General features: G+C 37.6%; 4 protein-coding genes across 5 annotated transcripts; 1 reads left to right on the top strand and 3 right to left on the bottom strand.

The window, feature by feature from the left end:
• Nucleotides 1–9,312: 9,312 nt before the first annotated feature.
• On the bottom strand, nucleotides 9,313–26,270 carry LOC150076702 (uncharacterized). Its single transcript, XM_090386335.1, has 6 exons — nucleotides 26,074–26,270; nucleotides 24,709–24,859; nucleotides 21,742–21,827; nucleotides 19,697–19,880; nucleotides 17,703–17,881; nucleotides 9,313–10,345 (listed from the first exon to the last, which is right to left on the bottom strand). Exons 1-6 carry the CDS (start codon nucleotides 26,209–26,211, stop codon nucleotides 9,428–9,430), a joined length of 1,656 nt encoding a protein of 551 aa, XP_090242461.1. The 5' UTR covers nucleotides 26,212–26,270; the 3' UTR covers nucleotides 9,313–9,427.
• A 688-nt stretch (nucleotides 26,271–26,958) lies between these two features.
• On the bottom strand, nucleotides 26,959–50,033 carry LOC150076701 (uncharacterized). The gene is made up of 6 exons (XM_090386617.1): nucleotides 49,895–50,033; nucleotides 44,764–44,952; nucleotides 39,399–39,701; nucleotides 33,956–34,340; nucleotides 28,028–28,123; nucleotides 26,959–27,031 (listed from the first exon to the last, which is right to left on the bottom strand). Exons 2-6 carry the CDS (start codon nucleotides 44,930–44,932, stop codon nucleotides 26,959–26,961), a joined length of 1,026 nt encoding a protein of 341 aa, XP_090242743.1. The 5' UTR covers nucleotides 44,933–44,952; nucleotides 49,895–50,033.
• A 2,974-nt stretch (nucleotides 50,034–53,007) lies between these two features.
• Nucleotides 53,008–63,434, bottom strand: LOC150076700 (2-Hydroxyacid oxidase 1-like). The gene is made up of 9 exons (XM_090386615.1): nucleotides 63,391–63,434; nucleotides 63,090–63,227; nucleotides 62,371–62,522; nucleotides 61,979–62,234; nucleotides 61,468–61,631; nucleotides 61,075–61,166; nucleotides 60,657–60,815; nucleotides 57,194–57,263; nucleotides 53,008–53,106 (listed from the first exon to the last, which is right to left on the bottom strand). Exons 1-9 carry the CDS (start codon nucleotides 63,432–63,434, stop codon nucleotides 53,027–53,029), a joined length of 1,155 nt encoding a protein of 384 aa, XP_090242741.1. The 3' UTR covers nucleotides 53,008–53,026.
• Nucleotides 63,435–67,505: 4,071 nt separating this feature from the next.
• LOC150076699 (2-Hydroxyacid oxidase 1-like) lies at nucleotides 67,506–93,669 on the top strand. 2 transcript variants are annotated; one of them, XM_090386331.1, is made up of 11 exons: nucleotides 67,506–67,612; nucleotides 76,459–76,546; nucleotides 76,782–76,810; nucleotides 77,495–77,635; nucleotides 78,380–78,531; nucleotides 78,615–78,870; nucleotides 79,444–79,604; nucleotides 91,841–91,932; nucleotides 92,080–92,241; nucleotides 93,329–93,398; nucleotides 93,485–93,669. In XM_090386331.1, exons 2-11 carry the CDS (start codon nucleotides 76,481–76,483, stop codon nucleotides 93,574–93,576), a joined length of 1,221 nt encoding a protein of 406 aa, XP_090242457.1. In that variant the 5' UTR covers nucleotides 67,506–67,612; nucleotides 76,459–76,480; the 3' UTR covers nucleotides 93,577–93,669. The 2 variants fall into 2 exon arrangements, with proteins under 2 accessions (XP_090242457.1, XP_090242458.1); XM_090386332.1 differs by lacking the exon at nucleotides 77,495–77,635.
• Nucleotides 93,670–106,656: the final 12,987 nt, after the last annotated feature.

The raw sequence follows: 106,656 nt of genomic DNA, 5'->3' as shown, positions 1-106,656 counted from the left end.
GTGGTTGCTGATGTTGGACACAGCTATTTCAAACAAGTAGGTAGTCTTTTGCTTCTTGTCTATGAGTGTAGTCCTGGGTGATCACCCTGCATCGCACTGTAATGTGCTGCATTTTTTTGGATCCAGGTGGCATCTTCAACTTGTGCCATATGTCGCTATGAGATACTGATATTGTACTGGTCTGCTATGGATCAGAATATATGTATAGATGTGTAACATAACATGGGACGGCCTTGCTAGGTACACTTTCAAAGGTTATGTATATAACCAGTGAAGGTGTTCTACCACGTGTTTATAATATACAACCCAGGGGGCAGGAGCGGATTAAGGTCGGTTGAGGCCCCGGGTGCAGAAGAAAATATTGGGTACCTTAAAAAAAAACAGAGAGAGACAGGGAAAATAAAAATACATGTTAACCATTTTTTAAAATAAATAAAAAATATTATGTACTATTAATGTTTTAGTTCCAATAAAATTTGAATATAACATAATTAATAATAGCATAATAATAATCACAAAGTTTTGAACATATTAGTTCAACTAATTTGTTAGGGTTTTGCGTGGGCCCTTAAGAAGTCGGGGGCCCAGGGCGCGCGCCCGGTGCACCCGCCGTTAAATCCGCCTCTGCCCGGTGGCTCACATCTAGTGAATATGGGCTTGGCATACCCAGGGTCCTGAGTTGGATATCATCATTCTTCTCTTTCTTGGTGATTCCTTTCTACTTCTGATTCTCTCTCTCTCTCTCTCAAGGTAACTCGGGAATTTTTTTTTTTTTTTTGGCTGGTGCAGCATAAGCCTTTGGCTTCCTTGCACTATATGGCTAATAATAATAATAATAATAATAATATATAAACAAGTGGTGGATTTGCCATGGTCTGACATGGGACCGTCCTAACTTAGGAAATAAAAATTCTTCCATATGACTGTCTGTCTATCTTCCTTATGACTTTGTAGATTGTCACTGTGTTTTTTTTTTTTTTTTTTGTGTCCTGGTAATAATTCCCTCATGTTGTTAATCTCTCTCTTCTGCTGTTCAATGAGGTGTAAAACCCTTCCCTCCATCTTTCTGGACTATGGCCAGTCTCTTGATTGTCGACTTCGAATAATGTCGGGGCTCTTGGTCATTATTTTTGTTGATCTCATAATCTTATTATTATTATTATAAAAAACAACCATTTTTTCTCGTTTTATGGGATTTTTTTCCCACCCTGATGAATACTACTACTATTACCAATTGCATGGGGCAGTTGGTTGTGTCCGGTAACTATTATTATTCGGAGGTCGAAGACCTACCTGACTATCCTACAGGTGGTTCAGGATCGTGGCTTGCGGGAGTTCCCTGTCTGCGCGGGCAGTACAGTGGTATCCGTCACCGTCCTCGCAACACCGAGTGGAAAGGCCAAGGTTCTAATCCCGTCGATGACGCGAGGAACTTTAATCGGCTTTTTTCACTCGGTGGCTGAATTAATCAGTCTCAGGCGTAGACAGTAAGGTTTTTCCTCCAGAAACTGGGATTGTTTTTCGTCTAGCAAAACAGACAAATCGATCGTAGAACACACGCAATTAACAGACATAAGACACACAGTACGGCAAATGAATTTAATTACAGTAAACTCTGGTTAATCCGGATCGAAATATGAAAAATTCTGTTCACAGTTGCGTACTTTGAAAGAAGCACGGGATTTAGGAAAGCAGATAAGTAACTCTCACTGTGCGCTGATTGACTGCACAGAGAGAGAGAGAGAGAGAGAGAGAGAGAGAGAGCATACATTACATTGCCTTGCGTGTTGTTCAGTACTGTTGTTGACTGAGTCGGACGGATGTTACTGCTTATATCGCTTTATTTGAGTACTTCTTTATACGTATATACAACATAAGTTAACATATTTTATATAATTAAGTGTTCTAAAGAATTAAAAAGTGAAATAAGAAGAAAACATTTTACTTTAACTATCATTAACTTCTGTCTTAGATCTGCATACTTTATGATCATTCCCTCGTAGTTTTACTGGAGGTGGGTACCATTCTGTTGATCATTAGCATTAGCAACTTCCTGGAGTTCCTTGTATGTGTCTTTGGAAAAACAATGGATGCAATGGTGTTAGAGACGGTCTTTGGCGTGATACCGGTAGTTGACACGATGATTGATATGATGGTCGTTACCTGCTGCATATGCCACATCTCTTTGATCTCAAACATCAGACAAACATCATCAAAAATCAAACTCAAACATCAGGGCTATGTACACCTGATCGATCAAAGTACTGCGGGAGAGGGACAGTCTAGTTAGCTGAGTGATTTTTGTCCTCTGTTACTTTGTCTCTAAAACAGTGATTTATCGGAATCTACCAAACAGTCAATGTTCTTCGGCAGTAGTCCAGAGTCCTGAGAAGCTAATAAGATTTTTATGGATACAATATTCCAGAGATAAGTATTTTAATTTAAAATTTTTTCTAACTTTCGCATGCATAATATATACTCACTGTGTCGCTTCGACTACTACCTGCGGTCGCAACAAGGTGATCGCTGACCGTTGGTCTCTTTGACTGCCTAAGGGTTTTCAAGTATCCTAGAGTCTGGACTATTGTTCTCCTCCTGCTATAAAGTTATTTCCTCCCTGCTACCCCTAGCCTTTTGTTTCCAATCCTCGGGAGACACAGAGAAAGCAAAAGCTGACGTTTTTTCGCCCAGGAGAAAACAATTAAACCGTATTTCTTGACCTGAATTTTAACTCACACAAAATGCACTGCCTATATCTTAAGAACGACACGTGTACACGTCATTTTGCTTCTTGCAGTTGGTAAAAAGAAAAACTGAAATCTGCCCGCTTATCCGAAGTGCCTGTAAATCCGTACTTGTCCATCTATCAAAACTGACAATCTCCACCATGTCAAACAGCGAACCGGAAAATGAGGAAAGAACATTGACTGTTGACTGTCCCCCTAACAAGATTCCGGGGTGACTTTGCACTAAATGATTCTGTGGAAGATCAAGAAGAAAATAGGCCTGACCTTGCCTGCAAGAAACGCAATAGGGAAACTTCAGCCAAAGCGGATGGCGTTCCCACGATGCCATTAGAGAATAGCGTTTCCACAGATATGACAGTCATATCAAGTACCGATCAAACTTACCAGTACAATCGTGAATCGGAACACCTGTATGCAGAAACTGTAACTGACTAAGTGTTTTCCCTTAATCAGTTACAGTTTCTTAGATCCGGCTTGGAAGCTCTCATGGCCAAGCCGACAAACCGGATTACGTCTGCGACTCGCGGAGATATAATAAAGATATGGAGCCAGATGGAACGCATCCTTTTTGACCTTCACGTCAACAACGAGCGGCTCAAAGCAAAGTGGAAACCTCTCAGGAAGAGCGTGGAAATGAAATGCTAAAGCGCACCCGCTCTTATGCAGATGCACGGAGCAATCCTTCAAAAAAGATAACTGAAACACACAAACCAACCCAGATAAAGAAAACGCTACTAAAGGAGCAACATCTGGTTGTATTAAAACCAACAGAAGACAGCCTCATGGAATCGAGTGAAGCCGTCAAGACGGCAGTTGTACAAAAATTAGCAAGAGACTTAAAGAACACCCCTATCAAATCAATAAGAAAAACCAGGAACATCGGAGTAATAATTGAGACTGCAACGCGACACAAAGCCCAGACAATATTGGACAACCCAAAAATTTCCACCATGGGACTCACAGCTGAGACACCCAAAAAGAAAGGCCCAGCAATTATTGTTTTGGGCATCAATAAAAACCTCAAAGCGGAACAAGTGGCTGAAGAAATCTATTGTAGAAACCTTCAAGGTGAAAGCGAATTTATCAGCATCGAAGATGCGATACAACGAAAGTACCAGACCAAAGAAAAATCCTCCCAGAATGTAAACTGGGTCATTGACTACTCGGCACAAGCTTGGCAAGTAATTAAGCAGCAGGACAGGGTGTACCTCGAGTGGACCAGCCATAGGTTCAAAGAACACATAGTCATCTCGAAGTGCTTTCGCTGTTGTAGGTTCGGCCATACTACACACACACACACACACATGTACACAGGTCGATTCCATATGCGGGCACTGTGCCCAGAAAGGGCATAACTTTAACACCTGCCCTAACAAAACTGAAGAACCGGTTTGCGCCAACTGTAAAATAGCAAAAACGGATTACAAGCATTCGATAAGGGATAACAAGTGCCCGGTTTATTTGAAAGCAAGAAGCACACAACAACAAAGAATCAACTTTGGCCCCATATAAGACATATAACTATACAATCATGAAATTTATGTAGCTAAATGCTCAGCGAGCGCGTGCTGTCATGGACCAAATAAGAATAAAGGCTGATGAAGACAATACAGATGTGTCCTGTTCATCCAAGAGCCCTATACAAATGCAAGAAAAGTCAGGGGATATCCGCTTACGTACAAAATTATACAATCAGAAGAAAACACTCCGTGGGCGGTTGTCCTTGTTAGGTACCCCCACATAACTGCCACCAAAATCCACACCCTCTGTACCCCATGGACGGTGTGTGCCCAGATTATAGGACCTATGGGATCGTTCCAAGTCTTCTCATTGTATTGTCGTCCAGGCAAAGAGATAGCCCCTGCCATCAGGTATCTGCAAGCAGTCCAAGCCCTCCTCCCAGATGGGAAGATTATTCTCTGTGCCGACGTCAACTGCCGTTCTGCAATGTCGCACAGCAACTCGGAAGACCGCCCGGGCAATCACAACGGCCGGCAACTCGAGAACTTTCTCGCTACATCCTCTCTTGTAATCCTTAACAAGCCTAACAACATACCTACCTTCAGTAATACCGTATGGGAATCCACAATAGACATCTCAACAGCCACAAGATCCATTGCCACTAAGATCACTGACTGGAAAGTCTGCGAGGCTTGGACAACTTCCGACCATAGGGTGATTACTTTTAACCTTCAACGCTCAATAGAATCGGTACCTCCATCTAGAAACAGTCGAACGAACGTCGTTTGAACGAACGTCTTTGAAACGTTCGTTCAAACTCTTTTGAATGAACAGAGGGGTGAAGTGGAAGTGGGTTTTTTTTTGGCTGATGCTGCATAAGCTTGCTTTCTTGCATCAAATGCCTCTATTAATGCTAATGCTAATGCTAAACAATATCATCCGTTATGCAATTAACAAAGCAGACTGGAACCTCTTTAATTTAACGGTCCAAGCTTCCCTTCAAATTTCTGGAAACACCAATCTCACCAACCTCAACCACAACCAGCATCAGAGGAAAATAACATCAATCATAACCAATGTCTGTAACAAAACAAACAAGAAGAAACACCCTTTTCCGAGTGCTGTCCCATGGTGGTACCACCAACTGGATAATCTCCGCCAACTTGCTCGCCGTACGTGGTCCCCTCATGAAGTTGATGCCCTATGCAAACAGCTGGAAACAGCACCCCCTGGGGAGTTGTGTATCGCATTGTTACGAACAAGCTCCCCAAGGATGAGGTCATCTCCTTTACAGTCACCCTGCAGGGCACCACAACCCTCACATGGGAAGTCTGTAAACATCTTGGACACCCTGTTCCCGCTAAGCACAGATCCTCAATCCAGCCAGCAACAAGAAATCTGTACTGAAAACGCATCCTACAGCACCACTTTTATAGAACAGCCTTTCAACTTAGGTGAATTAAAACTTGCCATTGGCAAAACAAAAAACAAAAAAAGCCCAGGGTTAGACTTCATTGAAGCAGAAGTAATTAAGAAGCTTGCAGAGATGCAATCAAATCTCCTTCTCAGCCTGTACAACCATTGTCTGGAAGTTGGACTCTTCCCGGATGACTGGAAAGTGGCCAATCTACGCCTCATTTTGAAGAACCCAAGTAAACCACCAGAGCAGCCATGGTCATACAGACCCATAGCACTCCTTGCCATTTTAAGCAAAATATTTGAACGTCTTCTCTTATCCAGATTGGAAAAACACTATAAAAATGCGAATCTCCAGTCCCCAAACTAGTTTGGTTTTCGGGCAGGCTGTTTAGCAGAAGATGTTCTTCAACAGCTCACGGATTCAGTCAAAAATTCAGCCACCAAATACTTCTTAGTAATATCAGTGGATTTCACCAGGGCCTTTGACTTGCTCTGGTGGCCAAGACTCAGAGAAGCTAGCGTTCCAGCAAATGTCAGCAACTACACGGCAATGGTTGATTGATTGATTTAGTTTTTAATGGCGCATTGGCAGCTAGGGTCATAATGCGCCAACACGGCAATGGTAGTGAGGATCAGGTCCGACTGGGGCCTAAATCGCCGCTCACTGCAAATGCTTTATAAAGCTGTATTTATTCCCACTATAACCTATTGTGCAGGTGTCTGGTATCATCGTGCACTTCATTGTTCGTAACCAAAGGAAGCTCACCTCCATCCAGCGTAATATCCTTCTCACTATCACCCATGCCTGCTGCACAGTAAGCAACCCAGCGCTCCAAGTCTTGGAAGTTTTCCCTCTGTACCTGCAGATAATTCGCAAAGGCGTGCACTACTGGCTCGCAAAGGGACTTCCTACCACCATCCCAGATTTCACTACAAGCCCAGCAAACACCATCAAAGAAGAAAAAAAGCGCCTTGCAGTCTAACTTCTTAATGCCTGGCAAAACAGATGGAATACCATCCCCAAAGGTTCCATCACTAAAAAATTCTTACCTGAAATAGCCCAGATCTACCCAGAAGCTCCAGCATGGTACAGCCCAGGGTTATATACCACTTTCTTGATTACAGGCCATGGATCCATAAATCACAAACTTGCCTCTATGAACATCGTGGATGACACTCGCTGTCTTTGTGGTGAAAACGAAGACTGGGATCACCTATTCTATGTTTGCCCACTCTACGAGGACCTGCAAACGTTGCTCACATCAAAAATACATGCCTTGCCTCGAGGAAATGAACATTTTCTGATCAATGAGGAAGACCAGTACCACGCTTCCTCTGCCTTCACCCATGATCTCTTCACCAGAAGATTACTGGTGCAATGTCCTGGAACTGATGCACATTGATCAATACCCTTTTCTCATATACTGAACATCTTCACCTAGATTGTGACCACTTCTAGCTACTGAACTTGACACTCAGGTCGCTTGAATTGTTTCATCTGTCTCTCTTGATACGTGTTAGAGCAAAACCTTCTACAAGGTTTTGCTCTAACACGGTTTGAGAATTGCGGCAATCCTCGCACAACACAGTACTTCTACAAGGTTTTGTTCTAATACGATTTGAGAATTGCTGTAAATCTCGCAAAATGCTATATTTTTGAGCTTTTGTGCAGGGAAAATCCTGCTATTATGTTAGATGTAATTTTCAATGTTTCCAATCCTTTTTTTTTGAATCTGTTGTTGACTCACTAGTCGTTATTACCTTTATATTTTTCCATGGCACATTTCTGGAGGTCACTACCATAAAACAATAAAAACAATTTGCACTTTCCGTTTTATTGGTCTTTTCTGTTAGTGTAATGAATTATAAACAGGTGGTAAACTCAATCTTTTTGCAATTGCTATTGTACCAATAGCTGGAATTCTGTGGGTTTTCACGTTATTATGGTGAAATGTGTCTGCTTGCACAAAATATTCAATCATATAAAAAACAAATTTTCAGAAACTCATTACTCAGTATCTTACTTGTGTATCGTGTTTGTTGCAACTTGTGCATGCCCTGTTCTGTTATTAATTGTTTATCATTTTTACTGTTTTAAAGTTTTAAATTTTACAACCAAAAAAAAAAAAAAAAAGTGAGTGAGTGAACAGAAATATCAATTAGTTAGTATCAATGTACACATTACATATGTATTAATTAAGCTATGAATGTAAGCGTACATTTATTTTTATTTTGCTAACTGGAAAATATTCTTTTGATTTTCACGTATCATTTAACCTTAATTGGTAAGGTAATGTTTGTTTCTTATTTGGATTTTAGGAGCATTAGCAACTAAGGCCATATTGCTCCGGGATATGCGGTCATTCCCTGACCTTTCCCATCCTCCGTATTTGGTGATCACATGCTCGAACAATCCCGGTCCAATCAAGAAGCATGTGCTATGCACTGCTGCTCCTGCCCAAGGAGGCGCCGGTAAGGTAATAAAGTTAAACTTGTGCTTTATATCTAAGTGGGGGGCCACTGCATTTTGTTCAGAGATCCCTAGGTTAGGTTCTGTGCTATTGAACTTGTGCTTGTTTGAGACCATAAAAAATTGTGGCTCCGAAACATGCAGTTTGTGACTTTTAAAGAGAGCAGAAAGTACACGAAATCTAGATACTGTAGAAGAGATTGTGCTTAGCAGCAATGAAGAGAAAGAAAATTAAATGATGTAGATTATCTGACATATAAATATTACAGTTTGTAAGGTAAGACGTTTGTTCAGTTATTACTATTTAAGCTACTACTACTATAAAAATAAAGTTAAAATATTGAAATAAAATATTAAAAAAATGGCATATTTTTGTTAGCATTTGGAACGTAACCCCACTTTTTGTACTGGTTCTTAATCCTGTATAACATGGTTTCACATTACACGAGATTTTGTAGGAACCAAACTACTGTGTTATATGAAGGTTACCTGTATATATATATATCTATCTATATATATATATATATATATATATATATATATATATATATATATATATATTATATAATTAATAATAATAAGTTGTAGTGAAAAATCAGAATGGCTAAAAAGGAATGAAGGGATAATAATATATTGTGCCAGTTTACGGATCCGGATCACTGCTAGTAATACTCAGCAAACATAACGAAATACAGACAACTAGATTAGATAAGTGAAACTACACCTGACCTGTCAGGCACTTTTTCAATTTTTTCCATTGGAAGTACACCTGACAGGTCAGCACCCCTACTCATACACTTATCTGTCTATATATATATATATATATATATATAATTGGTACTATACAGGTACTCAAAGTGTGTAAAAACATTCGCATAAAAGTACTGAGTGAGAGAGAGAGAGAGAGAGAGAGACAGAGAGAGAAAAAAGAGACAAAAAAGTATGAGGGCAGGAGTAGAGTAATGAATATTATACAGTTGAAATTAAACTGAACGGACTATTTACTTTTTAATTTCATTAATCAGAGAAATGAAAAAAAAAAAAAAAAAATTGAATGTACATTTAGTACCTTATTTTACATATTATACACATTTATAGTCAGTGTAGACAAGGACAGAATCTTCTGATCTGTATGTAATGAATTGGTAAAAAAAAAAAAAAAAGGGGGGGGGGTGCAAACATTCTGTAATTGTTTGGCTTGTACATCATTTTTAACAAAACAACTTAAATTCAGTTTCTCCTCCGTATTTTTTTAAAATTCTAATTACGAGGTCCGAGTGGCTCTTACACTGTCCAGCACATGGTGAAAAATATGTCTGCCTTCTGTAAGTTAATAGCAATCAGTCACTTGATAATCATCTTCATTTGCATTTCTGATTCCAGAAGCTGCAATAATGTCATCCAAAAGGGCTTCTGGGTTATTGTCATACATATCAGAGGATCTACAATTAGAGGAAAGTATTCTCTTTAATACCTTTGTTGATAAAACCCGCAGAAGCTCTCTGTAACATGTCTCTGAAGATGATATTATCATATTATCAATTTCTTTCTCAAAAGAATCTGTATGGCTGCTGATTTCCTCGGTACTTGACAAATTACTTTGATTTGGTTTTAAAATTTGTTGTATACGATCTAATGTTGCAAGGTCCAAGACTTCTTCCAGTGTTGCTGTTCTGTCTGTGGAAGGTAAAATTTCTGGGATGCAGTCATCAATATAGTCTTGATAAGCATTCTTCATGATGTTTTCTTTCAAAATAAATTTGCTATACATATCAGAACAATCTGAATCTCTTTCTTCCTCTTGAATAAGAGATGAAGTCCATCCTAGGCTTTCTAACTGTTCTAATAGCATTAAAAGAACTTGAGCTGCTTCATACTGCACAGTTCTGTCCTGGTCATGTAATGCAACTAACAAGGATGACCCACAGCCAAAGTTGCACAATGTTTTAAGTACCTCACTAATCTGTTGCTCTTTTTCTTTCTTGGAAGAATCTATGGACAGAACCACTGATGAAAGTTCATGGTCAATTATCCAATGCCACACTTTTAAACACACAATCTTCACTTCCCAATCAAGATCAGAGATAATGGTGAAAAGTAATATTCTGAATATATATGATTTATATTTAGAAAATACATCAAATGTATCCTTTTGCATCCAACAAAACACAGTTGATATTGCTTCTCTTCGAACAAAAGTATCAGGATCATTCTTCAACAGCCGCAAAAGCAGTTTCACCATCATTTCCTGAAATTAAATATGATGTTAGTAATAATAATAAATTTTTCTTTATGAAATGAAATCAACAAACATAATTCAATAGTTATAGTATCCAAAAGTGCCAGGAACCTATGGCAAATGCTATCTACAATGTATGTCCAAAATGTCTACCACTTACATATAAATAAATATGCACATTACCACAATAAGCCATTCTGAATTGTTCTTAGTATATCTGTTAACCCTTTGTGGTCCAATGTTGTGCTTCATGCACCATCATAGAATTTCTCTTCTGGTCCAATGTCACATCAGATGTGCTTTCTGTTTTGCAAATTGATAATATAGTTTGTTTTCCCACTCTTGTGTAATTACTGAACTGTCTTTATTTATACTTCATATAAACAATTTGATGAACTAACTGAATGTTCACATTCAACTGTTAACAGCTGATGCCTGTGTTTTTTTTTTTTATGTATTCATTGTGTATTTACTATCTGCCAGAAACAAAGTGTTTAGTTATGGCTTCAAAGTCTTGTAAAGGTCTTTCTGATGAAGAAATTGAGAAATTGTTAGAACTTTCTGATTCAGAATTTTATTTACTTTTGTTCAATAGTGACAATGATGGTACTTTTGATCCCAATGGTATATTTTGCAGCAGTAATGAAGAAATTCTAGCAATGGTTGACAGGTCAACCATTGCTAATACAAAATTGGAGACCAAGGTTGTAGTGATGTTTCATTCAAACATATACTGTTTTTTTTCAAACTGTGAATTTCTTCTGAATAATACAAGCATTCCAAAACTGAACTTGAATATTTTCAGCTATTTTTTACAAATTCTTTGTTTAAAGAAATTTTGAATGAAACAAATAATTATGCCGATGAAACTCTTTCAAATAAGCTACTTCCTATTTATCCCATATTGTCTGACTGGGTTTTGGTTACAATAAATGAAATAAAAGCTGTCTTTTTTTTTTTTTTTTTTTTGTTAACATTTCAAGGTATACCACACACTAAAACATTTTCATAATGTTTGATCAATCACTTTTATATAATAATTCATGTAAACTCAAAAATAAATAATTTTTGAGAAGCTCATATTCAGTATCCATTTTTTTTTATTTTCAAGCTGGACCAGAATGGGAAAACAGCAGAAATAATGATGGATACACAAAGGGTTAACAGATTCCCAGCCTTTGGTTACAAATGGGTAATATTATTAATTTTTAGTTTAAATCTACCAAAATTATCTGATTTAAATCTGGTAATTTGGAGCCCATTCCACTGGCTCCCTCTTACCAGTCTATCATCCAGCCTTTTCAGATACCTAAAAATTGTGAAAACTTGCCATTGATTTACATTTTTTGAATAATCTGTATATTATTATTCAGAATTCTTTAGGTGTGCAATTTTTGCTTTCATTTATGTTGATTATCAAGGCAAATTTATATTCCTCAAGGATCAGCAGATTTGCATGCAGAGAAAGATTATGGATGATGTGAAAGAATAAATAAATAAATAAAAATAAAATAAAATAAAAGCAGTCTGTGAAAAACCCCATAAAAATTTCTAGTGTCACTGAGATGGGATTTGAACCCAAGCCTTTTCCATCTGGTGTGGAAGGACAGTGATTGTAGCTATGTGCTATCCACGAGGGCAAGTGACTAGTTTGATGAAGAGTACTAAGCATTTTTATAATCTTTATGATGAGTGGTTTTCAAGATGTTGTCGGCAAAACCTTAGAAAATAAATAATACCTTTCAGGTGAGAGGATTTGACTGCAATATATAAAACCTTAAGGGGATTATTAAAATGAATGAGGAGAATTATTCTTATTGCTCAGTGAGATAGAACCAGAAGTCAAAACTATAAAATCTTAGAGAGTGATAGTAGACTAAACCTTAAAAAGTTTATCTTCAGCTAATGTGTTGTGAAACACCAAAATAGGCTGATTGCAAAGATGACCAGCGAAGAGTTTGGCGACATCTTCGGGAAGAATTGGACAGACAATCTGTCATTTGGAATCATGAAAAACCCTCAAGGCAGATGCAGAACAAACTCACCTCGTTTTGTGATTACTAATACTAAATCATCATAAGCAGAGTGGTACACTCATCAGTATATTAACCTAAGTGTAACTGCACATTTTGTAACATAAATACTGTGTGGCACCCCAGCAAACAGAAACATGATTTCCATTTCATTTCCTAGGAATTCATATGATTTGTTAGGATATCCATTTTCTAGTCCCAACTTGCATTTCTAAGAAAAACAAAAGAGCACAATCTTACCTCAGAACTTCTAGAATAGACTTCTAAGCTTTGCCTGAAATATGTTTTATTAAAAAAAAATCTGTAATAATCCAATGATTCCTTAAAGCAATGTTAAACAGCAACTAATACAAAACTACCAGTTCAGAGCAGTGGCCTCTTATTGCAATCAAACAATCCTTGTAAAAGACCTTGTCTAATGTAGCTTTAAATAATGGCAACACACTTTAATTTTTAGCTTTAAACTATAAATCGTTACTACTTTTAATCTCTTCTGTACTTTCATTTTGTATATGTCCAAATGTATTCTTTAAAGGTACAGGAATGACTATGCAAGAGCAAATCTTTAAAATTAAACAGCTGATCACTATCTACTCCATATAATTCACCTTCCCTTGTCAGTATCCAAGTCAGCAGCACTAAAAACAACACAGCTGGAAAGTGAAAACATATAAATAAATAAATTTTCTGTTTATACTCCGGCACGACAGCCAAGTCAGTAGAGTTTACAATAAATCGTCAATACAAATATTTATCGTATTTAGTAGTCACGGGCTTGAACCCCGGTCCACTCAAGGAACACGTGCTATGCACTCACGCTCCTGACCACTCGGCTACGTCAGGCCTACAGTTGACTTCCTGATGCTAAAGTAAATAAAATAGCCATGGTACAGTTACAAACTGTATCTTGAACATGAGGACAGTAAACAAAGTTTAAGCAAACTTTTTTTAATCTCAAATTTAAAAAAAAAAATGTTATGTATAATAAAACAAAAATAAGAGCTACAATTGAAAACAAATTGTAAATAAACTACATGTAACTGAGAAAGGATAAAAGCATCTAAGGCTTACAATTAATAATCTATTGACTGACAATCAACACTAACCCAACAGACATGCTTTGACAGTAAGCATTAATATGAGGCTTGACATGTTATTAAATAAAATGCATAGTTGCAATCAATACTACATTTTTTTTTAATGGTATGCTGTACAATAAAACAAAAGGTAATTGCTATAATTAGAAACAAATTGTAAATAGCATATATATAATTGAAAAGGGATAAAACATCTAAGGTCTACAATTAATAATCTACTGACTGACAATGAGTACTAACCCATGCAACATGCTTTGAAGTAAGCATTAATATGAGGCTTAATATGTTATTAAAATATGCAGTTGGAATCAATATTTGGAAAAAATTACTATAAAGGTAGAAATAACTAAAAGTCTCTGATGTCAATAGTTTAATCATGTTTGATAGTCACATGCATGCGCAATCAGAATTTATTTCATAATTAATAATTTCTATATAAAAAAAATTAATGTAATCATACAAGCTGAACTGTTTATAGCAGAGCATTCCAAAGTGGGTGACTAACTAACCTAGTCAATTTCTGATGACCTTGTTTAAAAAAAAAGCTTCATACCACCGAATCTGTCCTTGACTTAAAATAATATAAGTAACAAAAAGGGTTGTTGAATAATTAGATAATTCTGGATGGTGTATTAAATAAATTATTTTCAGCATGTACATAGTGTGCTGGCATTGAAAAAATTTGGAAAGCACTGGTTTATAGAGATGGAAATTAGGGCAGGCATATATTATTCACCACAAAAAAAAAAAAATAAATAAAAATAAAAAAACAGTACAGACAAAGAAACTGCTAATTCAAAAGAACAACTCTCTTTTGGCACAAGCACATCAACAAATACTGCTTGCTATGTATAATAATAATAATAAAAAAAAAGGGTTTCTTTTTTGCTTTTGGTGTTACTTTTCTTCTAACAAACTTCTTTTCTTCTCTATTCAAATCTCAAATTTGTCCCACCATGGAATATTGTTCCCATATCTGGGGTGGTTCTCCAAAAACCTCTGATTCTTGACTTCATTAATTAATGATCCACCTCTTACAAAGTCTCTCAACTCTATCTCACAGACATTCAATTTTTGATGCATGACTTTTCCATAAATACTTCCATGGTGCCGTTCTTTATCCAATTGAATTCTGTTTTCTGCAGCAATTTTCATTCCTAAAAACCACAATCTGTGGAAATTCATGTCTAATATCTACAAGTACCTCCTGTCTTCTCAAATCATACATAGTACTATTGCACTAAGTACTATTGCAGATTTTAATGCCTTTGGGAATTTCATAAAAAAAAAAAAAAACAGTAAATACAGGGTGGCCACTGAAAGACTGAAGGGTTTGAAAAAGTCATAACTTGTTCATTTTTAATCTTTTTTTTACAGGTTACAGAGCATCCCTTGGAGATTAAAATGGCTACGTATGATGTCCAGCAACGAGTAAAACTCGTTGGGTTTTTCTATTCCAGTGAAAGATCAATTATTGAAACTCAGAGAAAATACCGGCATCATTTTAAAGTCCTCCTAGCGATAACATGATTCGGAACCTAATTGCCCGGTTTGAAAGAACTGGATCAGTCGGCGATCTTCCGGGAAGAGGTCCTAAGTGCACTGATGCAGCAGTGGAAGCTGTATGACAGAGTGTCCTTGAGGATCCATCCGCCTCTACCTGTCGTTGCTCTGCTCAACTAGGCATTGCCAGAACATCGCTTCAAAAGATTCTGAAAGGGTGGTCACATTTTAATCTCCAAGGGGCTCTATAACCTGTAAAAAAAAAAATAAATAAAAAAGATTAAAAATGAACAAGTTATGACTTTTTCAAACCCTTCAGTCTTTCTGTGGCCACCCTATTAATGCGGAGTTAGATAAAAATTAAGTTTGCTGGTAATAGAACAATTTTAAAAAATAAAAGCATTTACATATAATAATACCAAGACAGCAAGGTACAATTCAGATGCATTACTGATTGAGATCTAAATAAGATATATGTGGTCAGCATGCTATGAATTTAGATAAGACTCTCAGATGATTCAGATTTATAAATCATGAAGTGTAGTGGAAGTACACTGGTGTTCAAAGAAAGTGCATCACCCCTGAAATCGTAATTGACGTCTGAATAACGTAAGTATATGGCAATATTTTTTACAGATTGCATCAGATAAGATAGACATGCATAGGTGGTGATGATGTAATATTGCATCAGCTGTTACTTTCAGCTATATAAGCACACACTGCAAGAGTTGCAGTCATTCCTTGCTTGTGTCAGGATGTTGAGTTACATGCAGTTGATGCCACAAAGAAAGAGTGCTATTGTTGCTTTACACAAGGAAGGATGTTCTTCCCATCATATTGCTTATAGAGTGTCTTGTAATCAGTCAAGACACTCTATAAGCAATAGAGAGTGTCTTGTAATCAGTCAACAGTGAGTAGATTTCTTTCCAAACTCAAGAATACTGGTTCTACTGATAGCAAAAAAACGCAAATGAGTCTCTACACCAAAACAGGACGTGTTTTGAGGCACTTATGCCTTAAAAACCTTTTAAGTTTTTAAGGTATAAGTGCTAAAGCTTCTTCATCTGAGCTGAAAAGAGAATGGGAAGAACATACAGGAGTGGCAGCAAGTGCAGTAACAGTCAGAAGGTGCCTCTTCAAAAATGGACTTGTAGCCCATCGTCCTAAGAAGCCCCTCCTCACACAAAAAATGAAAAAGGGCTGATTAAGCTGATGTAAGGAGCATGTCAAATGGAACCCTGAGCAGTGGAAATCAGTTATTTTCTCGGATGAGAAGAAATTAAACCTGCATGGCTCTGATGGGAAACAAACAATTCACCATAGACATGATACCATCCAGACTGTATGGTGTCTACAGTGAAATTCCCTACCAGCCAAACGATATGGGCGGGGGGGGGGGGGGGGGGCATTTCGTATCACGGTGTAGGTCACCTGTAGTTTATAAAAGTTTCCGTAAATGCCAATGGATACCTGGCTATATTGGAAGGCAAATTGCTGCCAACCATTAGAGACCATTTCAGCCTGCCAAGTAATATCTTTCAGGATGACTCTGCTCCTTGTCATCGGACAAAGTGTAAGTAGGCACTTCTGTAGTTACTTTAGATTCATTTCTGCATTAGAGGTTCGACAGTAATGTGTTTACATTTTTGTTACAGGTGAAAAAATAGTTGGAAAAATGGTCCATTACAACTCTTAGCTGGCCAGGAAACAGCCCGGACCTGAATCCTATGGTATAGAGAACTGTTGGTATCGTGTGGGATCTGCAGTTGCCAGAAAGAAACCAAAGACCCTTCGTGAACTTCGGGAAGCCATAATTCGTGTTTGGAACCACGAACTATCAGTTGATTATCTTCAGAAATTGATCTTGTAAATGCCTTGACGGTGCGCTGCTGCCATCAGGGCCAGAGGCAGTTCAACTAAATATTAGTTTGCACCTGGTGAAATTTTCATTTTGTTTTCTATTTAAAATGATAAACTGAAGCAAACTGAGGGCTTCTGATAACATTTCAGCCATAACGGTTGTTTACCAAAACTGTTGTATAAAGGTTGTAAATACTCATTTTGGAATATTTTGAGATAACCTGTCAAATATTACTTAGCTTTGTCTTAACTATTAATAAATATCTTTTGTTTATATTTCTATTTGTGATGCTAGTCATTAATGTAACATACCATCAAGAAAAAGGGTTAGAGATGTGAAATTCCTAGGTAATGCACTTTCTTTGAACACCAATGTATACCTAATTCCATTTAATTCAGTTAAATGAATAACAAAAAATTACAAGCTGTATAAATAGCTTGTAATAACTTTATCTAGAATGACTAGATAAAATTTCAGTTTTCAAAAGGAAACAGTGAAATCACAACTACTTGAGTCTGAAATAAACAAACAAAAATATACAGCATAAACTAAAAGTCAGGACAACTTAAAAAGATAACAAAATACAATTTAGATTTATGTGATGTACATAAGCATAAAGAATGAAAACCAAAATGCATTGCTATGGTCTGATCTGCAACACAAAGCAATGTGTGTTGTCAATATTGCTGACCAAAGTTTTTCTTGGTATAGCTAATTTTCGGGATACTGCTGTTTATAAATCTTGTTTACAGGTAAGGAACTTCTTGTGGTCTCATTTTACTCTGGACTGTAGAAACAGTTAGTAAAACTACTATAGTAATTAAAACAATAACAATAACAAAAATAAATAAAATTAAATAAAAAAATTATACCTCAGTCAAAGTTTTACTTTGTTTTAAAAATTCCCAGATGCCAGGATTCAGACAAAGCAATCCCAAGCTCTGTATTGCAGTTGCTTTCACATAACCCTCTGTTTCTTCAGCAATAACAATGTTCCATACTGATAAGGGAATTTTATTTGTGCACAGCAGCTTTGCCCATGATGCTACATCTAAAAAGAATAAAATCACATAAAATGAACTTTGTTATTAATTTTCTAGAAATGATATCAGAACTAATTTTAATAAATTAGAACTTAAGAAGTTAAAACTGGACAGTCTTCTCAATGTATTTCTATAAACTGAGATTGCAAAATGGTCCCAGGCTTATCACATTCTTCCAGGTGTGGCAAGCTAGAGCTTGCTACCTTGAAATCTAAAATGCAGATGGAGCTGAAATTCATGTGCCACTATATTCGGTACACTTGTGAATAAAAAATTTCAGTGAAGCTTGGTTGTTCTGAAACAATCAAATCATCTGCTTGCACCTTCACAATGGTGGGACTGTAAGTAACCCTATGCGTAAGTCCTGTAACATTGCACCTAATATACTAGAGGTGACCACCCAGGTGTGAACCAAGATAAGCAAGAGCTGAGGTGTGGTGTCCACATCACATATTGGAATACTGCCCCTCTGTGTCACCACTAGGTAATAGACAACTCACATAAACAGATGCAATACCACCACTTTGCTTATAAGAAACAAAGGGGTGAAAACTATGTTTGGTTTCCAGAGTAAAGCTGTGGCATCTCCACTCTCAACCATTATGCAAGATATCCAGTATTATTTACATTTTGAGGGTATAGCTCTAAAATGGTTTTTGTAGGCTGGATGTTAGATAGTCCACAGGAGGCATCCATAACAGATAGTGTAAAATCTTGCTGCCTCTATTCTGCCAGTGACTGGTGAGAGTCCAAATAGTGTGTATTCAGGGGGGGGGGGCATCATTGAGGCCATGTTATCTCAAAGAGCTGTGTTTATTCTTTCTATGTGTATGCCATATCCAAAATTTCATACATGTCCCCACTCCTATACTTTTACTTTATCTATTGAATGCATCATGAATAATCAACCTAACAGACCAAACTTATCTGCAGAAAAGGAATAAACCTCCCAAAAAAGTTATGTTACTCATTCATTACACAAATGTATGTGGTCTTAGTTCCAATTTCAATGATGTACATTTCAACCTACAGTCAGTCAAGGCCCACTTACCTTTTCTGACAGAATCTCAATTATCAGTTGTTTCAACCACTACTCATCTCAGTTTCCCTAATTATGATTCTCTTCACTTCCAAGGTGGTATTTACCATTATGCAGTAAGAACTGATTTATAATTGTGCAGAAATATTTAGTTTATTAGTTACATGATTCTAGCTGGGACTTGACTAAAAAAACAAGAGAGGAAACTTTTGAATACCAGACAGTCCTAACTACACACCCAACACTGTCTTTTTCTCACAAACAGTCCTTCAAAGTACATGGTTAATGTGGTGGTCCCCTAGACAGCACAGATCACAAATTGGTGAAGGTCTCTTTTTCAATTAGGCCTCTCTCTTTCTCTCTCTCTCAATAATTACCGGATTAACTCTCATGAGCAGAAATATAAAAATGGCCAAATAGTTAACACTTAATGCATAACAGTTATGTCTTTTGTACAGAAGACAACAAAATATATGAAGTATATTTTTTCTGTCATATGAAAATAATACACTGGTTCTCTAATTATAATCAAATTTTTTATTTATCACATTTATAATATCATAAGTTATCATATTTATACAAGATGAGCTTTATAATGCATTATTCTGTACATGCAATCATGAAATCATTTAACATTTGCTTTGTTTAGCAAAGAAAACATATATTACTGTTCCTCTGAAAAATAAAGCTGAAGAACTGGAAGTAAACAGAATGCTGATATAAAATGTAAATTAAAATGGGCCATGTACATAGATAATCTACACAAAGCCATCTAACACTATACCTGACTGCTTGGCCATGGCCCCAACTACCTCTAATGCAGAATCCACTACTGACCATCGAGTGTCCACAAGTCTTCGCTGTAACATTTCCCCTAACTGTTCGAACATTTGTTCTGTTAGCTGTCTTTTACTGATAGACATAAGAGGTATGATAAGTTTCAAAGATTTCAAACACTGAGTCAACAACTGCAATAAAGAAGATAGTGAAAAATCAATTGTATGCAATTTTTCATAATTAATTTCATTAACATCTAAGGATTTCAAGATTATGTTTTTTTAAAGTGGTGACTGAATCAATCAATCAAGTGTACTTAGTGAAAATATTTAATTTAATTTCATTTATTTAATATCATACAAAAAAAAAAAATAAATAAAATAATAATAACAAAGTGAATGCAGTAAATCAGTAAACCCAATTTTGGAGATCCAGAAAATTACTGCTTCCTTGAATCACTTAGCTATTACAAAAGAACAGAAATTCATAAATCTGGCTTTTCCAATACTCATAATTCATTACTTTTATTAGATAATATAGTAGTTCTGATCCCTATAATCTCCAAAGAATGACAGTCACCAGCAATAAGAGAATTGTTAATTTATTGTGGGTATTTTTGTTACTATGGTTATGGAGGTTGGGTTGTGTGAGGGGAAAAAAGCAAAAATAAGAATAGGTAGCAATTAGATGTCACACCACTTTAAGACAAAACAAATCACATGAATAACATACACAACCTTAGCTGTCACCCTCTTCTGAAATTCAATAATTAAAGTCTTAGAACAAGAGAGTTACAATTAAATTAAGCAATTAGTCAAGTACAGAAGTAATTAAAATTATCTACAAACAACAAAATACTAAACAGATTAGTAAAAACATGATTTTCTAAGAAACAAAGAGTGTTGGTTTGAATGATGCCTCTGATACGGGGCACTGCAATTGTCCAATATTTTTTAATATGAGATATAAATAGTGTGACGATTCAGAATTAAAGTACTATATTGCAAAACTGGTATTGAATGCCTCATAAATTGAATAATTTTATATGTTGCAAAAAATACATAACAATGACATACAGTCTATGAAATATATAAAATAAAAGAAATTGATGTTTTTTAAGTTCAGCTAGCCTATTTCCCTTCTGCCCTTTTATGACTCACTACTCTTGGAGAAATATTCAAAAATATCTCTCCAAGGAAAGTTAATATGTAGGATTTTTGAAGATTCCAGATTTTTAAGTTTCTATTGTATTTATGAATTACAATACATTCATAAATTAGACCACTAAAATATACATTATTCTGATTATATACACCACTGTACTAAAGGCAGTTTTTATTTTAAAACCATATGTTTTAACCCTGTTCTGAGGACCCTTATCAGATAACATAGCCAATGATAACTAAACTTTACATAAGAGTAAGTAAACTTTATATAAACAAATCACAGCTTTGTATATGTTCTAAGTAATAGACACAGTAACATGATGGTAACTAAGCGGACAACAGATACTGTCCACTAGCTACACAGTGGCCAATAACCAAAAGGCAGCTAGCACATGTTCAGCTATCCCAACAAGCACTGGCTGCTTGGAGTGGTTGGATAAGAGTCTGATCATGCAGATAGAGATTCCTACATCTATATCTTTATGGAAAGGGCAAGAGAAGGGGAAATATTCATCTTCTGGGAGAGTCTGAGTGGTAGGCACTCTCTTGATCAAGTCTCCAGGTAAGTGGGGAGGGGGGGAAATAAAGAAAATCTGTGGAATGGCCTATATTTTTGTTTTCATTATCTAACAACAGGCTGGGTTAGATTTCTTGGAATTTATAGATACATATAAGGCCTTGTGGCGTCAGTGTTTTGCCATTTGGTCATGACACACACACACACACACGCACGCACGCACGCACGCACATCAATAAAAGTTCTTGTCAAGAGATAGGAATTCAAACCAGTGTCTTTCCACACACACACGGTATCTGATATTTCATTATTAAAAATAATATATAATAATAACAATGCTCTAATATTTACAGAACAAAATATACTGACCTGGCAATCTGAAGTTAAATTTGAAAAGACTTTTAAAAATACATTAATGAGAGAGTCCATATTTCTGCCTTCCAATTTATTATTTGCTATATAAACAAAAGAAAAAACTAATTTAGTCTTACCTATATGTTACAAGTTACGTTTTCATTATAGAAAATGTTATTCTGCATGTTATCTTGATAGGAATAAACTATATTTCACTGTGTTATATGGGAATAATTTAAGAATGAGCAGTAAAAATGGCAGAAAATCTAAAATAGAAATTAACTCTGTTCAAAACAGTAAATGCATTAGGGTTATAGTTTAAAGTAAGGCATTAAAATAATTTAAAAATTGCATTCATAACTGTATTCAATTTCCATCTTTTCAACATTAATTTCTCCATGAACATTAATGTTATATGGGAATTTAAGAATGAGAAGTAAAAATGGCAGAAAATCTAAAATAGAAATTAATTCTGTCCAAAACAGTAAATGCATTAGGGTTATATTTCAAAGTAAGGTATTAAAATAATTTAAAAATTGCATTCATAACTGTATTCAATTTCCATCTTTTCAACATTGATTTCTCCATGAACATTAACCACTGGCCATCAAAGTCAGTGGTTAATGTTCACATTTTAGAAATAACATTTTCATTAATAAGTCAACCTAAATTGCCAATATAACTTTATAAAAATAATATTAGCAAAAAAAGATCGGCAAGCTGTCTGGAACTCAAGTCATGAACATCATTTGCCAGAGGTGAACTAAACTCTGGCAGTGAGCTAGATGATTTTGTAATAACTGAGAGGAAAGTGGAGAAAAACTTGTTGAAAATAAACATAAAAAAGGTGCCTGGGGTGGATGGGATCTATCCAGTTATATTAAAGGAGGCAGCAAAGGAAGTAAGCAAACCCTTAGATATAATCATGAGAGCTTCCTTGGACTCAGGGAGGTACCCATGGACTGGAGATGTGCAAATGTGACCCAAATTCACAAAGGAGGATCAAAGGGCGACACAAGTAATTATACACCCGTTAGTTTAACTTCTGTTCCAGGAAAATTATGGAGGCACTGGTTAAAGAAGCACTGCAGGATCATCTAGATAAGACTTCAGTTATAGCTTGGACACAGCATGGGTTTGTTAAGGGGAAGTCTTGTTTGACCAATTTGATTGGATACTATGATGTGGTCACAAAGCAACTGGATGTAGGGAATAACATTGATATCATATATTCGGATCTTAGAAAGGCTTTTGATACTGTTGCACATGGAAGACTGCTGCACAAATTGGAGCAGTGTGGCACTGGAGGCAAATTGCTGCTATGAATAAAGAGATGGTTGAGTGGGAGAAGACAGAGAGTGGTAATCAATGGACACAGCTCATCATGGACTAATGTTATTAGTGGAGTCCCTCAGGGTTCAGTGTTGGGTCCATTGTTGTTTTCTGTATTTATAAATGATATTGATGATGGTATATCAGGCTTAATGTCTAAGTTTGCAGATGATAAGAAGGTTGGCAGGGTTGTTAATGACACTAATGACAGTACGCTGCTGTAATAGGATCTAGAAAAGTTGAGCAGATGGGCTGAGAGGTGGAAAATGAAGTTTAACATTGACAAATGTAAAGTACTACATATGGGAAGCAGTAACCCCAGAGTAATGTATCAACTCTGTGGTACTACACTGACAGTGCTAGAGAATGAAAAGGACCTGGGGTAATTGTGCAAGCAGATATGAAGTTTTCTGAGCAGAGCAGATGGTCTGCAAGGGTAGCTCATGGTGTCTTGTCAATGATATACAGGAATTTTGTAGCAGGGAAAAGGAGGTGATTATCCCCTTGTATAAGATGATGGTCAGGCCACACCTTGAGTACTGTATACAGGTCTGGGAGGCCTCATTTTAAGAAGGATGTAGAGCTATTGGAATGAGTACAGAGAAGGGCAACAAGATTAGTGAATGGAACAAAGGGTTGCTCTTATGAAGAAAGGCTTAAGTTTTGCAGATTACAGTGTTTGGAGGCTAGGCACCTATGAGGTTGGTTGGTTTTGATTTTATTGGCGCATTAGCAACTAAGGCTATAATGCGCCAACCTACAAGGTGATCTGATTGAGATGTATAAAGCCTTGAAAGGTTTGAGCATGCTCAATGCTGATGGGATTCTTCCTCTTGCTCAGAATAATCACCTGAGATGGCATTAATTCAAATTGACGAAAGATTTGCGGAAGTTTTCCTTTAGCCAGCGGGTAGTTGATTGGTGGAACAGACTTCCATCTTTTGTTGTGGAAGTTGATAGCCTAAATAAATTTAAGGCTGAGCTTTTTTTTTTTTTTTTTTTTTGGCTGATGCTGCATAAGCTTGCTTTCTTGCATTGTATGCCTCTGCTAATGCTAATCACAATGGCTGGTTTGGACAATGGTTTTTCATCAGACAACAGGTGGTTCCATTAGCAAATGTGCAAAATCTCAGTTGCTCACTCAGGCAATCAAATAATCAGCAAGATCATCTTCACAATAACAGCAGTTAACATATACCCACCCCTCACCTTGTAGTAATCACATCTGACTAGTCCCACTTTACATTTACACACTAAACAAGAGAGAGAGAGACCTTGTTGCAACAGAAAGCTAGAAACACAATATTACAGGATTAGATAAAAAAATACATACTGAACTTGGCAATATCATACAAAAACCATCATGGAAAATGAAGGGTGAAGCAGGGAAATGGCTGATTTTAAAAACTTGATAATTATATAAAGAATTTGTATTTGCCAAACAAATATGCCAACTTATTTAAGATGGTATATTTGTTAAGATAACCTGTGAAAAACTAAGTTATAAAAAACAGGTGAACAATAACAGAGGCATACGGGAAAACAGCTGATGAGATAATGAACTTAGGGGAAAAAATGTTATAACACAGTTTTATGTTTTCATTGGAATATTTCATAATTACATCATAATGAAAAGATATTAATACAAACCTGGAGAAGTAAGCAAGGAAATCAGAATATGGATACACATTTGTTGAGTCTTCTTGCATAACGCTATGTGGGCCTGTAAAGATGAAGCTAACTGTTGATCAACGGTCAGATTCAGAACTGCAACTACAGCAGCAATAATGTCATCTGTACCCTATATAAACAGAAACTTCAATTTAAAAATGACTTACCAGAAATAGTTAAAATTAATATCACACACACACACACACACACACACACACACACACACACACACACACACACACACACACACACACACACACAGGTGCCTCCCTAGCCAGGAGCGGCAGTGTTCGAACCAGGGTTCGAGCCCGTGACCACCAAATACGGATGATGCGGTAAGGTCAGGGAATGACTACCCCATATCCCTGGAGCAATATGGCCTTAGTTGCTAATGCTCCTAAAAACCAAATAGCAACACACACACACACACACACACAAATACAGCACATATACATCTTGGCATGGACTCAAAAGGTGTTGTTGCAGCAGGGTGCCCTGTGGGGTGTATTCATGCATTGCATAATGTGCCCAGTAATGCCTGCACATTGTCAGGTCGATAGTCACAGTATCATATGTCCTTTTCTGGTAGGCCCAAACATGCTGAACTGGACTGAGATCAGGGAGCAGTGATTCAACACAGGTTTGGCAAACTTTATGTGGAACTCATTATTTTCTTGGTGACTAAGTTTCACTCTGAAATAAGCACAATACACAATATTTACAAATTCTCTAATGTCTTGTCTTTGCTTGAGGACTACATAACTTCCACAAATTTAACAGAATAGTTCTGATTGTTCAAACACTTGCATGAAGACACTTTACTCACTTTTCAGCACAAGTTTGATACGATAACATCAAAAATAAACTGAGCTCACTAATAAACACTTCTGCATGGAGCTCTCAAGGTTAAGAAACAAATCAGTGAAGGCAATGTTGCCAACATGTGAAGATTTAGTTTACAAATTCCCAGCATTTACTCCTAACTTAATGCATTCAATAATACAATACATGACATCAACTTAGCGATTTGTTAAAAAATGGTATTGATAACAAAAAAACAAATAACATTCAGCGTAAAAAACTGAGTTAAAAACAGCTATTAGTTTAAAAACATCGAAAATCATGCAGAGTGCTGTTATTAAACTGTAAACGAAAATGTTTCTCAGCTTATTAAACACATCTCAAAAAATTATACATGAAATTGAAACTATTCAATGTGTTTATACATCATGAAAAAGAATTCACAAAAGAATACACAAACACTGTGTGCATATATACTTGTATCATTCTCACTAACTCCACAAAATTAAAGGCCTCAGAAGCAAGTGATTAAAATTAGCTTACCTCATCTATCACAGATAATAATTTACTTGCAGCACTTAAGGAGAGTCGTAAAATTTTTCTGCAATTGTTTTTGTCAGCCATTTTCACAGTCAGCATCTGAACCACATCAGCAGGAACCAGTTTGCTTTCAAAACCCATGACAATATTCACTGGAGTCAGAATTAGATCCAGATAATTTTTAGGGAGCTGATAACCTTGCAAAGATCTATTGTTAAAAATAAAAAGGTTAACAGTAAGTACAGTCTTTCAATAGATAACCTAGCTACTGTGAATATTTCATATGACTTAAGCACAACACTCCAAAAAAAGGTTGTACAGTCGAAACCCTTTATAGCGACCCTATTTTTAACATCCCAACATGTTATAACATCCTATGTGGTTGGTTCTGGCCAATTTCTCATTAACCTAATGCTATTTTACATTTGGTATAACAACATTAAAAATAAAAGGATTTCTCTATAACAAACATAAATTTCTGCCTCTTAATCTGAATTTTTACTTTTTTATTAAAATATTCACATTTAAAAATGACCGAACACTTCAAATATATTGAAGTAATTGACAAGCTTGCAGCCTAACCTTGAGAAATCATTTGTGAAGATTTCCCATGCTCTTTTCTTGCAGTGCAGTAATGAAATGAACATCGACTAGAAGTTATTTCATTAGTTAGAGTGTATGTTTATCGGTATGACTCCAAGAAAGCGGATAGCTTTGCCAATTGCAGATAAAATTGTGATTTTATCTGAGAAAAATCAGATAATCACTGAGAAAGCCCAGAAGCCTTGATGGTTTAAAGGTTTGAAGACATTACCGACTATGTATCGAGCAAACCTAAAAGGCATGGATGACATCACAAATCTAAGAAGAATGAATCAGAGACTTAGATCACAAGATGAGCTTTTTATCTTTTTTTTTATTTTCTAAAAATATAACAGGATCTAATTCACTTTCTGAATTTCTAATAAGATAAGTTTTAATAAAAAGCTGATTCTATTTCTTGAATTTCAATAAAATTTAACTGAAGCTTTATGAGCAAAACTCATTGTTTTCATCACGTTTATCAGGATTATAATATATTTCACATTTTATGTATTGGGTAAAACTTTTTATTAATTTTCTTTTAGGAAATAATTTATCAGCATCAAGTATACCAAATGTTTTTATAAATGGAACCAAAAAAACCAACTACAAAATGTTGGGCAATTCCAATCTCTTCCATAAAAATGATCTTAATATACATTATCCAATTAAAAAATTTGAAATAATAAAAACAAAAAAAGTGGACAAAGTAATTGTTCACATAAATGAATTTAAAGTATTTTTACCGGATAGATTCAACAGAGAAATAACACAAAAATATTGAAGACTACAATAAAATAAAAATGAAACTAATTTATAAAAGTATGAAAAAAATGGGGAAAAAATAAAGCTCTTATAACTGATTTCAAAGAAGAAAATATGAAAAAGAAATAATTTTATTAAAAAGGGAGACCTTTTACTCATTTTTTGCTTAAACCTATGGTATTTTCTTAAAAATATAAATAATTGTAATTTTTTAATTTTTGTAGTTTAATTTAGGAAAATGAATGATTTTAAGAGGGGGGTGTTTTTAGGGAGGGGTGATTTTTTGTATTTGTAAAAGTGTACATTTGCTATAATCTGCATTTTCTATAATACTCACTATCCAGTTTGAGAAAGACATCTTTCTAACCATTATGAATTTCTCTATCCACAATGTTTCAACTGTGGCATCAGGGATTATATGAATCAAGAAGTTTTCCCCACATTCTGAAAGTTTATACTACCATTTGCAGTCGCCAAAGTATTACTGTGTTTAACAATTATGATATCAGCCAACTGGCTGTGTATGTACAATGTGCATCACTTTTAAGATAACTATAAAAAAGGCAAATATTTTGTAGCCATCAACAAAAAAAAAGTAAAAATAAATTACCTTGATTGAAGAAGAGATAACAGAAATGTAATCAGTGGTTCAACATGTCTCTGACCCACGAGCCACTTAATCACCTTTGTTTCAACTTCATGTTCTCTATTAAGGAATACAAGAAACTCAATTTCTCAAAATTTAAAACAATACAAAATAAATAAAAATATAAAGATGATCATTAATCAATTCAATTGTGTTAAATCAGATATTTAAAACAGAAATATCAATTTAGTCCAAATCTAGTTATAGGAAAAATTCTATATTTCAGGTATAACACTGCATCATATGTTTCATGTGTTTTCATATATTCTCATTCACACACACACACTCAACATAAAACTTTAACAAATTTCTTAACATTTTCATTTTAATCAGATAACTGCATTATTGCCAAGCAATCAAACCAATAAGGCCATCACTTAATACATTTTAAGTTAACAAAACATAAGTGTTTGCTTACTCCCATCTTCCAAAATGAAATGCTTTCACCTAGCCGTGAACAGTCCCATCTTCTTGCATGTTCCAACATATCTGAAAGTGTCAGTTTGACTGCTGAAAATATTGTTATATTTTAATCAGCTTCTTGTCCTATTTTTTTTACCTGCTCTCTCATGAGAGCTCTAAACAGAACAAAAACACTAGTAGTAGTGGCATGTGATGCAAGAAAGCAAGTGGCATGTGATGCAAGAAAGCTTATGCAGCATCAGCCAAAAACAAAAACAAAAAAAAAAAAAAAAAAAAAAATCACACCATTCCCTCCAAATGCCTGTCCGGTTGCTCCTTAAATTTATTCAACCTATCAACTTCCACAACGACAAATGGAAGTTTGTTCCAGCAATTAACCACCCGCTGGCTAAAGGCAAATTTCCGCACATCTATTCTACATCTGTCCTTTCTTAATTTGAATTTATGCCCCCTTAGGTTCGTAATCTGAACAAGTGCAAAGATCCCATCAGAATTTGGCATGCTCATCCCATTCAAGGCCTTATACACCTCAATCAGATCACCGTGCAGGTGCCTAGTCTCCAGCCACTGCAATTTGCAGAACTTAAGCCTCTCTTGGTAAGAGGATCCCTTCATTCCCCTCACCAATCTTGTTGCCCTTCTCTGTACATGCTCAAGAAAATCTACATCCTTCTTAAAATGAGGCCTCCATACCTGTATGCAGTACTCAAGGCGTGGCCTGACCATTGCCTTATACAGAGGGACAATCACCTCCTTTTCCCTGCTAGCAAAATTCCTATATATCATTGACAAAACCCCATGTCCTGCCCTGGCAGCCTATCTGCATTGCTCAGAAAACTTCATATCTGACTGCACAATTACTCTCAGGTCTTTTTCATTTTCTACCACCTTAAGTGTAGTACCATACAGTTGGTACGTTTCTCTGGGGTTACTTCTACCCATATGCAGTACTTTCCATTTGTCAAGGTTAAACTTCAGTTGCCACTTCTTAGCCCATCTGCCCAAATTATCTAGATCCTGTTGCAGTAGCACACTGCCATTGATGTCATTAACAACCCTGCCAACCTTTGTATCATCTGCAAACTTCGACATTAAGCATGATATACCTTCATCAATATCATTGATAAATATACAAAACCACAGTGGACCCAACACCGAACCCTGTGGGACTCCACTAATAACATTAGTCCACGAAGAGCAGCACCCATTGATTACCACCCTCTTTCTTCTCCCACTTAACCATCCTTTTATCCATTGTAGCAACTCACCCTTAATACCATTCTGCTCCAATTTGTACAATAGTCTTCCATGTGCAACAGTGTTAAAAGCTTTCCTGAAATCCAAATATTTGATATCAAAATTATTTTTTGCATCCAGTTCCTTTGTAACCACATCATAATATCCTATCAAATTTGTCAGACAAGACTTTCCCTTAACAAACCCATGCTGTGTCTGAATTATTGCTGCAGTCTTGTCTAGATGATCCTACAATGCATCTTTAACCAGTGACTCCATTATTTTACCCGGAACAGAAGTTAAACTAACTGGTCTGTAATTACTCATGTCACCCTTCGATCCCTCTTTGTAAATTGGGGATACATTTGCACATCTCCAGTCCGTGGGAACCTTCCCTGAGTCCAAGGATGCTTTATAATTATGGCTAAGGGTTTGCTTAGTTGCTTTGCTGCCTCCTTTAATATAACTGGATAGATCCCATCCACCCCAGGTGCTTATGGCTAAGGGTTTGCTTAGTTGCTTTGCTGCCTCCTTTAATATAACTGGATAGATCCCATCCACCCCAGGTGCTTTTCTTATGTTTAACTTCAACAATTTCTCCTCCACTTTGCTCTCAGTTATTACAAAATCATTAAGTATCCTGCTACAATTTGATAACCTTCTGCCATTTTCAAACCTTAATAATTCCTCATGTGTGAATGTAGATGCAAAATACTCATCCAGTTTGTTTTCTATCGAGTAGGATCATCAACAGTCGAACCATCCACGTCAAGTGGACCAATCTGATTCATCCCCTTCCTTTTAGAGTTTATATAAGTAAAGAAATCTTTGCTGTTTTTCTTAGCATCTTTTGCCAAGGATTTCTCGTAATCTGCCTTCGCCTGCCTAACCTCCTTTGTGACCTGATTACAGACTAGCTTATATCTGCCATAGGCTTCTGAGTCGCTTGATAATTTATATGCATCCCATGCATTTTTCTTCTCTGTTACGAGTCTCATTAGTTCATTTGATAACCATTTAGGCCTAAACCTTGAACAATATAGGTATGAAACTTCTAGTAGCATCCACGATTAATTCCTTGAATGCTTCCCACTTAGAATTTACTGTTGGTAACATCGTCAGTTGATCCCACTGTACAGAATTTAAAAACTTTCTGAGACCACTGTACTCACCTTTACGGAAGCAAAAACCCTTTCCTTTACCCTTGATGGTAATTAAATCTTTAAGTAAATCCCACATCAGTACACTGTGATCACTGCTACCTAGCGGTTCCTTTATCTGCAAATTCTTAATACACGAATGATCACTGCTGATAACCAGATCAAGAGTATTACAGTCTCTGGTTGCCTCTCGAACATGCTGCTGCAGAAAACAATCATCCAAACCACAAAAGTCTGACTAGTGTGTGAGTGACCAACCCACAAGTTCCAGTCAATATCTGGGAAGTTAAAATCCCCCATTATAAGATATTCCGATTTACTAGCCCACTCTATTTCTCTGTAAAATTGTTCATTGTACTCATTCGAGTCATTAGGCCTATAACACACTCCTACTCTTATTTTTGCTTTCGCAGTGCTTATGTCACACCAAACTGACTCAACAGTGCACTGTTCATCTATATCAACTAGGTGCACTTCTTTTGATTTTATGTTTTTCTTAATTAACAGCATAACACCTCCTCCCTTTCTATCCTGTCTATCCTTTCTGTACACATTACACTCCCCAAATTCCAGTTCTGCGTTCCTTATATCTGTGTGACACCACGTCTCTGCTATCCCAACAATATCCGCCTTTGATGTCTTGACCAACACTTCAAATTCATCAAATTTATTTACTATACTTCTAGCATTGGTATACATGCAAGCATACATGCTACTATTCCTATTCCTAGTTACCCTAACACATCCCATATACCCACCTATTTCACGATGACTGCCATCTATCCCTGAAACCCCCAACACCCCTCGCTCCAGGTCGCTATTTATTCTAACAGAAGTTGTGCAAGAATCACCTTCACCTGTGCCTGCGGCTACTGTTAAACTATTAGTCCTTGTATCCCCCCAAGCTAGCAGTTTTCCGACCCACGTAACGCTGCCTCGATAGCATCAGCAAATATTCTTGCACTCTTTCTATTTAAGTGTATCCCATCCCTGTAGAAACAGTCTCTCCTTTTAACAAGGATGTTGAGATGGCCTGAATTAGAAAGCTGCTTTCTATTTGAGAAATGACACATAGTGACTAAGTGCAAAAGGATACTGAAGTAATTATGAAATAATAGTCCATGAAATTAATTATAAAATACAAGAAAGAATGTCCATTAAAGGTAAAACTACATTCTTGCAACTAAAAACTGCTACGTGATTACAGAAAACATCTAAACAACAAACATTTAGCATTGTGGAGCAATGCTAAATATTTGTTGCTTAACAAATCTATATTCCTATAGATATATTTTGGACGGTTAATTTTAGGCATTTTGGGAGTGTTTGCTATACTCACTTTGGTCATGGTGTGCCTACTCATGTGGTGCAGTAAAAGTTTTGATATCTGTTACATAAGCACTGAATTAGGGCATGCTGGGTAATGAATGTCCTATCAAGCTAGGAAAAATAAAATAATAAAATATAACTGAAATTTTGGATATGTACCAATGTAAACAATATTGTAACCACCAAAAAAAAAAAACATAACAGGTGATGATCAAAAAGTTTGGGAGCTGAACTAATGTTTGGGAAATTATGAAGCTTACCAGTTATTCGGATGGATATCTATCCCACTCAGTGGGAGAGAACATAAAATCTTTTCAGTCTTTTTGAACTGGTTCTGTGACTAAGAAGTTTCAGTTTAGACAGGTGCTAACTGACAGTGACTACTTATCTTATCCAGTGGGCTGTATTGAGGCAGCTCCAGCAATAACTATGTTGCAGTTGCTCTCTCTCTCTTTTTGGCTCCAAATTTAGGTTGACTGTTTGATAGCCATGCACTCCAAACACTAACCTCAATACAGGATGATAAACCCAGCAAGTAATTGTATGCTGAAATGGAAGAATTCAGTACAAATGCAAGAGCAATAAGGTAGGCAAATTCATGCTTCAAGCTGTCCAGCCAAATAGCCACCTAGGCTATCACTATGATATCTTGAAGGTCTGTACTTAGCACCAAGTTGCTGAAACATCCAACACCATATTTCAGTGTTACTTCCTAGACACTTGAAACTGTTTCAAAGGCAATAGCAGAATTTGTATATGTGATCCCCTGGCACTCTTTCAACAGAACAATAAACTCTTCCATGTGGCAAGGAAAAACAGGCAGACATACTAGAGAGCACAATCTCATATTTCTGGTGATCCTTATGATGAAGGATCCTTGAAATTAGTGTCAGCAATGGAAAAGGGGAATCACCATGAATTCCAGGAATCTCTGAGGAAATCCTAGAAAGCTATTTGCAGGCCTATATACAGCCATTCAGCAAATGAAACTAGACTGATGACAAAATGCTATCATTAAATTTTAATTAGGATTTATTCAAATTTTGTAGGTGGTTGACTGTTATGAGGTTTTCTGCTGCATTACCTACTTTAGTCTCAGTGTGCTAGTTAATATGGTTTTTATCATGTATTATGTCCATACAATTGTGTATTCACAGGCCAATTTGCATGCTCCAAACCCAAAATGACTTGTGTGTGTGTGGGGGGGGGGGAATGTTATACTCTACAATCATGTAAGATTGCTCCTAAAACCTTACAATCACGTAAGGTTTTAGGAGCATCAGCAACTATGGCCATATTGCTCCATGTATACTATCTGTAAATTGAATGTTCTGTGGTCGATTTTCTGTTTGCTGAACAAAAAACCGAAGATTCCAGGAGAAAAAATCATGCTACCCTCACCTGACACCGACTAACTCAGCCACATTGTGAAAAAGACATAAAAAATTCCTCACATCACTGACAGGACTCTAACTTAGGTCTTTTCTCACCCAGCGTGGGTAGGACGGTGATTCTACCAACTGTGCTACCCATCAGGGCTGGAATGGATTACTGAAGTGCCTGAATATGTTTACACACCAGGTGCCAGTCTTATGATTTGATAACTGCACTTATTGGCTGATGTAATGTAAAACGTTAGTGATATTTTTTCCTACAAAAATGCAATGAATCCATAGGAAACAAAAACATAGTTAATAACTTCAAATTTGCTTAATTTAAAATATGAAATATATTAATTTCTTACTTTTGATGAAGGGCAGATGGAAGCAACTCAACTAAATTCATGACTAATGATTCATCTTTAGCAAGCATTAAAACATTCACTAGGATATTAGCTAAATGTAGATCCTCACATAGATACTTCTGTGCACAATGATCCTGTAGTGTTTGTTTGAGTACTGTCAGACTTCCTTCTTTAGTGAGTTTTGTATGCAGTGTAAGATTAGGTTCACTTACGATGGCAATCAGCTTTCCAAATATTTGTTCTGACACTCCTCTTATGTTTTGCAAATCTAGATTAGAGCAATGTTTGGCACACATGATCAGAACAGTAGCTGTGTAGTTTATTGCCATCTTCCTTATAAATATACTACACCCTGCCAAATAGTGCAATCCAAGGGTAAGAAGATCTAAAACAGGAAAGAATCAGAGAACAATCACGAAAGATGTTGAACTAAAATAATATTGTATATTTATAATGTTCTATTCAGGATTATGTTAAAGTTTTTATTCCTAATACACACATATAAGCATCAGATAGTGCATGACTTCTGTAACTGTTTGCAAAATTGCTACTTTATCTAACTGATCGATGCAATGAGATCATTAGAAGTTCTGGTAAAATAAAGGAAAGTCCAAAAAATTCAAGATTAATTTTCCAGTGTCCCAAAAACTTCTTTGGAGTAACGTGTTTGCCTTTGTTTTACATCCAAACATAATATATAATAAGCAGATAATTATTTAATATTTTTAAAGTACAGAATGTTCATAAAAGATCTGAAAGATGCCTTTATTTTGTTACTATTTCAAACTTTTTTGATATTACAATAACATAAAAGCTAGACACAATAACAAGAAAAGGATTTACTGAAAACATTTTACTATATGATCAGTACAATTCAATGTTAGCACCATTGGCTGAACTCTCTCTCTCTCTCTGTACATTACCAAATCCCCAATCAGCACTGCTACAGAATCTGCAATTCTGGTTCATAATTCTGGGATGTGTGAAACTTTAATCTAGTATATGGAATCTTTAAAAAATGACCCCAATAAGAAAATATCTAGAGATGTGATATTTGGTGACTGTGATAGCCAAGATGCAGAACCACCATAGCCAATTCACTGATGCAAGAACGTCCATGAAATGCTTTGCAAACTAAGAGCCTAGTGTAGTGATGTTTCAATTTTGCTGAAACAAGTGCAGAAATGCAAAATGCTTCCACAAATCAAGACAGTTGTCTATCTTGATTTTTGGAATTTTCATGGTATTTCCAGCAAAGAAGGGACCGATGACACAGCTGTGCATCAGATCATACCTGATATTAATTTTAGGGTTGTCATACTGAAATTTGAGGAGAGCAAGAGGTTCTTCTGAATTCTAGACTCAAACATTATATTTAACCATCTCCAACACAGAAAGTTACCTTGTTGAAGAACAGGACATTTGCAGGAAGTTTTTCTTCATTAATTGTGGCACCTGTACAAGTTTAACCTTATAAGCATATAGTCGTAGTTGTTACGTAAAACTTTGAGGACAGTTTTTGGTAGTAGCTGTAATTCTCTGAATAATCACTTGCTCAATTTTTGGGAGTAAGAAGAACATGCATATGCTTGCTCTACCACTTCATCACTAATGCACCTAGATGATTGGAACCTGTTTTGTGCTAAGCACTTCTTGAATAAGGTAGCCTTGGATTTTGCATACTACTCTCTGATGCTGGTTTTTGAATGGAGGATCCACTGCAGTTCATATAGAAATTTATATGGAAAAGAAACTGATTTATTTTAATGACCAATTAAAGATACTGCATTTTTTCTTGCAATTTTGTCATTCTCACTGTAGATATACTACAGTGATGCCACTAAGAATGAAAATGAAAAATCAATCTGATCCACTGGAAAACTTTTGCAATTTCTGCATCATACCTGCCAAACCATTTTATTCTAATTTAGCAATTCTAATTTGTAATTTAGCAAAATGGATCACTGGATCTCTTATGAACATATTGCATTATAAAATACACTGAGTGATCAATGAATCATGACCACCTATCTAATACTTAGTAGGTCCTCCTTTTGCTCTGAGTACAACAGCTATCCGACGTGGCACTGATTCAACAAGATGTCTGAAGCGTACAGGAGGTAGGGCCAATCAAGCTGCATGTAATGGGATCAGCAATGCAGGTATGGAGGCAATTGGTGTATCCAGACGCCTGATATGCCATTCCATAGTGTCCCACAAGTGCTCTATGGGATTGATGGTAGAGTTCGAAGGACACTCGATACGCTGGAAGTCAGAACTGTGTTCCTCAAACCATTCCTGCATAGCAAGTGCCCGGTGGCTCAGCACATTGTCACCTTGGAAGACACCATCACCATTCGGGAAAAAGTGTAACACAGCGTGGTGTACACAGTCAGCAAGCAGTTGACGTCACGTTGTTCACTGGTACGTTGTTCCATATGCACCAGGGGTCTATCCTGCCAGTGAAACATTCCCCACACCATACAATCACCTCCACCGGCTTTCACTTTTGATACCATGCATGATGGATCAAGAGCCTCATGTTGTTGAAGCCAAATCCCTACGTGACCATCCATGGTGTGGAGTAAATAACATGACTCATCTGACCAGCACACCATCTTCCAGTCTTCTAACGTCCAACTTGAATGCTCTTTGCACCAGGCAAATCTTTTATGGCGATGAACCTTGGTTAGGAGAGGATGCTGTAGGGGTCGTCTGCTGATATAGCCCATACATGCATCGCATAGTCATTCCAGATATTGTTCTGGATTGGCCCATGTTGTATTGGGTAGTCAACTCTTCAACAGTGCTGCACCTGCTTGCTTGTACGAGTTGTCGGACTCGGCACTCACCTCTAACATCAACCTTTTGCTGTCCTTTGCAGTTTTGCCGTCGGGTCATTGTTTGATCATTTTGATGCCAATCCTGGTACACTTTAACTACGGCGGCTCTTGAACACCCCACCAGTTCAGCCGTTTGGAAAATCAAGGCACCAGCTCATTAAGCACCCACAATCTACCCTTTATTAAAGTCCGATAAATCCTTCCTTTACCCATCACACTTGGAATTTTACTACCTATTAAACCACTGACACCTTACCTATGCTACGTAGGTCGACTAACTCCGTACTCTTTACCTCACGTGGTAAACTGGTCGCATTCAGTTTTCACAGGGGTAGTCATAATTCAATGATCATTCAGTGTATGACGCACATATTATTATTAGTTAAAGCATAAGGCAAAAAAAAAAAAAAAGCCCTCCCACATCACTTGTCCATCTCCAATAACTTGTTCAGTTCTTCCTTGAATTTATTCAAACTGCCCACTTCCACAACAATGATGGAAGTTTGATCCAATGATCAGCCACCCACTGGCTAAAGGCAAACCTCTGCATATCTATCCTGCAACTATCCTTCCTGAATTTGAAGTTATGTCCCCTCATGTGTGTAGTCTAAGCAAGAGAAGAATGCCATCAGCACTGAGCTTTCTCAATCCACACAAAGCCTTAAACACCCAATCAGATCACCTCACAGGTGCTTAGTTTCCAGATGCTGCAATTTGCTGAACTGAAGCCTTTCTTGGTAACAGCAATCCTTTGTTCCATTCGCCAATCTCATTGCCCTTTTCTGCACCCATTCCAGCAGATCTACATCTTTCATAAAATGAGGCCTCCACATTTGTATGCAGTATGGAAAATGTGGCCTAACCATTGTGTTATACAATAGGATAATCGCTTCCTTAGCTCAACTAGCAAAGTTCCAGTATATCATAGACAAAACCCCATGAGCTGTCTGTACTACTCAGAGAATCAGACAATTTTGGAAACATATATTGTATATGCTTGAAGGTGTACATGCCTTGAGAATCCAATGCTTTAACAATTTGTTTAACCCATCCTAGCTTGATACAGAGTGGTGGAAGAAAGAAATTGTTTCTTGCAAACATCAAGGAATGTATACATTGTGTGCACCAGGCTGAAACTGAATTCAGCAGACCATTCTCTTCTGAAGTACTGATCAAATGCTCTGCTTTCAGAGGCAGAAAAAGCAAGGGAACTCAGTGAACCAACCTTGCAAACATAGAAGAGCTCAATTTAAATAGGATGTTCCCATTTATACTGGTCACACTCATTCTTCTCTAAAATATATTTCACACTTCCATAATCTTCTTCAATATGGTTTGGTTTGGTTTGGTTTTTGGTTTTATTGGCGCATTAGCTACTAAGGCTATAATGCGCCAAGACCATCTTCAATATGAACACAAGTGTGCAACAGGAATCAATTGTGTATAATCCCATTGGGAAGCAACACAGCTTTCAAACTTTTACTTGAACTGTCTACGAAAAGATTCTGCTCTTTTAAATGTGACTAATATCAATTTCTTCATAAATACCAATTAAATGAAAATGACAGAACAGTGATTATACAATAGTATAAAAATGTGCATGAGTGACATCTTTTTCTATATGTGGGAGTCTTGCAGCTGGGATACAGTAAAGATGAGATGTCAGGCTCTCTGCAATTAGATTTGTTATAGACCTAAGTCCCTCACTAAGTCTTGCTGCTTAAGGAAAAGTGACACTTTAACAGGCTTCTGAGATGTAATTCCAATTATTCTGTAAATAGATTCATCATCCAATTCGGAAGACTCTTCTCTGGAAGGTGGAATGGGAATTGGCAGAGAAATAGAGAATAGTATTCAGTATATGGTATATGCTTCAGTTTTCGCCTCACAGATATTTTAAACTTTGCTATCTCCAACATAGAACAGTAGCAGTTGTTATAATGGTTTGCAGCTGCAGGCACAGAAAAAGTATATATTTACAACTTCCATGAAACCATCCTACCAATATTGGCTGCAATTACGGCAGCAGAAATGAGGTACTACAATTACTACAATTTGCCTTGATCACCTACAGGAAAAATAGGCTTCATATGCGCTAGACATGAAACTTGTTTTGGATATTATGCAGCCTTCATTAGGCTATATTCAAACATAGCATACTGAACCTGGAAATAATTTGCATCTTTGCTTGGTAGACACAGCAAATTACAAAAAAAAAATAAATAAATAAAAAAAAAATCCTTATATACTACAGGTTTTTATATGTCATGGTACTGGTATGAACTTATGTAATACATATAAATGTCACAAGAACATAAAATCTTTAACTGCTGCTGAAATATTGATATTAGAGAAAAACAAATATAAACATATAAAAATGAAATATAAACATTTTTAATATTTCATTTTTAAAAATGAAATATGAAAAATGATGTGATCAATAAAATAATATATACAAGAAACCTTTTGCCCAAAGTAGTATCTGAGAATTTTTTTTTTTTTAAGTTTAAATTTAATTATTATTTCTAGTCAAAAATCAGGTATTAACTTAGTTAACAATTTAATTGAAATGTACAAAAATCCACAACTCACAAACTTGCCTTGCTGATTTAACCATTTCAGACCTTCATGATGCTGAACTAAAGCACAAAAACATTGAAGGACTGCACTTTGCACAGACGGTGATGCAGCAGACAGAACATGTTTCTGGCACAGTTTAATCAAGTTATCCAAAACTACCTTCCCATCATCCAGAAAAAGAAATTTTTCTCCAGATTTTATAAGAACTTGTAGTAGCAGAAGTCCAAATGCACTTGCTTGGGTATTTTGACAACATGTCTCTGAAGTGACATGTTGAAGGAAAGCCATTATGCTACTGTACTTAAGGATATCTTCCTGAAAACCTAAAAATGTAAAACTACATTAAAAACTTGAATTAAACAGTCTGATGATGCTGAACAAAAAAAAAAAAAAAAAACATTTTCTTTCTATGTCACAAAGTACTCCAACAACTTAAATATCATTATTATAGAAAAAATAAAAATCACTACCTCCATTTAATTTTCTCTGGTCTTGCTTTATTTTTTCTCTATTCTGATGAAAAAAAAAAAAAATGGCAGGGTCAGGGAGACAAGATCAAACAACTCAGGTAGGTTATAAGGAGCTAGCACAAATGCATATATACACAGTGTTTATTTTGTGGCCACTTTTGTCAGTTCATGGGTTGGAAATTGGAAGGAACCTTATGTTACCTTTGGCACTAATTCATAATGGTAAATTATGAAGAAGGGCTGCATACTGGAAATGCCTGAATAAAAGTGTCTTGAAATATGATAGGATTCAAATCCTTTCAAACTGGTAGCAAGTGACATATTCTGTAAACCATATAGCAATCTAATCATAACATAAAAAAAAAAAAATCACAGCATACCTGCCAGCTTTTAGATTTGCAATGATGAAATACTTTTATATTTAAATACTTAATACTTTTATATTTAAGGAAGATCTCCTACTTTTTGGATGGATGATTGGATGTGCTTGACTAGGGTTCAGAGAGAGAGAGAGAGAGAGAGATGTTCAAACTTTTCAGAGTTAGTGTTATTAACTATCTATTATAAATTATTAATTGCTTGCATGTATTTTTTTATAATTTATCATAATAGTGAATAATTTATTTCTTCTCATGACATAATACACAACAGATCCTTCATATCTTAACTTCTGTTCCAGGAAAATTAATGGAGGCACTGGTTAAAGAAGCACTGCAGGATCATCTAGACAAGACTTCAGTTATAGCTCGGACACAGCATGGTTTTGTTAAGGGAAAGTCTTGCCTGACCAATTTGATTGGATACTATGATGCAGTCACAAAAGAACTGGATGCAGGGAATAACTTTGATATTATATATTTGGATCTTAGAAAGACTTTTGATACTGTTGCACATGGAAGACTGCTGCACAAATTGGAGCAGTGTGGTATTGGAGGGAAATTGCTGCTGTGGATAAAGGGATGGTTGAGGGAGAGAAGACAGAGAGTGGTAATCAATGGACACTGCTCATCCTGGACTAATGTTATTAGTGGAGTCCCTCAGGGTTCAGTGTTGGGTCTGTATTTATAAATGATATTTATGATGGTATATCAAGCTTAATGTCCAAGTTTGCAGGACGATACAAAGGTTGGCAGGGTTGTTAAGAACACTACTGACCCTATGCTGCTGCAACAGGATCTGGAAAGGTTGAGCAGATGGGCTGAGAGGTGGCAAATGAAGTCTAACATTGACAAATGTAAAGTACTACATATGGGAAACAGCAACCCCAGAGCAACGTATCAACTCTGTGGTACTACACTGACAGTGGTAGAAAATGAAAAGGACCTGGGGGTAATTGTGCAGGCAGCTATGAAGTTCTCTGAGCAGTGCACATAGGCTGCAAGAGTAGCTCATGGTGTCTTGTCAATGATATACAGGAATTTTTCTAGCAGGGATAAGGAGGTGATTATTACCTTGTATAAGGCAATGGTCAGGCCACACCTTGAGTACTGTATACAGGGCTGGAAGCCTCATTTCAAGAAGGATGTAGAGCTGCTGGAACGAGTACAGAGAAGGGCAACAAGACTAGTGAATGGAACAAAGGGTTGCTCTTACAAAGAAAGGTTTAAGTTTTGCAAATTACAGTGTCTGGAGACTAGGCACCGGCGAGGTGATCTGATAGAGGCGTATAAAGCCTTGAATGGTTTGAGCATGCTCAATGCTGATGGGATTCTTCCTCTTGCTCAGAATAATCACCTGAGAGGGCATAAATTCAGATTGAGGAGAGACAGATGTAGCATAAATGTGCGGAAATTTGCCTTTAGCCAGCGGGTAGTTGGTTGGTGGAACAGACTTCCATCCCTTGTTGTGGAAGTTGATAGCTTAAATAAATTTAAGGCTCAGCTGGACAGGTATTTCGAATGAATGGAGGGATGAAATGGAAGTGGTTTTTTTTTTTTGGCTGTTGCTGCATAAGCTTGCTTTCTTGCATCATATGCCTCTACTAATGCTAATGCCTGATATACAGGTTTTCCTTCAACATACCTACTAATTTTCAGGAGCATGTTTTAGAGGCAATTTGGTTTCTATCAATTACAGGTCAATTTGAATATTATTGAGTTCAGCACTGGTGTAATATGGTAAGCTGACACTGCTGTAACTGTGAGACTCTTGGTTTGTTTGTATGTTTTGGCTAGTGTGGTTGTGTTGCAGTGTTATTCATAATGCCACAAATTTATGAATGGAGAATAAGCTAACAGGCATTTTGTATACAGTTTCTGCAATGAAAATGGTAAGTTTGCTTTAACAGAAAACCAGCAACAATATCCACATTGTGTAATTCCACATTTCGATATCATTCAAATGTACATAGAACTTTGAGGCAAACTGGTTCCCTCCCCCAAGCAATTTCAGGATGTGAGCAACAATGACTTGGATAAGGCAATGTTCTGGTTGCACAGCCACAGCATATCAAAACCTGCTTACAAGTGTATTCAGGATTTCCACAATGACTGGTACCACACTGACACAGGTATTGAGGATTTTGCACCATGACGGGTTTTATCCTAATCACCTACAAAGGGTACAATGCCTCTCAAAACTGTGTACAATTTTGTGAAGCACAGCTACAAATTCTGTCTGATATCCATGGATGACACTTAATCTGTCCATGAGAGTATTAACAAGAACATATAAAAGTATGATAAAAATTTCATACTTTTCTCCATTGCTTAATATTTCATTATATCTCCATTTTCCTTTTTTTAAAAAAGAAAAGGAATTTCAAATTAACAACACAAAAAATTCTGGCTCTTGAGCATAACAATATCTGCATATTTTCAGAACGTAACATATTTATGTTCAGAACATAACAGAACATATTTTTGCCAGATGGATAGGTAAAGGAAGAGTCCATTTGTGTGGCCAGCTCATTTACCAGAATTAAACCTTATATTTCCTTCTCTGGGATTGTATGAAGCCACCATGGTCTTAAGATGGAAACAAGTTAACACAGTTAATAGAGACCATATGTGAAGTTACTGTTGGCATCAAAATCTAACTGGCATGAGTGTGGTGAGTGCCAGCAGCCTATATCTGTTTAGAGGCCTAAAGGCAGGGTTCGTCAAAACTCTGAGAAGTGGCCAATCTGTATTAAATGTATAATGATATGGTAACACTTCAATAAGCATTTTAAAATTCTCATGTGGTATAACTGTCTTTGATTTCAATTAAATTCTAGTAATGACAAATTACATAGTTGTTCCCCCTTTCAAATAATTACTAACTGTTATGCTTGTAGTGGGGAAATTCAACAATATTCATGGATGACACTCAATTTGTCCATGATGGTATTAACAATGCAAGAAATTATCACTCTTCGACGTAAAAAATCCATGAGGCAAAAGAACATATTTTCAATAGCGATTTTCAGTAAATGTGATGTGGAATATACTTGGACCACATTTTATTAAAGGATGTTTAATAGCAAACATTTATTACAGAAAATTTCTGAAAAATTAACCACCATCATTACCATTATAACCTCTTGTAACACAAGGGCAAATGTGCATATAGCATGCTGGAGCACACATCATATTTAAGCATGGGGGTGATTGAATTAGGATTTTAGCTACATCAGCAACTTATGCCATGTTGCACCATATATACCATGTCCATAAATTGCATATTCCGTGATTTATTTGCCTGTTTGCTGGATAAAAAAAACCGCATTACCCTCACATGAGTCAAACTAACTCAGACACATTATGAAAAAGGCCCTTAAAAATTCCTCACATCATTGATGGGATTTAAACTCAGGTCTTATCCACCTGGAGTACAGTGCTTATACCAACGTGCTATCCATGAGTGCTAACAGAGGGACTATGGATGTAGTACGCATGGTGAAGTAACAAGGTAGTTATTTTTAAAAAAATGGATTTAATTGTATATAAATTTGAAAGTTGACTAAAAATTTGACATACTTATAAGTGTTAAAGGCAATAATAATGAAGGTGACCTGCAAAATGATTCTGTATTTATTTGTTATATTACACTAGCATATAATTCAGTAATGGTGTTGAACCAACATATGGTTTATTGGTTTTTTTGGTTCCATTTACCTATATGTATACAATGGGTTATTCATAAACAATACAATCAAATGCAACTACTTTATCAAATATAATTACAACTTGGCTATTAAAATCTTCTGCTGAGTTTAAAAAAAATTAAAATTAATTACAATTCAGAAGGGCTGTTTTGAGACTATTTTAGAAACAAGAACTAATTATAACACAAAACTAAATTCAGCAAATTAATGCAGCATTAGATTATACCTGGCAGGGTGCAATTCTGCTAACTGATCATCAATGGTCAAATTAAAATCAAATTTTTTAAAAAAATAATAAAATAAAAAATAAAAATAAATAATATTTTTATATTTTTATTTTAAATAAATTTAAAAATAAAAAAATATACATTTTTAAAAATCTGATTGTTGGCTATCTTGAAGGCCATGTAGCAAAATCACACTTTGCCAAGTATAATCTGACATTGCCTTAATTTGCTGCTTGTAGTTCTGTGACAGGGCCGCCACAAGTGGATAGGCGAGGTAAGCTTTGCTTATGGGCAAGAGGGTGCTGAAATTTTTCGATATTGTTTTCTGATTGGTTGACTTATCGGTATTCAGCATTTAGGGTAAGAAATTTTATTTTGCTTACTGGCGGCACATAGGAATGCAGTGCTACTGTCCTGTGATATGATTAGTGTTCTTATTTCTACAATAGTCTTGAAGACAGCTTCATTGTCTTAGTAGTAATGAACTGTTTGCAGTTCCTTACTACTTATGATGTACAATGAAGTGGTGAATAATTTACATCAATTATTCACCAACTTACTGTATAGGTATTGAACATTTTGGTAATAAAATTATGCTTACCATTACTATTTTCTGTATATAGTTTGTTGTTTTCTGCTGAATTCTGCAAAAACGTAAGCAACTTCTGTAACAGGGCATCATCAATATCAGGTCTCAGGTGATCATGCTGGATCAATTTCAGAACACTGTTTAGCTTGTTAAAAAAGGCTTCATGCTCATTCAGCTCCATAATGTGAAGATATTAATAGTCTATTAGGCAAAAAAATATATATATATATATATATATATATATATATATATATATATATCTAAATAACCAAATCACCCAGTTGCTTCCTGTCTCCAATTTAATCTAAAAATCATTGTATTTCTGAAACAAATAAATCAATTTTATTTGAAGGAAAAATAAACAAAATATGATGTTCACTCTTCAGTACATGTGTTTGACAGTTCATATTGAGTTCCCACATGCTCTGACTATTGTGTTATTATTACTATTTTATTATTTTTTTTCCTTCTTCAAATAAATTGATTTATGCTTGTTTCCAAAATATGCTGATTATGTTTTTAGACTAAACAAAGGATAGAGAACAACTTTCCCACCGAGAAAAAAGTTTTAATTTAGAAATCAAACTCTAAACAATAATAATTAATTCAATTTTAATATAAAATTCAAAAGTTTCAGCCAATATATCAAAAAAAAGTCCCGACAACAAAATGGCCCGAACATAAAATTAAGCAAGATAGAAATACAAAGAAATACAAAACTCAAGCTGAAGGACAATCCAAAAGACCATTATTATTTTAATGAAAGTCATCTCACAATTATGATAATGGTCGAATACCCTTTCCTACTGTAGTTTTATTTCATCTGATGCCCAACCAATATTTAAGTTCAGCTGTCTTCATCACTGGGTTGTAGTGTAGTGGTGTATTGGCTTGAAACTGAAGTTATATATTTGGCTTACATACTATACATCCTATGTTTCTTATATACAAGGTGTTTCAATTAAAATGCACTAAGCTCTATCTCCATTAACTTAAGAATTAGGCTTTTGTCACATTTTAGGCTGAAACTTTTGAATTTGATGTTTAAACTATACTGTACTAAGTATTACCATTTAGATTTCATTATTTCTAAATTTAACTTCTGCCTAATCAACTGCTTTTTTTCCTCAATAGGAAAGCAGTTGCCCATCCTCAGTTTAGTATAAAAACATCAGTGTACTGTTTCCATCATCGAACTTTTTAAAAATAATTCTTTTGAATGTTATTTCTTTTGTTGTTATTTGCAAGAGGAGATGCAACACAACTGCCCTTGTATAGCGAGCTGTTCAATAAAACTGAATGCCTCTATTGAAAAGCAACCATCATATACAACTGTTATGTTTATTTGTTTTTTGCTTTTTTTGCTTCAAATTAAATCAGTTTTTTTTTTTTTCGGAAGTACACCAATAATGCATTCAGACTAAACAGAGGATAGGGAACAACTTTCTCATGAGAAAAAATGCTTAATTACACAAAATATAATTGAAATTGTAAAATCTAAATGGTAAGACAGTCTTAATTTCAACAACAAATTCAAAACTTCATTATTCATTATTTTTCAGTCCAAATATGACAAAAAAGGCCAGATTACATATAGCCTAAATCTAAAAATAATTGAGATAGATCCCAGTGTATTTTAATCAAAACAGACTTTGTGCATGTGTGGGTGCGTGCGTGCATGCACACATATAAGTGTACCTTGGATACATATAAGTGTGTATCCAACTTCATCCATCATATTCGTTTCAATTTCAAAATTATATTAAATATTTGTCCATTAGTCTGTCATTGTTAATTTATAATAGTGAAAATAATTAACACTAATTAATATATGCAGCTTTAAAGATTTTTTGTTCTAATTTATATACTTTATGAAATGAAATATTTAATTCCGGTTACTTTACAGTCTGACGTAGCCAAATGGTCAGGAGAGAGAATGCTGTAGCATACACTCTTTGAGTGGACCACAGTTCAAGCCTGTGACTAATATATGATTGGCAATTTCATTCGTGATTTATTGTAAACTCCTCTGACCTGGTGGTCAAGCCAGAGTATAAATATATATATTTTTTTTTTATCTCCTTAAGACAACTGTCAATTAATAATGGTATCCACTTATGGAAATAATTACAAATTTGAATTCAGAGAAAGAAGTGATGCAATATGAAACAAAACTCACCCGAGGTGTACAACCCTAGAGTTCCCTTAGTAAGCAAGCAAAGTTTCAGGTTGTTTGTTTGTTATTTGGTTTTGAGGAGCATTAGCAACTAAGGCCATATTGCTCTGGGGTATGCGGTGGTCATTACCTGACCTTTCCGCATCCTCCGTATTTGGTGGTCACGGGCTCGAACCCCGGTCTAATCAAGAAGCGTGTGCTACACACTGCTGCTCCTGCCCACCTGGCTACGGAGGCCCCATTTTCAGGTCTCGAGGTGAGTAGATTTATGATAAGTCATTATCAACAGCAATCTTAAGTCAGTAATACACTTGCAGTTCGTTATTCAATATTTTTAAACTTTAAAAATAATACTCCATAGTCTAAAATAAAAATAGAAAATAATCATAAAATAATACTCCATCGCATAAAGCTATAATTACTTACTATTCTCTGTTTAGCTTGTCTACTAACATTGTCATGCTCTTTCAACTAAATATCATAAATTCCTTTCATATAAAAGGAATACAGCTAATTTTAAAAAGCATACAATCAACGAAATTAGTGTAACAGTTATATCATTATCTGACATAATGTTATATTACTTTAATACAGTAGCAGAAGCTTGAGGGTTTTTAAGCTAGCTCCCTCCCTCACACTATAAAACTGCTATGTCCATTCAGCAGCAACTGAAAGTATCTTTCAAGAAAAGCTCCTGTTTTAATCTCTTTGTTCAAAATTTGAAATTCTTTAAAATGGAAAATGGAAATATAATGAAATATTAAGCAATGGAAAAAAAAAAAAGTTTGACATTTTCATTTTATATTTTTATAGTAAAGGAGGGAAAAAAAGGGTATGAATACAGCTTGAGCTTTTTTTTTTCCCCCCCCAGGATTTTTACCATCTTGTTTAATATTAGAATTTATGTCCATGCATCACATCGCCGACTGGGCTAGCCGTGTGGGTAAAGTGCCTGCCTGGCAACCCAAAGGTCGCGGGTTCGAATCCCACCTCGGGCTTGGATCAGAGAGTACTGCAAAAACCTTGGGAGGTGCATTATGGCCACAGAAGCCGATGCACCAACAACTAACTAAAAAAGCAAAAAACAAAGCATCACATCAAATATCAATTAAGCAGAGATTCAGCGCATCCGTAGCCAGGTGGGAAGGAGCAGCAGTGCATAGCACACGCTTCTTGATTAGACCGGGTATTTGGTGGTGACGGGGTTCAAGCCCGTCACCACCAAATACGGAGGATGCTAAAAGGTCAAGGGTATGACCACTGCATATTCCCAGAGCAATATGGCCTTAGTTGCTAATGCTCCTAAAAACCAAACAACAACAAGAGAGATTCAAAGTACATGCACGATTCTTTAAACATAATATTATGATAAATTTCAAACTGACTATGAACAATACGGTTCAAAATTAAACTGAGGGTCAGAGGTTTCCCAAGCAAAAAATAAATAAATATATATATTTGTTTGTTTATGATGACTTTAATTAACCAGATTAAAAAATATTATATAATTCTAAAATTCAAAGTGTTATTTTGAATCTTTCAAGTATACCAGCACTAAATGTGTGTACAATAATATACACTATTAACAATAAAAAAAAAAATACCCGCCTCATATGTTTATGTCCTCATAATCATTTGCCGAATTCTTTCTTAAATTTATTCATCAACTTATCCATTTCCACTACATAGTAATTTGTACCAACAATGAATTACTTTCTGGCTGAAAGCAAATTTTTTTACATCTATCTTGCAGCCAGCACTTTTCAATTTAAGTTAATGTCCCCTTATGTGTGTTGTTCGAGAAAGAGCAAGGATGCCATCAGCATTTAGTGAATCTATTTAAACCCTTAAATACTTCAATCAGTCTCCTGCCAGGTACTTAGTTTATAAGCACTGTAATTTGCAGTGCTTATAAACTAGGCACCTGGATCTACAACTTTACTACGATGAAGCATCCAAGCCTGTATGTAGTACCCAAGATGTGACCACTTATACAATGGGATAATCACCTCGCCCTTGCTGGCATAATTTCTGTATATCATCATCAAAATCCCATAAGCTGTCCTGGCAGCCTATCTGCACTAGGCAGCAAGGCTAATACATCAGAGGCTAGCAAGGAAATACCAGTTGATCAAATCAAGTGTACCACATTACAAGCATGAAATCTGTACTGGGACCGCACCATAATAATGGTCAAGACAATCCCGCACAACAGACCTGACATAACCCTTGCTGACAAGAAGGCAAAGGCTATCTATCTGACTAACATAGTGGTGCCCAACATTGGTAACCTCCAGAAAACCTTCAAAGAAAATATCTGGAAGTACATGGACCTAACAGGAGATCTAAGAGATGTGGCATATGCCACACCTCTTGGAGTAACTACCATCTTGATCATCGTGCCAACCACCAGTATGATGCCAAAGACTACATAACAGCGTAGCAATGACAGGTCTCCCAAAGCACACCTACAAGGAACTCAAAGTCGCAATCCTGAACACTACAAGTGTTCAGGTTTGCGACTTTGGACAAACCCCCAGGGGCTCACATCTGGTGAGTAAGGGCTTGGCACACCCAGGGTCCTGAGCTGGATATCATCATTCTTCTCTTTCTTGGTGATTCCCTTCTACTTCTCTCTCTCAGTGTAATTCGGAATTTTTTTTTTTTTTTTTGTCTAGTACAGCATAAGCCTCAGGCTTCCTTGCACCATATGGTTAATAACAATAATAATAATTGTAGGATAGTTAAAGTTTCTCGATCAACAATAACACCAGACATAACAACAACCCTGTGCGCTGTAGCAGTATCGGGGTGAAATGCCCTATCAGGGAGAAATAATATAACAATAACATGAGCAAAGGTACATTAATTTAACCACATTGTTTGATGATTTATTGAAACATGGAAGCACACATAAAATTTATAAATTTTGACTTTTGCTCCAAGCAAACATCGAGATTACCTTACCGTTAGAATACTCAGTTGAAGTTTTTTCTTTCAATCATTAGCTTCATTTGTTTCCTCGATATGTTTGTTTTCTTAATTCAGTGGTCCCAAATTTTTCTGAAAAAAAGCAATCCACCATTCGTAATGAATTTTTATATATGCCGATGTACACAATCAGCAACACTCACATGTACCTCATAGTCAAAGCACTAAAGCTCCACCTAGTTTCATGTTTCAGTACTACATGCGCCAGTGTGCGCCACTTGGCGGTAAAATAATATCAGAATCTCGATTTTTTTTTTTTTTTTTTTCAATAGTCAGTGGGATTCGAAACGAAAATAATTTTCTTTTATTATAGGTTTTTCTTGTTTCTTTTTTATTTCTTTTATTTTTTTTTAACTTCAACAGGGTATACCAAAAACCTGATAGAAAATTAAAAATCGATTATAGGAGAAGTAAAAAAATTATGCAGATGGGCAGAGATTTAGCAGTTGATATTTAATATTGAAAAATGCAAGGTACTGCATATGGGTAACATTAATCCCAGATTGATATGGTATTATAATCAGAGTAGTGGAAAATGAAAATGACCAGTGTGAGGAAGGTGGTGTAGCGTAGTCAGATATGAAGTTCTCTGAGCAATGCAGGCAGGCTAACAGGACAGCTTATGGGGCTTTGTCTATAATAAATAGAAACTTTGCTAGTAGATATAAGGAGATGATTATCCCATTGTATAAAGCAATAGTTGGGCTGAATTTTAATAATGAATACAGTTCTAGAGTTCTAGAAAATACAGTTCTATTTTCAGGCTGGTTGTAGATTTGCTGGAACAGTGTAGAAAATGGCAACGATTTTCTGGTATTACCAAGACAGGCTCCAATGACAGTTCTGCAAATTTCAGCGTCTGGAGACTAAGCACCTGCCATATTATGATGTGATTGAGGTGTTTAAAGCTGTGAATGGATTGACAAGCTCAATGCTGAGGGGATTCTTCCTCTTGCTCAGACTATGCACATGTAGGCAAAGGATGAGGAATGATGAGTACAGGATAGATGTGCAGAGGTTTGTCTTCAGTGAGTGAGTGGTTGATTGTTGGAGCAAACTTCCATCTGTTCTCGTGGAAGTAGGCAGTTTGAATAAATTCAAGGAAGAACTAGACAAATTATTGGAGGGGATAGAGCAAGCTAATGGTTTATGAGCTTGCTTTCTTCAATCATATGCCACAACTACGGCTACTAATACTATGAGTAAAGAACCCTCTGGAGTCTGGAATAGGATGCATATAAATTCCTTCCACTGTCCACTTCTTGTACCTTCTTTTCCTCAATCAAGATGTTAATCTCATCCTCTCTCTCTCTCTCTCTCTCTCTCTCTCTCTCTCTCTCTCTCTCTCTCTCTCTCTCTCGCGCGCTTCCTGTATTCTCATTGAGTTACTCTCAGCTCCATTGAACTTCAAATATTATCTTTTTGCCTCCTTCACTCACCTTTCCACCTTCTTTTGTATTTCCTCCTTCCCATCACCTTAAATTCACAAATCATCGAAGTCTTTGCTGTTTTTCTGTGCATCCTTTGCCAAAGATTTCTCGTAATCTGCCTTCACTTCTCCAAGCTCCTTTGTGACTTGACTATAGACTAGTTTATGTCTACCATAGGCTTCTGTCGCTTAATAATTTATATGCATCCCATTCCAAACATCATCACTTTCAATTTTTCTGTCCCAATCCTTTTCTCAACATCATTTGCTATATCATTCATAACTATCATGATTAATAGAGGTGAGGTGAACTGCCCTATCTCAGTCCATTTTTAATTTCAAACCAGCCTGTGTTTTCAACCAGCGTTCATTCCCTTTGTATAGATTTTTAATACTCTCCATTAGTGACATTCATACTCCCTGTTTTCTTAACATTTCCCACATCTTTTGTTTCTCTATGCTACCCTCGTGTGTAGCACAGTTGATAGAATCGCCATCCTCCCCACACCTAGTGGAAAAGACCTCTGTTCGAGTCCAGTCGATGATGGGAGAAATTTATATGGAGATGGAAGGAATTTTTATGAGTCTTTTTCACAACGTGGCTGTAGTCGGTCTCAGGGAGGGTAGCATAGTTTTTCTCCCGGAAACTCAGATTTTTCGTCTAGCAAACGGAAAATCGACCACAGAACACACGCAATTTACAGACAGTATACATAGAACATTATGGCCTTAGTCACTGTTGCTTCTAAAACCCTACAACAACAACAACAACAACCCTGAATGGCGATCCTATAGAGACCTCTTCCCCCTATAACTTTTCCTACCAGGTCCGCTCAATCATCCCTCCCCTTTTTTTTTTCGCCTCAACTTGTAGAGTGGGTATTAATCCCTGCAGCCCACTCCTGTTACCATTCATTCTGACCTCCTCTCTTCTTCCCTATATTCCTTTTCAACAGCTTTTTTACTTGGCTGTCAGGAAGCTCAGGTGCCTGACTCACCTAGAGACCCTGCAGCCAAGTACCCAGAACAAGACACACACACACACACACACACACACACACACACACACACACACACACACACACACACACACACACACACACACACACACACACACACACACACACACACACACACACACACACACACACACACACACACACACACACACACACACACACACACACATCAGTTGACGCACTAAGCAACGTATGCAGCTGGTACCTGAACTTTCTTTCCTTTTTGAGTTACTGAACTTAGAAAAATAAATTTTCTCGAACATAGCCTTTCACAGTAATTTGTGTTTTTTTTTTTTAATTCAGTTGAAATGCAGTTGTGCTTGTATTATTAAATGCAAATATCTTTAACTTACTGTACTTTTTTTTTTAAATTTTCTTTGTGATTAAAATGCCGCAAGGCTTTGATTTCAACGAAGAAGAGAAATTTTGAATAAATAAAGAATAATTACAACAGATTATCACTTGCTTTATTTAGGGATCATAAAATCATGAAATAACAAATATGAAGTCCACAATTTCTGTTATGGAGAATGCCACAAACTTGAGTAGTAGGAATGATGAACTACTTGATGTGGTTGGATGTCCTTTGGAGTTGGTTATCACTTACTTTATTTAGTGATCATAAAATCATGAAATAACAAATAACGTCCACAATTTCTGTTACAGGGGATGCCACAAATTTGAGTAGTAGGAATGATGAACTACTTGATGTGGTTTGATGTCCTTTGGAGTTGGGCAATCTGTTAGGATTAAAAATCGTTATTACAACTTATTACTATCATAAAAACGTATGGAAATCAACTCTTCACTGCTTTATTAAAATATCAACTTAATTTAAATTTATTTTCACAGTTTATTAATTCATTGGGAATGACAAAGATAACTTCACCAGCAGCGTATTTGCTGGTGAAGCAAAAATCAACAAACACCAGCAGCGTATTTGAGAAAATTCAGGGTGGCAGGCTAGCTTTATTGAGCAGATAGTTAAAGGATTTCCCTCGCTATGTAGCTGGTGGGACTACTCATTTTAAATAAATCATAAATTGCAGACTTGGTAGCTTAACTTTTTTTCCAGGGAAAGTAATGGAATCACACTGGTTAAAAGAAGTAATGAAGAATCATATAGAAAATACTGCAGTTTTATTTCAGACACATGGTGGGTTTGTTGAGGGGAAATTTTGTCTGACCAATTTGATTAGATACTACGATGTGGTCACAGAGGAAATGGATGAAAAAAATCATTTTGATGTCATATACTTAGATTTCAGGAAAGTTTTCGATACTGTTGCACATGAAACACTGCTGTACAAAGTGGAGCAGTGTGGCATTACTTACTGGCAAGTTGCTGCTATGGATAAAGGGATAGTTGAATGGGGGAAGACAGAAAGTAATCAATGGACACTAATCTTCGTAGGCCAATGTTATTATTGGCCTACGAAGTCGTCCAAGGGTCCAGTATTGGGCCCATTTTTGTTTATATTTATCAATGATATTGATTAAGGCATATCAGGCTTAATGTGCAAATTTGCAGATGATACAAAAGTTGGCAGGGTGGTTAATGATAGTAATCTCACTGTAACTTAACGACTGTGAATACTACACTGAGGGTAGTGGAAAATGAAAAAGACTTGGGGGATTATTGTGCAGCTAGGCCGCCGTAGCCTAGTGGTCAGGCGCGCGGGTGCATAAGTACACGTGCCTTGAGTGACCGGGGTTCAAGCCCGTGACTACTGAATATGGTGCTGTTTCTTGTATTCTGTCTATCTTATGAACTCCTCTGACCATTTGATCGTCCCGGATTATAAACAGAAAATTTATTTATTTATTTAGATATGAATTTCTCTGAACAGTATTGACAGGCTGTCAGAACAACTCATGGGAACTTGCATAGGGTCTCGCAGACATTAAAATTCAGTGTCTATTCAACTGTCTGCACGATAGCACTGTGGTTATAACTCCGTCCGCCCCATCCCCCTTACCCAGTGTTAAAGGATCAGGCTCGAATCCCGTCAGTGACTCAAGAGCTTTTATGGGCTGTTTCCCTCCGTGGCCGAGTTAGTCGGTCTCAGGCAAGGACAGCAAAATTTTTTTCTCTGAGAAATTCAGGGTTTTTTTTATCTAGTATAACAAGCTAATTGTATGGTCTTGGTTCCATGTAACACGTCGTTTGCACTAATACACACGCTCCTTCTTCTCAGGTACAAAAAGCATCGTCATCATTATATCCTTGCGATCTCTTTTTATGGCGAAGGTAGATGAGAGCTCCTCTGCTGATAATGAGGTTCAATCGTGGTTCTGATAGTGCTGTACTCTATTGTCTTCTGTCAAAAGCAGGTTTGTCCTAAAACTGCCACCAGATATTAGCTCCACTCCACAAGATTTTACACCAGATCCTCATTCTTGAGACCTTCATCCCGATCTGTGGCCGGCATATGCGATCAACATAGAACTATCAGGCTGCATCTACTAGAAGGGAAGTTTAATAGTATCCTAATGGTGCGAACATTCGGGCGTGTGGAGTCTTTCAGACATTTTAACATATTGACGAGATCTGGCTATTTGGTTTGCCAACAGTGGAAGAACTTCCCTTACCTGCCATTATAAAGCGGCTGGATAGGCTGTGTCAGCGATTATGTCGTCATTTCACAAATATTCATGACTATATTACAATTTTCGCTCTGGTGTGAAATCAGAGCCTTGCTTTGGTAATGTGAAATTTATTTATTGAATATTTACAGTATATCTGCAAAATATGTTGTGATATGAATGGAGATTTGTCCTTTGTATTTGATTTATTCTTCAGCAAACGTTTGAGTTAGCATAATAACCTCATCAAATATACACTGGTATGCAAAATTTAAGGACTAACACTATTTCTAAAGGTTACACAAAATCAAACGAAACAGCCTGTGGGGATTAGCATAACTGTGGCCGTTCAGTAGAAAGCGCGTGCACATGCAAAAATTTGAATCGGGATGAGAGGGCTCACATAAACAGATAAAAGCAGCAGTTACATGCAAATTACCGAATGGCGAGCACGATTGTTACAGATGTTCGATTGATTTCATACAGTGCTACAGACAACGAAATGACCAATAGGCAACATCTGGATGACTTTACCCGGGGTCGAATAATTGGGAAGCTCCAGGAAGATCGAAGTGCGAGGAGTGTGGCTGCAGAGTTCAGTATTGCCTATAACATTGTCTCGCGTGCGTGGTCGGCCTTCAGAACAATAGGTACAGCTGTTCGAAAGACCAGTGGTGGTCGCCCACGAAAAACAACGCCAAATGATGACCGCTATATAGTCCTACAGGCCAAGAGGGACCACACGAGACAGCAGGATCCATTGCAAACCAGCTGCACAGGAGCACAGAACGCAGGATATCGCGGTTTACTGTGGCCAAGCGACTCCAGAAAGGTGGACTGTTTGCCCGACGACTAGTACGCTGTGTCCCTTTAACACCTGCCCATCGGTGACACCGTTTACAGTGGTGCATCGAACACAAGGACTGGGCAGTAGCGCAATGGGGTAAGGTACTCTTTACTGATGAGAGTAGATTCAGTCTCAGCAGCGATTCTGGACGTCAGCTAATCTGGCGAGAGGTTGGCACACGGTATCACCAGGCAAACATCACTGAAAGAGATCGATATGGCCGCCAAGGTGTTCTCGTCTGGGGAGGTGTTATCTTGGATGGACGTACACAACTCCAGATACTGGAAGGCGGCACTGTAACCGGTGCACGCTACTGTATTGAGGTAATCCTTCCCCATGTGCGTCTGTTCCGTGGTGCCATTGGCCCCGAGTTCGTGTTTATCGATGATAACGCCACATCCCATCGCACTGCAACTGTTGATATGCTTTTGGAAAGTGAGGATATTGTTCGTATGGATTGGCCTTCCCGTTTCACGATCTAAATCCCATCGAACACATATGGGAAGCTCTGGTGAGACGCCTACTGGCACGTTCACACCCACCAGAAAATGCTCACCAGCTGAAGTACTCGTTCAATATGGACGATGTTACCGCAAAAACTTATCAACAACATTGTTCTAAGTATGGACAGGCGGTGCAAAGTCTGTATCGATATTAGGGGTGGCCATATATCCTGCTGAGGACCACCTCTTCCCTTTGTTCCATCTTTGGCAGTGATGCATCTGTATCATGGCAGGCAGCCAGTGCTATGTTGCCATTTTTGAATAATGTTCCCCTGTACCGTTTTGTTTCCGTTCTTGTGTCGGTGTTGTTTCCTTCATCATTTCTGTATCTCACGAGGTTCCTTTGGTATTTCCCATATCCAGGCCACTCCTATGAGAAGCTACAGGTGAAAACCTGACTGGTCCTTCAGTTTTGCACACCACTGTAGCGATACCTTCGAAACGTTTTATCTTCAATTACAAAACCATGTGATGTATTCTTGTTGTTGGTTGGTTGTTGCAGGGTTTTAGGCGCATCAGCAACTTAAGCAATATTGCGCCGTATATATATTATGTATGTAAATTGCGTATGTTCTGTAGCCGGGAAAAAATCATGCTCCCTCGCCTGAGATCGACAAACTCAGTCACTTTTTAAAACCAACCATAAAATTTCCACACATCATTCATGGGATTTAAACTAAGGTTTTTTCCACCCGGTGTGGGTGGACGGCTATTATACCAACTCTCTCAATTATCTTACACATGAAAATCAATCTTATATCTTATTAACTTATCGCTCTATCTCTCTCTGGTATTTATTCATTATTTCACTTTGTTTTGAGATGCAATGTCATTGGGTTAACTTGACTTCAGTCTGAAAGAAAATATGCTATAAAAACGAATGAAACCTACCCGTTAATGCCAGTGTTCTGTTGAACTCAATTTTTAGGATATCAAATATCATTTCGACTCCTGCTTGGCCCTGCAACAAATTAATTAAATAAATATAAATCACTTTATGTATTATAACTGAATTATCTTTCCGTTTTTTGTTACATTAAACAAACAAACTAGACTTAGAACATAATGCAGACATTTCTAATATTCATTGTATCAGAATGGGGTCGGATATGTGCCTTCTGAATGTTTTATTCCCTTGTAGACAAAAGTTTCTTGCGTTCGATTTTTGCTTCTTGATTAATTCAATGTTTTATTTTTATGCGATCAACAGAAGTGAAAAGTAAATAATTATCATGTTACCAATTAATTATTAATTAGTATTAGTAACGGCCGTATGGTGCAAGAAAGCCTATGGCTTATGCTGCACCAGCCAGAAAAAAAAAAAAAAAAAAAAAAAATTCGAACAAAACAATGATAAAAACAAAAATTAAATAAATAAATAATAATAATAATTAATAAATAAATAAAAATAATAAAATGAAATTAAAAATTAAATAAAAAGGAAATTAATCCTATCATCCTATGCGCTTCCCTTACCCGAAAGTACTATCCAGATGACCTTTGAATTTCCCCAAACTGTCGGCCTCTACCACCCATGAAGGCAACTTATTCCAGTAATTTATAACTCGCTGGCTAAAATAAAACTTCCTGCAGTCCAATCTAAACATTTCCCCGCGTAACTTGAATTTATGTCCCCTAGTTCTAGCATCATTTATAATCTTGAAAATTTTGTCCTCATTCATTTTACTGATGCCTCTCAGAGCCTTAAACACCTCAATCAAATCTCCTCTAAGGTGTCTAGTTTCCAAACTCTGCAACCCACATATTCGAAGTCTTTCTTCATAAGGACGCCCTTTTGCCGATCTCACCAGGCGAGTTACCCTTCTTTGCACCCTTTCAAGAAGCTCGATGTCTTTCTTTAGGTGCGGTCTCCATACTTGAACACAGTATTCCAAGTGTGGTCTAACATAGGCCTTATATAATGGGATTATCACGTCCCTATCTCTACTTGCAAAAGTTCGATAGATCATCGATAGGACACCATGGGCCTTCCTTGCAACCTGTTTACAATGCTCAGAGAATTTCATGTCTGACCGTATCGTAACACCCAAGTCCCTTTCCTCCAGTACTGGGTTTAGTTGAACTCCACCAAGTGAATAAGTTATTTTGGGATTACTGTTTCCCAGGTGTAATACCTTACACTTTGTTGGATTAAAGCACAGCTGCCATTTTTCTGACCATTCTTGAAGTCTATCTAGGTCTCTCTGAAGAAGCTCAGCTTGACAGTGATCATTAACTACTCTACCAATTTTAACATCATCTGCAAATTTAGACATCACGCCCTCTATCCCTTCATCAATGTCGTTTATGAAAATTAAAAACAACAGTGGTCCTAATACTGATCCTTGGGGAACCCCACTTCTTACATCAACCCAATCTGAGGAATAGCCATTTATCACAACCCTCTGCCTCCTGCCCTGAAGCCATCCTTCTATCCATCTAAGGATTTTCCCAGTGATTCCAACCTGTTCCAGCTTATAAAGCAACCGCTCATGTGGGACTGAGTCAAAAGCTTTGCTGAAATCTAAATAAACAATGTCGAAATTATTCCCTAAATCCAGCTCGTGAGTGACCCTTTCGAAATAGCGAACCAGATTTGTTAAACATGATTTTCCCTTTACAAAACCATGCTGAGTATCCTTGAGAATTTCAATTCGATCAAAATGATCCTGAATTCCACCCTTGATCAATGCCTCCATGATTTTCCCTACTACTGAAGTCAGACTGACAGGTCGATAATTTCCCACTTCACTTTTAGAGCCACCCTTATGTATGGGAGATACATTTGCACTTTTCCAATCCAAGGGAATCTCCCCAGAGTCTAGTGATGCTCGCATAACCAGCCTCAGTGGTTCAATGCACTCGCTTGCCGCCTCTCTCAAGATTATAGGGTATATTCCATCAACTCCAGGAGCCTTACTAGTCTGTAGGCTTGAAAGTTTTTTCATTAAATAATCTTGCGAAATTTCAATATCATTAATTACATATTTTTTAACTTCGCTCCCACAATTTCCCTTTGCCACAAAAGGCTTTTCATTTGTAAATATCGATGCAAAATAACTGTTGAGTTCATCTGCAACGGCAGCTGGTGTATTTATTACTATCCCCTTTCCCTTACGTAAAGGTCCGATCTGGTTTGTCCTGCTCTTCTTGGCATTTATATATGTGAAGAATTCTTTATCCCCCCTCTTTGCTCTGTTTGCTAGTGATTTCTCATAAACTGCCTTTGCCTGTCGAACCTTTTCTGTGGCTCTATTACACATCAATTAATTAATAATATAATAAAAGTAATTGTTTTTCCTTTACTGCATGTATCTCACAACAATATTTAGTTAACAGATAACAAAAAATGAATTCCTCAAAAAGGAACTATTTCATATTTAAATATAGATAATATATACACACAGCTCGATAGAGGAAGAATTTTATCTTCCTGACCCTACATGATACTTGACAAAAGAGGGAAAAGAAACACCAGTCATCCTATGACATCACCATCCACAAAATATTATTTTTTCATCTCCTTAACCCGAATAAAAATATATAGAAAAAATTAGGCACATGGGCTGAGAAATGGCAATTGAAATTTGACATTGACAAATCCAAGGTTATCTGAGTTATCCTAACGTTATCTTAAGTTATCCGAGCAGCGCAGAGAGGCTGCCGGGACAGCTCATGAGGGTTTTGTCAATGAATCCAAGAACTTTGTTAGCAGAGATATGGAAATGATTATCTTGGTTACAGGTATGGAGATCTCATTTTTAGAAGGACATGGAGCTACTGGAACGAGTAGATAGAAGGGCAACGAGATTGGTGAGGGGAACAAAGGGGTACTGTTACCACGAAAGAATTCAGTTCTGCAAATTGCACCGTCTGGACACTCCGCACATGCGAGGTGATCTGATTGGGGTGTTAACAGCATCCCTTTGTTCCCCTCACCAATCAACGAGATTGGTGAGGGGATCTTTCAGATTGAGGAAAGATGGTCGTAGAATAAATGTGAGGACGTTTGCATTCAGCTAAGGGTTGGTTGATTGCTCGAACAGGCTTCTATCCGTTGTTGTGAAGTGGATAGTTTGAATAAATTCAGGGAAGAACTGGACAAACTATTGGAGGGGATGAATAGGTGAAATGAGATTTATTTATTTAGTTTTTGGCTAATGCTGTCTAAGCTTGCTTTCTTGCATCGTTTGCTACAATTAATACTAAATGGTCGGCACTAGGTAGGTAATATAGGAACTGTAGTAGAATCACTAATATTTGAACAACCCTCCAGTAATAATAATAATAATAATAATAAACAATTGCATAAAATTATTGCATTTTAACTAATTTTGTAGACTTTGTAACTTACTTTGTAGAAAAGGCCCCAAGAGATCGGTCGCCCGATAAACACAGCCTTGGCACCCATGGCCATGGCAGTGAAGATGTCTGTGCCGGTCCTTACTCCTCCATCCAAGTACACCTCAATCTTTCCTCTTATTGTTCTGACAATCTCTGGCAGCACCTCAATCTGAAAAATAATAGGAAACAATATGAAACTGAGTAAACGAAAACTTTTTCTCTTAATTCATTCTTTTTTTAAAAAACATTAAATAACGAACTTCAGGCATTATCAGAAGGTCATATCTTTAGCCTTCTATAATTTTTTAGCCTTCCAGTTAGGCTAAAAAACTTTCAGTTTTATTCAACCAATATAAATCACATGACGTCTAAATGCGATGGGTTCGTTATTTTCCATAAATCAAAAATTTCATGTTAAATTTACTCACTGTTGCAGGTACTCCATCTAACTCTCGACCTCCATGATTGGACACTAAAATGCCTGAAATCCCGTTAGATGCAGCTATACTGGCATCTTCTCCTGGAATGAAATAATTGAATTATTGTTTTACAGTTCAGTAAATAATCTTTCTAACATAGAACACTTTTAAGAAATGTTTCAATTAAGAATTTTCAAACTACAGTTACGTTTCAATGCGTTGAGCTGATATTTCAAGCAATAAACCAAACTAAGAGTACAACAATTTAGTTAAACTGATCAAAATTTAAACTGTTAAAATTTAAATTGATTAAACTGATTTAGTTAATCAACATGGTTCATTGTGGATGTAGAAAGGACTTCAGAAGATAATTTAAACCAATTCAGCTTAAGCAGTCGATACCTGTAAGGATTCCCTTCAGAATAATCGGAAGTGTAGTGACGGTTTTCAGCCATCGAATGGAATCCCAGTTGATGGATGAATCTTCTAACTGGTACACCAAATTCCTCAGCTCGTCGCTACTTATGTTGCCTACGTTCTGTATAACACTTCGATAAATAGGGACACTACAGAGACAACAATATCTTAAATACAAAGTAAAAAGATAAATTTCGTTACCAAATCAAGATAATTGATATCAGTGATATTAAGAATTCTTAGGAAGCCTTTCACTGATTTTAAAATATTGTTCATGTGAATCATATTTACATCTATTATTATATTATAATTTATTTATAAAGCATGAAAGTGTTTATTGATTATCGGAATTCTATTTGCCTAAAACTTATGGTCAGAACGAGAAATTTTGCTTTTGTGGAAAGCTGTTACTAAAAGTAGTTTGTGCGCCTTTATGTGATAACCTGATACTCAAGAATTATACAGCGAATAGCTACTGGGAAAGGAGAATCCTTACTCAATGTCAGAAGGTAGGGTAAAGTTGTTTCTGATGTCGCTTGGCCTCCTTTCTGGGATTGTCGAGTCCACCGTTACAACGATTGCTTTGAATCCGCTTTTCTCTGCCATCTCAACGATCCTGGCGGTGACATTTCGATCACTTAAAATGGATATTTGCATCCAGAAGATACCAGATGGAGCTGCCTGGACTATGTCACTGATTGATGTCGAAGACAAACTACTGACGATCATGATAGTACCAGCAGATTCAGCTGCTGCATAAAGACACAGAGAATAAAACATATGTTACAGTAAGAACTGTAACACACACATATACACATAGAGACGAACTGAGCATTGAGATCATTTTATTGGCAACACCTTATATAGAAAAATGAACAGTTTTATTACCTTTTGCAGTTGCTATTTCTCCATCTGGGTTGAATAATCGATGGTAGGCAGTTGGCGAAATTCCCACGGGCAAGTTTATCTTAGTTCCTAGAATTGTTACTGAAGGGTCAATATCAGAGAACCCCTGAAGTACACGTGGCCTCAATCTGTACCTGTTGAAAGAGAATGGAAAATTCTTGGATATGGACAGGGTTACTACGAAATACAATTTAAATTTGGAGAGACAGTTCTTGGTTAATTAAATAATTGATTTTGTGTGTGCGGTCCTTCAGGTCCCTGTTTCTAGATTTAACACAATTAAATTTAATTACCTTATTTACTAGAATATTTTCCTCATTCATTAATGCTGATTTTTAGAAAAAAAATAAAGAAAATTACTGATAACAAAAGGCTAGTTTGGAATCGCCGACTAGGTACAGTATATGATCAAGGCCGAAGATATCGTTAATTATACACTGACCATTATTTTTGTCAATGTAATATACTTCTGTATTAGATCTTGCAATTTAGCTTGAGCAATTACTGCATGATAATACAATGAAAATATAAAAAACACCGTTTCCATGAATCCCTATGCATATCAATTCAGTGATAAACTGACTTACTATTAAATATTATTTAAATTTTCTGCATGGATTGTAATAATCACTTCTTTGCGTTCATTATAGCTCTTTCTTCATCGCATTGGTATGTAATGCGAACCTCTGTTCCAGCCTTACCTATAGTAAGATTTCCTGTTTTCTTCCAAGGTAAATCCCACTCCAGCTCCATCATTCAAATAATCTTCTAATGCATCCGGTAGAAACATACTGTATCTACGAAAATCCTCGACCAGAACCATTTGACTCGGATCCCATCTGGAACGAATAAATCAACCAATTTTAGAGATAATTAAACTGAATAGAACTCCATAAAATAGGCAATTCGAATGGTATAAAGTACAGTTAGTTGTAAATATTAATTTAAAGCGAATATTAGACAGTTGAACATAATGAATGGAATTATTAAGATTAAACTTACGTGGAACTATTTCTGCTATCTTTTTTGTTATTCTCAGGACACATCTGCACAGAAATCAGAATTAATGTTAAGATTTACCTTAGAAAGAACAGTTTTAATTGTATTTTCTAAAAGGTGGTAACGTTTATTTGCAATATTAGCTTCACTTACAATTTCTAATGCTAGTGGAACTAAGTTGCAGTGATCAAAAAAGTCTCGGCAACTTACAAAACTCTGTAAAATTGGAATCAAATCACAGTTGGATGACCAACTTAATAATAGTGGAAATTACTCACGTTTTGCGTGCTTCCAGAAATTATAATTAAGATAAGGAAACATAGACGGGTTGCTGAAGATCCCCTTCGATCCAGGCGTTTCAATTCCATTCCAAGAAACATTGAAGAACTGAAAAGGAAACAAGTTAGAGAAGTGGAAAGATTTACTCACTAAAATTAAAATAAAATGACTAAAACGTTTACTACAAAATCAAATGTACACACATAGCCAGGAGCAATTTAACCTACCTGAAGTGTTATCCAGTGTCAGTAAAGACCTTGGTTGTGGGTGAAAGCAGTGTGTAGGTGATAGTGAAGCTAAAGTAGCTTTTCATTAACCTGATAGTGGGGTGCTTTACTACGTATGCTGTGTACGTAGATGGGAATGTCTGGTTTTACTAACAAAGACACAGGTGTCACCTTTGGACCCCCCAATACTCAACATTCGCCACGCTGACTAACCTAAACACTCAGCTGCTGCACCCTGCATTCATTGATGTTAGGGTAACATACGTGGCCTGGCATATCCTTAGTGAAAGGTAATAACTCAAAGATATTCCTGTGGTTTTTGGCATTCTGTATCGAAGATCGTTTTTTTCTTATTCATATGTAAGCATCACCGCGGCCCCTGAGCTGTTTCACACCATATGGACTTATAATCGCAGTTGTCTTATTTCGTCATCAATATCGATTACGTCATATGTGAATGCTGGGAAGAGTTCTATAGGCACACATTACGTGGAGAGATGGGATGCATTGGGAAATTAGACATTAATAATATGTTAAAGACTAAATCCTTGGTTGTTTATAATGTTTAGTACAGAAAATGTATTCAGCATAATTTGAGAAACCAGTTTTCAGAATTAAGCTCTGACAGGAACATCAACAACTCTTTTTCAAATTTTAAAAGTAAATGGAAAAAGAGAGGTGATAGAACTTATATAGATAAAGAAGGAAGCAGGGAAGACACTTGGTCTCCTCCAGATCCAAAATGGTAAAACTATTGCACTTCAACCAGAATTGCAAAGTTTAGCATGTTGTATCCACTGTGATAGATTGGGTGCTTCCAGTTATGCAAAAGAACGTATCAAGAGAGTGTGCATCATGCTTTTAGGAAGGCTGCAGAAATCATCGCTAGACCCTAGGGTGATATATTTGAATTAGACAGTTGCGAATTTCTCACTCATTCATAAAGTACAGGCTAAGCTGGAGATAAGTAGCTATACACTGAATGGTCACTTTATTAGGTACACCTGTAGAAAAGCGAGTAGATTCTCCTTTAGTCTTCGGAATAGCCTGGATTCGTCTTGCCATAGTTTCAACGAAGTATCGAAAACTAGCCACGGGTTACTTCGTTGAGTTCATATTGACCATGTTGCTTTCCTCAGTTGTTATAATAAATTGGAAGGTTGCAGAAATTCTAATCCGAAGAGTTCGTTTCAAGTCATCCGACCTGCGGGTAGCACAATTGGTATAATCACCATTTGGTATAATCGGCCTCTCACCGGTGGAAAACATCCGAGTTCGAATCCAGTCAATGATGTTAGTAATTTATATGAGCCGTTTTCACAACGTAGCTGACTAAGTCGGTTCCAGGAAAGAAAAAATGAGAGGAGGAGTGTGTTATAGGCTTAATAACTGTGATGAGTACAACTAACAACCGTATAGAGACTACCATCAGGGTAAAGGGGCTATGGTGGTCTCAGACAGTTTTTAAATTCTATACAGTGGGACAAACTGATGATGTTACTAACAGCAAATTCTAAATAGGCATTCAAGGAATTAATCTTGGAAGCTGCTAGACTTTTCATAGTAACTAAGAAATAATGTTCAAGGTTTAGGCCTAAATGGATGTCAAATGAACTAATGAGACTCATGGCAGAGAAGAAAAATGTATCGGATGCATATAAGTTATCAGGAGACATAGAAGACTATGATAGATATAAGCCAGTCTGTAATCAAGTCACAAAGGAGGTTAGACAAGCGAAGGCGGATTAGGAGACATCTTTGGCAAGGGATGCAAAGACTTCTTTGCCTATGTAAACTCGAAAAGGAAGGAGATGCATCAGAGTGGTCCACTTGATATCGATGGTTCGACTGTTGATGATCCTGTACGGGTAGCTGACAAACTGAATGAGTATTTTGGGAGGAAAGTGGAGGAGAAATTGTTGAAGTTAAACATAATGGCACCTGAGGTGAATGGGATCTATGTAACCATATCATGGGACGCAGCAAAGGAGATGCTCAAATCTTTAGCCATAATTATGACAGAATATTTGGATTCAGGGGGCGGTCTACACTGATTGGAGATGTGCAATGGGGTTAAAAAGGGTGACATGAATTATTATACGCATGTTAGTTTATCTTCTGTTCCGGAAAAAATAATGGAGTCACTGGTGAAAGAAGTATTGCAGGATCATCTAGACAAGGCTGCAGTTATAGTTCAGACACACATGAGTTTGTTAAGAGGAAATCTTGCATGACCAATTTGATGGGATACTACAATCTGGTTACAGAGGAACTGGTTAAAAAAAGTAATGCAAAAAGTAATTTTGATATCATATACTTGGATTTCAGGAAAAAAATTGGACACTGTTGCACATAAAAGACTGCTGTACAAATTGAAGCATTAAGGGCAAGTGACTGCTATGAATAAAGAGCTGTAATCAATGGACACTGCTCTTCGCGGACTAATGTTATTAGTGGAGTCTCACCAGGGTTTGGTGTTGGGGCCATTGTTGGTTTCTATATTTATCAATGATATTTATTAAGGTATATCAGGCTTAATGTCCAAGTTTTCAGATGATACCAAGGTTGTCAGGGTGGTTAATGACAGGAATGACGATATGCTACTGCAACCGTACCTAGAAAAGTTAGGCAGATGGGCTGAGAAGTGGGAATTGAAGTTTAACATTGACAAATGCAAAGTACTGTATATGGGTAGAAGTAACCTCAGAGAAATATAGCAACCGGGTGGTGTTACACTCAGGGTAGTGGAGAATGAGAGAGACCTGAGGGAAATTGTGCGGTCAGATACAAAGTTTTCAGAGAAGTGCCGACAGGCTACCAGAGCAGGTCATGGGGTCTTGTCAATGACATACAGGAACTTTACTAGCAGGGAACAGGAAGTGATTATCCCCTTGCAAAACGCAATGGTCAGACTACACTTTGAATACCGTGTACAGGTCTCAAAGGCCTCATTTTAGGAAAGATGTAGAGCTGCTGGAAGGAGTACAGAGAAGGGCAACGAGATTGATGAGTGGAACAAAGGGTTGCCCTTACCAAGAAAGGGGGCATAATTCAAATTGAGGAAAGATCGTTGTAGAATATATGTTAGGAAATTTTCCTTTAGTCAGCGAGTGGTTAATTGCTGGAAGAAACTTCCATCGTCGTCGTGGAAGTTCATAGTTTAAATAAATTCAAGGAAGAACTGGGCAAAAGTTTGGAGCGAAGGGATAGGTGAAATGGGAAGTTTTTTTCTTTTTTTTTTGGCTGATGCTGTATAAACTTAGTTCTTTGCGTCATATATTCCTCTACTAATGCTAACACACTTTTTTTTCTATATATGTATATCTTCGAAAGCGACACATCACACTCACAATCGTTACGTAAGAATACACATGAAGTGTGCAAGGCTGTAAAACTAAATTTGACGTATGAATTTATTTTTCCGTATAACTTATAGGGGAAAAATAATTATCTTTTGTTGAATTGGTATTCTGATGGGTGTGTTTCTAACTGAGGTTGGTATTTTAAAATCTATCGGTAGTAGCATTTCTGCAATTGCGCATTTCTGAAACCATGTCATATGACACCGTTGCTGCACTACCTCTCATTCGCAAACACCCCAAACTGACTAATGAACAGCAAACATACAGATGCTGAGCGAAGGAACAAAATAAAAGTTTTCTTCATTTTGTTTTTCTGAAGATCAGGCAATCGCTGGGCTGAATCACAGAATCACTTTGGTAAGGTCTCGTTTTGTTTTTAATGTGAATTTTATTGGGGCGAGGAGGAAGAAATGAATTATTTATTTAAGCAGGAGAAAATGAACAGGGCCCTATTAGTTTGCTTTCGAATTCTTTTCCATCATGCAATGATCATAAGGCAGTAGAAATTGTTTATCTGTTAAAGTGAATGAAAGTAACTTCGAACACTCTATGATATAACAAATAAAATACCGATCTTCTGTGATCTGGAAGTCTCCCGGTTTTCAAAGAAATAAAATATATCGAAAAATGTTTGTGAACGATGAGTTCGTCTATTCCTCTAAATGTTTGTCCAGTTCCTCTTGAATTTATTTAAGCTATCAACTTCCACAACGACAGATGGAAGTTTGTTCTAGCAATTAACCACCCGCTGGCTAAAAGCAAATTTCCACACATCTATTCTACATCTGTCTTTTCTTAATTTGAATTTATGCCCACTCAGATTCGTAAACTGAGCAAGAGGAAAAATCCCATCAGAATTGAGCTTGTCAACCCATTCAAGGCCTTATACACCTCAATCAGATCACCTCGCAAGTGCCTCGTCTCCAGACGTAAACCTCTTTTGGTTAGACCACTCGTTCGTTCCTCTCACCAATCTTGTTGCCCTTCTCTCTACTCGCTCAAGCAATTCTATATCGTTTCTAAAATGAGGTCTGCAGACCTGTTCGCGGTACTCAAGGCGTGGCCTGACCATTGCCTTATACAAACGTATAATCAGCTCCTTTTCCCTACTAGCAAAGTTCCTGTATATTATTAACAATATCTCATGACCTGCTCTAGCAACCTGTCTGCACTGCTCAGGAAACTTCATATCTGACTACACAATTACTCCCAGGTCTTTTTCATTTCCCTCCACCCTAAGTGTAGTACCACACAATTGGTGCGTTTCTCTGGGGTTACTTCTACCCATATGCAGGTTCAATGTTAGTGAACGATGAAAATTATACGCGTTATGATTTTTATAACCACCTAAGATAGTATTCTTGTAGTGAAACTTTATCACAAAGAATTGCTAATGTCCGTAAAAGTGGAAGATCACGTTCAGCACAAACGTTAGATTACGCTATACATGTTAAGTCTGGATCGAAGTCCCCAAAATCCACAAGAAGACATTCAAGAGAGGTTAAAAATACCTTAAACTTCAGTAAGAAAAATTTTAAAATATTGAAATGCTTATGTAATCGGTAAATTGCTTATGTTCTGTTGTCGATTTGCTGTTTGCTGACTAAAAATTCAAATTTCCGGGATAAAAAACCGAGTTACATCGCTTGAGATCGACTAGCTGATTTATTACTACATAGAATTATAATATGAATTATAATGTTACAATTACAATTCATATCCACATAGCCAACAATTATTTTATTTGATGGTCTGATATCTAACAACTCTCTCTTAAGTTGTGATGTATTTTAGTTAAAAAACGCTGCAGTGTCTTTCTATGATTTTCACTTTTTATGAGCACGGGGGACAGAACTACATTGCACAAAATTAATAGAAAAAATTCATTTCAAGAATAATTTATTGTGAAAAGTATAACCGAAGACGAATATTTGATATAATAGGCATCTGGCATGCAAATTAAAATCGATCTACAACCCAACAAAGCCGCACATTATGTAAATTATTCATGCCTAAAAACACGGGTAATGACCACATCACTTCATTCCGTTTCTTGTCATGCTCAGTGGGACAGCCACATCTCCAGTACTCAGGATGGCAAGTCATCGACATTTAGATTGTTCTTTGAGATGGCAGGCCGTTGGACGACTTGAAGACGTACAGTTGCAGTGGCACGTTGGCTTATTCTGTCAAGCAGTCTCGTCTTGGCACTATGCAAGCAGTTTCAGGAGACAGGAACCATTACAAGAAAAGCTGGCCAATAGCAAAACGTATACGCTATTCACCTAAAAAATGCATTCCCAAGGAAGATGGAGAGGACTCCATCAGGCGATTTGGGTATTGGGATAGGGAAGCAAAGTGGACCAGGCTAGTTTGCCTGGTCCTGACCGTCATTTGGCAAGAAGGCTAGTGGAAGAACAATCCCGTATGGGTTTTTCAGCATACATATCAGGACTTCTAAGCTTGTATCCTTCCTGGTAGGGTTTTGGTAAGGATTTCTTATCACATCATTAAGTGGGAAGGTGTTGTTGATGTCTTGAGAAAAGGATCTTCTCCTCTTGAATAGCTCTTAGGGAAAGTGCGTAAACACTTTACATTCTTCGTTGCTATCCAGGAGATGATGTTTCTGTTCGTTTTGGAGGAAGGCCAGCCTTGTAATTATTTGACTTCGTAGATCTTCATAGAGAGAACAGTCATGTTTCAGATGTGACCTACTCTCCAGAGCCTCACAAAGGCTGTACGGATCCTTAGTGATTCCTAAGGCTATGAGTTTGGCTTTGATGGAGCTATGTCCTGTCAGAAGGAATGTTGTATGCAAGCCAGGAAGGGGACCACGTTGGAGATTTAGGGTAGATCTTGGCAACGTCACCTCTCAGGCCTACGCCGAAAATTTGATCCTAACCATGGCTGCAGATTCCAGGGCGCAGCTCGAAACCCAAGCCAACAGGGCGTTACTACTCCTGCAGGAATGAGCTAACCTCCATAACCTATGGTATGGGACATTTACAGTGGCATCCCGACCGGTGAGGTAGCATTGGATGGTTTTGTAGAGATTGCCAGATAGACTGCTCTTACGTAGGTGACTGAGAACGCCCGGCCACCGGTAGGAAGGCCGCATTGTAGAAGAGCGAGAGCATGCAGTGGTGGGGCCCCAATTCCTGCGCATAACTCTGGCTACCAAGGGGCTGTAGATTTTAATTTTATATTGCAGGTATTTCAGATGTGGTAGGAAGGTAAGACCGGAGTTATGCACTATGCCAAGGTATTTCAGCTGTATAGTGAGCCTGATCGTAGTTCCACCAATCTGTTGAGGTCTTCTCAGATTGAGTGTTCCTTTTAGGAGAATGGAACTTGTCTTAGCTGGGGAAATCCGGAGGTTATGGAGGTTAGTTCATTCCTGCAGGAGTAGTAGCGCCCTGTTAGCTTGGGTTTCGAGCTGCGCCCTGGAATCGGCAGCCATGGTTAGGATCAGATTTTCCGCGTAGGCCCGAGAGGTGACGTTGCCAAGATCAGTATTAAGGAGTTCGTCAAGTACAATATTCCATAAGAGCGGCCACAGTACAGAGCCTTCAATACAGCCCTATGGACCAGATGGGTGATTCTATGGTATGGAACATTTACAGTGACATCCCGACCGATCAGGTAGCATTGGATGGTTTTGTAGAGATTGCCAGGTAGACTGCTCTTACGTAGGTGACTGGTAACGCCCGGCCACCAAAGTGAATCGAACACCCCAGAAAAGTCTAAGGAAATATTTCCTGGTAGTGTTTGTAGCAACTGTGATGACGTTTTGCAGAGCATCAACAGTGGAGCATTCCTGTTTGAAGCCCTACTGGTTGGCTGAACTAAATTTTGCTGTGCTATAGTGTGCTTTAAGTCTTTTGCAGATTAGATATTCAAGAAGCTTGCTCAGGACGGATAATAGGGCGATGGACGGGTAGGATGTGAGGGATTCTGGGGTTTTGTAGGATTCTTCAGAGTTAGGTTCAGGATTGTTGTCTTCCAGTCAGTAGGGAAACTTCCATTCTGGAGACAATTGTTGAAGAAGTTGGGTATGAGGTCAGGGTAGTGCTCCACGGTTTTCTTAACTATTTCTGGTTTCAGTAGATCCAAGCCCGGTCATATATTTTTCCCGAAATCTGCAAGCAGATGAGTGGAGTTCTTTAGTGGAGAAGGGAGGTTCTGTTTGCTCTGAGTTATAATCATCATTATCTTGGCAGGGTTGTAGCTGTTCTTGGGTGTATGGATCTATGCGTGGTTGGAGAAATTGGCTTCAATATGTTAACTATGGAACATATTGAAGTTTGTTGTAGTGCCTTGTGGGTTGGTCGTGGTCGTCATGACTTCCCCTCTGGGGGAGTTCGTTAGCTGTGACCTTGTATACAACGCCCCAGGGGTCGGTGTTCCAGGTGATGGAGACCAGGTGTTCACATGACTTCTTTTTGCACCTTCTGATTGCAGATGTTCATAGGTTTCATGCACGACAATGCCACTGTGAGCTCAAGTGGTGGAGGAATATCTTGAAACTGAAGAATCTAACGATTGTCATGGCTAGCACGATCTCTAGAATTAAATCAGATCTAACATGTGGGACACCCTTGGATGTCGCATTGAATGTTGATAGCCAACCCCTCAGTCACTTGGTGAGCTAAAGTCTGCGCTGGTGGAAGAATGGGATTTGTTGCGACAGAATATCATAGACACCCCTATATCAGGATTGCTCACCACTGTCAGGCCTCTTTTTCCATTGGAGGGTGTCATACGCAGTACTAATGTCATATGACCATATTTTGGAGCATCTTGTGTGCACATCTGTGATGTGACCTTTCGGGTAATTCTTATATAACCCCTATAAATACCCCATTATACCTGTCTGAAGTTTCTGACTATTTCCTCATTTCATTGTTATTTCATCGTTATTTATATCAGATTTTTTCATCAGCATATCAGATTTTGTTCTGCTTCATCGCAAGCTGCACAAGTACACCAAGTTTTCTACGTGTTTTGTTAATTTTTCCGGGTGGTGAAGTTCTGATCATTTATTGGTAAATTTTGTATTTTGAATTGAACATTTTGCTTTGAAATTGTTTTTCTTTTTTGCTTTAGTGATAGATAACAGAGCAGGTTTGTAAATTTTTACAAACAACAAAATATCTTTTTCTTCGTGTATAGTCTGTTATAAGAAAAATATGATAACCTCACAGTTTCCTAATGAAGAAACGGGTTGAAAGATCTGGAAGCATCATATGTTATAAATGAATTAATCAATAAAGAAAGGATAAAGAGAAAGTGATGTCGGGTCTTATAAGACGTTTCTTTAAGCCGTAAAGAAAGTGGCGATTCTAGCACACACTCAGCTGTGATAACTTAGAGTAAATACTGCTAACTAATTGGGTTGTATTTCCAGCCTCTCTTAAAACTTGCTTTTGGTATTCGAATATTAGAGAAAGGTATTAAATAAAGATACCACTTTTGTATTTAAATACTATTTATTCACCACAAGGTTGTATACAGGTAGATTCACAAGGTTGTATACAGGTAGATTCACAAGGTTGTATACAGGTAGATTCACAAGGCCACATACAAGTAGGACTTCATTAGAAGTCTTGATTCTACCATCATTAGTATGCAACAATGGGGCAATCCATAACGCTTTGCTGTGTTTTCAAAGTATCTATTGATCATAAAAGCACAAACGCCTGTTACCGGTAACGACATGGTTACACAACATCGTTTTGAACGTCAGCTATTTTTTTGTGTCCTAAATAAAGCTGGTCTTGCGTAAAGGGGAATGAAGTGGATTGATGAAGTCTGTATTAACAACCGGTACCTTCATATATGACGATGGAATGGTATTAGAAGTCTGATGCAGGGATACCTAACTATTTCAGAAAATTAATTTTTAATATCACAAATCGAAGCATATTTCTGGAGAAATAACCAATAAAAGAATTCTGAAATTTTTTTCCAATGTCTACAATTTTATGTTGAGAAAACTTAAATGTTTATGTTAAGACATGCTTTATTTGCTGACTTCCTGCTTTTGCAAAACAGATACAACGCACAAAAACTTGAAAACACGAATTTAAGCAACAGCCCATCTGGTACCAGAAAGAAAGCGGACCAAGATTTGTTAATCATGCTACTATAAAGGCCTTTTAATAAAATATACCTGTGTTTTGAAACGAGCCATAAAAAACATAGATGAGTTACCCTATACGATGCCAAGACCTTTTAACAAGCATCAAACGATGTTACATGTAGCTGAGGAATTTCAACCCTTTCGTGGTCTTTCAACTTTATAAAGAATCATTGAGTTGTTCGAAGCTGGATGGTCCACACAACATATCGCCTTTCACTGTGTGGTTCTTGAGTCTCGAACACTTGGAATTTGTTGGCACAAACAACTTTCAAGTGTTCCAGGAGGACACTGGGATAAGACGTTGGTATTCTGATGTCAACAAAAGAACGTAAGAATGGAAGATCAGCGGATCCGTCAACTAGCGACAGGAAGTAAATCTGCCACAATTCGCCAGGAAGTAAATCTACCACAATTCGCCAGGTTTCGCACATAGCAACTTTATTGCTGTCTGTGCCGGTATCTAACCTGGATTTCCTCAGTCCCTGAATAAAGGAGAGGTATATCAGGGCCAACCTGGAATCAACTCACCTTTGGTTGTCATTGCGGCAAGATATTACGCTGATACTGTTCTAAAACAACTGCTTCTGCCCTTCCTACGCTACATTCCAAGCTCTATTTCCTGGTAGGAAAATTTCTCCTCACAGTGGTCTATTCTTGGATTCCTGGTCTTGAACGAGTAGTAAATTGCAGAGTGAAACAAAAGTTTCTTTTAGTCAAGAAACGCTTTGCATATTTTAGGAGTTTGCTAAATCTATCTTTTCATGCATAAAAACCCCCATGCTAATAACATAACTATTTGTAACCAATAATCAGCTATCAATGATGTTTGTGTTCTGCTGAATTTGATTTTCATGAATAACTACCAACAATCCTCATCAACTTCTCAACATTTCCTGTTTTCATCTGGACTCATTTGGTGGACCTTCTGGAGGTTCCAGAGTCATAACCTGCTTGCACTGATCATAACATCTGCTGTAGTATTTATATTATCCTTTAGTGTTGCCTTTTTACTTACTTTTATATATTCTTTTCTTTTTCTCTTTATTCTTTTTTTCTTCCCTTGTTTTGCTGGTCCCTTTTTGTGGACGAATCATCTATCGCTTTAATAATATGCCAATTCCGCGTGCGCCAATGACAATCTTCAGTTCTATAAAGTTTAAAAGGAAACTGTTGTCGAGTTTCTGGTTTCTGTGAGAGGTGGTTCTTGCATAATTTTCATTCGTGTTATTCATTCCTCTACACTCAACATTTTGCAGCGATGGCATGAAATAAAATGCATGAACTTTCCATGTGTCCTACTACGACGAATGTTGGAGTTATTTTAATATGACAGTGACTGATTTGATGACAGATACAAAGGAAGTTTGGAATTTAGCATTCCACTTCGAAACTAGAGGAGGTTGAAAAAGTTATGCAAAATAAGTATTTTGGTGAGTTTTTTAATGACACAGAAAGCAGCTAAAACCCATCAATAGGAAGACCACAATAATTCGAATTTTAACCCAAAAATGGCTCAAATTCAGGTATATATACACTGTGTTGCCACTTTATTAGGTACACCCCTACTGTGCACACAAATGGTTTTCCCCACAACGTTGAAAGTCGCATGACCACAGTTTTAGTGAACAAAATATTATTTTACTTTCAGTAGTTTCAATTCATAGTTTTCTGTTCGATTCTGCGCCATTTCAGGAAGTTTCATCCTCTTCTCCTGCCCTTATTGGGGTCATAATTGCTTTCCTTTCAAGTGATGTGGGCAACTTTCAATAGGAAGTTGGACTACGCTTCCGCAGAGAATAAAAACGAAGTGATTTGGCTTAGCTTTCATTAGGGGAGCGTATATAATTTGCGGGTACAGGAGTGATACCTGCGCCAGAGGGCAAACACCGCCACCCTTGATTTCTACTACACTTCCACAGATGTTCAGGTAAGTAGCAGTTGAGTACTTGCTGATTTTTTTTACGAATAGGGGAAACTTTCTTCATCCAACTAGTCTAGAACTGAAATTGAAGCTTCCTGAATCTAAAACTGACTATATTTTTAAAATTTCATATTAATATAGAAAAGGTTTTAGATAATTCTTGATTTACTTTGTACATTTTGAAAAGATAGTTATCTGAAAAGCAATACTAATTTGTATTTAGCATTAATCGGTTAACTACTTTTAGTTCCGGATAAGCTATTGAGTTTTTGAAGAACTTTATATTTGTTTTTGTTTTTTTTTAATTTATTTATATTCGAATGATTATTTCATCTTTTAATTTTTTCAAAAGTTTAAATTATTCATAATACATTCAATTGAATATAAATATATTTTTCTTTGTACCGGTACATTACTTCTGGATTTCTTTTCCTTTGATACCGGACCTTAGATTTAGAAGCATTAAACCTTAGTTAACAGTTTTCAGGTTATTACATCATTGGTCCAAACCATTTCTAAACATACATGAACTGATTCTGGTCTTTAACCATCCTCCCAATGATCATTCTGGTCTTTAACCACCGTCACAATGATCATTCTGGTCTTTAACCACCGTCACAATGATCATTCTGGTCTTTAACCACCCTCACAATGACACCAGAAACTTTTATGGCCTTTATTTACAACATGGCCGAGTTAATCGGTCTCGGGCGAGAGTTATAAGTGTTTTATTCCTGGAAACTTTTCCTTTTTTGTCCAGCAAACAGGTAAGCTGACCACTAAACACACACAACGTACTGACACCTAACTGCAATTTTTGTAGTATTGCACAAGTATATCTTGGCCTGATCTGATTTGCTAATTTTGGGTAAATAAAATTACCCTTTCTTACCATCAATTTAAAGTTAAATATTTTACGATATATATTATGATTGTAACGATTTTTTAGGATCTATTGCCTTCAGAATTAACTTATCTTCCCTTTCTGATTTAGTATGCCTATTTAAGAACAACAATAATCTTAATATCGGGCTTTTTTTCGTATTTTAGAACATTCAAATTTCATTTACCATTTTTCCAATAAATATTCAATATAACGTCTCTGCATTTTCATTTTAAATCGATGGTTTGCTTTAATAGGGTTGCCGTCCAAGCTGCAATCATGCAAATATATTTCTCACTGGTGCTCATAACGATGTCAGTTGTTTGGACTTCGGCTCAGGATGGGGTAAGTTTAATATCCTCAGTCAAAATCTAAAGAAAATTTCTTCCAGATCTGTTCCGTGGTAATTCCTTTATTGGAAAACTGTATTTGATACATCTGTTAAATTGAGATTCACATGAGGGATTTGCCTCAACCAATCTTATTGGAACAGAGTCAAATTATTGAAATATTTTAATTCTTTAAATTCTAATGAATGATATTAATTTTAATGAACTCAGAATATTCTTTTACATTCTAGGGAGAGGGCCAGGCAGAAGAAGTTGAGAAGTAAGTATCCATGATGAACATATTTTTGAGAACACTGTATTCGATAAATCATAACAGAAATAAACGCATTTATTATAACAATAATAAAGTGGTATGATTTTTATTGGAATAAAGGCAAATTATTAAAATAATGTCAATTGAATGATGGGTGGACAAAAGAGATAATGAAGGGGGAATTAGTTTTGTGAATCTTTTAAATTTGTTATTTGCAGTGTAATGAGGAATAGTTTGTGAGTTTTTAGGAAGGAGTTCTCCAAAATACTCTGTCAGATGTTAACGTGCTCAGAAGCACCAATTACTAGACAATAAAAAGCATTGGAGGATGGGTTTTTTTACAGCAAAAATTTACTCTTTTAAATGATTATGCAATATATTTCCAATTGAATACAAAGAAGAAGCAAGCGAATTGGATTGGACCCTTGTGCACTGGTTGTGAGAATGTCTTAGATAACAGAGCTGATGTTGCGCATGAATTGAACAGGTACTTTGCATCAGTCCTTATTGAAGAAAAATAATTTATGCTGAGGACAGCAAGGTTTTCTCCCCAGAAACTGGGTTTTTTCGTCCAGCAAAACAGGTAATCGACTAGAGAACACAAGCAATTTACAGACACAAATACGGGTTTATGTAATCAATTACGGGTAACCTTAATATAATAATATGATTTTTTTCCTCTTCTACCAGACCCTTCCCCAGCGAGATGGTGGTTGTGGAGGACTTTGAGAGATACGCCATGGCAGCGCTTCCAAAAATATACAGAGATTACTTGAACGATGGTGCGGACGGAAATTTTACTTTGAGGGAAAACGTTAGGGCCTATAAAAGGTAGTCAATTTTCATATATATTTTGAAATTGTATTTGGTAGAATTTAAGCATAACTGCCACTTATCCTCATCCTTCTAGCCGATCTAAATCGTCCTGCTCATTTTCAAGTTTTGACACCTCACTCTGCATTCTTTTATCAATCACATATAATAAAATCAGAAATTAGAGCGGTCCCTAAGAAGATCCCTAAGGGACATATCTTCTACACTAACGCAATGTTAAGAGTAACCATTAATCACAACTCTTGGCTTCTTGCCTTGCCTTCCTAATCAAGAATACTGTTCAAATTATGAATAATTAAACTATACTTCCCATTTTGAATTGGATAGAGAATTTTATAATTTATCGAAGCTTGCCTTCTTTTATCAAATTATATCAAATATAATTTTCACTCAAAAATTTCAAATTTCCATGAATTAAATTGTTTATTTACCTGATTTCGATAAACTGAACCTTGCAAACATTGAGTGCATATTGATGTTTGTTCAATTAATGCATGATATATAAACATTTTTATTCCGGATTTAGCTAACTTTTTTATATAAAAGAGCTAAACAAAAACTGATTTTTATGCAGACTGAATAACTAAAAAAATTTAAACAAAATTTTGATTTATTGATACAAGTGTGGATTAATTCGATGAGGAAAAGTCATATATTATTATTTAAACTAATTTTTCAACCAAAGAGACAGATGGAGATTGCATTTCGTATATTTGGATTTTGGATTTTTCCTTTGTTTAGGTACCGAATTCGACCTAGACTGCTTCATAACGTGGCTAACTTGGACACATCAGTTTCGATGCTGGGGCAGAAGATACCATTTCCAGTCTGTGTGGATCCAACAGCGTTCCACCAGTTGTTCCATCCAGAAGGTGAAATAGGAACAGCTAAAGGTAAATATTAGTCCGAAATTTGCGAAAAATCGCTCATTGGCAAAGACATTACTCTAGTAAATATTTTTTATTTTTTCTTTCAGGTGCTGCAAGTGCCGGGATCATCATGGTATTGAGCAGCGCATCCAGCACGTCTATTAAGGATGTGGCCGAAGCTGCCCCAAATGCTATCCACTGGATGATGGTATATCCTTTGAAAAATCGGGAGGCAAACCGTCTTATTGTCGCTGAGGCAGTCAGGAACGGCTTCAAGGCAATCGTCTTGACGTCAGATTCCCCAGTACTTGGCAACAAGGTCAACGACAAAAAGAACAATTTAACTCTTCCAGACACTATTGGGTAAGAAGTTCACGAAGAAGTTGACTACTTTAAAACTCCAATGATTTCATTGATTTCATGGTATTCCAGCCCTTCTGTCATATATGCTAGTCCACTAAAACCCCAGTGAATTATTTCAAACATTGTGTTCATACTGTTTAAAGGATGACACGATGATTTGAAAGTTTGTGTATTATTGTTCTTCTCTGAAAAGAAACAGTTGATAGTTTAAGCGTGTTTTATTCAAACCATGAGTTTGATACTCATTTAAATATCTCCTGGGATGGTCTAAGTAAAAAGATTTATTTTATATCACAGATAAATGTTCAAGTAGAACATTTTATATCATATACTTAATTTTCGAAGAAAATTTGGATTCAATTTTTGTTTGATCGATGTGACAGTTTAATAAACTTGACTTCTCATTTAATTATAATACTTCCAAATCATCTGATCTGAAAGCAGTCTTTCTGAAAGATCTGAAAATTTTTAAATACCGTTGCAATTATTTCAAATCAGTTGATTCAAATTAACGCAATAAAATGTTATAAATTGGATGGTTTTAAAACAGTATTCTTGTTTCTTGTTCCATAGAATGCCTATATATGCTACAGCATTTGGGATGCCCAATGCACCAGCCGAACAAGTCTTCCAACAACTGAGAGACTCATTCGACCCTTCGGCAACATGGGAAACTGTCCGATGGTTGAAATCCATCACCTCTCTGCCAATTGTGGTGAAAGGTGTTCTCACAGGTGAGTGAGTACTTCCCTATTATTATTATTTTCATGATTTTTTCTCTTTATAGCATTTTTGTCACCCAGTGACGGGTACTTGTACCAAGTGCATGGGATATCTGGTTGTGTTCTGTTATTATTATTACTGTTGGTTCAGGAACTCTGTCTATTTTTCAGGTGTCCAAAATCGCAGCTTTCTAGAGTTACATGTAAGTGTTCTCTGGCAAGCCTATTGCTGGTAGGTTGTTATGGAGACTCTTTAGCATCATGCCAGTGGCTGCCACAGCTGTCTGAAGGTTACTGGTGTTGGGCACTGCTGTGCTGGTCAGAAAGGTAGCCCTTTCCACCTTCTCGATGGAGGTTGTCTGGACTCTTGTGCGGTTTAGTTTTTTTCTGTATTATGGAACGGTCCCAATATAGTTTGTGAGTAGGGATCGCTCTTATGGCCTAGGGTTTGTACAAGTATAACGGTACATTTTTTTTTTTTTCTGTTCAACTGGTATATTTATCTAGATTCTGATGTATTATTCTGGCGACCTGGCTGAGTTAGACAGTCTCATGCGAGGGTAGTATCGTTTTCCCCTCCCGGAAACTTGGGTGTTTCGTACAGCAAACAGAAAATGGACCTCGAAACACACGCAATTTATAGACTATACATACAGAGCAACATAGTCTTAGAACTACCACCTAGAACTATTACGCGCCTAGTATCGACTAACTCAGCCACAGAATGAAAAAAAAAAAAAAACAAAAAAACCCAATAATAGTCCCTCGCATTATTGATAGGATTCCAAACTGGATATTTTACACCTTGGTAGGGGAAACCAGTGATTATAACCAGTCTGCTACCCGTGAGGAGTGAGGGGCTTAGTAACAACGTAGTCGACTTTGATTCATGGTACCATCCTCTATTTGACAACCATCGTGGGAAACAGTTGATAGAATCGCAGTCATTCCTACACCGGCTAAAAAAAAGACCTGGGTTCAAGTCCAGCCGATGACGAGAGGAATTTTTATGGGCCTTTTTCACAACGTGCGTGAGTTAGTGGGTCTCAGGCAAGGGTAGCGTCGTTTTTTTTTCTCCCGGAAACTCGGGTCTGGCCCGATTTTTGGACTTCACACAGTTGTGAAGTCGAAATTATTTACTGAAATTGTTGGAGTATCTCGAAACTGGCAATAATAAAGTATTAAAGAGAGTAGTGGTTTTCATATCACATTTTATTAGGTTTAGAGCCTCCTCTGAAAACAAACACACAGCACACATTTCTAATTGAAGACTTATCGTCGATTTACGACCATAGTGGACAGAAATAGTAGTTCATTCTTTCAGTATACTTATTATTTTGGAGAGTAATTGGTGTTTTCCCTCAATTCTTTCCAATTTGTCTGACACTCGTTTTGTCGGCTTCCATCTGTTCTCTGGGCTAACTATCCTGTAACCTGATACACTATTTGAAATTGTTCTGTACACAGGACCTTAAACATTCAAAAAGAGAATTCTCAATCATTTAACTTGAGAATTTCGGTCATAGGAAAGAGGTGAGTGGAATATTTGGTAGCAGTTCAACTGCTGTCTCGAATCCTCCATGAAAATGTATCCACTCAACAATATGAAAGAGCGCAGTTTAAGAATAAATTGCACTGTTTCAATTTGAAAAGGTTTTACTGAAAATGCTTAAGGTTCCGTAATATTTTTAATATTTTGGTCACCTCTTTCTTGCTTTCTTTTAATCTCCAAAGAAATGGCAAAATTATTTTAAAAAAATTCATATTTTTCAACACAATCTTTTAATAAATATCTTGGTATTATTAAAATAAAAAAGTGGCATGATTCATCTTATAACAAGATTTTAATGAAGAGGAACTCAATGTGTGGAAATATACCACCATGGGGTGCGCATGTCAGCAGATTTCCACATCAACCCTCCACCCGCCCTATGAGCATCCTCTTCATGGATGGATACGCCAAATCCCAACTATGCATGACATTGTGTAGAAGATAATCTCGTGTCCTACCATCCGCCTAACGGTCATATTCACTACAACAGTGTGCTGCTAGAATTGGGACTTAACACACTCATCGCTCATCCCTAAACAACTCTAAACCTATCGGGGTGGGGAAAAGTAGAATTGCTCTTTGAAGTTTCCTGATATTTCTAGAAACTTCAAAGGAATTTCATGATAAAACGTGAAATATTATCACGACTTTCACATACGTGAAAAGTGGCTTTATTATGGCTGCCACTTAGGAGTTCCTTTATTGGACTGACGATGAGGTACTTCTTATCTCACAGTAGTTGATGATTAATGAACGAATCGCTAACCAAATGAACTTCATACTCGGTTGGTTTAAGATACGCTTTTTCAAGAAGTGTGTTCTCGACAAAGATACACAAAGAGATAATACATATACGACAGATATACACAAAGATACACATACAAATTGGAAAATTGTATTGCAGAATATAACAAAAACCAAGTTTTGTTTCTATTAATTAATTAATGCTAACACTGTTCGCCTCGTGACTTGGAAGGGAATGCAATGGTCCATCGTCTTGAGGGGGATTCATTTCCATATAGTTGCCGAAATCGACAGAAAGGAAAAGCTTATAATGTGAAAGGGAGCCTTTGAACATGTGAGATGTTTACACCACGGTTTATTAGTTTTTGAAATTAATTAAATTAGTTTTTTTAAACGTATATATTATTTTTTTTCAAATCTTTCAGAAATTCTTAATTTAATCGATATTTAATCCTTATATAGTCTATGGGCGGAACCTCAAGCACGTATTTTTTCATGTAAACCCCCTGGCCTGTAGCCGTTTTACTTCTGAGAAAACCGTAATTGATCCCCTAGATTCATTTTGGAATTTTAGAGACATTAGTACCCCTGCGAAAGCGGATCAATCGATGTTCCTTCAAATGGTTAAAGGAACATCAAAAGGCGAAATTTTAAATGAATATCGAAAGGTGAAAAAAAGGTGGAAAAAGCTAATGGTATTTTTAGTTTTGTAGTAAGACACATTGTTTTGATCATCGGACTTTAATTGATATTAGTACACTGGTGTGCAAAACTTAAGGACCAGTCAAGTTTTCACCTGTAGCTTCTCATAGGAGTGGCCTGGATATGGGAAAAGCAAGCCAAAGGAACCTCGTGAGGTACAGAAATGATGACACAACACGACACAACAACGGAAACAAAACGGTACAGAGGGACTTTATTCAAAAATGGCAACATAGCACTGGCTGCCATCATTAAGATGCGTCACTGCCAAAGATGGAACTTGGGAAGAGGTGGTCCTCAGTAGGAGATATGGCCACCCCTAATGTCGATGCAGACTTTGCACCGCCTGTCCATACTTAGAAAATGTTGTTGATAAGTTCTTGCGGTAAATTGTCCGTTCCTCTGTCAGCGCCATCTTCAGCAGGTGAACATTTTCTGGTGGGTGTGGACGTGCCGCTAGGCGTAAACCCAGAGGGTCCCATATGTGTTCGATGGGAGTTAAATCGGTGGGGGAACGGGCAGTCCAATCCATACGAACGATGTCCTCACTTTCCAAAAGCATATCAACACCTGCAGTGCGATGGAGTGTGGCCTCATCATCCATAAACACGAACTCGGGGACAGTGACACCTCGGAACAGACGCGCATGGTGAAGGATTACCTCAGTACAGTGGTGTGCACCGGTTACAGTACCCCCTTCCAGTATCTGGAGTTGTGTACGTCCATCTAAGATAACGCCTCCCCAGTAGAGAACACCTCGACCGCCATATCTATCCCTTTCAGTGATATTTGCGGGGGAATACCGTGTACCAACCTCTCGCCAGATTAGCTGACCTCCAGAATCGCTGGTGAGACTGAATCTACTCTCATCAGTAAAGAGTACCTGAAGTAAAGATTTTGTGGTTGTAACCTTTAGAAATAGTGTTGGTCCTTGAGTTTTGCACACCAGTGTACATATGTGTACCATCTTGCACTTATGAATATGAGTTACTCCATTCAGAACGTCGAACGTTATATATATATATATATATATATATACCGTAGTTATTTTTAATGACGTGTTCAAGTACACTACTCTCAAATATCTCTCAAAATCATTGCGATATGAGTCACTGGTTGCATGTTCTTTATTAATCTAATAAGCTGGATTATAAACGTAGAAGTCTGGACTTTGTGATTTTTTTTTTTTGGTGAAACCGGCATACAATGTTTTGTTTCTTTTGGTTTGGTTTTTTAAGCACTGATTTATGCATTGGTTTATGTATTGTAATCATTTGTTTTTGGACTAGTTTATGCCTTGTTTATGCACCAACTTACACACTGATTTTGTGGAGAATTTTACGATAAAAATATCTGTAACCAAAATGAGGATTGTCACAGCATGATCTCTTAGGAGTAAATACAGTGCCATCTGGATGTACTTCACTTCTATAATCAACTTTCCCTGATTTTCATCTTCCGGTACTTTGAGTTCATCATCATCATCATCAGCCATTTTCAATCCACTGCAGGATGAAGGCCTCTCCAGCAACTTTCCTGTTCCTTCTGTTTTGAGCACTGGCCATCCATTTACTACCCACAAACTCATGAATTTCATCTATCCATCTCCGCCTTTGTCTTCCAGGTTTTCTTCTAGCTCCTCTTGGATACCATTCTGTTATTTTCTTAGTCCATCTGTCATCATGTCTTCGAGCTATGTGTCCTGCCCAAGACCATTTTAGTTTTTAGTTTTGATAAGAATGTCCTTTACTTGAGTTTGCTGCCTAATCCATGTGTTTCTCTTCTTATCTGACAGTCAGATTCCCAATATAATTCGTTCCATTCTTCGCTGTGTAGTTCTCAGCTTCTCTTCCATTCTTTTGGTGAGTGCCCAAGTTTCACTTCCATAAGTCATGATGGGGAGTATACATTGGTCCATTATTTTACGTTTCAGACAAACTGGGATATTGCTCTTCAGTATGTGACTATATTTCCTGAATGCTATCCATCCAAAATTTATTCTTCTCTTGACTTCCAGCCATTTATCATTATTACAGCTAATAACTTGTCCCAGATAAGTATATGACTCCACCTTTTCAATTACTGCTCCTTCAATCATTATTTCCCTTTCTGTGGCATACTTGTTCATCATTACTTTTGTTTTAGCCATATTCATGTTTAGTCCAAAATCCTTACTAACTGTGCATAACTGATTAAGATTTTTTTCTAATTCTTTGGGATCGTGGCTTATGACCACAATGTCATCTGCAAATCGTAAATGGTTTAGGTACTCTCCGTTCACATTGACTCCTTTCTGCGACCAGTCTAATTTTCTGAAAGCTTCCTCAAGGGCAGCAGTAAACAGCTTCGGAGATATTGTGTCTCCTTGTCGAACTCCTTTCTCGATTTTAAATTTGCTACTGTCTTTGTCTAGTCTAATAAATGAGGTAGCACTCATATATTTTCTTCAAAATCATAATATATGGGGTATCTATGCCTTGTCTTTGCAGTGCCCGAAACATTGCCTTATGCTGTATGGAGTCAAATGCCTTTTCATAATCCACAAATGCCAGGCATAATGGTGTTTTATATTCATTTGCTTTCTCCATTAGCTGTGATATTACGTGAAGGTGATCCATAGTTGAGAATCCTGTCCTAAAGCCAGCTTGCTCTTTCGGTTGATTCTCATCAAGTATTCTTTCTAATCTGTTAGTAATGACCCTTGTGAACAATTTGTAGATGTAGGATGACAAGCTAATTGGTCTATAATTTCCAATTTCTGATTTATCTCCTTTCTTATGCAGCAAAACTATGATTGCATTATTCCACTGCTTAGGCGTCACACCTTTTCTAATGCACTTTGTGAAGAGCCTTGCCAGTTTTTGTGTTATGTCTCTTCCTCCCAATTTTAACAACTCTACAGTAACTTCATCTTTTGGTCCATCGTCCTGGACGAGTTCCTTGGGATGGACTTGGGGATGACTCAACCCCTTGCGTTTGCTGACGATTTGGTTTTGGTGGTGCATGGTGACACAAGAGCTGATTTAGAGGAGAGAGCAAATTGTGCACTAACTAAGCTCCAGGGTTGGACAGCCATTCACCGACTAAAGATCTCGGGAGAGAAAACCAAATCTATATTGCTCAAGGGAACGCTTCAACTACGAAGACCACCGGTTATCAAAATTGACAACACCTCCATAAAATTATACCCAGAAATCAAGTATTTAGGAATCGTCTTAGATATGAAGCTAAATTTCCATGCTCACTTGAAATATATGTCACAGAAAATAAAAAAATACTCGGCCATGATCATCCGTATAAGCCGTGCAGACTGGGGCCTTAAGCGCCGGGCTCTGGCCCTCATCTATAATGCCATATTTGTGCCAATAGCTTGCTATGGAGCCTCAGTATGGTGTACTAGGGCCTCTCTCGACCGAAATCGCCGTAAACTAGACTCCATACAGCGTTCTATGCTCCTTGCCGTAACAAGGGCGTGCCGTACAGTAAGCACCCCAGCTCTGCAGGTGCTAGTTGGATGTATACCCCTACACCTAGAGGTAATAAGAAGAGGATTATATCAACGATTGAAGAAGAGTATTCCCACCGAAACAGCAGGCATCACTCTTAACCTTGATAACAACCCCAAACAGGAAAGGAAGAGAATCTCCGAAATTATGTACAGGACCTGGCAAGAGACATGGGACACCACCAACAAAGGATTGATAACCAAAAAGTTCATTCCCTCTGTGAACCTCATCAGTCCAAAGCCTCCTCCCTGGTACTCACCAGGCCTCCATACTACATTTCTATTTACAGGTCACGGACCCTTTAAAGCGAAGCTAACATCCCTAGGCATAGAAGAAGATCCGCTGTGTCACTGCGGGGATGAAGAAACGTGGGATCACGTGATGTATGATTGCCATGAATATGATGAGTTCCGGCTAAGGTTTGCCACTAAAATGCAAGAAAATCCCCGAAATTGTGAGCACCTGATTATAATGGACGAGCAGCGCTATGTCGCCTTTACAGAGTTTGCGCAGTCTGTCTTCACTGCTAGACGGGTTAGGCACCCAAACACCACCCATTGAAGATCAAAGTAAGAAACTTCCTGGATATGACAGTCCTCTCAGGAAAAGGGAAAAAGAAAAAAAAAAAAAAAAACACTCCTTTCTTCCTTCGTCCCAGGAGTGACAGAACCTACACCAGCACAGCTCAGCTGCTGCCTTTAGGCCTCCCTAGCCACGCTCTCTTGTGGTCCTTTGCCTCCACTCCCTGGCGGGAGGGGGAGTTCATCCCTGGTGTCCTCCCCCCCTCGCCACCCCTCTTTTTCACTCTGGTGGGGCATGGGCCTGCTCCACTGACTTGGGGGTCATCTTCCCTATGGACCCCGTATCTCTGTCTTTTCCCCCCAGTCTTCAGTCTCCCTCCCCTTCTCTAACTTACAACTAGTGTCTGAATCAACTCCAAATTGTGTGAGCCCTACATCCAAAAACTTAACAACATCAAATCGCCCAACTAGTACTCCCTTTGTTTTGGCTGACCCCTATCTATAGTGTGTTTTTTTTTTTTTTAGGTCCTTGCCACTGAAATCTCAGGAAATTAGGTGGCAGGACCTGCCAGAGTAAATAACTAAGTAGTGTACCTGGTCTGCCTCCACGGGGCGGAGTGGGGCAACGTTGGGTCCCATTAGGGGCCCAGCGGCTAAATGACCAGATGAACAACGGTACACGACACTACACAAATACAAAATCCATATACTTTTAAACCTCTGGCATTGACAGTGTTCTGTTTCACACCCTCAATGTATAGCACGCGGAGATGGGGGGAACCCCTGGTGCCGTTTGACACTAAACACACTCTACACTCTACACTCTAACTTCATCTTCCCCCGGGGCTTTCCGATTCTTCATTTTCTTCAATGAATGTTCTACCTCATCAGGAAGAATATCGGGTATGTCGTATGTGTTTGCAATCCATCTTCCCCACTGCTGGTATCATTCCCTCGCTCCTTGTATAATTCTCTATAGTAGTCTTCTGCTATTTGAATTATGCCTTCTCTGCTGTTTATAAGTACACCATCGCTATTCTTCAGTTTCAGTATCAGTTGTCTTTCTGTATTACTGCTCATGGCTGCTGATTTAAATCCTTTGTTTTCCCTTAATGCTTGTTCTACTTTTCTTGTGTTAAATCTTCTTATGTCCTCTCTGAGTCTCTCTCTAACGGCTTTGCATAACTCAGTATACTCAATTTTCTCCCTGTCAGTGTTTTTCTTGCTTTTCATTTGTCGTCTTCGGTTCATCATGACAAGTGTTTCTTGACTAATTTTTTCTTCTTTGGATTTCTTTTTCCCTATAGGTTTCTTGGGTTTTATCACTTTCAGAAAGTTGTAATATTCCTCGTCGATATCTTGGTCCTGAGCAGTCTGCAGAAGCTCAAACTTGTTCTTAAGTTCCAGTACATACTGCTTTTTCTCCTCCTCTGTTATCTCAAAGACCTTTGTATTATTTACTCGAGCCAGTTTTTTTCCTTCCCTTTCCTACATCTATATCAAGTGTGCATCTTACCATTCTGTGATCACTTCCAACATTTACCTTATTCAGGACGGTAACATCATTCACAATATATCTTCTGTTAGTGAGGATGAGGTCGATTTCATTAGTAGTTAATCCATTTGGACTCTTCCGTATCCACTTTCTGTTCACCCTTTTCTTGAAAAAAGTGTTCATTACTGACAGTCCTTGAGATTCTGCAAATTCCACAAGTCTTTCATCTCTTTCATTTCTTTCACCAATTCCAAAATTTCCTATAGTTCTCCTTTCTGCACTGTTTTGTCTTTTTCCAACCTTAGCATTGAAGTCCCCTATAATAATAGTGTAGTGGGTTTTCTGCTCATCTAGAAGACTCAATTTCGGTGTACATTTCTTCAACCTCTTCATCATCATGGCTCGATGTTGGTGCATAAATCATTATAATCTTTAGCTTGTACCTCTTAGAAATCTTGAGTATTAGTCTTGACACCCTTGGTGATGTACTTTTGAATTCCAAAATGTTGTTTTTAAAATCTTTATGGACCAGAAACCCAACTCCACCTTCACTCCTTTCACTGTTTCCATTGGTGTACAGCAGATTTCCACTTGATAAACTTATAAGTGATTCATTTCTTCTTCTTGTTTCAGCCAAACCGATGATATTCCAATTCACATTTTCTAATTCCTTTTCCAGTTCTAATATCCTGTCTTCATCGATGAGTGATCTAACGTTATAAAGTGTAAAGTGTAAAGTGTGTTTAGGGTCAAGCGGCACCAGGGGTTTCCTCCATCTCCGCGTAGTTTACATTGTGGGTGAACCAGTTGACTGGAAAAGCCAGAGATTTAAAAGTGTATGGACTTTGTATATATTTGATGCCTTGTACCGTTGTTCATCTGGTCATTTAGCCGCCAGACCCCTACTGAGGCCCGACGTTGTCCCACTTTAGCCCCGTGGAGGCAGACCAGGTACTCACTAGTATATAGTTCACTCTGGCAGGTCCTGCCACCTAATTTCCTAAGATTTCAGTGGCTAGGACCTTAAAAAAAATAAATAAAAATAAAAATAAAGTAAAAAAAACAGGCCAAGTTCAGTTTCCGTGCATGGCAGCCTGGTCGTACCCAGAGATTCTTAGCACCCTCTGCTTCTACTCTGATCCTCTCGCTGCCGTAAGAGGGAGAGTGAAAGCTGCTGGGGACTGAGGGCCATTCGTTTTGTCGTGATGTCATATGCTGGAGGGTTTGGTCTTTTCCTCTTCACGCTGACCAGGCGTCTTGAAGAGAACCACTCTACACGTTCGTTGCCACCTAAGTGACGTAACAGGGCTTACCATCGAGAAGGTGTGCATGAGTGGATTTTAGGGAGGCAGGCCAACCGGACTTCTCCTAAATCTTCTGTAATAGAGAGATATTGGATCCGTTAGTGTTTTAGACTGAGTGTCTGATAACGCACAGGATACCTGTTCCCCTCTACGCCCCCTTTGAGTTATTTCCCTTCTACTCCTTTAAGTTTTGCTAAAGCTTGTTTTCGTTTACTACCTTATTCAACAGCCCAGCTACGAGAATCTTCATCGTTCTTAAAAAGTGGAAGAATATATACCAAGGCTACAAAGAAAGACTAATGTTTTCTTCATAAATTAACTTTCATTAATTATTTCATGCCTATAAAAACAAGAGTTGCGACTACATCACTTCATTGCCGTTTTTTGGCTTGCTCGGTGGGATAGCCACATCTCCACCTACTTAGGATGGCAAGTCATCGTCGTTTAGATGATTCTTCAGGATGGCGGGCCGTTGGACGACTTGAAGATAGGCAGCCGCAGCACGTTGATTATTGATTAATGTGTCACTCAGTGTCATCTCAAATCAAAATCAAGAATGTTTAAAATCCTTCTGAAATCCTTTTGATGAAGCCATTTATTTATCGAAGATTGTTCAAAATCAAGATTGTTTAAAATCCTTCTGGTATTCTTTTCATAGAAGACCACTGGAGGAATATAATTGCATGTACTGGGAAAGGTACGAGGTGGTTTACCAAGATCATCAATACACGAGTTGGAAGAAAAGAAGGATACTGGCAAGCCAGCTTTATCTTTGGCAGGAGTAGCAATAAAACCACCTTGTTTTGACAGAATCGGGAATAGAGATGGGCAAAATCTGCTGCCAATAGTTTTGGCAAAGGACGAGAATGTTTGACTACCATTTGGACAAGAAGCGGATTTTCTACTCTTAATCTTCTCGAAAACTAGTTTACAATGATTAATAACTACTTTATAACTGTTGCGAACTTTGGTTTAGGCAGAAAATGAATATGGAGATCTGATAGAAGCCAAATGCGATATTCAAATTCTTATTTTTAACACGCTTTGCACATTTATTGGAAAAGCCGAAGTTAAGATAAAGGACGAGATTTTAAGGTGGAGTGCTGAATAAAGGATTTCATCCCTATATGAATAATAATTTTACTGACAAAATCTGAGCAAACGTTGACATCAGAAGATTTGAAACAGTAAACTGACCAAGTGAAAGGAAAAAAGCTGTGATCTGAGGTGCCTAGAGGATCACTCACTTCGACCGTGTACTTAGAAAGGTCATTTGTGAGAAAAAGATCAAGAGTGTTTGTTGTTTGGTTAGCATTGTCCGGTATTCTGTTAGGTAAATGAACAATCTGAGCGAGGTCATTAGTAATTGCAAAATACCTCGCCATCTCGACCAGCTGGGTCCGTCTGATTGGAAAACGGAAGCAGCTGGAGTTGTGAACATCAAAATCACCAAGGAAAATTACCTCACTGTTAGGAAAGTTCGAATGGAGAAAGTCAGATTTTAAAGGGTTCCACGGGATTAGTGTAATTGGGAGAACGATAGATGCAAGAGGTGAATTTGACTGTATACAGTAGAGAGATTTTAAGCCAGAGAAGATCGAAAAGAGGAAATTCCAAATTAATAAGTCTCTGACAGGGAACATCAGAACGGACATATGCACAATTACCACCTTTGAAGCGAAAGGCATCATACAGTGAATAATTCGGACAACTGAGATGAGGAGCGGTTGAATCAATGGACAACTGAGATTCTGTCAGAAAAAGTACACGGAGTTTGGCAGACAGCAAGTGGAAATGAGATTAGCACTGAGACCTTGTGTATTTGTGAAATGAACTGGAAGTGTTTGGGAGGTTTAGATCTTTTTGCAGATAAGTTTGTTCTATTTTGACAATTCATGATGAATTCGGTAGTAAGAAAGGGTGTGGAGAACTTGCTGTATCCTTAATCACCTCAGACAAGGCATATATCCAGCTTCTTAACATAACGTTCCCACGACAATGTGTCCCGCATACACACTACTCCAACTCCCTCCATCCACTATCTGGCTGAATAGAGACAGAGTGATTGTACACTTGTTAATGTGTCACTCAGTGTCATTTCGAATCAAAATCAAGATTGTTTAAAATCATTCAGAAATCCTTTTTTTGATGAAACCATTTATTTATCGAAGACTGTTCAAAATGAAGTGTGTTCAATTTCAATTTTTTCGATTCAATTTTTTCCCCAGTTTAGTGAAGCCTCAAAGGATTTGCTAGGACACTGTCTGAACGGATAACAACAGATAATCTGCAGCAGCGAGCGAAAAGAAAGTGAATTTTTCATCCAGCAAAATTGGCGATTGGGAAGCTAATTGTTAGAAAAACAGAAGTCATTTCCAACAACTCTTAATGAATACAATTCTAATTACAGTACTTTGATTACAGGACAAGATGCCCGTCTGGCAGCGCTGAATGGAGCTCGAGCAATTTTAGTATCAAACCATGGTGGGAGGCAACTGGATATGGATCCCGCCACCGTAAGTACCACCAATATAATTTGTTCTCAAAATTTATAATTGCTTTGCTTTTATTTGGCATCGTCATTGGTATGGATACGATATTGTTCGATGAGCAATTCCCAATTCCTTTTCCACTGATCCCTCGGTTGTTCTCTTTTTCTATAGATCGAAGCCCTGCCTGAGGTGGTCAAAGCTGTGAAGATTTTACCAGTTGAGGTGTACGTAGACGGAGGAATAAGAAGAGGAACCGATGTGTTCAAAGCGCTGGCTATTGGGGCCAAAGCAGTATTCGTTGGTCGTCCCACGATTTGGGGACTTACTTATGATGTGAGTACCAAATACTGTACAGTTGAAATTGTTATATTAATTAGTGCATTTGTACCATTACTGCATTGTTGATTTTTTTAGAAAAACCAAAGTATGTACTTTGGCATCATTATTTAACATCTCATGTTGTCAAATACTACACAACGAGTTGCCCTCTTATACTTCAAATAAGTAAACGCTTCCCCATCAGAGAAGATTACTTTACTTATTTTCAGTTGAATACCACCACCCTGAGGTGGCGGTTCTCAACCTCTTTGTGAAATAGTTCACAATGTGAGGTGTTGCAACGATGTTACCAATGTACAAACTTCGCCTTGTCTAAAAAATTCAACTTAGTAATAATGATGCAAACGTACTAACTAATTTCATAGTTTGAAGCTTTCTGCCCTGAAATTTTATTTGTCCACTTCAAATAACTTTTAGATTTTCCACTCTTTAAGAAGAATCCTCGTTGGTAGCATTGCCGTTTTTCCCATACCGGGTGGAAAAGACCTCAGTTCGAATCCGGTAAGTGAGGCTAGGATTTTCAAAATGTGGCTAAGTTAGTCGATCCTAGGCGAGGTAGAATGGTTTTTTACTACTGGAAACTTGGGTTTTTCGAACTACAAACAGCAAATAGACCACAGAACTGACGCACGCAATTCACAGATATACCATATACGACAAAATATATGGTATGGCCCAAGCTGCTGATGCGCCTAAAATTCCACAAAGACCAACTAAAACCCCATCCTCAGTTTTCCTCTTCATCTACCCTTATTTAACATTCCTCTCAGTAAATCTATCATAGTTTCCTCAACGTTCTTCTCCCGCTCTTTCCCTTGACTTTTCCCTCCAGTCACCTCTCTAAAACCAAGTCCAATCAAATTTCTTCCTCCTCACTTCGTTAAGTAAGCTGTCTTAGTGTAAATACATGTTATACCCTTTCAGTCTTTCTTCTGTGTCAGTTTTTAAACTATACTGCAAAGTACTCTCTCGACACTGCTAGAATGGACAATTATTTAGATGCTGGTTCCTACCTCAGAGTCTCCTTCCTTTTAGCTCATATGATGTAAATATTCCTTTTGTTAAATCTCTTCTTTTGCAGGGAGCAGTGGGTGTCAAGAGGGTGCTGGATATTTTGAGGGAGGAATTCAACAGGACTATGATGTTGGCAGGTAAGAAAAGTTCTTGTCTTACTTACTTCTTTAAGGGTATTCATTCAGTTACCATTTACTGACACCAGTTTCTTTTATTTCGTTAGGGTCTCGCAATCTTGGAGACATTGCAGATTCTCAAGTTGTCAGGGAGGAATACTATTCACATCTGTGGGACCCGTTAATTTCATCTCTTTGAATTCCCAGGGAATTTTTTCTCTCACGTCCATTGGATTGCATCCGAATATCAACTGCGCAAAAGGATGGTCCAAGATGCCTGCAACACCGTGGACGGAACATAAAGTTTTCTTAATCAATCTGTTATTAAATGGGTTAATAACAGATTGATTATTAATCAATATGTTATTAAATGCGTGGCTGGAATATGGCACTCTCTGTGGCTTCAAAATATATCCAGCTAGCATCTGCTTAATAAATTTGTTATAATTAATAACACTTTTGTTGTGATCTGCATAGGTTATTGATTGCTGGCAGTAGTGTCCATCGTACATCCATTTTAGCAAAGTCCAAATATTATGGGCCCAACCAGTGTACTGTAAATGAAGCTGATCAGATTTTCTTATGATTTAGGGAAAAAGACAAGTGGAAATGGTTGATAAAATTTAAACCAGTGAATATCTGGTTGAAAGGTCAAAGGTTTATAAAAGAAGGAGTATTTTGGATCGACATGACGCTGATTTTACCAACATTCTTCATTATCTTATGGCTTGCAACGCACTTTATTATTTTCAATTTTAACAAACCTTAAAAGAATTGTAAAAATAAATTTTGATATATAATAATCTATGCTGGTGTTTAAAACCGGTTAATTAGATTCACTGAAATTATTTGTTGAAATTCTGTTTTCAGATTAAATCTATAACCTGAAGGTCACTTTTTTTTTTTTTATGAAACTCCCAAACACGAAAGGTATCAAAACCTCTAGTACTTAGTACTGTGCAAGTTTTGAAGGAATTGAGGGGGCGGTTGCCGGAAACTTTGATCTGGTGACTAAAAGTGGGTTTCACTACTTCAAGTCTTCAATAAGCAAAGTGGCGGTATTACAGCAGTTGATGAGCCATCTACCACCTAGTGTTTGTTAATGTTTATGATGAATAGCTGAGCCTGATGTAAGAATGTGTTGAAGGGGGGGACATAGAACGATTGTATTCGAGAGTTGTGGTTGTTGTTGTAGGGTTTTAGGAGCATCAGCGATTAAATCAATATTGTTCCTTGTATATCGGCTATAAATTGCAGGTGTTTTGAAGTCAATTTGCTGTTTTCTGGATGAAAAACCCGAGTTTCCGAGAGAAAAAACCGTGCTGCCATCGCCTGAGACTGACTAACTTAACCACATTGAGCAAAACGTGCATAAATTCCTCCCATCATCGACGGGACTCGAACGTAGTCTTTTTTCCAACCGGTGTGAGGAGGAAGGCGATCTACTAACTGTACTACCCAGGAAAGCGTTACACGAGGAGAGAAGCATTTAAATTTCCTTCGTGAAGTAAGAATTTATCTCGCCATTAGCATTAGCATTAGCAGAGGCATATGATCCAAGACAGCGAGCTTATGTAGGATGATCAAAAAAAGAAAACCCGTTCACATTTCACCTATTCGTCCACTTCACTAGTTTGTCGACTCCTTCCTTGAATTTATTTAAGCTATCAACTTTCACAACGACAGATGGAAGTTCGTTCCAGCAATCAACCACCCGCTGGCTAAATGAAAATTTCTGCAAATTTATTCTGCAGTCTTTCCTCGATTTGAATTTATGCCCCTATAAATCAGATCATTCAAGGCCTTATACACCTCGATCAGATCACCTCGCAAGTACCTAGTCTCCAGACGCTGCAATTTGCAGAACTTAAGCCTCTCTCTCTCTCTCTCTCTCTCTTGGTAAGAGCAACCCTATGTTACTCTCACCAATCTCGTTGCCCTTCTCTGTACGTTTTCCTATTAGCTCTACATCCTTCCTAAAATGAGGCCTCCCGATCTGTATGCAGTACTCAAGGTGTGTACTGCATACATGGTCAGGTGTGTACTTGACCATTGCCTTCTACAAAGGGATAATTACTTCCTTATCCCTGATAGAAAAAATTTCTGAATACATCATTGACAAGACACCATAAGCTGCTCTGGCTGCCTGTCTGCACTGCTCAGAGAAAGTAGCATTTCACTGCACAGTTACTGTCAGGTCCTTTTCATTCTCTATCACCCTGAGTGCAGTACTGCACAGTTGGTACGTTACTCTGGGATTACAGCCACCCATATGCACTTCTTTCCATTTGCCAATGTTAAACTTCATTTGCCACCTCTCAGCCCATCTGCACAACTTTTTTAGATCCTTTTGCAGTAGCATACTGTTATTAACAACCCTACCAACCTTCGTATCATCTGCAAACTTGGACATTAAGCTTGAAATACCGTCATCAATATCATTGATGAAGAGAGAAAACAACAATGGGCCAAACACACCGAAACCTGGGTTGGGACTCCACTAATAACATTAGTCCACGAAGAGCAATGTCCATTGATTACCACTCTTTGTCTCCTCTGTTTCACCCATCCCTTTATCCATAGCGGCAACTTGCCTTTAATGCCATTCTGCTCCGATTTGTCCAGCAGTCTTCCATGTGCAACAGTATCAAAAGCTTTATTTAGGGTAAAATTACTCCTCTACATGTAATGAGACACTAACTGGAAAACAAAATCTGATTATGAATAAAAAATTCTTAATACTTAGAACTTTGTTTCTCCACAGAGTTTGGTGATCAATAACTCTGAGAGAAACTTTCTAAACTTTTATGGAATGTAGAGATATGGCTCTCAGGTAATGTTTGTAAAGAAGTATTCTAAAGTTGTTCAGTTGAATTCAGGATTAAAGGTAAATATTGTTTGGAGATAAATAATAATAAGTAATGACCATCCGATTCACTGTGTCAATCACCCGCATGGTGCAAAAGAACTTCCATTTGAACCTAGCAGCAATAAGCCTCCCAGACAGCTGCAATCTTGAACACTTGTAGGACAGTCAGAGTGTTCTTCGATCGGCCAACAACAACAATAACAATAAGAAGAAGAAGAAGAAGGGCGCGATGGTCCAGTGATTACGAGAGTGTACTTCCAGCTTGATGGGCCCAGGCTCGAGTCCCCCACTTTGTCGGAAGCGAACGAGGCTCCATCGCACTGGGAGACCTGTATAATAATAATATTATGCATACAAAAATTATGCATACATAAACATTAGTTTCTATAAAATAATACAACAAATAACGTCTAATGCGAGCAAATAAAGCACATACACATATATACAATGACACGAGCAAAATCGTGATGTGTACAGCTAACACATACATACAAACAAATAATGATTTAAAGCAAATTAATTCTTCTCTGTAGAGGAGCAAAGTAGGATTCAACGGAGGTTCCATCCTGAAGGAGATAATCAGAAACTTCTACAGTTGTATGTGGTGGTACATGTCCCGTATCTTCTCAGATCTGTATGCTTTCTCATCACAGAACTTGCGCGGATCAATCTTCAGGGTGTTGTACGTTTGGAGGCTGTTAGACGAAAAAATCTTCTAATCATTGTTTAATTCTCTATTAAGCTTCTTAGGGGGAATCCACGCGTCATTGCAAAGGACGCGGGAAAGCCCAGGGCCTACAAAAAGATTGTGGACATATGGAGCTTGAAGACGATCGGTGAGGAGCTGACAGAGGTTGCGCAGATTTCCTGCAATGAGAAACTGGTTCCAAGGGATGCAACCAAGGTTTGCATACATGATTAATCTCGAGATGGTGAAAGGGTGGCCATTAACACTGTTTAACCACCTTAAAATCCAGTACTCGATACCCATGAATTTTTTGATGTTAGTGAGGTAAGCTGAGGACCAAATCGTCGAAGAAGAAGATGAAGATGAACACAAACATCTACATCTAGATGTAGATGTCTGTGTTCATCTTGTTCTTGTGAATGGTACAGTTGATCTTTTAATACTGAATCTTCAATCCTGACGAAAGTCGGCTGATTTTGTTTCTCTTTGGACTGAGGTAGAAAGAAGTAGCTCAGAATAATTTGAAAAGTTTTGAACCGCTTGTAATGTTTTTTTGCCCTGAAGCGTGCATAGCTGATTCAACGATATGTTAGATTGTCACTCTGTTTCTGTGGAGTTGTATATTATAAGTTATTTTGTAAATGTGAGGTTTATTGACTAATTGAAGGAACCTTAGTTAATGACTACTACAAGCAACAATACAATGCAAATGGAATTAGTCCAACAGGGCACTGATATTTTAATATCTAGAAGAATTACGGAATTTAACACCAGGTTTCCTCTCTTTCATTTTATGAAGGGGAATTGATTCAAGACACGTCTATTTGTATACCGTTATTTACACTTGATTGCAGTGTGTATAGAGCTTATATTGATTAATAGCGATAGGAGAAATATTAATGAAATCCAAGTCAAAGACCTACTAACTGGGCCACGGAGAAAACAGAGCCAATGAAGATTCTTTCTGCCTCAATGGCATTAAATTCAGGCACTTTCAACACGATATAGACTTAGATATTTGTATTTTGCATTTTAGGTACTACAAGCAGACAGTTTAGAAAGGACCTGACTGGGGTCTGTAAGGCTTTGAGAGGTGAAATGAACGAAGGCAAATTTTAATTATTATGATTTATCAAAATTTAAATTATGGGAAAAGAGAGTTAGAAAGGATTGCTGGAAGTTTCTTTAGCCATCCAGTTGTCGTTAATTATACTAGAATAAGTTACCTCCGTGTGTATTGGAAGCAGGCAGCTTGGGAAGGTACAATAATCGGCTGCCTTGGTACCCACTTGATAAGGGAAACACATTTTTAGAATTGCTTTCCTCGCTATCTGGTTAATATTAATATTAAAGTATTCGGTTTTTTAAGATCGTGAGATGATTATTGATAAAATATATGGTTAATAACTTTAATAAGTTGATTTCCTGAAATTTCAACATGCCAAGTAGGATCTGCTTGGCTTCTTCCAGCAATTCTAGGAGTTATAACGAGGTCTGTGATATCAGGGGCGTACAGGCATTCTCTGATGAGTCTGGCAAGTGCAAATAGCTTAGTTGCACAATTCGTTGTTTCCAATGGATGATTTCAAGATTGAAGGAGAGATGAGCCCTAGAAATAGTTTACTGGTTGCCAGCGGGCCGGTCGAGTCGTTTCAGCTTCCAGTGTTCAAGATTAAGGAATTGTTGAAATTTGGCAGAGGACCATATAGTTACTGCATATACGGGGAATATAACAGAGACACGAAGGACGCATTTCTTCATCAAGCATCATATATTCCTGTTAGTTCCTGTCAAATTGAGACACTGCAGAGAACATTTTTGTTTTCAGTGTTAAGGAAGTGAGCTGGGGTTAGTATGAGTCTCTCGTCTCATTCTAACCCCAGATCTTTGTGCGTTTAATCTTTTTGAATGAGCGATCCTTTATTTCTGGTGAAAGACATTTGAGCTGCCTTTTCTTGGTTTATCCGTGGTCACATCGATGCGAGATATTGTGGGAGTTGATGAAATTTTATTTGCCTGTAGAGTAGTGCTTAGAACCTTATTTTGTTCAGATGAGGGGAGGTAACATTTCAGTTCATCAACATATGACTGGAAGTCAGTTTGGGATGCCAGAAAGGGTTCTAGAACTACAATGAACATGGTTGAGGATAGAACTCCACCTTGTAGTACATCTTGCTATTACTGGTGAATGTTATAAGGTAGCTGTGATGTGGGGTGTGTGTGGGCTCCAGGATTGATTTAATTATGCTACGAGTACTGCTGTTGGTTTATTGAAGTAATTTTTGAGAATGCAGGTTAGAGCCGATCTGTTTATTCTGTCATAGGGTACTGTTACACCAAGTTATGTCATGTCAATGAGGACTTTCTTTGGTGTAATCACTGTCCACCTCACACCGGTGGAAAAAAAACTGAGTTCGAATTCCAACAATAATGTGAGAAAGTGTTAATGGGCTTTTTTCACAATGTGGCTGAATTAGTCGGTCTCGGTATGGTTTTTCTATAGGAAACTAGAGTTTATACACAAAGTTCACAGACATATTATATTCGACACAATATGGCCTAAGCTGTTGATGCTTAGGCAACCTCCGTCCCGGAAGTTGCACACCCGCTGTGTGCAAATTCCGGGACAGAGGTTGCACACAATGGTGTCTCAAGTCAAAGATCCCGTAGCCCAAGACTCTACTATTAGTGTGGTTTATGAGATCAAGTGCCCGGATTGTGAGGAGTGTTATGTGGGGGAGACGGGGCGGCGTTTAAAAGACTGTCTGGGGGAGCACATGACCGCTATTAAGACTGCAAACTATGCGAGGTCTGCTGTGGCAGAGCATTTCTGGGAGAAGCAACATCGGATCTCCCCTGAGGACGCGGTCATTACTGACCGTGCCCATGGATTTTGGGAATGCAAGTGGCTCGAGAGCTTGCGAATCGATTGATCCAGTCATAATACTATTGACAGGGTCAGGGGTTTGCGTTTACACCCTCTGTTTGAGGCGGTTGTCCTCAGACGGGATGACTGGTTCTGTTTGACACGCTCCCCAGGCCTTTTCCGTCTCCGATGTACATGTGGGGAATGCCGATCATGTGCCTGGCGAATCACGTGTTTGAGTGTCATGGGCCTGCTACTTAAGGATGTGTCACCGCAGTAATAGTACACTGTTGAAGAAGGAGACAGTAGTCTTCGAAAGCTTCGGTATTTTACCAAATTTTAACGATTTTAGTATTGTTTTATCGCAATTTATTTTATTTTATTGTATTAGTTTAGTCTCCCGATATTGTATCATTGTATTTTTTTTTTATAGTAAAGTTTTTAATCGCTTTTTTTTTTTTTTTTATGTGAACCCCAAACACGATAGGTATTAGAACCCATAGCACTTAGTACCGTGCTTGGGTTTGAGGTTAAGAAGACGAAAGAAGATATTTGTTGACATTGGACTTGAACTTCTGTAGATTGTAATTTTCAAGAAATACGTACGGAGGAAGGTTGTTCAAGAAAACGGCAATTGAATGAATAAATGAGGAAGATGAAAAGTTGGTTCTGTGGGTTTGAAGTTGGACAATAAATGGATGTTGGTTGTAAGTATCTGTAGAAGTATCTGTAGAAGAGCATGCAGCAGAAACAGTGCGTCTATGAGACAGCGAGTGGAGAGACTCTGTTAGAGATGACTCATTAATTAACCTAACTGCCCTCTTCTGAATGGAATCAAGAAGCCTGAGAGAGGTTTTAGGGGCACCACCCCAGATGTGGGAACAATATTCCATGGCAGGGCGGATTTGCGATTTATACAGAGTGAGCAGCTGTTTGGAAGAAAAGTAACGTCGAGAGCGAAAGAGAAAACCAAGTTTTTTAGATGCAGAGGAAGCAGTATTTGTAATGTGCTTGTGACAAGAGAGAGATTAGAAGTCAGGGTAATCCCCAAAAGAGGTATATCATATTGCCTAGAAATCAGAGTGTCGCCAAAGATAAGCATAGGAGCAGAAGAATCCTTTTTGTGAGATATAAGACAAGACTGAATTTTAGAAGGGTTGAAATACTAAGTTGTCTTTGCCCCACTGGAGAATTACCTGAAGATCGGCATTTAAGGAATTGGTAACAGATTTTCGAGAAGTTGAAGCTGATTGAGCAGAACAAGGTTTCTCAAAATGGAAAGTTGAATGCAATGTGCTATCATCGGCAAAACTATGGATAGGATTTCCAGTCAATGGAAGAAGGTCATTGATATACAAGAGGAAAAGAGTGGGGGAAAGAACTGAACCTTGGGGGACACCGGCATTAGTGGAGAGTTAGAAGACAGAGAGCCATCTACCATCACCCTCAGTGAGCGATCAGAGAGAAAACTGGATAACCAATTATTAAAAACAGTTGGCAAACCATAAGATGGAAGCTTGTTTAGAAGACCTTTATGCCAAACACGATCAAAAGCCTTTGAGATGTCAAGAGCAATTACTTGTGTTTCACCGAACCTTTCCATTGAATTAGTCCATAAATGGGTAACATAAGCCAGAATATCTCCAGTGGATCGACACTGACGGAATCCATACTGGTGATCGTTGATCAGACGGAAGGTTTCTAGGTAGTTTAAGAGTTTCCGGTTAATTGATTTCTCCATTACTTTAGAAAGAGTAGAAGTAATTGCAATGGGACGATAATTGGATGGGAGGGATTTGTCACCCTTTTTAGGAATTGGCTGGATATGAGCAAATTTCCAAGAAGAAGGAAAAACACCTTTGGAATAAGAAAGTGAAAAAAGACGGCAAAGAATAGGAGTAAGTTCAGGAGCACAAGTTTTGAGAACAAGTGGAGAAATACCATCAGGACCTGGAGCTTTCTTAGCATTAAGATTCATCAAAATCCTTCTGATATCCTTTTGATGGAAGAATACAGGAGGCATTGAATGAAGCGTGTTGGGAATGGTGGTAGGTGTTTTACCAAGATCATTAATACATGAGCTGGAAGAAGCTTTGCCAAGATCATTAATACATGAGCTGGATGCTACCAGGTCAGCTTTATCCTTAGCATTAGCATTAGCATTAGCATTAGCATTAGCATTAGCATTAGTAGAGGCATATGATGCAAGAAAGCAAGCTTATTCAGCATCAGCCAAAAAAAAAAAAAAAAAAAACCCTCTCCCATTTCACCCCTCCGTTCGTTCGAAATACCTGTCCAGTTGAGCTTTAAATTTGTTTAGGCTATCAACTTCAACAACAGGTGATGGAAGTCGGTTCCACCAACCAACCACCCGCTGGCCAAAGGCAAATTTCCGCACATCTATCCGACATCCGTCCTTCCTCAATTTGAATTTATGCCCTCTGAGGTGATTATTCTGAGAAAGATGAAGAATCCCATTGGTATTGAGCATGCTCAAACCATTCAAAGCCTTATACACCTCTATCAGATCACCTCGCCGGTGCCTAGTCTCCAGACTCTGTAATTTGCAAAACTTAAGCCTTTCTTCGTAAGAGCAACCCTTTGTTCCATTTACTAATCTTGTTGCCCTTCTCTGTACCCGTTCCAGCAGCTCTACATCCTTCTTGAAATGAGGCCTCCAGACCTGTATACAGTACTCAAGATGTGGCCTAACCATTGCCTTATACAAGGGAATAATCACCTGCTTATCCCTGCTAGAAAAATTCCTGTATATCATTGACAAGACACCATGAGCTACTCTTGCAGCTCGTCTGCACTGCTCAGAGAACTTCATATCTGCCTGCACAATTACCCCCAGGTCCTTTTCATTCTCCACCACTGTCAGTGTAGTAACGCAGAGTTGATACATTGCTCTGGGGTTACTGTTACCCATATGTAGTACTTTACATTTGTCAATGTTAAACTTCATTTGCCACCTCTCAGCCCATCTGTTCAACCTTTCCAGATCCTGTTGCAGCAGCATAGCGTCAGTAGTGTCCTTAACGACCCTGCCAAACTTTGTATCATCTGCAAACTTAGACATTAAACTTGATATCCCATCATCAATATCATTCATAAACACCGAAAACAACAATGGACCCAACACTGAACCTTGAGGAACTCCACTAATAACATTAGTCCACGTTGAGCAGTGTCCATTGATTACCACTCTCTGTCTTCTGCCACTCAACCATCCCCTTATCCATAGCAGCAATTTGCCTCCAATGCCACACTGCTCCCATTTGTGCAGCAGTCTTCCATGTGCAACAGTATCAAAAGCCTTTCTAAGATCCAAATATATAATATCAAAGTTATTCCCTGCATCCAGTTCTTTTGTGACTACATCATAGTATCCAATCAAATTGGTCAGGCAAGACCTGCCCTTAACAAAACCATGCTGCGTCTGAGCTATGACTGAATTCTTGTCTAGATGATCCTGCAGTGCTTCTTTAACCAGTGCCTCCATTAATTTACCTGGAACAGAAGTTAAGCTCACAGGTCTATAATTACTTGTGTCAGCCTTTGATCCTCCTTTGTGAATTGGGGTTACATTTGCACATCTCCAGTCTATGGGTACCTCCCCTGAGTCCAAAGAAGCTCTCATAATTATGGCTAGGGGTTTGCATACTTCGTTTGCTGCCTCCTTTAATATAACTGGATAGATCCCATCCACCCCAGGTGCCTTTTTTATGTTTATCCTCAACAATCTCTCCTCCACTTTCCTCTCAATTATTACAAAATCATCCAGCTCACTGCCAATGTTTACTTTACCTACATCATTCTCCTTCCTGAATAACTCCTCATGCGTGAATGTAGATGCAAAATACTCGTTTAGATTGTTAGCCACCTGAGCAGGATCCTCAACTGTTGAACCATCAATATCCAGTGGACCAATCTGATTCATCCCTTTCCTTCTCGAGTTCAAGTATGTAAAGAACTCCTTTCTGTTTTTCTTTGCATCCTTTGCCAAGGATTTTTCGTAGTCTGCCTTTGCCTGCCTAATCTCCTTTGTGACTTGGTTACAGACCAACTTATATCTATCATAGGCTTCCATGTCACCCATTAATTTGTATGTATCCCATGCATTTTTCTTCTCTGCCATATGCCTCATTAGTTCATCTGACATCCATTTTGGCCTAAACCTTGAACAATATTTCTTAGTTGGTATGTAAAGCCTAGTAGCTTCCAAGATAAGTTCTTTGAATGCTTCCCATTTTGAATTTGCTGTTGGTAACATCATCAGTTGGTCCCACTGTATAGAATTTAAATACTGTCTCAGTCCATCGTAGTCGCCTTTACGGAAGCAATAACCCTTCCCTTTACCCTTAATGGTAGTTACCTCCTTGAGTAAATCCCACTTCAACACACTGTGATCACTGCCACCTAGTGGTTCATTTATCTGCAGGTTCTTAATGCATGAAGAATCACTACTGATAATCAGATCAAGAGTATTGCTCCCTCTTGTTGCCTCACGAACATGCTGATGTAGAAAACAATCATCCAATAAATCCACAAAAGCCTTGCTAGTGTGCGAGTGACCAACCCACAAATTCCAGTCAATATCTGGGAAATTAAAATCCCCCATTATAAGACTCTCTGATTTACTGGCCCACTCTATTTCCCTGTACAATATCTTATTATACTCATCAGAGTCATTAGGCCTATAGCACACTCCTACTCTCAATTTTGATTTCCCTATGCTTATGTCACACCAAACTGACTCGACACTGCCCTGTCCATCAATGTCAACTGGCTTCACTTCCTTTGACTTTATGTGTTTCTTAATTAATAGCATAACCCCTCCTCCCCTCCTGTCCTGTCTATCCTTTCTATATACATTGTATTCCCCAAATTCCAGTTCCGCATTACTTATATCTGTGTGACACCACGTCTCTGATATCCCAACAATATCTGCCTTTGATGTTTTGAGCAATACCTCAAATTCATCAAATTTATTTACCAAACTCCTAGCATTGGTGTACACGCAGGTATACATGCACCTGTTTCTATTCTTAGCTACCCTAACACAACCCATGTGTTTACTTGTACCGCAATGACTCCCAGCAGTCTCAGAAATATCCTGCATTTTGTTTTTCAGACTTCTGCTCATTTGAATAGAAGCAGTGCAAGAATCACTTCCACCTCTGCCAGTGGCTACTGTTAATCTATTAGTCCTTGTATCCCCCCCAACTAGCAGTTTTCCGACCCACCTAACACTGCCTCGACAGCATCAGCAAAAATTCTTGCACCCTTTCTATTTAAGTGTATCCCATCCCTGTAGAAGCAATCTCTCCTGTTAACAAGTACAGTCCAGGCTGAAAAAAATTCTACCCCTTGAGCCTTGCACAATCCCTCCAGGGCCGAATTGATCGACAAGGCTCTCATCATATACTCCCTCCTATCGTGTCTGGGCAGAATTGCAGACACTTTCAAAATCCTTGGCTGAAGTGGCAACAGAACCATCTGGTTTGGACAGAGGTGGGAGCAAAGATGGGCAAAAGTTTTGGCAAGAGACCAGAATGCTCGGCTACCATTAGGGCAAGAAGGAAGTTTTCTACTCTTAGCCTGTTCAAACTCTAGTTTGGACTGATTAATAACTGCTTTACAACTGTTGCGAGCTTTGTAGGCAGAAAATGAAACTGAAGAATTAGAAACAAGCCAATTACGATATGCTACATTCTTCTCTTGGACAGCCTTAGCACATTTATTGGAAAACCAAGGTTTAGATAAAGGACGAGATTTTAAAGTGGAGTGTGGGATAAGGGATTCCATTCCTGCAAGAATAATTTCACTGACACGATCTGAGCAAACGTTGACATCAGAAGTTTTGAAACAGTAATCCGACCAAGGAAAAGAAGAAAAGAAGTCACGCAGGTCATCCCATTTTGCATTCTTGTAATGCCAAACAATACGAGGTTGGGAATAGCCATGAGATAAAGGTTCCATTGGAGAAGAGACAATCACCAAGTTGTGATTTGAAGTGCCTAAAGGACCTCTCACTTCGACCGTGTACTTAGAAGGGTTGTTTGTGAGAAAAAGATCAAGCGTATTGGCTGTATGGTTAGGATTGTCCGGTATTCTTGTAGGTAAACAAAGGGTTCTTACGAAGAAAGGCTTAACTGGTGTTTATGTGTAATTATTGCAGTACTTAATTTCTGATTGAGTCAGTTTCAGATATGACACGAAGTTTGAAGATTTTGAATGTAAGATGTTAGTATTAGCATTAACATTAACATTAGTCGAGGCATATGATGCAAGAAAGGAAGCTTATACAGCATCAGCGAAAAAAAAAAAAAAAAAAAGAAGCCTTTTCCATTTTACCACTCCAAATCACATCCATCCACTCCAAATGTTTGTTTATTAGTGGCTTGTTTATTTAAGCTGTCAACTTCCACAACGACAGATGGAAGTTTGTTCCAGCAATCAACCACCTGCTCGCCAAAGGCAAATTTTCGCACATCTATTCTGCAATTGTCCTTCCTCAATATGAATTTATGACCCCTCAGGCAAGTAATCTGGGCAGGAGGAAGGATTCCATCAGCATTGAGCTTGCTCAAACGATTTAAGCCCTTATACACTCAGTCTGATCACCTGTCAGGTGCCTAGTCTCCAGACACAGCAATTTGTAGCAATTAAGCCTTTCTTCGTAAGAACCCTTTGTCCCCTCACCGATGTCGTTGCCCTTCTCTCTACTCGTTCCAGCAGCTCTACATTCTTCTTAAAATGAGACCTCCAGACCTGTATACATATTGTATATAGTACCTTGAGTACTGTATACCTTGAGTACAGTATGTAACGTATGTGGCCATATGTTACA

Source organism: Mastigoproctus giganteus, chromosome 12 (genome assembly GCF_048544385.1).
Source record: "Mastigoproctus giganteus isolate SK-2022 chromosome 12, ASM4854438v1, whole genome shotgun sequence".
Classification (NCBI taxonomy): domain Eukaryota; kingdom Metazoa; phylum Arthropoda; class Arachnida; order Uropygi; family Thelyphonidae; genus Mastigoproctus; species Mastigoproctus giganteus.
The sequence above is the reverse complement of the archived record's forward strand: the minus strand, read 5'-3'. Positions and strand labels throughout refer to the sequence as shown.

Bases quoted from the DNA above. Each gene is read 5' to 3' on its own strand.
- LOC150076702 (XM_090386335.1), bottom strand. From the start codon at position 26,211: ATGGGTTTTGAAAGCAAACTGGTTCCTGCTGATGTGGTTCAGATGCTG. The intron at 24,860-26,073 runs GTAAGCTAATTT...CTGTTTATATAG, and splicing joins TATTATCTGTGATAGATGAG to GGTACAGATGACATTATTGC. The intron at 10,346-17,702 runs GTATAATTTTTT...ATTTAATTTCAG, and splicing joins AAAGTAAAACTTTGACTGAG to GAAATGATGGTGAAACTGCT.
- LOC150076699 (XM_090386331.1), top strand. From the start codon at position 76,481: ATGCAAATATATTTCTCACTGGTGCTCATAACGATGTCAGTTGTTTGG. The intron at 76,811-77,494 runs GTAAGTATCCAT...CTCTTCTACCAG, and splicing joins CAGGCAGAAGAAGTTGAGAA to ACCCTTCCCCAGCGAGATGG. The intron at 77,636-78,379 runs GTAGTCAATTTT...TCCTTTGTTTAG, and splicing joins AACGTTAGGGCCTATAAAAG to GTACCGAATTCGACCTAGAC.
- LOC150076701 (XM_090386617.1), bottom strand. From the start codon at position 44,932: ATGGAGCTGAATGAGCATGAAGCCTTTTTTAACAAGCTAAACAGTGTT. The intron at 34,341-39,398 runs GCAAGTTTGTGA...TTCCTGTTTTAG, and splicing joins GAAATGGTTAAATCAGCAAG to ATCTTCTTACCCTTGGATTG. The intron at 28,124-33,955 runs GTAAGAAATTAA...ATTCCTTAATAG, and splicing joins CCATCTGCCCTTCATCAAAA to AGAACATGAAGTTGAAACAA.
- LOC150076700 (XM_090386615.1), bottom strand. From the start codon at position 63,434: ATGTGTCCTGAGAATAACAAAAAAGATAGCAGAAATAGTTCCAC. The intron at 63,228-63,390 runs GTAAGTTTAATC...TATTCGTTCCAG, and splicing joins GATAGCAGAAATAGTTCCAC to ATGGGATCCGAGTCAAATGG. The intron at 62,235-62,370 runs GTAATAAAACTG...GTCTTTATGCAG, and splicing joins AGAAATAGCAACTGCAAAAG to CAGCTGAATCTGCTGGTACT.